The 144,179-nt window shown below is 40.8% G+C and overlaps 1 protein-coding gene and 1 long non-coding RNA gene across 4 annotated transcripts; one reads left to right on the forward strand and one right to left on the reverse strand.

Annotated features, from left to right (window-relative positions):
- Positions 1 to 12,103: 12,103 nt before the first annotated feature.
- LOC134336410 (protein LKAAEAR1-like) lies at positions 12,104 to 53,990 on the reverse strand. 3 transcript variants are annotated; one of them, XR_010015789.1, is made up of 6 exons: positions 53,920 to 53,990; positions 53,683 to 53,732; positions 37,760 to 38,064; positions 23,824 to 23,946; positions 13,400 to 13,572; positions 12,104 to 13,063 (listed from the first exon to the last, which is right to left on the reverse strand). XR_010015789.1 is itself a non-coding variant. In XM_063030615.1 (5 exons), exons 3-5 carry the CDS (start codon positions 38,036 to 38,038, stop codon positions 13,510 to 13,512), a joined length of 465 nt encoding a protein of 154 aa, XP_062886685.1. In that variant the 5' UTR covers positions 38,039 to 38,064; positions 53,683 to 53,732; positions 53,920 to 53,990; the 3' UTR covers positions 12,104 to 13,509. The 3 variants fall into 3 exon arrangements, 2 of the variants coding, with proteins under 2 accessions (XP_062886685.1, XP_062886698.1); XM_063030615.1 differs by having other exon boundaries at positions 12,104 to 13,572; XM_063030628.1 differs by lacking the exons at positions 12,104 to 13,063; positions 13,400 to 13,572 and adding an exon at positions 16,395 to 16,523.
- A 7,553-nt stretch (positions 53,991 to 61,543) lies between these two features.
- On the forward strand, positions 61,544 to 66,920 carry LOC134336428 (uncharacterized). The gene is made up of 3 exons (XR_010015790.1): positions 61,544 to 61,731; positions 62,230 to 62,452; positions 65,959 to 66,920. It is a non-coding gene; the product is annotated as an uncharacterized LOC134336428 (long non-coding RNA).
- The last annotated feature ends 77,259 nt before the right edge of the window (positions 66,921 to 144,179 follow it).

Consider the following 144,179-nt stretch of genomic DNA (forward strand, 5'->3'; position numbering starts at 1 on the left):
TAGAAACAGCTTCTTCCCTTCCATCCTCTGATTTCTGAATGGTCCATGAATGAACCCATGAATACAGCTTCACTTTTGCTCTCTTTTTGCACTTTTTTATATTTCTAATTGCAATTATAGTAATATTTTGTGTATTCCACTGATCTGCTGCTGCAAACCGACAAATTTGATGACGTATGTCAGCGATAATAAATCTGATTCTAATTCTGGTTCTGACTCCATTCGTTTCTCTTCACTCTTTCAGCAATAATCTGCTGCCTACTATTTTTTTACTTTGTTCCAAGTAAAAGCATTTTATTTGCATTGACTTGATTGAGGATACTAATGATGTTTATACAGTTTTTCAGGTGCTTTAACTGATCTTTCACTAAGGACATGCCACAAAACCAGACCTGCCATGGAAATTCAATACACACAAAATGCTGGAGGAACTCAGCAGGACAGGCAGCATCTATGGTAATGAACAAACATTCGACATTTTGGGCTGACACCCTTCTTCAGGATTGAAAAGCACGGGAAGAAACCACCATAAAAGGGATGGAGAGGGGAAGGAGGATAGCTAGAGGTGATAGGTGAAGCCAGGCGGGTGGAAAAGGTAAAGGACTTGAAAATAGAGAATTTGATAGGAGCGAAGAGTGGACTATAGGAGAAAGGAAAGGAGAAGGGGCACCAGGGGGAGGTGATAGGCAGGAAAGAAGAGGTAAGAGGCCAGATTTGAGAATAGAGGAAGGATGAAGGAGGAGGGAATTTTTTCTTAACAGAAAGAGAAATCGATATTTATGCCATCAGGATGGAGGCTACGCAGATGGAAAATAATGTGTTGCCCCTCCACCCTGAGGATGGTCTTGTATGGCACAAGAGGAGGATTTCCCCTCCCAGCAGAATTATTTTCCCACACCCTTCCCTTCTTCTGTTCCCCACTCTGGCAACTTACCTCTCCTCACCTGCCTATCACCTCACCCTGTTCCCCCTCCTCTTCGCCTTTCTCCTATAGTCCACTCTCCTCTCCTATCAAATTCCTTCCTCACCAGCCCTTTTCCTTACCCACCCACCAGTCTTCATCTTCCTTTCCTCCCACCTTTTTATTCTGGCATCTTTCCCCTTCCTTTCCACTCCTGAAGTAGGTTGTCTGCCTGACATGTCAATCGTTTGTTCATTTCCATGGGGATGCTGCCTGACCTGCTGAGTTGCTCCAGCATTTTGTGTGTGTTGCTTTGGATTTTCAGCATCTGCAGAATTTTTTTGTGTTACAGAAATTCAAGTCCAAATTTCTGCAATTCCACACTTTCTGCAAATGTATTAAAGTGCAAGTATACCACACAGAATATTTATTTCATGGGTTAACAGGTCTACAATTATTTTCAAGTTAGATGGGATTGTAAGTACAGAAAAGGACACTAAAAGATTTCAAAGGGCTATAAATAAACTAAGTGAATGGATAAGAACATGGTGGATGAAGTGCATTTGGAAGAAATGTGAGGTAATCCACTTTGGTTTAAGAAGTAGAGAAGTGGACTATTTATTATACAGAAACAGATTGGGTTTTGCTGATATTCCAAGGAAGTAGTGTGTGCTTGTCACAAGTCGCAGGAGGCCAACAGAGACGTTCCAACTGGGATATTGGGCCATAACAAAAACATGGCTGAGAGAAAGGCTTAGGTAAGAATGGAGGCTCTTTTGGATAAGGTAGGACAGAACAGTGGTACTTAGGGAGGGTATTCTTGAGGGGTCATCTAGTGAGGTCACTTGGGTAGAATAGAATTAAATTGACTTTATTACTTAACTTAGAAGTAAGAAGAGGATGGTCACCTTGGCATTGCTATAATATAAATCCACTAATTGTAAGTGGGAACATGGGAGGCAGACTGTGATGGACAACACTCGGTAGACGCACACCTTACGTGCACAAGCATTGCCTTGACATTCTGCAGTCGTTGTGCTGAATGTTCGTACTTCAATATCTTCCCCTGTATGTTCTCATAACGGGTCCTAATCCAAGCTGATGCACTTGGGTTGGCTTTATCATGCTTTCCCGCCATACATGACAGAATATTCCACTTCTTCAGTGATGGGGACTTGTAAACGTGTATATGTTGTTTGTATACTGTGTTTAAGGTAGATACTCCTGTTTATGTTGTAATATGATTGTAACTACCTTGTGGGGTGCATCATGTCCTAATTCATGTGCAGTTAACTTTGTTGGTAATTAAAGATGGTATGTCCTAGTGCCAAATAAAAAGGAGCTCGTCACCCTCAGTGAGAGTTAGAGGGTGCTAGGAGTTCACACTGACAAGAGTACTATAGAGCAGGTGTTCACAACCTGAGGTACACGACCCCTCGGTTAATGGTATAAAATGGGTGGGAACCCCTGGTATAGAGCTACTATTGTGTTTTCTGGTAGATGTCTTCTGTAAATTTTGGTAGTTTTCTTTTCACTATTTCAGGGGGGAAAAATATCCTTGCAGGTGGGTTTGCTAGTATGGTTCGGGAGGGTTTAAACTAGTTTGCAAGGGGGATGGGACCCAGAGCGATAGAGCAGTGAAAATAGTGCATGGAGTAAAGCCAGATCTAACATACAGAGAGGCTTTGAGGAAAGAGAAGCAGAATAAAGGGTGTAAAGGTAGTAAAGGTAGTAAGGTAGAAGGGCTAAAGTGCGGGTACTTCAAAGCAAGAAGCATCAGGAACAAAGGTGATGAACTGAGAGCTTGGATACATACATGGAATTATGATGTAGTGGCCATTCCAGAGACTTGGCTGGCACCAGGGCAGGAATGGATTCTCAATATTCCTGGACTTCAGTGCTTTAAAAGGGATAGAGAGGGGGAAAAAGGGGAGGAGGGGTGGCATTACTGGTCAGGGATACTGTTACAGCTACGGAAAGGGTGGATAATGTAGCAGGATCCTCTTTTGAGTCAGTGTGGGTGGAAGTCAGGAAAAGGAAGGAGGCAGTTACTCTATTGGGAGTATTTTATAGGCCCCCTGGTAGCAGCAGAGATACTGAGGAGCAGATTGGGAGGCAGATTTTGGAAGGTTGCACAAATAACAGGTTGTTATCATGGGTGACTTTAACTTCCCTAATATTGATTGGCACCTGATTAGTTCCAATGGTTTGGACGGTGCAGAGTTTGTTACTTGTATGCTGACAGGCTGACTAGGGGGAATGCCATACTAGTATTAGATCTAGTATTAGGTAACGAACCAGGTCAGGTCACAGATCTCTCAGTGGGTGAGCATCTGGGGAAAAGAGACCACCGTTCTCTGGCCTTAACATTATCATGGAAAAGAATAGAATCAGAGAGGACAGGAAAATTTTTAATTGGGGAAGGGCAAATTATGAGGTTTTATGACTAGAACTTGCAGTTGTGAGTTGGGATGATGTTTTTGCAGGGAAATGTATTATGGACATGTGGTCGATGTTTCGGGATTTCTTGCAGGATGTGAGGGATAAATTTGTCCCGGTGAGGAAGGTAAAGAATGGTAGGTTGAAGGAACCATGGGTGACAAGTGAGGTGGAAAATCTAGTCAGGTGGAAGAAGGCAGCATACATGAGGTTTAGGAAACAAGGATCAGATGTGTCTATTGAGGAATATAGGGTAGCAAGAAAGGAGCTTAAGAAAGGGCTGAGAAGAGCAAGAAAGGGGCATGAGAAGGCCTTGGGGAGTAGGGTAAAGAAAAACCCCAAGGCATTCTTCAGTTATGTGAAGAACAAAAGGATGACAGGAGTGAAGGGAGGACCGATTAGAGATAAAGGTGGGAAGATGTGTCTGGAGGCTGTGGAAGTGAGCGAGGTCCTCAATCAATACTTCTCTTCAGTATTCACCAATGAGAGGGGATATTATATATATAATATAATATATATATATAATATCCAATGATATTATGATATTACACTGGAATTTAGAAGGATGAGAGGGGATCTATTGAAACATATAAGATTATTAAGGGATTGGACACACTAGGGGCAGGAAACATGTTCCTGATGTTGCGGGGGTCCAGAACCAGAGGCCACAGTTTAAGAATAAGGGGTAGACAGTTTAGAACGGAGTTGAGGAAAAACTTTTTCACACAGAGGGTTGTGGTTCTGTGGAATGCTCTGCCTCAGAAGGCAGTGGAGGCCAATTCTCTGGATTCTTTCAAAAAAGAGTTAGATACTGCTCTTAAAGATAGCAGAGTGAAGGGATATAGGGAGAAGGCAGGAAAAGGGTACTGATTGTGGATGATCAGCCATGATCACGGTGAATGGTGGTGCTGGCTCGAAGGGCTGAATGGCCTACTCCTGCACCTATTGTCTATTGTCTATTGAGAGGGAACTTGATGATGGTGAGGACAATATGAGTGAGGTTGATGTTCTGGAGCATATTGATATTAAGGGAGAGGTGGTGTTGGAGTTGTTAAAATACATTAGGATGGATAAGTCCCCGGGGCCTGATGGAATATTCCCCAGGCTGCTCCTCGAGGTGAGGGAAGAGGTCGCTGAGCCTTTGGCTAGGATCTTTATGTCCTCGTTGTCTACGGGAATGGTACCGGAGGATTGGAGGGAGGCGAATGTTGTCCCCTTGTTCAAAGAAGGTAGCAGGGATAGTCTGGGTAATTATAGGCTAGTGAGCCTTACATCTGTGGTGGGAAAGCTGTTGGAAAAGATTCTTAGAGCTAGGATCTATGGACATTTAGAGAATTATGGTCTGATCAGGGACAGTCAGCATGGCTTTGTGAAGGGCAGATCGTGTCTAACAAGCCTGATAGAGTTCTTTGAGGAGGTGGCCAGGCATATAGATGAGGGTAGTGCAGTGGATGTGATCTATATGGATTTTAGTAAGGCATTTGACAAGGTTCCACACGGTAGGCTTATTCAGAAAGTCAGAAGGCATGGGATCCAGGGAAGTTTGATAGATAGATAGATAGATTCAACTTTATTGTCATTGTGCTGAGTACAGATACAAAACCAATGAAATGCATTTAGCATCTGACCAGAAGTGCAAAGAATAGTGTTATTTACAAAATAACTGCGAATAAAAAAAGTGCTACAGCACACAAATATAAAAGTACTGAGACAGTACAATATGGATGCAATACTGCTTAGCGCTGTGATATGAGGTTCAGCAGTGTCACAGCCTCAGGGAAAAAGCTCTTCCTGTGCCTGCTGGTGCAGGAGCGGAGGCTCCTGTAGCGACTACTGGATGGGAGGAGAGTAAAAAGTCCATGGTTAGGGTGAGATGCATCCCTGCTAATGCTTTTCATGCTGCCCAGGCAGCGTTTGTGGTAGATGTTCTCAATGGTGGGCAATTAGGTGCTGATAATCCACTGGGCAGTTTTTACCACACGCTGGAGTGCTTTGCGGTCCGATACGGGACAATTGCCATACCACACTGAGATGCAGTTGGTGAGTATACTCTCAATGCTAGGCCTGGTGGATTCAGAATTGGCTTGCCTGCAGAAGGCAGAGGGTTGTGGTGGAGGGAGTACATTCGGATTTGAGGGCTATCACTAGTGGTGTCCCACAAGGATCGGTTCTGGGACCTCTACTTTTCGTGATTTTTATTAACGACCTGGATGTGGGGGTAGAAGGGTGGGTTGGCAAGTTTGCAGACAACAAAAAGGTTGCTGGTGTTGTGGATAGTGTAGAGGATTGTCAAAGGTTGCAGAGAGACATTGATAGGATGCAGTTTGTTCTTCCAAAGTGTACCACCTCACACTTCACCTCACCCGGAGAAGTGTGAGGTGGTACACTTTGGAAGGACAAACTCCAAGGCAGAGTACAAAGTAAATGGCAGGATACTTGGTAGTGTGGAGGAGCAGAGGGATCTGGGCGTACATGTCCACAGATCCCTGAAAGTTGCCTCACAGGTAGACAGGGTAGTTAAGAAAACTTATGAGGTATTAGCTTTCATAAGTCGAGGGATAGAGTTTAAGAGTCGCGATGTAATGGTGCAGCTCTATAAAACTCTGGTTAGGCCACACTTGGGGTACTGTGTCCAGTTCTGGTCACCTCACTATAGGAAGGATGTGGAAGCATTGGAAAGGGTACAGAGGAGATTTACCAGGATGCTGCCTGTTTTAGAGAGTATGCATTATGATCAGAGATTAAGGGAGTTTGGGCTTTACTCTCTGGAGAGAAGGAGGAAGAGAGGAGACGTGATAGAGGTATACAAGGTACTAAGAGGAATTGATAGAGTGGATAGCAAGCGCCTCTTCCCCAGTACACCACTGCTTAATACAAGAGGACATGGCTTTAAGGTAAGGGGTGGGAAGTTCAAGGGGGATACCAGAGGGAGGTTTTTTACTCAGAGAGTGGTTGGTGCATGGAATGCACTGCCTGAGTCAGTGGTGGAGGCAGGTACACTAGTGAAATTTAAGAGACTACTAGACAGGTATATGGAGGAATTTAAGGTGGGGGGTTATATGGGAGGCAGGGTTTGAGGGTCAGCACAACATTGTGGGCCGAAGGGCCTGTACTGTGCTGTACTATTCTATGTTCTATTTTTGCTAATATTTTTGAAGTTTGATTTTGATGCACCTAATAAGCACACTTGCACTAAAGTGCTCAATGATTCCAGCCATTTTTTCCTTTGGTCATAACCACATTTCTAACACAAACCAGTCAGGAAATTGCATGTAGTTGTGAGAATAGTAGGGTAGGGCTTGTGTGAGGTTTAAATTTTCCTGGTTATCAGCTGAGCCACCCAGATTACAACTGACCTGGAAGAGGTGGAAAATCTCCAGGGCCTCACCTCCAGGGAGGTAGGGAAAAAATTGCAGATGCATTTGTAGAGATATTTGCTTTGTTGGTAGCTACTGGGTGAAATTCCAGAAGTCTGGAGGTTGGCTAATCTTGTTGCTTTGTTCAAGAAGGGTAACAAGGACAAGCGGGGGAACTGCAGGAGAGTGAGCCTGACTTCAAATGGAGGGCATTCTGAGGAACAGTATCTACCACTACATGGATAAACAAGGTTTAATCAGGAATAGTCAGAATGATTTTGTGCATTGGCGCTGGGAGTGGACCCAAATGCAAGACACAGACACCGAAGAACAAGGAACAGGACTAGGACTAGAGTTAAGCAAGAGAAGTGGGGAAGAAAAGACGCTGGACATGACACAGGCCCTGGATGAGACAAGGATACAGGGCCTGGGCTAGGACTTGACTAGGATAGCGGAACCAGGACATGGAACTTGGAACTAGGAGCCTGGGCTTGGACTGTTCTGTCATAAGGGGGGCGCTGGGAGCGGACCCAAATGCAAGATACAGACACTGAAGTACTAGGAACTGGACTAGAGTTAGGGATAGGACTGGATGCAGACTAGGAGCTGGGGCAAGGACTTGACTAGGAAAGCAGGACCTGAACGAGGAACTAGGAACTTGGAACCTGGACAAGGACTCCAAGCCAGAGACTGGACAAGGACCCGAAACCTGGGTCTTGACTTGGGCTCAGACATGAAGGGGCTTGTGTTCCCCGAGGCGAGGACGTGACAGGGCTTGGGTTCCTCAAGGCAAAGACGTGACGGGGCTTGGGTTCCCCGAGGCGAGGACGTGACGGGGCTTGTGTTCCCCAAGGCGAGGATGTGATGGGGCTTGGGTTCCCTGAGGCAAGGACAAGACGGGGCTTGGGTTCCTCGAGGTTTGGGTATGGATTCCGAGCCAGAGACTGGGCAAGGACCCAGAACCTGGGGCTTGACTCGGGCTTGGACTCCAGAACTAGGCTCGGACAAGACATGGCTACAGGACGAGGAGTGGCAACAGGACTGGATGTGAGACTCCTGGACAGGACAAGGGAAGCCCAGCACAGGACAAGGGAACCCCAGCACTGGGCTGGGCAAGGTACTCCTGGGCTGGGTGATACATATGGACAAGACAAGAACACAAAGCCTTGGCTAGGACAGGACAAGGTTATTGGACGTGGGTGGTACTGGACAAGACTCCGAAGTCTTGACTTGGTCAAGGGACAGACATGAACGCAGAGCCTTGGTCGAGGGAGAGAGAGGAAAATGGAACACAGAGCCGGGACCCCTCCTTGGGAACAGGATGTAGGTCTGGGACTCATTACACAGAATGCAGAATACGGCAAGATGGTTCCCAACACAAGGTAGCAGCAGACAGTCAGACCTACCTAGCGAAGGCGTGGACACAGACTGTTCCCAGCACTAGGTAGCGGCAAACAGCCAGACCTATATAGCAAAGGCAAGGACACAAAGACAGATCCAAACACTAGGTAGCGGCAAATGGCCAGACCTACCTAGCGAAGGTGTGGACACAGAGACAGTTCAAAGCAATGATAGACAGTTCCTTATCTTGCTCCGGCAGTTGAACTTGACAGTGGTGCAGGCAAGAGTTACAGGTGAGGCAAGGCTTCAGGAGGAAGGGGCAGAGAAGGGATTCAGACAGGGGGTTTTGGACAGGAACAATCCAGCAGCCAGAGGCTGAATCCTGAAGCTATTTATGAGGCCAGCCATAATGAGAATCAGCTGCCTCAACAGAAACTGGGGGAAAACGGAAAACCTGGAATAAGGAGCATGGACCGGAACGCGAACCAGAATGCGGATTTCACGGACCAGACCATGACAATGGGAGTTCATGCCTGTTGAATGTATTGGAGTTTTTGAGGGAAGTAACTAAGAGGATAGATGAATATGATGCAGTGGATGTTGTCCATATGGACAAAGTCCTGCATGACAGGCTGAACTGGAAGATTAGGTCATATGGGATTCAGGGCAAGTTAGCAAGGTGCATTCAGAATTGTTTGATGATAGGAAGCAGAGAGTAATGGCTGAAGGTTGATCTCCCATTTAGAGGCCTGTAACTGCCCCAGAATCAATGTTGAGGCCTCTGTTATTCATTATTTATGCAAATGACTTGGATGTAAATGTACATGACACAACTATCAAGTGTACTAATGATACTAAATGAGAGGGTCTTAAGCAGGTTACAATGAATTGCAAAGAGATCTTGATCAGGTCGGGAGATGGGCTAAGGAATGGCAAATTGATTTCAACTTAGATACAGTGGTTCTAGAAAGTTTGTGAACCACATAGAATTTTCTCTGTTTCTGCATAAGTATGACCTAAAATGTGATCAGATCTTCACGTCTCCTAAAACTAGATAAAGAGAAGCCAATTAAATAAATAACGAAAATAAAACATTATACATGTTGAAGGAACAACATCGTCAAGTTAGAGGGGGTGCAAAGGAGATTTCCAAAGATTCTGCTGAACTGGGAAGTCCTGAATTATAGAGAGAGGTTGGCCATGCTGGATTTTCATTTCCTGGAGCACAAGGAATGAGACATGATCTCATATAAGATTATAAAATCATGAGGGGTTTGTAAATGATCATAGTCTTTTTCCCAGCCTGGAGAAGTCCAAAATTAGAGACACAGATGCAAGACAGGAGAGATTTAAAAGAGGCATGGGAGGTATTCTCTTTACACAGATGGGAGTGAGTACTGGAATTAACTTCCGGAGGAAGTGGTCAAAGCATGGACAATTGCAACATTTAAGAGGCATTTGAATAGGTACATGGAGTGGAAGGGTTTAGGGGATTATGGGCCAAATTATGGCAACTAGGACCAGCAGAGAGGATGCTGTGGTCAGCATTGACCCATTGGACCGAAAGACCTGTGATTCTTATTCCAAGTAGGTAGAGTAAATAATTAAGAGGGTAAGTCATCTGGACATAGACATATTTTATTGATCCCGAGGGAAATTGAGTTTCGTTACAGCTGCACCACCCAAGAATAGAGCATAAATATAGAAATACAAAAACCTCAAACAATCAAACAACAATATGCAAACTATGCCAGATGGAAATAAGTCCAGGAGCAGTCTATTGGCTCAGGGTGTCTGACCCTCCACGGGAGGAACTGAAAAGTTCGATGGCCACCAGCAGGAACAACCGCCGATGACGCCCAGTGTTGTATCTCAATGGAATATGGCCGGAATCCAACAGCAAAAAGTTCAATATCTGGGCTACAAACACTTTCATCGATTGTATTATGACCAGGATTGCACCATCCGTTGTTAACCAGAACAGCAAGCCCCCAACTCCTTTACGATTACTGCTCTCAGTGCACTTCCGGTCAATCTGTTGGTTGTTTTGTTACCAGAGAACTTGAACTTAGGAGTAGGGAATTCTCATTACAATTAAACAAGGTCTTGATAAGATTGCACTTAGATTATTGTATGCCATTTTAGTGTCCTTTTGTACTTGATCTAGAGGGACTGTGGTGAAGATTCACTGGACCAATCCAAAGGATGTGGGCTTTATCATAAATAGAAAGATTGAGTAGCACGGTACTAAATTCTCTTAGTTTGAAAGAATAAGAGATCTTACCTCAACATACAAAAACCTTCACCTTTTTGTTAGTTAATCAGACATATTCTCTGATCCTTTTCAAACTCACGCAAGAGACACCTCAGCCTGCTGTACAGAGATGCTGGAGAATATTGCTGTATCAGTAAGTACAGCAATAGCTAGTCTTACTGCAATCAGGACTTTGCATCACCAACAAGAAATATAATTTGCTGATTGCAGAAGCAGAAATTGACAAGTTTCTGCTAAATACCAAGGGAAGTACAATAACAAAAAAAAGTCTGAGATACTATATTATAATCTATAGAGAAATGTGATAAACTGGGATTGAAGAATCTGTTATCGTCTAAGATATCTACATTTGTCCATCACTTCTGAGCTATACTTTACATAACACCAACCAACTAAAAATACTGTTTGAAAGTGACCCTATGACCCATTCAGGCAATGAGTTCCAGACCTCATCATCCTCTGAGTGAGTTGCTATCTTCTCATCTCTCTTTTAATCCCTCTATTTATTGGTTTGTCTATTCTCAGTTGCATTAATACCTCATTATTTATTCTGAATAGCAATATTAATTTTCTATGCCTCATTAAAGTCTATTCTAAGTCTTACACCACAGTTCTCATTTGCACCTTGTAGATGATGCAAAGGCTATGGGTGTCAGATTACCTGTGATTTGCTACAATATACATAACCTCTGATCTATTTTTCTAGCCACAGGATTAATATAATTAGTCCATTAAATTGCTCAATAATGATTTCCAAGTTGTTAATGGCCTGACAACGTAATAATGACAATACCATTGGATATAAGGATGAGATAATTTGGCTGCCTTGGAACTGATCATCATCTTGCACTTACTTAGCAAACAACATTAATGTTACAAATGACCAGAAGCTTGAACTTTGTCCACAAATAACATTGTTGGGATTTGCAGTCTTCCTTCTACCCAGTGCAGTCAGATTTTCTTGATATGCTTGGCATTATAGTGAGAACATCAGGTGAATGACAAGTTCCTTGCCATGATGATTGAACGTGCTTTAGTCATGCCTTTTCTCTTTAAGTGTTGTGGTTTATCATCTTAGTGGATGAAGATGTTCCTTCTGTCTTTCTTTATAGCAATTTAATTTACCACTTCCTTTCATGACAGGATGTGACAGAATAACAGAATTATAATCTGTTCAGTTTATTGGAGCGCTGATCATCTCTGTCCAAAAAATGCAGTTGCCACTGGTAAAAATATAATATTGTTTTAGCTAGATAGGATTTGAAAGGTACTTCTAACTGTTCTTGCTCCCTACATTCTGTTCTGTTCTGTCATTGAAATTGTAATACCAGGGTTAAGAATACTCTAGGTGACAAGGTTATTGATGGTGGAAGAATTTAATTCTTTTTGCACTCATGGCTCATTGCAGTTCAAGGCTTTCTACTACTTTCATGCTAGATCTGTTCTGAGTCTTACCTATTTAATGTAGTTGTAATGGCACAGAACTCAATGGAGACCATTCCTAGCCATGCAAAGGTAGGTTTTATTCTACATAAGAAGAGTGCAGGACCAAAACAATACTTCCTTGGGTAGATGTTTCTATGATAAATGAATTGATAAACCTTCCTATGAATTGCCTGCCTGTATAAAAAATGGTCTTGATGTCAGAGCCAAGTGAGAATTTGAGGAAACCTGTATCATGATCTATGCTTGAAGTACAACATAATGGTAAAATCAAAAACACAATAATCTTGCAGTATTAACAATATGTTTAATATTGTTTTACTTCTTCATTACAGAAAAGTACAGAAATAAATTATAAAATTACAGTTGGGTAACAGATATATCTTGAATGAAAGATTTGAAATACTTTGCAGAAATCTCAAGTTAGTTTTGTAAAAAAAACAACTTACTATAATCTTCCATTTCATATTAGACTGAGTATTTGAAATGAATACCCAAGCAACACTGAGTTACCATCACTTGAATAATAAATGTATTAATTAAGGGGAGAAAAACTTTGGAAATGAGGTTTTGGATGCTGGTGGTGTTGGAGTAGGCAAGAGGGGAACAAGCATTATGAGATGCTACAGAATTTAACCATATAAGAGGTATGCTAATTCTTGTTGTTATTAGGAGGAAGCGAAAGATTCAGACTGCTTCCCTGCAATTGACTTTGCTGGAGACAAGTCAGGTCTGTTATTCTTTACTAATTCTATCATTGTGCATTAAGAAGTCCGATTAGTGACCTTGTAACTTGTTTAGTAAAGAGGCTAAAATAATGACATAGAGCACTGCATCACTGAGAAGGGAAGATTGCTGTGGTATTAAGCAAGTACTGCATTGACTTAGATGTGAGTCATTTCAATTATTTTCCCTTCCCCCCAAAAACATATTGTTACTTCTCTACGGCAACTGAGATTCAGTACTTGAAAGCAAACACCAGCAGCCAGGCAAATTATGAAATAACAGACAAGAGTTGGAGGACCTCTGACTCATTAAGTTCCACTAGCATCTTGTTTGTTGCTCCAAGTTCCCAGTCTCTTCAGTCTCCAAATTATGAAAGAAACCCTGATCTTTAAGCTTTACAATTAAACTGCATTATTAGTAACAAATTTGTATGAAATTTCTGGTTCTTATTTTGTTAATGTTGCTAATCTCATTTACTGAAACAAACAGAAGAATTTCATACATACTGTAAGTACAAGATCAAGCTGTAGACATGCACCATTTCAATTATAAACTCCATTTTCTATTAAATTCATATTGATTCTGAAAGAAATAAAGTAGGAAGGATTCAAAGTCAGAACTAAAAGTTAAAACAAGTTTTCCATCCTCTGTATATTATTGAATTGGGACTAAAATGTGAGAATTTTAAATTACATTTTACGTAAACTTTTGAAGGAAAATAGAGTCAGTGTTGAAATGAAAACAAATTTACTGTCAGGTCATTGATCATTTCTCTAGTTCTTCCAAAGTTTAGTAAGATTTACTTGTGCTATGCAGATATTGGTCAACCTTAAAAGCGCGCAATTAAAAGATGTTAAATAAATTCAAATAAAATGACAAAATAATGAATTTCTACTGATTTTTAAACAGCTTTATTACCTATATCGAAATGAGTAAGTCACTGCTGAGCTTTGAAAGTTTAATTCCGAGCAAATATGTTACAAATGATGTTCTTAGATGTCCTGTTAACTGGAGCAAGTGTTTTGCCTTTATAGGTTTCGATTTATTGTTAGCCCTGCTTCATCACCTATGATTTCTTCCACTCTTTTTCTCTGTAAAACAATTGCAAAAGATAAATTGTCATAAGTATTACTAAAGTAAATTACTTGCATGCAAAGACAAGCTGATAAGATAAGCATAGACAGAATTAGACATGAAACCTACTTCCTCAAAATTGTGCACATTTCTTTTAATGTAAAATAATTGTTCCATACCAGCTGTAACATGGACCTGGCAGAGTGAGGTTTTGCTGCAGATTTACTGAAGACTAGGTTCTCATATATATAATATATGTAAACACACAAACAAATGCCTGTTCTCTCACACAGTTTCTGGCATCTATAATCTTTCTCATTGCTATCACCTTCTCCATGAATTCTCTCACTCACACACCCTCTTCTTCTGCCTTCAACATTTCCCATTCCCAAATTCCCATGATTCCTCTATCACTCTCCAACTCTCTTTCTTGCACTTTATAATTCATCCACCTACTTCCTTCCCTTTGTTGTGTATTTAATATTTCAGTAATATTGTAAATATTGTGTTGTATTCAGCATTCTTTGTTGTTTACAAAATTCATTATGGTTTATATGTAAGAAGTAAGCGACTGGCATATTCGAGCATGTCATAAGACTGGGCATCACTAAAAATAAAAAAACAAAGAGCATACATGTTCTTCGGGCTCAGTAGTTTTCTTCTGAGCAGTTTCTTAAGTTACAAAGCATAATGGTGGCGATGAGTAACTTTTTAATGAACCTGAGCAGATTACCTACCTGTTAAAGCACAACAAGTCATTCTTTTCTCTTTGCAAGTGGAAAGAAAGAGTTTTTTAAAAAGAGGAACATGTAGATTCATTGGAAAAGGAGACATTCTAGTTAAAATATAGGCAGAAAACAGACAATAATCATGGGTTCATAAATTCACAGGTACCGGGTGATAATAAGAATAAGCAAAAGAAAGTAGAAATGGCTGGCTACATCAGAAAGACACATTAGATTGCACAAGAGGTAACTGGAATATGTATACTGAATGAATTGAGCAGTATTTAAAAGAAAATGGAATAGACAATAAGAAATGAGTGCCAATTTTGCTGAGTGCAATAGGGGGAATAGCACACAATTTGCTGAGAGGTTTAACTGTCCAACTAAACCAGAGAAAAGTAAGCTTTGCTGATATTATGAAAGTTATGCAGGTACATTTAGAACCAAAACTATTGCTGATTACAGAACGCTTTAGGTTTCATCAGCAGAATCAAAAGGAAGGGTAGTCCATTTCAGTTTATGTGGCTGAATTGAAGAAATTGTCAGTTCATTGCCAGTTCAATAATGGACTTAATGATGCACTGAGAGATAATTTAGTTTGTAGAATCTTACAAGAGAGCATTCAAAAATGGGTCCTAACTGAAGCATAATGTACATTTAGAAGAGAGGTTGAACAAGCTGTATCAATGGAAACAGCAGACAAGCGCAATTGAGTTACAGTCAGGAATGCAACAGAAACCTGCCTGGCTAAACCACTTGTGTTAGTGTTGAGGCAGGAGATCACATACATCATCTGGGTCTAAACAGAAACTGATCTGGCCGAACAAATTGTGTCTCCTACACCAGGTCAATGCAGGTTTAAAGGTGAAACTTGCAGAAAATGCAACAAAGTAGGACACATATAAAGAACTTGTTGGCAGACAAAAATAAATGGAACTGCACAGGGAAGTGAAAAAGGAAAAAAAGTCAAGCTGTAGTTTCAAAAAGAGCACTAATCTGCATGCCGTTGATGAAAATTTTGATAATGATGAGAGTGACACAGGACTGGGCAGCCTTGAGATTTACTAACAGAGAAAACTAACAGGATCCAAGTAAGGCAGCTTACAGAGGTGAACAGCAAATTAATTAAAATAAAATTGGATATCGGCTTTGTTGCTTCATCATTTCAAAGAAGTGAAGCCTGTAGATATCCAACTAAGAACTTATAGTAGAGAAAAGATAACCCCTATAGAAATTACCTTTATAACGATGAAATACCATAACCACCAAGCCACATTGGACCTGTATGTTTTACAAAGCCTGTCTGGTTTCTGATACCATCCATGATAAAGTAGCCAGTAAGCTAGGTTGCATGGAGGCTGAAAGAGTTCTTTCCAAGGTTGAGTACAGCCCATGGGCAATGCCATGGTCTCAGTAGCCATGAAGAATGGGTCTGTCAGGATCTTGGGTGATTTTAAAGTTTTAAAGTTACCATTAACCAGTACTGAAAGTAGTTCAATACCCTCTGCCCAGGATAGAGGATATTTTTGCAAAACTTTCCGGAGGAAAACACTTAAGCAAAATGGACAGCTGAAGATGGAAGAAAACTCCAAAGTATTTCTCACCATAAACACTCAGAAAGGGTTTTATCACTATTTGGAGTAGTATTTGCTCCTGCACTCTTGTGGAAAGCTATTGAGCAGGTAATGCAAGGTTGCCCAGGCATTGAGTGGATAACATCTTTGTTACTGGTAAGGATGACAAGGAACATGTCCAAAATCTCAAGACAGTGTTTAAAAGATTTGAAGGTTATGGACTGAGAGCACAATGCAACAAGTGTGAATTTTTTAAAACCACCATCATTTTCTGTGGTCACACAATTGATGCACAAGAATTGCATAAATATTTTGAGAAAATTTAAACTGTGGTGGATGCCCCAAGGTCAAAGCATGTGTCACGGTTACAGTCCTTTTTAAGATTTGTCTATTACTATAACAGGCTCCTGCCAAATATTGCTACTGCACTCCACCCCTTGCACTCATTACTACAGATTGGGAAGAAATGGCAATGGACAAAGCAGTATGAGATGCTTTACAGAAAGCAAAGGAAATGGTAATGTTAGACACTGTACTCACACATTATAATCCACAATCCAGTAAAGCTTGCCCGTGATGCTTCGCCTTATGGTACAGTTGCAGTCATGTCACATGTTATGTGTGATGGAAGTAAACACCCCATAGCATTTGCATCAGGTTCCCTTTCTGCTACAGAGAAAAATTATGCACAGATTTACAGAGAGGCCTTCAGTCCGATATGAGGTGTAAAATGTTTCAACCAGGATTGTATTTGAGAGAGTTATCTTTATTACTAATCATCAACCACTGGTGTCCATTTTCAGTCCACAGAAAGCTATTTCACTAACAGCATCAGCCCAAATGCAGAGAGGGCTCTGCTTCTTGGAGGATACAATACAATTACCAGATCAAATTCAAGAGGACAACTAATCGTGGAAATGCAGATGGATTGCCCTGTTTGCCCTTGGAAAATGAAATACCTGAAAAACTTACAAAAGAGGACACTCTTCTTGGTGTATTCTCCCTAATGCAAATGAAAAATCTCCATATTATGGCAGAGATAATCCAAAGTGAAACCAGAAAAGACCCCTCAGGTCTACACTGCAACCCAAAATGGCTGGGACGTGCAACAGGAACTCCAGTTCTCCCATTTTTACCAGTGCCAGGATGAAAGTTGCCCTTGACGGGAGTTACCTTATGTGGGGATTGAGAGTTGTACCATCTAAACTAACAGCTAAAGTGTTGGAAGAGCTAATCTAGATACTGGTCATCTAGGTGTGGTCAAAATGAAAGTGTTGGCTTGAAGCTTTGTCTGGTAGCCTGGGATAGATCAGCAGATTAAGCCACTTGCCATGCACTATTCAGTATGCCAATATGTTCAGAAGATGCCAACAGCAGCACTCCTCCCTCCCTGGGAATGGCCTGCATTGTCCTGGCCGGGGATTCATGTGGATTTTGCTGGATCATTCACAGGCACAATTTTCTTCATAGTTATGGATGCAGCTACAAAGTGGCCAGAAATGCTCCCAATAGCCTCCACCACAGACTTGCACAATTCAATGTGTTGGGAAGCTTCTTCTCAAGGACTGGAGTACCAGAAAACTTAGTCAGTGACAATGGACCACAGTTTGTTGTGGAACAGTCTTGGGCATTCATGAAAATAAACGGAATAAGACACTACATCTGCATGAACCACTCAACTATGAATGGATTGCCAGCAAGTTTTGTTCAACATGTAATGAACATACTGCTAACAAAGTCAGCAGAATACGCTATCACCGAATCAGAAGCTCACCATTTTCTTCCTTGCATATCATAATGCAACACAATCCATAACCAACAGCTCTCTAATTATGCTGCTCCGGGGTTGGCCCTTGAACTCACACTTGGACCTCCTCCAACAAATCTCAGAAGGAGCATGCAGGACAAACAGCTGAGTCAAACTGAGGGCTTCTCAAACAAGGAGGTTCCATGTTTCACTCCTGGACAAGCAGTCCTGGTGAGGAACTGCATAGATGATCAAAAATGGGTTTTTTGGGGTCCAGAGCTTTCAAAACCACTTCCTGAGTCACAGAGTCAACCCCTACACCCGGCATGAAGGAAATCCCAGAACCTGAGATTGCTTCACAGCCACAAGGTCCTGCCAAAAAGAGTGACCCCCTTGTCGGGAATGATGTTATACTACAATAGTAAGAAATCTGATTAGGACAATTTAAAGTTCACTCTGTCGTGGATGTCTATATAATAATTGTATTATATAGTACACTGTATGTATGTATGTATCTTTAAGTTGAGATGCATTCTATATTGTGTTGGAGTTTTTCGCTAAGCAGGAAGGAGTGTTGTATATTTAATAATTAAGTAATATTTGAGTACCATTATAAATATTGTACATTGTTAGATTAAACATGCTTTACTGTTTACATAATTCATCATGGGTTATATGTATGAAGTACTTGAAAGGCATATGTCGATACGCCACCATAGCATAAGTGTGCACCTCACTAAAAGTTAAAAACGAAGTAGACATGCATATTTTTCTTTTGAGTTACAAAATATAACACCATTCTCTGGGTTCTGCTTTCTCTCTCTTCACCATCTGTGAACATACATTTCATCAGAACCATGCCTCAACCCCAGCACACAGCTTACAGTGATTACAATGTTCTATATCATTCAGAGACATGGACTCCCTACAGCTCCTTAAAGTATTATTGCCTCCAAAAATCCTTCCAAATCCGGTGGTAGGATAAGCAAACAAAAGTCTGTGTGCTCTCCAGTTGTCAACATCCCCTGTATTGAAGCTATGATCATAGAACATAGCACAATACAGTTCCTTTGATGATGGCGATGGTGCATGTGTATCACGAGGCTCAGTGTCTTACCAGATTTCAAAATCTAATCCTTTGGCCCACAATATTGAACCAACCTTTGAACTGGTCATGTTCAGTGGACTCTCTGATGGATAGGACATAGACCAAACTCCCATAACACACATTTTGTCTGAGCACCATCATGGCAAGAGTTTATCAAGAGATCAGAGGGAATGTTTAATCTTTTTGGGGAAAAACAAACTCAGCTATGATTGATGAGTGTGGTGGAGTATCCCAGACTGCATTGCAAATCTCTAGCATTCCTCTTGTGGAAGCCTGGTGAAACTGAAGTGGGGAATGCACAATTCCCATACAGTAACTATTACTACAGGACATGAAATCACTTATCAGTTTCTAGATTTCCATTGCATCTATCTTGAATGCCAAATCTCTCTCACACAAGAAATGAAACTAAAGGTAAATGTATGGAAAGGATAATGAACACTTTCTTCTGAGGGAGTCCGTCAGGATTGAGGATGATTTCCTTCAACTCTGGTTTTGCCAGATCTAAGGTGGCTGATGAGATCAATGTGGAAAATGGAAGATGGAAAAGTCATGCAAAAAGGGCAATGTTACAATGGTCATGGGGGATTTCCAATATGCAGATAGATTGCAAAAATTAGGTTAGTACTGCCTTCAAAAAGGCTTTTTAGAGCAGCTTCTGGCCAGGACCATCAAGGAAAAGACAATTTTGCATTGGTTGTACTGTAATGAACCAGATTTTACTATAGAATTTAAGGTAAAGGAACCTTTAGGAAACAGAGACCATAATGTGATAGAATCTACCCTGCAGTTTGAGAGGAGAAGATAAAATCAGATGTATTTGTATCATATTTGAGTAAAGGTACTTACAGAGATATGACCAGAGGAGCTGGCCAACATTAACTGGAAGGGGATATTAACAGGGATTATGGTAGAGCAGCACTGGCAGGCATTTCTGGGAGTAATTCGGAAGACACAGGTTCAGTTCATCCTAAAGAAGAAGTATTGTAAAGGGAGGATGAGGCAACTGTGGTTGACAAGGGAAGACAAAGAGAGCAGAAAGCAAAAGAGAGGGCATACAATAGAGCAACAATTTAGTGGGAGGCTACAGGATTGGGAAGCTTGTAAAAACCAAGAGAAAACAAAGAAAAAAGTAGATTCAGTTGATGTTGTGTGCTTGGATTTTCAGAAGGCTTTTGACAAGGTCCCACTCTTGAGACTGCTTAACAAGCTACAAGTCCATAGTATTACAGGAAAGATTCTAGCATGGATAAAACAGTGACTGATTGGCAGGAGGTACAGAGTGGGAATAAAGGGAGCCTTTTCTGGCTGGCTGCCAGTGACTAGTGGTGTTCCACAGGGGTTTGTGTTGGGACTGACACTTTTTACATTATATGTCAATGATTTAGATGATGGAATTGATGGCTTTGCTGCAAAATTTGCAGAGGTGGATGGACAGATTGTTTTGAGAAGTAGAGAGGCTACAGAAAGACTTAGATTAGGAGAATGGGCAAAGAAATGGCAGATGAAACACAGTGTCAGGAAGTGTATGGTCATGCACTTTGGTAGAAGAAATGAAAGGGTTGAGTATTTTCTAAATGGAGAGAAAATACAAAAACTGAGGTGCAAAGGGACTTGGTAGTCCTTGTGCAGGATTCCCTAAAGGTTAATTTGCAGGCTGAGTCTGTTGTAAGGAAGGCAAATGCAATGTTAGCATTAATTTCAAGAGGACTAGAACATAAAGGCAAGGATGTAATGTTGAGACCTTATAAAGCTCTGGTAAAACTTCACGGAGTATTGTGAGCAGTTTTGGCCTCCTTATTTTACAAATATGCTGAAACTGGAGAGGGTTCAAAGGAGGTTAATAAAAATGATTGCAGGATTGAATGGCTTGTCATATGAAGAGTGTTTGAAGGCTCTGTGTCTGTATCTGCTAGAATTCAGAGAGAATGAGGGTGACCTCTTTGAAACCTATCCAATGGTGAAAGACCTTGATTGAGTGGATGTGGAGAAGATGTTTCCAATGGTGGGAGAGTCTAAGACCATTGGGCACAGCTTCAGAATAAAGTGTGTTCTTTTAGAATGGAGATGAGGAGAAATTTCTTTAGCCAGAGAGTATTGAATCTGTGGAATTCTTCGTCGTGGGCAGCTAAGGAGGCCAATTCTTTATGTATATTTAAGGCAGAGATTGATAGATTCTTGATTGGTCAGGGCACAAAGAGATATAGGGAGAAGGCAGGAGATTGGGGCCGAGAGGAAAATTGGATCAGCCATGATGAAATGGCGGAGCAGACTCGATGGGCCAAATGGCCTACTTGTGCTCCTATATCTTATGCTCTTCTGGTCTTAAGGCAAGTAGAAATGCAATGAAGTGTGATATGATGAAATATGAAGGTAAGCCTGCCAATAATATAAAAGAGGATTCCAAAGGTACAGTATCAGATATATAAAGAGTAAAAGACCCACAAGAATGGACATTGATCTATTGGAAAATGACCCTGGAGAGATAGTAATGGGGAACCAAGAGATGGCTGATGAATCTAGTAAGTATTTTGCATCAGTCTTCACTGTGAATGACACCAGCAACATGCTAGAAATTCAGAAGTGTCAGGGACAGATGTGAGTGTAGTCGCTATTACTAAGCAGAGGTGCTTAGTAATACATCACCTAGACCTGATGGACAGCTCACTTCCGAAAGAGTTAGCTGAAGAGATTAGTATAGTATTCGTAGTAATCTTTGAAGAATCACTAGATACTGGAATGGTTCCTGAGACTGGAAAATCACAAATGTCAGTCTATTCTTTAAGTAGGGAGGGAGGAAAAAGATGGAAAATTATGGGCTAGTTAGCTTGACTTCAAAGATAGTGAGTTGGTAGAGTCCATTATTAAGAATTAGGTTTCGGGGTACTTGGAAGCACATGATAAAATAGATCAATGTCGATATGGCTTCCTTAAGGAGAAATGTTTCCTGACAAGTCTGTTGGAATTTTTTGAGGAAATAACAGGTAGGATAGACCAATGAGTCAGTGGATGTTGTTTACTTCGGTTTTCAGAGATCCTTTGACAAGGTGCCGCATGTGAAGCTGCTCAACAATATTACAGCCATGGTATTACAGGAAAGATGGACAGGCATTTAGCTGACTGGCAAAAGGCAAAGAGTGGAATAAAGTGGGACCTTTTCTGTTTGGCTGCAGGTGCATAGTGGTGTTCCAGAGAGATTGGTGTTGGGTCTACTACTTTTCACATTGTATGTTAATAATCTGGATGACAGAATTGATAGCTTTGTGGTGAAGTTTATGGATGATATAGTACAAAGGTAGGTAGAGGGGCAGACATTAATGAGGAAGCAGGGTGTCTGCAGAAGAACTTGGACATATTAGGAGAATGGGCAAGGAAGTGGCAGATGGACTATCTTGTAGGGAAGTCTATGGTCATGCACTTTAGAAGGAAAAAGGCGTAGACTATTTTCTAAATGGGGAGAAAATTCAGAGATTAGAGGTACAAAGGGACTTGGGAATGCTAGTGCAGGATTTCCTGAAGACTGAGTTGGTCATAAGGAAGGCAAATGCTATGTTAGCATTCATTTTGAGAGGACTCAAATATAAAGCAGGGATGTAATTCTGAAGTTTACACATTATCAGTCAAACCACACTTGAAGTACTGTGAACAGATTTTGGTCCATTATAAGAAAGGATGTGTTTGTTTTGCAGATGGTCCAGATGAGGTTTATGAGAATGATCAGGAATGAATGGGTTAACAGATGAGAAGCATTTGATGTCGCTGGGCCAATACATGCTCGAGTTTAGAAGAATGAGGGAGATCTCAATGAAGCCTACTGAATATTGAAAGGCCTAGACAGAGTGAACATAGAGAGGATGTTTCCAATAGTGGGAGAATCTAGGAGCAAAATATCAGGACGTCCCTTCAGAACAGAGATGATGGGAAATTTCTTTAGCCAGAGGGTGATGAATCGATGGAATTCATTGCCACAGACAGTTTGGATTCAAGATTCAAAGATTTCAAGATTCAAAGATTCAAAAAACTTTATTGTCATTCTAACCGTACATCAGCTCTGCAGGGCAGAATGAGACAGCGTTTCTCAGGAGCAGTGCAATCATAACGTAACAAACGCAACACTAAATAATAAACATAACAATAAATAGTAAAACACAACAGCCACATGTCAGTTAAAATCAAGTTATAAGTGTCCAGTGCAAGTTAAAAGTGTCCAAAGCAGAGTCAGGTAGAGCAGCTATTTAGCAGTCTGACTGCCTGTGGGAGGAAGCTGTTTAGTAGCCTTGTGGTTTTAGTTTTGATGCTCCTGTAATGTCTGCCTGATGGCAGAAGAACAAACAGTTCATGGAGAGGGTGTGAGGGGTCTTTAATGATGTACCGCGTCTTCTGGAGGCATCGACTCTGAAAGAGGTCTTGGACAGAAGGTAGGGAGACCCCAATAACCTTCTCTGCTCCCCTAACCACCCTCTGTAAGTCTGGTTGCCAAGTCATTGAGAATACTTAAAGGGAAGTTTGATAGATTCTCAATTAGTAAGGGTGTCAAAGGTTACAGGGAGAAGGCAGGAGAATAGGGTTGAGAGAGAAAGTAAATCAGCCTCAAATGCCAGTATAGATTTGATTAGCCAGTTGGCCTAATTCTATCCCTATGTCTTATGCTCTTAATATAATTAAAGTATTTAAAACATTTTAAAATTATTTAAACACATTTCAAATCTGTGATAGAAGTATTAAGGCAGGGGTTCCCAACCTTTTTTATGCCAGAGACTCCTACCATTTACTGAATTTAGGAATTCCTGCATTAATGTTAGTCTTTCTGATCCTAATTATTCTTGATCTTCTTAGATACATAGAAATAATGAACAAGGCTTTCTGACAGCAGGAAATGCTCTCTGGCAGCAAAGCCCATGTTCAGGTGTGACTCTGCATGATGCTTATGGGTTCCTTTTTTTCTGTGAGATCACCACAACATTTATACCAACAGGACACTGAGCCTGCTCAAGCTCATGTGATTCAGGCTAATGGTAATAGCTCTCCTACTGTCTCGTATCAATAGAACATTGTCTACTTACAATATCTTAAGGCCAATTTACAAAGACCTACACTGCTTCACAAGAATTCACCTGCAGTTTATTCAAAGTATCCTTGAGGTTAATCTGTTCCTCATATGGTGGAAGAAGAGCCTCCAATCGAATAGCCTTTCTGGCTGTCGGCTGGGATGATATTAAAAGATTGATTTCTTCAGCCTAACATGAGAAAGTACAACCGTTAGTTTCTATGAACCAAGATAATTATATTTTGGTCAAGAGGCACAAATTGATTTCGTGCATGTAGAAACATTGACTAGAATGGAGTGTAATTTTGTCAAGTCAGCAGCTAAAACTGCAAATTATTTCAAGCACACTGGAAAATTTAATATGCAGTCTTTTGCTAAATTCAAGACATTGTATGTCATTTAATTAGCAACAGACTCCCAAAACAAGGCACTAGGCACTCTAAGTTTGCATACCTTTGAAACAGAAGGTAGGCGTTAAACATATGAAATAAATTATGATCATATTATATGATACTATATCATACTATATCAATATCATACCATATTATTATCCTTAAAACTGTATCATTTTCAAATATATCCCATTCATAGATTAAATAGATGATTTTTAAAGTTTATATTTTTTGTTGAAATTCTTTATCCGTCTTTGATAAAAATTGTTTGCTAATGAGAATTGAAAATACAGAACGAAAATAAATTTGGGTAAGTGTAAGAATTACTATCATCATCCATTTTGTGCTTCTGCTCAAGATGAATTTTAACTCTACCATTAGCTGTCAGGATGAAAGGGAACAGGTATTTTAGCACACAATGTTGAACAAAATTGTTCCTGCCATTTGAACAATCTATCTATTGATAATTTCAAAAGTCTTTAATGACATCAATGTGGGCATTTTGTTTTACATGTTGGTACTTAAAGCCTATGAAATGTAATACTTATCTATTTTTCCCAAACATGAAGTTTTCATTTTCTCTGTTAACAGTTATCTGTTTCTCATACAGAGAATATTTGCTATGCTCAGAGGATTTCAGGCTTGGGAAAAAGATGCCAATTTGCACAATTTGTTAAAGCAGAATCTGAATCCTAAAATAGTAAATAACTTAATCCTGAATTCTCAAAAGTTCAGGTAAACTTCATGGCATATCAGAGTCCAACATCAGGAATTTCCTTGAGACTTTTCCCACCTCATCTCTGTATTTTTGGTAGATGTATGGTAACTTCAATAGAAAACTCACTGAAAGAAATGCAAGTCTTCCTTGTTCTGTGTCAGGGTGTATTAGATCATAATGCAACAGAAACTGTAGGCAAAATGAGTAGGAAGTGCAACTGATATAAACAATGAATGGAGAATTTTAACTTGGAGCAGATTTCAAGAGGTGAATATTGAGTACACCCAAAATTAGCAATTTTATCTTCTGAGCCCTATTTGTATGTTGCCAATATGGTATCCACTAAGAGAGGAAGAATGGTAGTTATTGGATTGTATTTACTATTTCAGTAACATTTGAGTAATATTGTAAATATATTGTTTGAATAAACCTTCTTTGTTTACATAATTCATTAAGGCATCCGTTAGTCTTGCGAGACCATGGATCTGTGCCTGGAAAGTCTTCACTCTCCAGGGCGCAGGCCTGGGCAAGGTTGTATGGAAGACCAGCAGTTGCCCATGCTGCAAGTCTCCCCTCTCCACGACACAAATGTTGTCCAAGGGAAGGGCATTAGGACCCATACAGCTTGGCACCAGTGTTGTCGCAGAGCAATGTGTGATTAAGTGCCTTGCTCAAGGACACAACACACGTTGCCTCAGCTGGGGCTCGAACTCATGACCTTCAGGTCGCTAGTCCAATGCCTTAACCACTTGGCCACATGCCCACACATAACTCATTATGGATTATATATACAGTAAGAATTACCTAAATGGCATACATCATTATGCCACCATGCCATATGTAAGTGCCTTACTAAAGGGGGGGTGGGCTACGTAAACAAGTGTCCTGGTTTCTTTGTCTTTTTTTGATTAGTTTCTGGAGCTAGGAAACATAAAAGTGGTGACAAGGAAGTTCTAAAACAAACTTGAGACAACTACCTATCTGTTGAAGCACAGTAGGTTTTTCTTGGGAAGGGGAGAGAGACCTTCAAGTTTAAAAAGGCAAGAAAATGGATGAAATTAACAAGCTTTGTATATAGTCATGGGTTCATAAACAGTAAGTACCAGGTGATAATAATCCATTTTAAAGAAGCAGAAGTGGCTGACTACACTGGAAAGATAGATATATTCGATTGCATAACAGATAACTGGATGATGTATACTGAATGAATTGAACAGTAGTTTAAAGCAAATGAAATAGCTGATGAAAAACAAGTGCCAGTGTTGCTGAGTGCAATGGGAGGAAAAGCATACAATTTGGTTAGAAGTTTAGCTCCTCTAACCAATCCAGCCAAAATGAGCTTTGCTGATATCACTAAAGTAATGCAGGTACATTTAGAACCAAAGCTATTGTTGACTAAGAATGCTTTAGGTTTCATAAGCAGAATTAAGAGGAAGGAGAGTCCATTTCAGATTATGTGACTGAATTAAAGAAAGTGTACGAATATTGTTAGTTCAGTGATGGGCTTAATGATGTACTGAGAAATTGTTAGTTTGTGGAATATTAGAAGGAAACATTAAAAATGGCTCCTAACTGAAGCACAACTTACATTTAAAAGAGCAGTTGAGGTTTGTGTATCAATGGAAACAGCAGTCAGAGATGCAATTGAGTTGCTGACAGGAATGAAAGTGAGTGAAAAAAAAGTGTCTAAACAGAAACCAGTCTGGCCAAATAAATTGTGTACCGTTGTGGCAGGGGAACACATATACCAGATCAATGCAGATTTAGAGGTGAAATGTGCAGAAAATGTAACAAAGTAGGACACATACAAAGAACATAGCGGAAAACAAGGGTAAAATACTATTAAATGAAAATGTCACACCAAAATTCCACAAAACCCTCTGATTCCTTATACTAGTTGTGATAAAGTAGCCAGTAAACTAGATTGCATGGAGGCTGAAGGAACCCTTTCCAAGGTTGAGAGGAGCCTATGGACAATGCCAGTGGTCTCAGTAGCCAAAAGGATGGGTTTGTCAGGATCTGAGGTAATCAACCCAGTACTAAAGTAAATCAATACCCACTGCCCAGGATGGAGAATATCTTTGCAAACTTTTTGGAGAGAAGCATTTCAACAATGCGGACTTAGCTGAAGCCTATCTACAGATGGAGATGGAAGAAGACTCCAAATTGTTTCTCACTATAAGTACTCACAAAGGGATTTATCACTATCATAGGCTTATATCTGAAGTAGCATCTTCACCTGCACTCTGACAGAAAGCTATGGACCAAGTAGAGACCGAGAAGCTCACGGTCAAACCAAAATATTCTTGCAGTGGTTTCACAGGGCTTTGGCAGTGTGAGGCAGTGGAAAGTCCATAATAGTGGCGATGTTTGATGGCAGATGTATTACATCTTCTGCAGAGATGCGATGGCCAAGAAAATCAATAGTAGAAAACCTGAACTGGCATATAGCAGGATTAATAATCAGCCCCTGTTGGCTTAAGCGCTTGAAAAGTGTGCAGAGATGTGAAAAGTGTTTGGTTTTGGATGTATGCTGTCCAGGTACACAAAGAGAAAATCTAAGTCTTTTAACACAATGCCCATTAGTCACTGGAAAGTCTATGTGGCATTTTTCAATCCAAATAGCATAAGTAGAAACTCAAATAGGCCAAATAGGGTTATAACAGCAGTTTTGGGAATAGCCTCAGTGCACACAGGCCCCTGACTAAATCCACTTTAGAAAAAAATATTATCTTTCAGGTTAAATGTGCTGAAAAGTCTTGAATATATGGGTCTGGATAACGAGAAGGGGTGGTGGTCTCATTAAGGTGGTAGTATTCACCACTTGGACAGCAACCATCAACAGACTTAGGGAGCATGTGGAGGGATGAAGCCCAAAGGCTATTTGACCTGGGTACAATGGCAAGCATTTCCATGTTAGCAATTCAGCCTTCACACTGGCCAGCTCTTCTGAGTCCAGTCTATGCATATGGGCATGGACTGGCAAGCCAGTTGCGGAAATGTGCTCGACCCATGCTTTGCAGAAAATGTGGGCTTGGTGAGGTTTGGGAACCCAGCAGGTGAGTGAATTCACATGTGGCGGTGCATGCACTAGAACGGAATCACTGTGGGGAACTCACTGGGGGTGGGGGTAAAGAGCCAAAGTCCTTTGCATCCAGAAGCCAACAATACTTAAGATCGACTAATGGTCCTTCGGTGCATAGAAAATCTGTGCTGAGCAGAGGTCCAGCAACTTCAGCTAAGGCAAAGTCCCATGTTTAGTATTGTCCACTGAAGCAGAGTGTCATGTGTCAAATCCCATAAGTCTGGATCCTGCAGCCAACGGCGGCCTCCAACAAGGGTCTGTCACTCTCTACCTTATTTTTTTATTACTAATTTTTTATTGCAACGCCAACAAATTACATTCAATACAACCAGTTGCCAATTACATTTTGACTGTTTATCCCAACCACCCCCAACCTTCATCACCATCCCCCTCCACCCCTCTCCCCTCCACCAACCAACTGAATAGTAGTGCATACACAGACAAAGCATTCCTAATTTATACAATAATAAGATTTTCTAATTTACCTGTGTTGCTCACCTTCCCCTGGATCTGTTGTAAGTTGATGGTGGAGCCCTGAGTTACCCCCTTCCCATCATCCCTCCCATTCAACCCTTTACATTGTAACATCTGTGGGTTTCACTTAGCAATGTCAGACACTGAACAATAACCACTCCCCTCTAGCACCAACAAATTAGAAAGGCAAAGCAGTTCTCATAGACAATCATATCAAAGAGACAAGAAAAAAAACCTGGACAAACCCGTTAACCTATATAATTAAAACCATTTCCATCTCAAATATAATATACCACATAATCAAGACCCCAACAGCCTCTTGCGAGAAACGTTAATAGACCGTCGCTTAGCCAAGGCACCAGTGACGTCTTATTTGGCGTCCAGGAATGTAAATAAGTCTACTGGAGACATAACCTGAAATGAACATGTACAACTAAAGTTATTCAGAATCAGAACAAACTGCTGTTTTTCAGCTTCATTCTTGATGAAGTATGACATTTGGGTATATTGAATATCACCTTAGAAAGTAAAAGATGAAAAGTATAAATCTTGGCGGACTTATATCACCTTACTATGTTATCCTTGTAGTAACAAGTTAACTGAGCCATTACCTTAAAACTCTGACCTGCAATACTCAGAGAGAATTTGGCCCCTTAATTAACTAAATACAAAAGTGCAAGGAATGACTTTCCAATAAAAGAATAACCAGAAAACTTCACACCTAGGATGTTAACTTGCCCGTGTCTGTTAGATTGCGCATACAGGCTGGTCCGAGCTCTTAATGCATCTCCTCCATCTCCTCCCGAGGGACGTGTGGACTTTGCCCAGGGTCTTCTTCCATATCTCCCAGCACCGATGAATTCAGAGTTTCTTTTACTTCCTCTGCCGAATTAAATGACATCTTCATGCCCTTGATATTCACTCTCAAAATTGCCGGGTATATGAGGAACGAGTCGATCCCCTTCTCTCAAAGCTTAGCACGGATCTCCTTGTATCCCTGCCGTTCCTGCATCGTGCCGGGGCTGTAGTCAGCAAAGAACTGCAGCTGAGTGCCATCAGGGAGAATAGGTTTGGCTTTCCTCGCATCTTCCAGGATAGCCTGCCAGTCGGTGTACCGTAGAAGCCTAAAAACCATGGTCCGCAGTCTTGAGGTGTTGTTGGAAAAGATCCTATGTGCTCTATCAATCTCCAAAGGAGTGCTGTAGGAATTCCTGAGTGCTGGAATCCAATTAGGCAGCATCTCCTGGAGGCAACCTCTTGGATCGTCGCCCTCAACACCTGTCGGTAAGTTGACCAGCCGTACATTGTTTCTCCTGAATCTGTCCTCCAAGTTGTTTCGCTTCATCCATACCTTAGTCACTTCTGCGAGACAGGAGTTAGTAACTTTCTCATTCTTACGTAAATAAACCTGAATGTTGTCTATATTGTTGAAGACCGTGCTAAATATTTTGGCATGAATGTCTGCTTGCTTCTTTAACGACCGGAGAATGTTGCCATTCTCTGCCAAATGCTTCTGTATGGGGTCGAGAGCCTTTTCCAGTGACTCCTTTAGCATGTGGGCTACCGTTTCTTGCAGCAATTCCATCTCCGTTGCCATTGTTTGCTTAATTAGCATAGCTATTTCCTCAGATGAATCGCTAGCTTGGTGTCATCTGCTGGTATCTTGTTTCCTGGTTGAATTTCGATCTTTTTTTGAGGTCATGTCTTTAGTTAGATCTTTCTCCAACTCAATCTTGTATTAAGACTGTCTATTAGCCTTAAAGAACTTGAAAAAGGAGGGTTATATGTCAGCACTCAGTGCTGTGCTGCCATCTTGTCTTGTGCCTCACCGGAAGTCCCTCACTCTCTATTTTATAATCAATGGGTGATACTGGCAGCACACCCACTTAAGCATCAATATCACACAGGAAGAGTCACCTTGAAAGGGTGTCCATAATGAACAATAGATGATTTTGGCAGCTGGAACCCACAGTTCTCACAGAGTTCCAATGTCACAATGCTCTGGCACTGTCGAAGCTGCATGGTGGTTGGCACTTCTTGGCATTCATGCTGAAGCCTGTATGGTAAAAACATTGTCTGGTTGAGAACCATGGGCCTGAGACTGCTGTAGATTCTGCTAACAGGACTTACTGAGACGGAAAAGGAGGAGGAATGATGCATCTCTGCTTGTCTGAGTGTAGACTATCAGTCATTTTAATAAGCTCCCCATAGTACTTCATAGGTGTATTACGGATGGCTGTGTGAACTTGATTAGGCATTTATTTCATAAAGAGCTCTTCAAAAATTAAACAAGGATAGTGATTACCCAGGAGAGATAGCATGTGGTCTATTAATTCTGAACCCCTAGCGTCACCCAGGCCAGGCAAAGAGAACAACTGTTTGACACACTCAGACGTAGAAAGTCCAAAAATCAGAAATAGGTGAATTTTCAGAGTGACGTATTTATCATGTGCAGTTGGGTCTTCTAATAGACTCACCACCCTAGCTGCAGTGGAACTACTTAGCGATGCTATGACATAGGTTGGTATTGTCCATGATGATTTCTCGCAGCCTGAACTGGGCTACTGCCTGTGCAAACCATGCAGTGATGTGTTGCTTCCAAAACTCCAGCAGCATCAAAGTGACTGCATTGGTCGACATGTCATTAGGTAACTCTGGAATTGTCTGACAGCAGCGGGGTCACCAATGTAAGATTTTGTGAATAACATATGCGAGAGTCATTTTATGTGCTTAGCAAAGGCCACAGCCCTTTACTTCCATTACCAACAAACCAAAAATAACCATTGGCTCACACTGACATCAATATGTCATACACCATCTCTTAAAGTGAACACAACAACTCAATGATGGTGTTTGTGAATTATGAAGAACAGTTTCTATTATGAACAATATGTGTCATTTGTCACCCATCACATTACCCTACAATCTCAACACCTTTACAAAAAGCTGTGAACTAAATATTCCTGCATATTCATATTTAGAAACAAAAGGCCAAAAGGATTGGTACAGGGCCATAAATAAGGGAAGAACTAATAATAAACTGAGGAACCAACCAAGGTACAGTATTTTGGATCCATCACTATACAACAAGAAAGAGTTAATTTTGATATCAAGGGGCTATTGGGGAAAATCTTAAAGATAAAATTTGACATTATACAATGCCACTTTCAAACTTAGAATAGAACTGGAGTCTTAGTCTGAACCAAGGTGGAAAATGTGATTCCACTATTTTAGAAAGGAGGAAGAGAGAAAACAGGAAATTACAATTATTGGTAGAGAAAATGCTTGAATATATAATGGAAGATGTAATAACCCAGAACAACTTGAAAGCTGAATAGCCTAAGGGTAGATAAATCTCCCGGACCAGATGGAATGCACCCGTGTGTTCTGAAGGAAGTAGCTGTGGAGATGGCGGAGGCATTAGCGATGATCTTTCAAAAGTCGATAGATTCTGGCATGGTTCTGGAGGACTGGAAGATTGCAAATGTCACTCCGCTATTTAAGAAGGGGGCAAGGAAACAAAAAGGGAATTATAGACCTGTTAGCTTTACATCGGTGGTTGGGAAGTTGTTGGAGTCGATTCTCAAGGATGAGGTTACTGAGTACCTGGAGGCATATGACAAGATAGGCAGAACTCAGCATGGTTTCCTTAAAGGAAAATCCTGCCTGACAAACCTATTACAATTTTTCGAGGAAATTACAAGTAGGCTAGACAAGGGAGATGCAGTGAATGTTGTATATTTGGATTTCCAGAAGGCCTTTGACAAGGTGCCATACATGAGGCTGCCTAACAAGATGAGAACCCATGGGATTACAGGAAAGCAACACACATCAAAGTTGCTGGTGAACGCAGCAGGCCAAGCAGCATCTATAGGAAGAGGTGCAGTCGACGTTTCCGGCCGAGACCCTTCGTCAGGACGAAGGGTCTCGGCCGGAAACGTCGACTGCACCTCTTCCTATAGATGCTGCTTGGCCTGCTGCGTTCACCAGCAACTTTGATGTGTGTTGCTTGAATTTCCAGCATCTGCAGAATTCCTGTTGTTTGCTTTCAGAATTACAGGAAAGTTACATACGTGGATAGGGCATTGGCTGATTGGCAGGAAACAGAGAGTGGGAATAAAGGGATCCTATTCTGGTTGGCTGCCAGTTACCAGTGGTGTTCCACAGGGGTCCGTGTTGGGGCCGCTTCTTTTTACGTTGTACATCAACGATTTGGATTATGGAATAGATGGCTTTGTGTCTAAGTTTGCTGATGATACAAAGATAGGTGGAGGGGCTGGTAGTGCTGAGGAAACGGAGAGTCTGCAGAGAGACTTGGATAGATTGGAAGAATGGGCAAAGAAGTGGCAAATGAAATACAATGTTGGAAAGTGTATGGTTATGCACTTTGGCAGAAGAAATAAAACAGGCAGACTATTATTTAAATGGGGAGAGAATTCAAAGTTCTGAGATGCAATGGGACTTGGGAGTCCTCGTGCAGGATACCCTTAAGGTTAACCTCCAGGTTGAGTCAGTGGTGAAGAAGGTGAATGCAATGTTGGCATTCATTTCGAGAGGAATAGAGTATAGGAGCAGGGATGTCATGTTGAGGCTCTATAAGGCGCTGGTAAGACCTCACTTGGAGTACTGTGGGCAGTTTTGGTCTCCTCATTTAAGAAAGGATGTGCTGACGTTGGAGAGGGTACAGAGAAGATTCACTAGAATGATTCTGGGAATGAGAGGGTTAACATATGAGGAACGTTTGTCCGCTCTTGAACTGTATTCCTTGGAGTTTAGAAGAATGAGGGGGGACCTCATAGAAACATTTCGAATGTTGAAAGGCATGGACAGAGTGGATGTGGCAAAGTTGTTTCCCATGATGGGCGAGTCTCGTACGAGAGGGCATGACTTAAGGATTGAAGGGCGCCCATTCGGAACAGAGATGCGAAGAAATTTTTTTAGCCAGAGGGTGGTGAATCTATGGAATTTGTTGCCACGGGCGGCAGTGGAGGCCAAGTCATTGGGTGTATTTAAGGCAGAGATTGATAGGTATCTGTGTAGCCAGGGCATCAAAGGTTATGGTGAGAAGGCAGGGGAGTGGGACTAAATGGAAGAATGGATCAGCTCATGATAAAATGGCAGAGCAGACACGATGGGCCGAATGGCTGACTTCTGCTCCTTTGTCCTATAGTCTTATGGAATAAGAGGACTGAGCCAACATCGATATATAACACATTTGGTGGAACTGAAGGTTATCAATAAAATTGTGGAATTGATGTGTTTGGATTTTCAGAAGGTGTTTGATGAGGTCCTACACAGGAGGCTTCTCAACAAGGTTAAAAAACATCAGAACTGGGGGTAATATATTCAAGTGGGTTGAGAATCGGTCATTGGACAGAAAGTAGAGAGTGCTACTACATATGCACATACATGTACCATCTCACTGTTAAAGGAGTGGACGTTGTCATCAGATTTCGATAGACAACCGAATAAGAAGAGAGAATGAGAATAAACAAAGATTCATAGTTGTCAGGTTGCTACTACTGGGGTATTACATAGATTAGCGCTTAGGACCCAGAATTTAGAATTTTGGTAGAAGGGACCAAATGGCAAATTCTCATGTTTACTGATGGTACTAAACTTGGTGGGATTGGGAGTGCAGAGGAAGATGTAAAGAGGTTTCAAGAAATATTGTTAAGATGATTAAATGGACAAGAACATAGCAGGTGAAATACAACACTGAAAAATGTTAGATTACACTGGACAGAATTTTTTTTTTTGAAGTGTTGCTTTCTCAGAATTTTTATTTGCTTATGATAGGCTGCTTGAAGCTGAACACAAATATAATTTCAGACTACATGTAGGAATATGGAGAAACAAGAAATTAACTTTTATTGAATATAATGCACTTAATTGCATAACGGTGCTGATGCTTTGCAATAGTTCGACTAAGCTAGAAATGTTTTGTTGATGATTTTCATTTGCACTCAGTGTCTGAGGTTTCTTGCTTAAGTGTCCCCCAATGATCAGTCAGCATTGATGGATTTCAGTTGCCCTGATACTGTTTCTCCATGACTGCAATGTCCTGATGAAACCTTTCACTATGGTTGTCACTGACAGTGCCAGGATTTACAGGGAAGAAGTCTAAATGGGAATGCAGGAAATGAATCTTTAGTGACGTTTTTCACTTAATGGTTTTCTATGCTTGAAACATGTTGTCAATTAGCTGCACGTAGTTTGGTGCTCTATACTTGCCAAGAAAAATTTCAACAACATCCTTGAATGCCTTCCATGCGATTTTTTTAGAAGTTCTTTGAATTGCCTGTCACTGATGATCTGTTTGATTCGTGGACTGAGAAAAATGCCTTCCTTAATCTTGGCATCAGTTATTCTGGGGAACATGTCTCAAATATCAAAATCTGTCATGGAAATTCATAGCCTTTCTAAAACCTGTCCTGCCATGCAGCATCTGCCCTGCCTAAGCATGCATAGGCATGCCTGGACAAGATAGAAAACATTTCAGCTTACATTGTGGGCAACACTTTAATTGACTTGAATAATGAATTAAATAACAAATAAAGGTATTTTTTTTTTAAATGGTGCGTGATAGGGAAATTTCAGTTTCATTTTCATGAACAGCAGCCTAAAATCCATAAGATATACCCAAAATTGTTCAAGAAGCAAAATCGTTGTTGTCTAGTGTTACCAACTTTGAGTTTAATTTCAGTTTTTGTTAGCCAGCAGAAACTGTGGTATTGATGTTCAAAGGAACTTGGGTACATTGCAAAAAACTTTCTGAAGGCCAATATACATGTGTAGCAGTGATTAAGAGGGCAAATGTTAGCATTTATTAGGATAGGGCTTGAATACAAGAAAAAGCCAAGCTGATTGTAATTGTATTGGACCATGGCAAAATTCTACTAGGAAGACAGTCTACAGGTTTGGTCTTCTTGCCATAGAAAAGATGTATGAATACAGTCTCACAAGAAAATCTGCAGATGCTGGAAATTCAAGCGACGCACACAAAATGCTGGTGGGACGCAGCAGGCCAGGCAGCATCTATAGGACGAAGTACAGTCTACGTTTCGGGTTGAGACCCTTTGTCAGGGCTAACTGAAAGAAGAGATGATTCCAACAGATTTTTATATGAAGTGTTGCCTCACCTGGAAGGACTGTTTGAGGACGTAGATGGTGGTGAGGGAGGAGGTAAAGGGGCATGTCCCTCTTGCACGGATATGTGCCTGGAGGGAGGCCAGTGGAGTGGGACAAGTGGACAAAGGAGTAAGAAGAGAGCGATCCGAGCAGAAATGAGAGAATGGGGAGGGCTGGGGGAAGAGTTCTTTTGAAGATGATGGAAGAATGATATACTGGATCTGGAGGCTCATGGGTGGTAGGTAAGGACAAGAGGAGCTCTATCCCTTTTATGGTAGCAGGAAGATGGGGTGAGGGTGGATGTCCGGGAAATGAGGGAGATGCAGGTGAGGACTATATCAATAGTATTGGAAGTATAACCCTATTTTTTTGAAGAAGGAGGACTTCACAGATGTTCTAGAAAGGAAACCCACATCTTAGGATCAGATGTGACAGAGAGAGGGGAACTGAGAAGAGGGCAGTAGAGGGTACAGAGAAGAGCATTTTTAAAAGTGATAGGGTGGGAAGAGGTATAGCCAAGAAAGTGGCGAGAGTCAATAGGATTATAAAAGATATTAGTAAAGGTATTCAGAGATGGGGAGAGAGATATCAGAGATGGACCAATTAAATTTGAGGGCAGCGAGGAAGCTGATGAAATTGTCAAGCTCATTATGGGTACAGGAAGCAGCACCAGTGTAGCTGTTGATCCAAGATTGTTTAATGTTTTTTCCAGTACACAAGTGTGAAGGAGATTAAAATATTTCCAAATCTAATGCAGCACAAAGAACACAATAATAAGCATAATGTGACTGACAGTATATGATAAAGTAGTGGAGGTGGGGGTTATGGAGGGTTGGGTTGGTGCCAGGTGTTGATCAGCTTCACTGCTGGGGAAGGTAACTGTTTTTGAGTCTGGTGGTCCTGGCATGGATGCTATGTAGTCTCCTCCCTGATGGGAGTGGGACAAACAGTCCATGAGCAGTGTGCATGGGATCCTTCATGATGTTACTGAACCTTTTCCAGCACGTTTCTGTATATACCTGTATGTCCTTCATGGTTGGTAGGCTGGTGCCAGTGACATATTGGGCAGTTTTGATTACCTAGTGTGGAGCCTTCCTGTCTGTCTCAGTTCAGTTTCCATACCAAGCAGTTATGCAGCATGTTAGGATGCTCTCTACTGCACGTCAACTCTAAACAGCCTCCTCAGAAGTAAAGGCGTTGGTGAGCTTTCCTGATTGTGTAGAATGTGCTTTAGAACCATGAGAGGTTGTGTGAAATGTGTACTCCCAGGAGTTTGAAACTGCTCACAGTTTCCAGTGCTATGCCACCTATTATTTCATTCTCCTTTACACTTGTATGCTGGAACAGACGTTAAACAATCTTGAAGAGAAATTGTTGACCATGAGGACCAATTCTGCCAGACAGAGGGGGGTAATGGTGGAGCGACTGTTGTCAAAAACGAAGCAGAGAACTTTAAGGCATTCTTGATGGCAGATAGAAGTGTATAGGGAGTGGACATCCATTGTGAAAATGAGGCATTCAGAGCCAAGGAACTGAAAGTGATTGAAGAGATTGAGAGCATGTGAAGTGTCATGGATGTAGATGGGAAGGTACTGCACCGAGGGGGAGAAATTGAATCGAGGCAGCAGACACAAGTGCAGTAGGGCAGGAGCAGGAAGAAACAAGTTTCACAACATATAGGACATGTTAGGATGTAAATAAGGAGGTTTCTTTATTCAGATGTTGGTGAACCTATCGAGGGCTGCTGTAGCTCAATTTTTTGTTTATTCAATATAGAGATCAATAGATTTTGGGAAATCACAAGATATTGGAGATAGTGCTGGTAAATAGCTCTAAGATAGATCATCCATCATCGAAATGAATGATGGAACAAGTTCAAAGGATGGAAGTGCTTCTTCTGCTGCTTGTGTTCATTTGTTCTCATGAGAAAATTACAGGATAAATAATCTGGGCCATTTTCTGTGCAAAAGGCACTCATAATTTAGAGCCTATTTTTCAGTTGGAGATCTTAACATCAAATGTAATCCTTCATCAGTAAAATTATGATACCCTTGACATCTCTGCAATTGGTTGAACACTACTGGCATTCAACACTTAACAATTTTCATAAAATCAAAAGACAATCCTTGTAATGGAATTACAAGATCACAAAATGATTCAATTACATGGATTTTAATTGTTTTTTTTATGATGACAAACTTACTCTCATTGTTTGGTAACGGAATCTCATGTCTTGTAGCTTGTTATGTGATTCAGCAGCTTGTAGCTGCCCAATAAGAATTTGCTGCTTTTTCTTTTCCAATTCTTGATGGCAATCAAGAGGTACATCTGATCTCAGTAAAACAGGATTTGCAATCTTTGGATGTTTTTGTGATTTCGATGTCTCTTTCGTACTGGGCTGCTTTGGAGCTGTTTTCTCTTTACTTGTAGTGGATTTATTTTCAGTATTAGAATCATTGGAATCTTTTGCTTCCTGAGACATTTTATTTGATCTTTTTTGCCTATATTCTGAAATGCAATGAAAATTGAAATGATAACTACTCATGAATTTAAGAAAAAACATAAAATACCTTGAGGGTAACCAACATTTAAATTTTCCAACATCCACAATACTTTCCAATGATAATTTCATATAAGCTTCACCTATTTACAGCCTAAAGCAAACTGCTGGAGGAACTCAGCAAGTTGAACAGCAGCTGTGAGGGAAAAGAAACTGTTAACCATTAGAAATTACTAAAATTTCTTCCAAACAGACCTTTTGTATCTACAGTATTGTGTAAAAGTCTTGGGCACATACTGTATATGTAGCTAGGGTGCCTAAGACTTTTGCACAGCAGTGTAGTAATTTTATGTACTGCACTGATGTGTTGCAAAAAAAAAACAAATTTCATGATACTTCAATAAATAAAGGAAGGTTTATCATCACTCACATATATCACTGGAGATTAGAAGAACGAGAAGGGATCTCATTGAAACCAATCGATTAAGGCTATAATAACACCACTAGTCACCAGAAGCCAACCAGAAATGGCTCCCTTTATTCCCACACTTTCCCTTCTGCCAGTTAGCCAATCTCCTATCTTATTTAGCAGCCTCATGTGTGGCGCCTTGTCAAAGGCCTTCTGAAAATCTAAATAGGCAACATCCACTGACTCTCCTTTATCGATCCTGCCTGTTATTTCCTTAACCATGCTGACTTCAGCCTATTTTATTATGTACATTTTTCATTTGCCTCTTAACTATTCACAATGTTGATTGAGGATCACACAACTGAAACATAATCTGTTTCTCATAAGATTACCATGAGTTCTACTTACAATTGCCATCCAACAAAACATAGAGAAGTACAACACAGACAGGCCCTTTGGCCCATGATGTTGTGCCAACCCTTTTAATGTACTCAAAGATCAACGTAACACTCTCACATAGCGTTCTGTTTTTCTTTTGTCACTATGCCTATCTAAGTTTCTTAAATATCTCTAATGTATCTACCACCATCTCTGGTAGCACATTCCACACACCTACCACTCTCTCTGTAAAAAAAATAACTCTGACATCCCCCTATACTTTCTCCAATCACCCTAAAATATGCCCCTTCATATTGGCCACTTCTGCCCCTGAAAAAAAGTCTCTGGCTGTTCACTCAATGTATGCCTCTTATCATGTTGTGCACCTCTATCATGTCACCTATCATCCTCTTTCGCTCCCAATGGAAAAGCCCAAGCTTGCTCTACCTATCTTCATAAGACATGCTCTTCAATCTGGGCAGCACCCTGGCAAATCTCCTCTACACCCTCTCCAAAATTTCCACATCTTTCCTATAATGAGGCAACCAGAGCTGAACACAATATTCCGAGTGTGGTCTAACCAGAGGCTTACAGAGACGCAGCATTAACTCACAGCCTTTGGACTCAATACCCTGACTAACAAATGTCAACACATTATACTGCTTCTTATTCACCCTATCCTCGGCATTCAAGATAAGGTAGCAATAGTTCAGTAGTTCAATAGTTCCATTTCATATCAGAGAAATGTATGAAATATATATCCTGAAATTCTTTTTCTTCACAAATATCCACAAAAAGAGAAGTGTCCCAAAAAATGAATGCCAATTAAAACATTAGAACCCCAAAGCCACCCTAACTCCCCTTCTGATGCACCAGCAGCAGCAAAGCAACGACCCTCCCCCATCCCTACCTACTTCTGCAAAATTGCATCAGTATCCTCAACCCACCAAGCATGCAACAGCAAAGCCCCCAATAAAGACCATGACCTGCAGTACCACAAAAAAAAACTATCACCTGACAATTCAACGTGCCACAGGCTTTCTCTCTTCCTAATAAAGGGAAAAAGAGGTGTCCCCTCTTAGACGATGGATTTGTGGGAGAAGCCAGAGAGTAGTAGTCGATGGTTGCCTCTCTGACTGGAAGCCTATGACTAGTGGAGTGCCATAGAGATCCGTGCTGGGTCTGTTGTTGTTTGTATCTACATCAACGATCTGCATGATAATGTTGTTAAGTGGATTAGCAAATTTGCAGATGACAACAAGATTGGGGAAGTAGTGGACAGCGAGTAAGACTATCATGGCTTGCAGCAGGATCTGGACCAGCAGGCAAAATGGGTTGAAAAATGGCAAATGGAATTTAACGCAGACAATGGCGAGGTGTTGCATTATGGTAGGATCAAACAGGGTAGGTCTTACACAGTGAACTGCAGGGCACTGAGGAGTGCTGTAGAACGAAGTGATATAGGGATACAGATCTGTAATTCAGTGAAAGTGGTATTACAGGTGGATAGGCTTGTAAAGAAAGCTTTTGGCACATTGGCCTTCGTAAATCAAAGTATTGAGTACAGGAGATGGGATGTTATTTTGTAGTTTATAAGATGATGGTGAGGCCTAACTTGGCGTATTGCATGAAATTTGGGTCAGCTATCTACAGGAAAGATGTAAATAAAGTTGAAAGAGTACAGAGAAAATTTACAAGAATGTTGACGGGACTGGAGGATCAGAGTTATAAGGACAAATTTAATAGGTTAGGTCTTTATTCCCTAGAATGTAGGAGATTGATAGAGGTATACAAAATTATGAGGGGGTATAGACAGAGTAAATGGAAGCAGGCTTTTTCCACTGAGGATGGTTGTGACTACAACTGGCGGTCATGGGTTAAGGGTGAAAGGTGAAATATTGACGGGTTATGAGGGAAAACTTCTTCCCTCAGAGGTCATGAGAATGTTGAATGAGTTACCAGCGCAAGCTTGATTTCAACATTAAGGACAGTTTGGTTAGGTACATGGATAGTAGGGAAATGGAGGGCTATGGTCCCAGTGCAGGTCAATAGCAGTAGGCAGCTTAAATGGTTTGGCATGGACTAGATGGGCTGAAAGACCTGGTTCTGTACTGTACTTTTCTATGACTCTTTGACTCTATCCACTTGTGTTGCACCTTAAGGGATCTATAGATGTGGACGCCAAGAAACCTGTGTTCCTCCACACATCTAAGAATCCTGCCATTAACCTTGTATTCTGCCTTCAGGTTTGACCTTCCAAAGTGTATCACTTCACACTTTTATGTAAAATCTGAGTACCTCCAGGATTTTCTATTGATATTTGATGATAATCCCTTTAGGAAACTCACAATTAATTTTATCATAAATTCTGATTAAAAGTTATCAACTAGAATTGTTAATACACATCATCTAGATCGGGGTTCCCAAGCCTTTTTATGCTATGAGCCCTTACCATTAAGCGAGGGATGCATGGTTTCAGGTTGGGAACCCCTGATCTAGATAGGTGTTTCGTGACTTGCCTGATGTTTTCAGAATATTCTGTTTTATGTGCAGTTTTCATAAGGAATAAACTCCAAAGATAATATTCTTAAATCAGTGTGAAAGAAAATTGATGCATAGCAAGTGTTGATATTAATTAGCATCTTACTTTTCTCTTTAACTTTTATTTCTCTTTTGTGCCAAGAAGCAACTAACTGAAAAGTCTGACAAAAACCCAGATTCTAAATGAAGAATTGCAAGTAAGTAACATTTGTTCTTTTAATCAGAGCTAGGCAACTTGTATTGAGATATTGCTCCAATCATTCTGACATGATAATTCCCAGGAATAAATGTTATACATGCATAAATATTCATAAAATATGTACAAATTGGAGAGGTTCTCTGGATGCTTGAAGAACTAATGAAGGGACCGCCTGTTTTTGGTTATTGCTTAACGAGTAAGTGTTAATTAAAAACAGGTTGTCACTATTATTTAGCGAAGAGGACCCTAATTTGACAGAATTTTATGCAAAATTTACATGTGATTTTATTCAACCTGAAACCAGGGTCTTAAATCTAAATGAAGCAAACTATAAGTATATAGTATGAACTGGCTAAGATAGACTGTGAAAATACATTAAAAAAATGACAAACATCTAAAGAATTAATACAAAGTTTATAACAACCATACATCCTGGCAAGACATAAAAGAAAATGGTTCAACTATTGCAAATAACAGTTCAAAGTACATTTATTATCAAAGTATGTATGCAGTATATAACCCTGAGAGTCATCCTTCTGTAGGCAACCACAAAACAAAGAGAGGTTAAGAATAGCATTCTACCAAAGGAACAGACTGGGAACATTAAATCCATCCTCACAGTTAATGTAAAGAACTCAAGAATATCAGAATTCGGCAAAGGAGGGCTATGACAGGTGTAAGTTAAAATCTATCATAAGTAAAATGTTAAAAGCTATTATTAAACATACTGTAGAAGGGTACTTGAAAAATTCTGCGTCACTAAGCTAAGTCAACAAGGTTCTCTGATAAGAAAATCATGGGACTAATTTATAGAAATGAAATACAAAGTCAGGAAGTGATTTTGGCAGAAAAAAAATTAAAAAGCTATCTATTTGGTAAGAGATTGCAGAGCACAGAGATGCCAAAGGATGTTGGGTATCCTAGAGTATAAATTACAAAAGGAGGATATGCAAGCCAAACAAGTAAATAGAAAAGCATACATATTTTAATAATTTATTCCAATGGGAACTGAGTACAAAAGTTGGAGGTTTTGCTTAAGTGAAATTGGGAATGATGAAATCTCATCTAGAGTACAGTGTACAGTATTGTTCTCTTTAATTAAGGATATTAATTTATTTGAAGTAGTTCAGAGAAGGCTTACTAGACCAATATATTTGGAATGCACTAGTTATCCTCTTCGGGTGGATGGCAGGGTGAAGATACTTCTCTACCAAAGGAGGTATAATGCGCCTCTTCCCTCCACTAGCTTGCAGGTCACCCTTGGGCAAGGTGTAGCATCTGCTTAGCCCCCCGATCAGGGTGATGTGAAGTCATGGGAGCTGGTTGTGGATGATCACATGAGCAGCTGGTACATAACACAAGTCCTGGTTATGCAACCACTGATGCCAGGCAGACAAACTCCGAAGAGTATTGGTAATGGCTGGTGTCACCCATCTTGTAAAGACACTGCCCAGAAGAAGGCAGTGGCAAATCACTTATGTAGAAAAATTTACCAAGAACAATCATGGTCATCATGACCTCCGAAGAGCTTGGTAAAGCTCAGCAGAGTGGGTGCAAGGAGCAGGAGATGAATTAAATCTAAAACACCAAAAAAGAGAAAATTTTAAAATATAAGATGTAAGACTGGAATAAATGATTATCTAAATCTGTTGATAATGCTGAGTTCTAAAAGTTTTTAGAGCCAGTAATTGTAGATAATACAGTCCCAATTGCTTCCCTCTGCCCCCAATCTTCTCTTATTTGATCCCAGATTCTATAATCTCTATCACCTTCCAGCCTCTGTAGTTATCACTACACTTCCCTCTCCATTCTAGCTCATCTGCCAATCAACCCTCCTTGCTAGCTCTTACCCACGTTACACCTTCACCTATCCATAAGCTCACTATTCCAGATGCAGGGTCAAGACCTGAAATGTCCATTGTTCATTATCTTTCTCAGATGATACCTGATGTCTGAGTTTTTCCAGCAGCTCACTTTTGCTCCAAGGTTCAAGCACCTGCAGTCTCTTGTCAAAGTTGGAAGTCCAACGTAAATATCAAAGTATGTATATATTACCATATACTACCTTGAGATTAATTTTCTTGCAGGCACTTACAGGAAAAAATACAATAAAATTTCATGAAAAACTATAAACAAAGATGAACAACCAACCAATCTGCAAAAGAAATAGAACTCCAAATAAAAAAAATAGTACTGAGAGCAACCTTTTGGTTTTAATAATACTGAGAACTGCTATGCTTGGTTGCAGTGACCACTCCAGATTCAAACAAAGGTGTAATTGTTCGTCATTTGTGTCTTTTGTGCGATTGCCAGATATTGGATATCGAGAACTTCAGGTACTGCAGGTCTGTTGCCTGGTGAATTGCTCGATGGCAGTGGAGCTGGACCTGTTGTACACAATGTTGCCGATGGAGGGAGGAAGGCATCAGGAGGCGGTTCACAGAGGCACGGGTGATCCAACAAATAGTGCAAACAACTGCTCTGGACATTTTTACTTGTGATCACAAGACCCTGTTGGATATTGGTACTGTAGGATGTTGCAAGTCTGGTTCACTGGTTCATTAGTGAGACTGACGATGGGGGAGTTGCATGGCCTTGGTTGGTGCATGGAATAGGCTCCCGTACTGTAGGGTTGCCTATTGCAGCTGCCCAGAGAATGAGACACTGGAGTCCTCATGGGAAAGAGCCTCCTCTCAGTCCAGGGCAGATACTCAGCATGGACTAGGTCCAATTTTACTGTTAATAAAATTGATGCACTATCAATTACTCCAAAAGCCTTTCAGTATTTACTCTATTTCCAGTCTTTTGGAGTAATTGATAGTGCATCAGGCTGCACCATCAATATACATGCCATGACACTCAGGGACCCCTGGGCTCTCTTTTTTCTCCCCCTCCCTCTCCCCCTCTCTCTCTGTCTCGTTATGTTTTTCTGCTATTATAACTATATGTGCTGTGTGCTTTGTGTGACTGTTGGTACTGTGTTTTGCAAGTTGGTCCCAGAGCTACACTGTTTCTTTTGGCTGTATTCATGTGTATGGTTGAATGACAATTAAACTTGAACTTGAATTTGATCAAAAGTTGTAAAGAGTCCTTGAAAGTGAGTCTATGGATCACATAATCAGTTCAGAATAGTAGTGACTGAAGTAATCCACTCTGGTTCAGGAGCCAGATGGTTTTAGGGTAATAATTGTTCCTGAACCCGTTGGTGTGGGACCTAAGGTTTCTGTACCTCCTGCCTGATGATAGTAGCAAGAAGAGGACATTGTCTTGATTGTGGAAATATTTAATGATGGCTGCTGTTTTCTTGTGGCAGCACCCCATGCAAATATACCTAATGGTGGGGAGGGCTTTGCCTCTGTTTTTAATCTATGTTGAAACATTTTTTTTGTCTTTTTTCTCTTTTATTCTAAAATCCATTTTATTTTGCCTCTTTTTATTAGTATTTTTATCATTTGCCAATAAATTGTGTGGAGTAAAAACTAACATCTCAAATTCTGCATGCCTCAAAAGGGATTTGTCAGCTTGCTTGATTAACCATTTTATCAAAATTATTTCTGTTGTTTATTCAATTTGCAGATCCCCTATAAGAGATGCTGTGCTGAAATTACCTCCTAATCTTTAAAAATCCATAATACTGTAAGTTAAGTGTTACGAAAAGTTGGTGTTTTTGTTTGCCGCCAACCGCAAAATCCAGTTTTGTGAACAAGGCCACATCAGATGTATTTTAAAACATGACAGGCCCTGTGACTATATGTACTTCCTGTTTTCACATTCACTTGGTACTTCATGGCTTCATCTGCTTGGTGTCAGATTGGAGTATTGATTTTTAATGCAGAATAAGTTCAAAATATCTGATAATGTTTGTTATTCGTAATCATTAATACTTATGGAGGACTGAATGTGACCAGACAACTTTGAAATTTATAATATGGTAATAGGAGCGCACGTTTCATTTCTCTGTGCCTGTTATGCCATTTGAACAGATCACAGCAGATCTGTTACCTCAGAGTCATTTTCCTGCACTGGTTTCACATCCCTCGATTTCCTTAATATCTAAAAAAGTATAGATCTCTGCCTTGAATGTGTTCAGAGAATGAGCCACCACAGCAGCTTTGGGTAGCAAATTCCAAAGATTTTCTACACCCTAAGAACCAATTTCTTCTCATCTCTGTCCTAAATGGCCAACTATTTTATTGATACTGTACTGCCTGGTTCTAGCATCCCAGTAGGAAATATCTAGCCTGTATAAAATTCTTTCAAAACTAGTAATCTATCTCAAAAATTGGAAAGCACCAATTGATTGCATAATTCGGAGCTTAACGGTCCAATCCATTGCAAATGTGGTACAGTATCAGCATAGTTAGGAGCATATTGTCCATTTGTTGTTCACATTATTTTAAGGAATATTCTGCTGTTATCAAAAATGGATAGCTACAAACTTACCCCTAAGAGCTTAAACTAACAGGATTTTTTTCCACATATAGTTGATACTCAATCATGGATGCTATAGTGACACTATTACTGGAAGCACTGTTATGCTATGTGTGGTCATTCAAGGACTTTGGACAGGAAGAAAAGACCTGCCTTCTCTCAGAGTCATCAGAACCAGAGACTGCTTGACCTTTCTGATGAATGAAGCTTTCCCAGGCGTAGGTTTTCCGGGTCATCACCAATTTGGGTGACATCAAGCAGCTGACTTCCAGAAACACTCGTGTGCATAGAGTATTCTCCCTCTGGAGGTTAAGGTCACACTGACTCTCATCTTTCCTCCCTCATAACCTTTTCAAAAGCTGCAAATCAAATTGATTATTTCTCCTAATTTTTTGCTTACAGCTGCATCAGAGAGATCACATACAAGAAAATAAATTAACTCATCTGCTTTGATTTGAGTTAGGAGCTGGCAGCTTCTTAGGCACTGGGATATGCTGGCAATACCAACCTTCCATTGTGCAACCAACCATTGTCTAATCCAATGGTTCCCAAACTGGGTGATATCACCCTGCTGTTTGGGAGTTTCTAAGGAGGTAATAAAGATAAAGGGGGCAGTGGAGGGGGCACTCGAAAGAAAGGAGTCAGTTGAAGGATTACAAGCTAATTTTAATAAATGAATTACTTTTTATTAGCATTTGCTCCTTAGTGTTTCATAATTGATTACAATGATCATGTAATCACCTCATCACTTACTAACCTACCATTTTCTTGGACATTGCTCTGAGTGTGCTATAGTTATTGAAAGGCAACGTGACACTTGTGTATTTGGCACACCATAAGAAATTAGTGAGACCAAAGAATTGATCGTGGACTTCAGGAAGAGAAAATTGAGGGAACACACAGTACTCCTCATTGAAGGGCCAGTGGTGAAAAAAATGTGAACTTTCAGGGTTCCTGGGTGTCAACAGCTCTGAAGATCTATCTTGGGCCTGCCATATCAATGCAATTACAAAGAAGGTACACCAGTGCTATATTTCATCAGGAGTTTGAGGAGAGTTGGCATGTCATCAAAGGCTCTTGCAAATTTCTACAGATGTAGCATGGAGAGCATTATAACTGGTTGCATCACCATTTGATATGGAGGGCCTACTGCACAGTATCAAAAAAAGCTGCAGAACATTGTAAACTCAGCTAGCTCCATCATGAGCACTAGCCTCCCAGGCATTAAGGATACCTTCCAAAGGCGATACCTCAAAAAGGTGACATTCATTAGTAAGGACCCCCATCACCCAGTACATGCACTTTTCTCATTGCTACCATCAAGAAGGATGTACAGGAGCCTGAAGACACAAACTCAGCATTTCAGGAACAGCTTCTTTCTCTTGGCCATCTGCTTTCTGAATGGACAATGAATCCACGAACACCGCCTTAGTATTTTTTCCTCTCTTTCTGTACTCTAATTTAATCTAGTTTTATATCTATAGTTTTTTATATTCTGTATTGCAACGTACTGCTGCCGCAAAACAACCAATTTCACAACATACTGTATGCCAATGATATTAAGCTTGATTCAGATTCTGATTCTAACAAGGCACCAAGTACTAGCTGAGGTAATCAAGATTTGAATTTTAGTATTGATTAGTGCTTGAGTAATAGTTTTCACCTAGATCCCATATATAACGTCCTGCTCCAACAGAAAACTCCCCTAGAAGAATTAACAAAGTAACAGAGGCAGTGATGAAAATTATATAATAGACAATAGACAATAGGTGCAGAAGTAGGCCATTCGGCCCTTCGAGCCAGCACCGCCATTCACTGTGATCATGGCTGATCATCCACAATCAGTATCCAGTTCCTGCCTTATCCCCATAACCTTTGATTCCGCTATCTTTGAGAGCTCTATCCATCTCTTTTTTGAAAGCATCCAGAGACTTGGCCTCCACAGCCTTCTGGGGCAGAGCATTCCATATATCCACCACTCTCTGGGTGAAAAAGTTTTTCCTCAACTCCATTCTAAATGGCCTACCCCTAATTCTTAAACTGTGGCCTCTGGTTCTGGACTCACCCATTAGTGGGAACATGCTTCCTGCCTCCAGCGTGTCCAATCCCTTAATAATCTTATATGTTTCAATAAGATCCCCCTCAGCCTTCTAAATTCCAGAGTATACAAGCCCAGTCACTCTAATCTTTTGACATATGACAGTCCCGCCATCCCGAGCATTAACCTTGTGAACCTACGCTGCACTCCCTCAATAGCAAGAATGTCCTTCCTCAAATTTGGAGACCAAAACTGCACACCTTCACATCTTCATAGTTCTCCATGAAGTTAAGATGAAGGTTATAACATACACAAAACATGGCCTATTACATAGGCTTTATCTGATGACAAAATACATTGTTGATATACGTTAATATAAAGAACAGGTATTTAAAAAAAATCCAAATGCTGTGCCTCTCCTACCTGCATATGCTAAAGAGCAAGGCTATATTTCATCAGGACGACAGAGATTAGGACGACACATCATCACAGAAGGCAGAGAAACAGCTACGGGATTGCTTCGAGTCAGTGTACTCGGCCGTAGTCATGGACTCATCATGGTGAGTTCCTCTAGCGTTTTTTGTGTGTTGCATTGATTTCCAGCATCTGCAGATTTACTCATGTTTACTAAATCCTGTGCTGAACAACTGGCTGGAGGTTCACTGAGATCTCTAACCTTTCACTTTGGCAGTATGAGGTACCCACCTACTTCACACAGGCTTCAATTATAATGGTGCCTAAAAGGAATATGCTAACCTACTTCAGTGACTGTCATCTAGTAGCACTTATATCCACAGTGATGAAGTACTTTGAGAGGTTGGGGATGAAACATATCAACTCCTGTCTGAGAAGCAACTTGGATCCGCTCCAATTTGCCTACCAGCACCGCAGGTCCACAGCAGATGCCACTTCATTGTCTGTACACTCACAAGACCACATGGGCATCAAAGATGCATAATCAGGATGCTCTTTATTGAGCATCAGCATTCAATATTATCATTCCCTCAATAATCAATTAGCTTCAAGTCCTTAGCCTCCTCATTGTACAATTGGATTCTTGATTTCCTCACTTGCTGACCCCAGTCAGTTCAGCTTGGCAACAAATTCTCCTCCATAATCACCATAAGCATAGGTACACCACAAGGCTATGCGCTTAGCTCCTGCTGTATTCGCTTTACAATTGTGACTGTGTGGCTAAACACAGCTCTAATACCATATTTAAGGTTGCTGCTCACACCATTGTCATAGGCCAACTCAAAGGTGGTGATGAATCAGCATATAGGAAAGAGACTGGAAATCTGGCAGAGTGGTGCCACTACAACAACATCTCGCTCAATGTCAGCAAGATTAGGGGGCTGATTATTGACTTCAGGAGGAGGAAACCAGTGGTCCATGAGCCAGTGCTCATCGGAGCTTCAGAAGTAGAGAGGATCAGCAAAGTTAAAATCCTTGGTGTTATTATTTCGGAGAACCAGTCCTGGGCCCAGCATGTAAGTGCAGTTATGAAAAAAGCATGGCAGTGCCTCTGCTTCCTTAGGAATTTGTGAAGATTCAGCATGAAAACTATGACAAACTTCCACAAATGTGTGATGGGGAGCATACTGACTGGCTGTATCACAGCCTGGTATGGAAACACCAACCTTGAACAGAAAATCCTCCAAAAAGTAGTGGATACAGCCCAGCCCATCACGGGTAAATACCTCTCTACCATTGAGCACATCTACATGGAGCGTTGTTGCACGAAAGCAGCATCCATCATCTGGGACCCCCACCATCCAGATCATGCTCCCTTCTTGCTACTGCCTCAGGACTCATACCACCAAGTTCAGGAACAATTATTACCCGGCAAATATCAGGCTCTTGAACCAGAGGGGATAACTTCACTCAGCGGGGGGAAGGCAGACGTCTAGGCTGCGAGGAAAAACGGATCAATTATGAAGAAATGACAGAGCAGACTCAATGGACCAAATGGCTTAATTCTGCTCCTATATCTTATGGTCTTACAGTCTAACTTCACTTGTCTCATCACTGAACTGTTCCCACAATCTATGGACTCACTGTTAAGGTCTCTTCATCTCAAGTTCTCAATATTAGAGGCTAATGACCAAGGATAAGAATGACCTCATATAGCACTCTTTGGAGCAGTGCAGTTGTCTTAGTCTATTACTAAAACTACTCCTTTGTTCAACCAAGGTGGCATGCAGAGGGTGAGAAACATTGTCCAGAATTGCCACGGTTTTCCATAGGGTTTTTGTTCTACCACAGCCTCCAGTGTGTCCAGTTTGACTCCTATACCAGAGCTACCCTTTCTAATCAGTTTATTGAGTCTATTGGCATCACCTATGTTGATGACATTGCCCCAGCACACCACCGCATAGAAGATTGCACTGGTGATGTCAGACTGGTATAAAATGTGAAGGAGAGGTCTACATACTCCAAAGGACCTCAGTCTCTTCAGGAAGTAGAGGCAACTCTGGCCCTTCTTGTACACAGCCTCTGTGTTGGTGCTCCACTCAAGTCTGCAATCCAGGTGCACCCTGAGGTACTTATAGGTCCTCATCATCAATAGTAACAGGGAGAAGTGCAGGCTTGGTCTTCCTAAAGTCCATCACCATCTCCTTTGTCTTACTGATGTTGAGGTGCAGATGATTCAGCTTGCACCATTTAATAAAGTCCTCCACCAGGGCCTTGTATTCGTCCTCCTGTCCTCTCTTTATATATTGCTAAGTCATCAGAGAATTTCTGCAGATGACATGACAGGGATTGTGTCTAAATTTCGAGGTATACAGGGTAAACAGGAAGGAAAGGACCAATACAGTCCCTTTGGGGCCCCAGTGCTGCTCATAGCCATGTCTGACACACAGCTCTGAAGTTGCACAAACTGTGGTCTGCCAGTCAGGTAGTCCACTATCGAGGATACAATGGAAGTGCCATCTTGCATTGCATGGAGCTTTTCCCCCAGCGATGAGGGCTGTATGGTATTGAAGGCTCTTGAGAAATCAAAAAACATGATCCTTACAGTGCTGCCCTGCTTATGCAATTGGAAGTAGGCTCTGTTCAGAAGGTAGATGACAGCATCATCGACTCCAATGTGCTCCTGATAGGCAAACTGCAGGGGATCGAAGGCTGATCTGACCAAGAGTCGGAGGTGCGCCAGGACCACCCTCTCTAGGGTCTTCATGATGTTGTGAGGTCAGGGCCACTGGACAGTAGTCATCCAAGACTTTTGGTTGGCCCTTCTTGAGTACTGGGACCACACATGATGTTTTCCACACAGTTGGGACCCTTTCCAGGCTGAGACTCAGATTGAAAATGCATTGGAGAACCCCACACAGTTGCTCAGCACACTCCTTCAGGACCTTGGGGCTCACAACATCTTGGGGTCCCAATGCTTTGCTGTGTCTGTGTTTCCCCAGAGCCCTTTTCAGTTGCTCAGTAGTGAAGACGAGTCCATGATGACTGGGGAGGTGAAGATTGGGACGATAGTCTGTGGAGGTGTGGCTGGTAGGCACAGGGCAAGGAGGGGATGTAGACAAAGGTAGACTGTGTTCCACATGTTGAATTGGAGTAGGGAGGAGAGAGGAGGGGGAAATTTGGTTGCCTTGGCACCTGGGCTGGTGTGCTGAGAGTGGTGTGAACAGGAGGGCAATTGTCAAACCTATTGAAGAATTGGGTTAACTCAGTAGCCTATTCATGGCTGCTTTCTGAGTGAGGCTCCACAGTTAGGCTGATGACACCATCCTGTTAGACTGCTGCAGGTAACTTATTTTTTAAAAATTCTTTCTTACTTCTCTTCTAATATTTGTGTATTTGTATATCTGTGCACTGGTAATACTACTGTGACACTATAATTTCCCTTGGCATCAATAAAACATCTATCTATTTATTATTTATTTATTCATTTATTTATTTATTTATTATTTATTTATTTGCTTTCTTTTTGTATTTGCACAGTTTGTTTTCTTTTGCACATTGGCTGTCTGCCCTGTTGGTGCAGTCTTCCATTGATTCTATCATGATTATTGAGTATGTCCGCAAGAAAATAAATCTCAGGGTTGTATATGGTGCATTATGTGTACTTTGATAATAAACTTTCTTTGAACTTTGATTTAAGTTTGTAACAAAGCAGGTGCAGCGACTGCTGGAATGTTAAACCTGTTGTGGGAAGTAACATATCAGCATTTCTGTAGATGTTTCAAAGCAAGCTGATAAGACATTTACTATTGACAATGTTCCACATTAAACCTAAATACACTAGTTTTGATCTGCATGTGGACACATCTTTCTGAAAAAACTTCATTCCATCTAAAATAATCATGTCATCTGAATAATTGCATTGCAATAAAATAGAAGGAATCAAACTATAAAATAATGCCTATCCACTGAAATGCTGATCAAATATTTTATTTAAGATGGAGCCATCATGCATGTTTTCAATTGGTAACTGAAGGATGCACATCTTGAAGTTTCATACCCTATGAGTTTTCAATCTCCCATCAATCTCGTCATACAAACATGGCCAACGATATATATTAGGTACTGCATTCCCTGTTTACAGAAGCAGAGTGAGAAAGTAACCAACTCTACTTCAAATGCTCGTTTGGTTCTACCTAAACTACAGGAAAGTTTAAAAATCACATTGTACATTCTTCTTCAATTTGATATTAATCTTCTCTTGACCTTAAACTATGAGTGCTTTAAGTGAGCTCAGTACAGAAGAGCTTAAGGTCCAGTATTGTAAAAGCAACTTAACGAAAAACAAAAGCTTTAAGAAGGCACAGAAGCATAATTCCACAGGAAGTGGATTTTCTGAATTGATTTTAATATGTTCATTTGCATTATTTATTATTAAACTGCGGATGAAATGAAATAGGTTGTATATGGTGACAAAAGTGAGGAAACAAGAAGTGGATGATGGCGAAAATCAATAATAGTTTAGGTGAGACAGAAGAGGCCGCAACAGGAGAAGGAGCTAGGGTTCATAGAAGTGAGAGGTGGGGAAGGTAGAAGGAGAGGCATATCAGAATTTGTTAATAGTTTTACATAGAGAATATAAAAATATTTTTGGGGTGGGAGGGCTCAGTTTCTGGAAGTTTCAAAAGTGCAGGATTGGTTGGTATCAGGTGAGAATCTAATTTAGTAGATCATACACTATGGACCAGCAAAAATACTTAGAGTGAACTACTGTGGAAGAGATCAATAGGGCAGGGGAGGAGGAGAGGGGCTGGTGACAGATCAAAATCTTAAAAATAAATGGAAAAATGACAAGCAATGATGATTAGGGTTATACAAAAAGTGGGTGGCATGCAGGCAGAGTAAAAGCTCAAAACCAGCCTGTGGCACTCCATACACATATGTACACAAGCAAAAAAGATTTGGCACATACAACTAGAGGAACATTTTTCGTCTTAATGTTGTACCAAGCCATAATAAGAAGAATAAATATGACTGGGGGACCTGTACTAAAAGTAGCAAAAGTATGACATCATCCTCCTACAAATAAACAACATAGGAAAGTTTCCGCAGATCTCTCATTTTCCTGTGGATTCCAGCTGGATATGAAGAAATGCTCAACACATGACTTCGTGTTACTGTACGTGATCTGTCAAACGTGTAAAATATATACTCACTGCACAAAATGCCGGGGGTTGAACCTGGTAAACATGATACGAGTTCGCTCCTGAAAGCAAGAACAATCTGCTGTGAGAGAGCAGAAAGAGTTTACAGTACATAACGCCTTCCTGACATATGGAGCTCTGCCCCTGGCAGATCACACTAACGGCATCACGTATAAAAACCGTTGTGACTCTCCGTGTAGCAACATATTACTCGCTAAAATATAAAAACAGCAGTAGAAAGAAACCCACCCGGCCACACGCAGAAGCAGCAAGCATTCTCAGCGACCGGAAACTAAACAACAGTTACCATGGTAACTTTGGCAGCTGCTTTCCGGGTTAGCTTCGCTGGGTACCTGTTGAGCACGGAATGACCGTCAAGGACAGCTGTCCGTGAGTGCCCTGAGCCAATGGTGCTGGGTAATAGAGTACAATGAAGGCAGTCCGCCACTCAGACAGATTCAGGATCTGTGAAATTACTTCGTACTCTCTTCTGGCACATTTCCAATGGAAAACTGACTTTTTAAAAATCTGTTTAGGTCATGTTTAGAATTCGAAAGTGCCTTAAAGTGGGTTAGATTTCCTTTTCCCTTCCAGGTCCTGTAATTCAAATATAGTGAAATGCACTTAAGGATCAACTTTTGAACTTTACTGGTCAAGAAGCTTATTCAATAAATTTAATTTTCGTCAGAAATCAGATGTGCTGCATAGGACGATGTAAACCAGATATCAGACCTCGTCCCAAATGGAGATAGTCCGTTGCACTTGTGTGAGATTAGGGGCCTAACATCACAGTCTGGTTGCCTCCACGTAGTTATTGCAACAGCTTTTATGTTAAGTAGATGGTTTAAATGGTATAAATCGGGCCACTAAATGGGACGTTGGTGCTAATTTGCTATCATTTTTAACGCGACTGAGACTACCTGACTGATTGATTATCACAGCAGTGCCAATCCTGTGTTTTTGACCAAGTGCAAAGTCTTTTGGCTGCAGGCTACAGGATCCAAAGAACGGACTCTATTAACGTGTGCATGCAGGCTTGAGTTCAAATGAATCAGGATGTTCCCTAAACTTAGTCATATTTTTGCAAACCATGGGAGATTAAGTGAAACCCAGAGAGTTCCCACCTATGGCACAAGTGCACATCACTTATTTGTAGGTGATTTGAGATGCATCTGCTACCAAACTGAATCATAATGATCGAGTTTACACCATGTCAAGAATTTAAGGACTGCTCAGAGTTCAGTAGCAGAATGAATTCCTGTCACTACTTATCCCATTCCCAATCCATATTAATTTAAGGGATTTTCAATGACCTGCAAATTTGTCTATCTGCAAGCATAGCTATAAGTTAAAGATGATTACACAACATGCAATTTAGATCTTCTGAATAAATAAAGCAGTTCGTGCCAATGTGGAGTAAACCTGGAAAATATTACAGTGTGGGACAATAAGATGTAAGTTGCATGAGCAACAGAGAAGTGCTGCCAATAATTATCTCCATTCTAGAGAAAGGATCTAACTCCCTGATAATCATCCTGGGGGTTAACATTGATCAAAAGCATCAGCTGAACATAGATAAAGTGATCCAAAACCACAACTGAACATAGATACAGTGACTGCATGAGTAGATCATAGATATGGCATCATGTGGTGCCCACTTCTCACACCCCAACTCTCTACAGACTAACAAACAAGGTCAAAGCATGACGACCTTCTTCTCACTTGCATAGATAAATGCAATTCCAGACACACTCAAGAAGCAGCACACTTGATTTGCATCCCATCCGCCAACCTAACTGTTAATTTCTTCTGCTGACTGTGCTCTATTACAGCAATGGGTACCATCTGCTGAATTCACTGCATTTCTTGGCTATGGCCACTCCAAAAACTACTCCATAATCCACGACCTCAACCAGCAAGAAAGACAAGGAAGGAAAATTGGTACCTAGGAACACTACCACTTTAGGTTCACCTGCAAGTCACATAATACTCCAGGATCAGAAATATGTCATCATTCCATTATAATGCATTTTACAAGACAAATTGCAGTGGTTCAAAAAGGGCTTCTCCAGAGCAGTCACAAATGATCAATAAGTGATATCCCCATCCCATGAATGTAACAAATACCTCCTTCCTCAGTCCATCATGCTTGTTTTTTCTTCGGCTGCCAGACCAGTGTATAGGGCATCTATTTGAACGTTGAACAGCATGGTACAGGACCTTTGGCCTAGTGCCGACATTTTAACCTACTCCGAGATCAATCTTATGCTTCTCTCCCACATAGTCACACACAGGAGTACAAATAATAGTTGGGAATATAAAGGCAACCCACTGGAATTCCACAGGGGGATGGTTACACTCACCTTGTTGGAGATGACCACTTTCTTTAACATGTGTGGTATACCTGTTCTTTGTCACTTCCCAGTTAAATGTTGTACATGGTCACTGCCTGCTTCATTCATTTGGAGAATTACAGAATCATACAACATGAAAACAGACATTTCTGCTCAGCATGCCTGTGACAGCCATCAAGGGACCATCCAGTTCCAGCCCCGGCCATTACCTTCCATGCCATGATATTTGACGCGCTCGTCTAAATACTTAAATATCATTACACTAATATATGTAACATTACAGATTTGAATCACACTCTGGGTAAACAATTTTTCCCTCTCAAATCCCCTCTAAATTGTGTCCCTTTTAAACCTATATTATTTATTTATGTATTGAGATACACCACGGGGCAGGCCCTTCTGGCCCTATGTGTCATGTTGCCCTAGCAACCTCTGATCTAACCCGGGCCTAATAATGGGACAATTTACACTACCAATTAACCTACCAACCGGTACATCTTTGGACTGTGGGAGGAAACCAGAGCACCCAGGGGAAACTCATGTGGTCACAGGGAGAACGTACAAACTTCTTACAGACAGTTGTAGGTTTCTGGTTAGTTGCTGACACCTCCTCTAAGAAGATAAGTTTCTTACTATTTATTGTATCTACCTCCTTTATAATTTGGTAGGCATTATTCTAATTCCTTTAGCCTTCTCCACCGCAGAGTAGATAACTCAGCTGTATAGTCTCTCCTCATAGCTGAAACACTTCCTGACAAATCTCTGCTGCAACCATATCCTTTCTATAGTGAGGAAACCAGACCTAGAGCTGCACGCAGTCCTCCAGTTGTAGCTTAACTAATGTTTTATGCCATTGTACCACAACCCTAAGACCACTTTGACAATATTGCAAGACAATGGATCTTATTTTCCTTGTTCTAGTCATGTTCTTTCTTGTAAAAGTTGTGTATAATTTATGTCTGTGCTTATTTGCAAATGCTGTTTAACTGATGCCACGATCCTGTGATGCTGCAAGTACTCTTTCATTACATCTATAATTGCATGTACTCTTATGACAAGTTTGGCTTTTTCGACTGTGACCTGGCTAATGAAGGCAGTACGTTCTTATCCAACTTGCCTACTTGTGCTGCAGTCTTCAAGGGATCATTGGATCCCCTGAAGTACTCATGAAGTTCCTCAGTACTTCCTAGGGTTTGTTTGATCATTTCTTCAATCAAAAGAGCACTATAGCAACTGTGTGTACCATTCTCTACAGATTCTTCATCTCACATCTTTTAGATTAAATTTCAGCTGCCATTGCACAGGTTGACTGTGTCTCTTCGGCATGCGATGTATTGGCCTTCATCAACCGTAGGATTGAGTTCAAGTGCTGAGAGGTAATGTTACAGCTATATAGGACCCTGGTCAGACCCTATTTGGAGTACTGTGCTCAGTTCTGGTCACCTCACTACAGGAAGGATATGGAAAATATAGAAAGGGTGCAGAGGAGATTTACAAGGATGTTGCCTGGATTGGGGAGCATGCCTTATGAGAATAGGTTGAGTGAACTTGGCCTTTTCTCTTTGGAGTGATGGAGGATAAGAGGTGACCTGATAGAGGTGTATAAGATGATGAGAGGCATTGACTATGTGGATAGTCAGAGGCTTTTTCCCAGGGCTGAAATGGCTAGCACGAGAGGGCACAGTTTTAAGGTGCTTGAAAGTAGGTACAGAGGAGATGTCAGGGGTAAACTTTTTATGCAGAGAGTGGTGAGTGCGTGGAATGGGCTGCCAGTGACGGTGGTGGAGTGTCTTTTAAGAGACTCTTGTATAGGTACATGGAGCTTTGAAAAATAGAGGGCTATGCGTAACCCTAAGTAATTTCCAAAGTGAGTACATGTTCAGCACAGCATTGTGGGCCAAAGGGCCTGTATTGTGCTGTAGGGTTTCTATGTTTCTATTTCTCTGTCCATTCTACCAAATGATCAATATTGTTCTGCAATTCAAGAAAACACTCCTCACTATCAACAAAAGCAACAACCTTCCCGCTATCTATAAACTTATTAATCATTCCTCTTCCATTTACACTCAGTCACCACTTATTAGGAACTTCCTGTAGGTAATAAAGTGGTCACTAAGTGCAGGTTTGTGGTTTTCTGCTGCTGTAACCCATCCACTTCAATGTTCAATATGTTGTGTGTTTAGAGGTGCTCATCTGCACACCATTATTGCAATGTGTGGTTATTTGAGTTACTGTCACCTTCCTGTCAGCCTAAACCAGTCTGGCCATTGTCCTCTGAACTTTCTCTCATTAACAAGGCATTTTTGCCCACAGAACTTCCACACACTGGATATATATGTATTTTATTTTTGCACTATTCCTTGTAAACTCTGAAGACTGTTGTGCGAAAGACATCCCATAGAGCAGCAGTTTCTGAGAGACTCAAGCCATCCCGTCTGGTACCAAGAATCATTCCACGGTCAAAGTCACTTAGATCACATTTCTTCCTCATTCTGATGTTTGGTCTGAACAACTGAACCTCTTGACCATGTCTGCATTCTTTTATGCATTGACATAATGCTACATGATTGGTTGATTTGATTTTTGCGCTAATGCACAAGAGTACAGGTGTACTTTATCAAGTGGCTACTTGAGTATATAACAGCAAGTGTCCTGGCATCAAACTCTGTGATACAGCAATTGTGGAAACACCCTTTCACCTTCCCAGACAGCCTCCCATCACGAGGCCAATTCTGGATAAATTGCCAAATTGTACTGAATCTTTTGGGCCCTGGTCCAAAAAGCATCTTTTATGTGGGATCCTATGAAAGGCCTTTCTGAGGACCATGTAGACTACTTACAACTATTGTCTATCACTGCATCTCCAAATGCAGATTAATCCTGTCTCTCTGAATATTTTTCAATAATCTTTCTTCCATTTATGTAGAAACATAGAAACCCTACAGCAGAATACAGGCCCTTCAGCCCACAAAGCTGTGCCGAACAAGCCCTTACCTTAGAAATTACCTAGGGTTACACATAGCCCTCTATTTTTCTGAGCTCCATGTACCTGTCCAGGAGTCTCTTAAGAGACCCTATCATATCCACCTCCACCACCGTCGCTGGCAGCCCATTGACACACTCACCACTCTCTGTGTAAAAAACTTATCCCTGACATCTCCTCTGTGCCTGCTTCCAAGCACCTTAAAAATGTGCCCTCTAGTGTTAGCCATTTCAGCCCTGGGAAAAAGCCTCTGACTATCCACATGATCAACGCTTCTCATCTTATACCCCTCTATCAGTTCACCTCTCATCCTCTGTCGCTCCAAGAAAAAAAGGCCGAGTTCACTCAACTTATTCTCATAAGGCATGCTCCCCAATCCGGCAACATCCTTGTAAGTCTCCTCTGCACCCTTTCTATGGTTTCCACATCCTTCCTGTAGTGAGGCGATCAGAACTGAGCACAGTACTCCAAGTGGGGTCTGACCAGGGCCCTATATAGCTGCAACATTACCTCTCGGCTCCTAAACTCAATCCCATGATTGATGAAGGCCAATGCATTGTATGCTTTCTTAATCACGGAGTCAATCTGTGCAGCAGCTTTGAGTGTCCTATAGACTCAGACCCCAAGATCCCTCTGATCCTCCACACTGCCAAGAGTCTTACCATTAATACTATATCCTGCCATTATATTTGACCTCCTCACACTTACCTGGGTTGAACTCCATCTGCCACTTCTCAGCCCAGTTTTGCATCCTATCAATGTCCCACTGTAACCCCTGACAGCCCTCCACACTATCCACAACACCTCCGACCTTTGTGTCATCAGCAAATTTACAAACCCATCCCTCCACTTCTTCATCCAGGTCATTTATAGAAGTCATGAAGAGAAGAGGTCCCAGAACAGATCCCTGAGGCACACCACTGGTGACTGACCTCCATGCAGAATATGACTCTTATGTAAGATACACTAGTCTGTAATTAGCTCATGCTGCAAGTCTCCCCTCTCCACGAGACCAATGTTGTCCAAGGGAAGGGCATTAGGACCCATACAGCTTGGCACCAGTGTCGTCGCAGAGCAATGTGTGATTAAGTGCCTTGCTCAAGAACACAACATGTTGCCTTGGCTGGAACTCATGACCTACAGGTCACTAGTCCAATGCCTTAACCACTTGGCCACATGCCCACACATATGCGTATCACACACACACTTAACCTGTCCCAATCCTCTGGTTTCATCTGCCCTTTATTTTGCTCTTTTCTGGTTTCATCCATCGGACTCCAACAGCTGCAGCCTCTCTTGTCCACTTATCACCCAGTCACGTCTCGGGGTTCACCCCCATCTGTCTCCAGCTGGCTTCATTGCCCTAACCCCTTTTCCTGTTTCTCTGCTTGTCCCTTTCTACTCTTAACCCACAATCACTGTCTTCCTACCTCACCCCTTCCCTTTCAACCAACTGGCTCCGTCGGCCCCTCATCCCACCCTCCATCTGATTCCACCAATCACCTGCCAGCCCCTGCCTCATCCCTCCCTCTTAGCTTTTTATTCTAGCTATCTCCCCTTTACACTCCAGATCTTGATATGAGAACTCAGCCTGAAACACCGATTGCTCTTCTGCCTTCATTGATGCTACCTGACCCCCTGAGTTCTTCTAGCCGTTTGTATGTTTCTGCATCAGATTACAGCGTGTGCAGTCTCTGGAGTGCCATCAATCTGTATTGTATTGGTAGGTGCTACTGAGGTACCCCAGGTACCAGACGTTTTCTATGAGAAATACTGTTACTTTGTAGTTGGTGACGTGTCTGTTCTACTCTCCACTTGCTTAGATTCCTTTCATCTGCATTGATCTGATGTGTTCGAGAGTGTTCTACGTTATGACAGAAGGCTGTGTATACTATGGTTGAATAGCTAAGTGTGGGAAATATGAATGCAAGGCCTAGAATTACATTGTCTGCGTGATTGTTAGGATCCAGCCTTGATTGTTGGAGACTGATGTTTAGTGAGTAATAGGATTATCTTGCATGGAGAGGTGTGTTAGGCTGGTGCTACCTTTATGAGACTGAATCTGATTTGTTTCATTGGCTTTAGCTATTTGTGTGAGGTCACTAAACCCCTTGCAACCTGCATCCATCTACTTGGGCCTTTGTTCTTGGCATTGATTACCTCCTGCTACTGTCTATGGAGCCTTGTTACCCTCCATGGAAGGGGAGCTTTCTATTCTTCTCAGTGACTGCAGCTCAAAACCATATTTTCACTGATTACCTGTGGAAGAATAAATTTTATTATCAGTTACAAACACAAGGAATTTCCCCTTTAAGAAGAGCAAACATGGCTTTGATCTGCTAGCTCTAGCTGATGTTAACTTCTTGCAAAACTAGGGCTTTATGTATGCACAAAGGCCAGAAACTGCATGAATGCTGAACTCGTGTTAAGGAAGTGGAAGCAAAAATTATTTTTGCATCCTGTGCTGAGTCATAAAGACATGATTAATTGCACGTTACAAGCCATATATGACTTCCATCATCAGCCTTTAGTCCCCAATGAATTTTATCTCTTGACCAATCAGCTATGGTGTATCAAAACAGCTTAATTTTTCATTTTAGTATTTCTGATCAAGGGACAGGGTACTAGATGCTTCTTGGAAAATACAAAAAGTAGGAGAATATTAGCAAGGTTTTCTGGAAATATAACTGCAGAAGTTCTGATGGAAGTTCATTGATCTGAAAGGTAAGATCTATTCCCTTATCACAAACACTGACTGCATTGCTGAACATTTCCTGCAGTTACTCTTTGGTTTCCTTTTCTTCTTTTTATAAATAAGAATTTCAAAGAAAGGACTGAGAATTATCTATTTTCAATATAGAATAAAGTGAAAAATTAAACCATTCCTAAACAGTGTTTCAAATATGTATTGCAATTCTATTGTTAACAATTTAAAGAGAATTGCAAATTTCAATATTTCTCATTTCTAACTTATTGAATGTTACTTTAAACCTTCCTTCTTAACTTTTGCTTTTCCCTTCACTATTTACTTTTACCAGAGACATGTGATGAGATGTCTATTACTAGTGTTCTTTCAAGTGCTAAATTTGATATATTTAAATAGCACAGTACTAACTTGCAATCCAAATTTTAGAAAGCCTTTGAATAAATAACCTAATTATACCAAATATATAAGATTTATTGTTTAATTTATCATTTACTTATAGTTATCTATCATTTCAGGATACAAGAGATTCTGCAGATGCTGGAAATCCAGAGCAACATACACAAAGTGCTGGAGGAACTCAGCAGGTCAGGCAGCATCTAGAGAAATGAATAAACAGTCAATGTTTTCGACCAAGCCCCTTCTTCAGAACTGGAAAGGAAGGAAGAAGATGAGAAGATGTCAGGATCAGAAGATGGAGAAGGGGAAGGAGGACAAACTAGAGGTGTTAGGTGAAGCCAGGTGGGTCGGACGGGGGGTGACGAAGTAAGAAGCTGAAAGATAATAGGTGAAAAAAACAGAACAATGTATTCTGTAGCAATGTTATTTGGTAGGCAACCTTAAGAGAACAACAGTATTGTTTGAGGTTTTATTAAGCCAATTATAGTATTAGAAAACTTTTCTAAAGTTAACTAAAATGAAATTCAAAGAAATCAACTATTAATTCTACCATATAGCAAATATTGCCTTCAAAGGATTTTAAATGGTATTAAAAATGACAAAAGATTGCCCCCTTCTGCCAAAAAACTACAACTGCAGCTCAGTAATTGGTGCAAGTATACCAGTAACTTGAAACTGCTAATGCAATCGGAATATCATAAAAAGAGGAAATAAGTAATTTCTCAACGGCTGTTGTCATATGAATCTGATGACTTTTTATTGCATTTATCAGTCATAAAACAGTTTTGTATTAATTAGTTCAAAAACAAACAATATGAAAGTTTTCATATTTTGTATTACGATATTAAAATATGTTTGACAATATGATAACATAACAAAATTGTCATGCACCCATTCATAAATACATGTAAGTAGCCATTCAAATGTGAAGTATTTCTTCAAGTAACTAAATTAATAAGTAGAGAATTGGTTGGAACGCAAACCTCAGGATTTTATCAGAGTTGTTTAGTCAAAACATCCTTTCAATATTACAAATATTTGTGGATTTAAAAATTCACTTCTAAATATATGACCATGCAAATGTAGGTTTTTGTGCATCTAGAAATTACTTTTATCTTCTGTTGCAAACGTTTTTAAATGTAATTCTATTTTATTTTATTTAGAGATACAGTGCAGAACAGAACCTTCCATCCCAATGAGTTTGAAATAAATTTTAATTTTCTATGCTAAGCAAATCTATTGTAGCTTTAGTTCCTCCTTTGGGATGTGACTTAAATTTGCATCATTTAACTTCAGTTTCTAAGATGAAAGGGTAGCATTCTAATTTTGTTACTCAGTTTGCAATTTTCTAGTTTAAATTTATTACTCAAAATTGCTGATGATTTTCACATACTGTGCACTTTTTAGAAGATACTAGTTGCCTGTTTGGTAGCTGCATGCTATTCAGCCATCTTATCATCATTTTCCTGTATCCTTTCTCTCCCTTGAAACACATTTAATTGCTTCTTAAATTGATTTCTGACATTTGCTCCAATAAGATGTCTCTGGTAATTGATCTCACAAGTCATTTTATACACTGGACTCATATGGCTCCTAAAGCTTCAACTTTCTTTAACATCGCTCAAACCACTTAAAACCTAGCATTAGTTCTCTCTGGTAGCACAGTGGGGGAGCCTCAATATTGTAGCAGTTAGTGCAATGCTATTACAGCTCATGCCATTGGAGTCTAGAACTCCATTGCCAGTTCGTTTCACACTCGCTCCACCCTCCGAGTGAAGAAGTTTCCCCTCAGTTTCCTTTTAAATATTTCATCTTTCACCTAGACCTCTAGTTCTAGGGTCACCCAATCTCAGTGGAAAAAAACCTGCTTGCATTTCCCCTTTCCATACCCCTCATAATTTTTATACACCTCTATCAAAACTCCCCTCATTCTCCTTTGCTCCAGGAATAAAGTCCTTTCACTTTTAACCTTTCCCTATAACTCAGGTCAAGTTCCAGCAACATCCTTGTAAATGTTCTCTGTAGTTTTTCAGACTTCTCAGTACCTTTCCTGTAGGTGGGTGACCAGAACTGCTCCTTATTAGGCTTCGCCAACGCCTTATACCACTCCATCATAACATCCCAAGTACTGTACATCATACTTTGATTTATGAAGGCCAATGTGCCAAAAGCTCCCTTTATGACCCTATCTATCTGTGCCTCCTCTTTCAAGAAAATATACATATGAATTTTCAAATCACCTTGATCTATCACACTTCTCATTGCCTTGCCATTCACTGTGTATGTCCTACCCTGGTTGGTCCTCCCGAGGTATAACACCTCACATTGGTCTGCATTAAGTTCCATCTGCCATTTTCCCAGCTGGTCCAGATCCCATAGCATGCTCTGATAGCCTTCTTCACTGTCCCCTATGCTTCCAATCTTGTGTCATCTGCAAATTTGCTGATCCAGTTTACTACATTATCATCCTAATCATTAATATAGATGACAAAGGACAACACATCCAGCACTGATCCCTCAGGCACACAACTACTCAGTGTATTCCAGTCAGAGAGGCAACCATCTACTACCACTCTCTGACTTCTTCCACTAAGCCAATGTTGAATCCAATTTACTACTTCATCCTGAATGCCAAGTGACAGAATCTTCTGGACCAACCTCCCATGAGGGATTTTGTCAAAAGGCATGAAATTATTACTATGCTTAGGAGATTGTTTGGAGGTAAAGAATAAGAATAAAGAGGGCCTTTTCTGGTTGGCCGTCAGTGACTTGTAGTGTTCCAGAGGAGTGAGTCAGTGTTGGGACTGCTTCTTATCTCGTTATATGTCAATGATCTGAATAACGGTATTGATGGATTTGTGGCCAAGTTTACAGACATGACAAAAATAGGTGGAGAGGCAGCCAGTGTTAAGGAAGCAACGAAACTCCAGGACTTAGACAGAATTGGGGAATGGGCAAAGATGTGACAGTGTAAGGAACAGTATGGTCATGCACTTTGGTAGAAGGAATAAAGGTATAGACTATTTTCTAAATAGGGAGCAAATTCAGAAATCAGAGGGATTTGAGAGTCCTACAGTAAGTAGTAGGAAAGGCGAATACAATGTTAGAGTTCATTTCAAGATGAATAGAGCATAAAGGCAAGGACATAACACTGAATCTTTACAAGGCATTGGTCAGACTGCATTTTGGAGTAATCTGAACAATTTTGGGTCCCTTATCTAAGGAATTGTGTGCTAGCTTTGGAGAGTATTCAGAAAAGGTTTATAACAATTATCTTGGGAATTAAAGGATTAATCTATAGGAATATTTGATAGCTCTGGGCCTGTACTCACTGGAGTTCAGAAGAATGAGGGGGGGAATCTCATTAAAATCTATCAAATATTGAAAGGCCTAGATTGAATGGATATGGAGAGAATATTCCAATAAAGGGAGAGTCTAGGACCAGAAAGCACAGCCTCAGAATACAAGGACACTCCTTTTGATCAGTGATTCCCAAATGGGGGCATTAGGGAAAATAGAAGTCATCAGGGGTGCATTCAAGATTCCTGGGGGCAGTAAATGGCACCCTAACTTGAAACACGAGACCTGACCAACTGTAGGTAGGGTAGGTATTTCCAAACAAAATAATGAGGCACTGGAACACAGGAAGAACCATAGCTCTGCAGGTGGTGAACACTTCTTGTAACAATGTATCTGAAGTCAGCAATCTCATCTGACCTTACCAACCAAACAGACACTATTGGGGATGCCTAAATTGGCAAGCACGGTGCCCAACAGTTCCTTTTGACTTATAGCATCGAACGAGTTCATGCAATTTAACAGTTGATAAGTCAAGTACACCCTCTCAGCTTTCTCCACAGATCTATGGAAAACAGGTCGCACAATGATACAGTGCTGGCTGGAACCAAACGGTGAAGTAGAGTCAATCAGTGAACCTGCCGGCCCCGAGGATTCCTCTTGAGGTGTTCAAAGCGATCTCGACTTCATATGTATGGTCAGGAACCATCTTTGGGATTTTGAGACCTTATCAGTCAATTGTGCTAACTGGAATAGTATAATGGTAGCTTGCCGAACACCAGCTCTATCCCGACTACCAGATTCCAACCTGAATCTTGGCAACATGATTTTTGCTGTTGTGATTGTCTTCATCATTGCCTTGCCTCTCCTTTACCATCATTCCACTTGTGTCAACTTGCTGCCATCATTCGATAGGCTTTCCCAGTTTGTGTTAATTTTTTTTTGTAATTTATTTATTATTGAAGTTCATCATCAAACAAACATTTCCATAAGATATATTTCAGATACTGTATATATATATATCATATAATATTTGTTACAAATCTCCACCACTTTTATTTTAATTTAGTCCCATTAATGAAGGATAAATATGTACAGCACAATCTCTATGAGCCTGAAGGTTGTGAAGCCTTTAATTCTAATACTGTACTGCTAAGAAACAGAAACTACATAAAATGTGTCAATACAATGTTACACACCTGGAGTATGGTTTTATTCTGTTTCCATCAGATCAGAGACCCACCATGTGTCTTATCTGTAATACTGTACTGTCTAATGAAGCCATGAATCCATTAAGATTGCAGACACACTTGCATAAAAGACGCCCTGAAAAGGCTACTTATGGTATTACTCAATTCCAGAAGATGAAAGAAGCATTTGAAAAGCATTGTACACTTGAGTAATTTACCAAGAAAGCTAAAAATAACCTTGATAGTGGTTTCATTGCTTCTTATAACAATCCCAAAATGATAATGAAGTGTGAAAAACCTCATACAGTTAGTGAAAGATTAATAATACCTGCTGTATTAGAAGTGCTCACCACTGTTCTCAAAATGGATACCAGTATTTTAAAATCAATTCCTCTGAGTAATAACTCTGTAGCTCGTCGTATAGACAAAAAGAGTGAAGACATTGAGTATCAACAATACACAAAACTACAAAAAACAGAATTTGGGATACAACTAGATGAGTCAACTGCGAGACAATGAAGCATTGCTAATGACATATGAACGGTTTATCAAAAATGGAAAAGTTTATGAAGAGATTCTCTTTTGTAAAAAGTTAAAATCAATTATCAATGGAGAATCAATCTGTGACGAGCTCAAAATGTATATGAGGATAAAAGTATTGCAATTAGGAACATTATTTCTTGTGCAACAGATGGAGCACCATATATGAGAGGTCACCATGCTGGTTTAATGGCTTTTATGAAAAACGAAATTCCAAGTCTGTTTACAATCCATTGTGTAATTCAACATCAACATTTCACAACCAAAAGCCTCAGCCGGTGACTTTCTTCAATCATGACTCTTGTGACATCTGCTATCGACAAAATTAAAGCTCTGGCAGAATATTTCGCCAGTTATGCCAAGAGAATGATGAAGAGTTTTAACATTTGCTTCTTCACACTGAAGTGCATTGGCTGTCAAAAGGCTGTATATAAAACATTTCTTTGATCTTTTTGACATTGAGGTTGAATTTTTACTCGATGTCAACAAGAGCTAGGTGTGCCACGTGGAGATGTGGCATTCCTAGTCGATCTGTATGACAAAATGAACATTCTAAATGTGAAACTGCAGGGTGAGAATTTCAATTTAATCCAGACAAAAAGTGCAGTGTCCACTTTTATTGGGAAATTGGAGATACATAAGCAAAACTTTGGGAGAAGAATGTTCTCATGTTTTCCCTGCATGTAAAGTATGACACTCTTTCACAGACAGTGATCTGCAAGAGCACTTCTTATATCTGCAGACACTCAAGAAACGTTTTCAGAATCGATTCAAGGATCTGAATGATCTGTAAACTCCAGACCAGGTAATTAACTCATTTCTTTGCAAGGTGGAAGAACAGGAAGAGAGCTTGCAAGAAGAAATTACCAAAACTCAGAATGGTGAAGAAGTAAAAATGCTTTTCAAAAAATGTCGGCTACACTGTCATACAAAGTTTCCATGTCTTTGGAGAAGAGCCAAATTGCTCTTCATTGCATATCCATCCTCCTACCTTGTTGAAAGAGGCTTCAGTGCAGTGAACCACATACTCACAAAATAACAGTAACTGCTTGAATATTGTTATGCATCGGGACTTACAGCTTTTGCTGTCACAACTTGAACCAGGTATTTCAACTCTTGATAAATTCCATCAAGCTCAAGGATCACATTGATATTGAAGCTGCTGTACAGTGCACAGGTACTGTGTAAGCTAGGTTTAAAGACAAATAAAAATTTAAATGCAAATCATTTTTTCCTCATGTTAACATATGGTAGACATGTTTTTACACTATGAGGGCACCAGAAAGTATATTGTGCCGAAGAGGGGCATTGGCACATATGAAGGTGCTTTGAGGGGGGCTTTGGGCTAGAAAGGGTTGGGAAACTCTGCTTTAGACCAAAGATGAGGAAGATGAGGGTGGTGAATCTGTGAAACTCATTGCCACTAATAGCTTTGGAGGCTGCCATTGGGTATATTTAAAGCAGAGGTTGACAGTTTCTTAATTTTGTAAGGATGTTGAAGCTTATGGGGAAAAGACAGGAGACTAGAGTAGGCAGGGATGATAAGTTAGCTATGATTGAATGGTAGGACAGACTCAGTGATCCTAATGGCCTATTTCTGCCCCTATGCCTTACGGCCTTTCCTTCATAAATTTCGATAGGTGTCAATAGGTACATTTAATGTCAGAGAAATGTATACAATATACATCCATGAAAACAGAGGAGTGCCCCAAAGAATGAATGACAGTTAAACGTTAGAACCCCAAATACCCCCCCAACACTCCCCTCCCATGCACAACCAGTAACAAGGCAAAGACAAGCCCCCCACCCCCACCAGCAAAAAAGCATTGGCGCCCCCCCCCCACCACCGAGCACTCAAGTGTGCTGCAAAGCATCAACAAAGACACAGACTTGCAGTACTCCAAAAACTACTTGTTCACCCACTCACCTTCCAGGCTGCGTCCTTGGGACGTCAAAAAGCAGCCATTCTTGAGGCCCTGAGAGCGGGTCCCAATCCCACAAAGAACTGAAGTCAGAGTGTAACTCCAGGTCAGGGTTTTCAAAAGAACCTTGAAAAGGAAAAAAGAGAGATACCAAAGATAGAAATAGAGCTGTTTCCAAAGATGCAAGCAAAGAAGTTGCTTTTTAGCGCCATCATCACTTTGCTCCTCCCTCTTTCCTGGTAACCTCTCAAAAGCCCTATAATATTGGTTACCATGACCTACCATGCATTATGCACAAAGCCATGTTGATTGACTATACCACTGCCAGGACTCGTATAATTTCTGAACTAGCATTCCGTAAGTTCCAAGAGGTGAAGGCCTGGGTCCATCTCTTGAGTAAATACAGATGCTAAAAGTCCATTTAGATCTCCCCCATCTTTTTCAGCTCCATGCATAGGTGATCACCCTGATCAATTTTATCCCTTGCCATCTTTTTACTCTTTCTCTCCCCAAGACCTGACCAAGTGTCTCCTTGGACCTTGTGAATGGCTAGTGAAGAAACTGCATGGGCCCCAGAGGAAGTAAACTATTTAAAAGACCTTTAACCACAGGTGAGGTGCTGGTGGACTGGCCGATAGCTAATATTGTTCCGTTGTTCAAGAAAAGCTCTGAGAATAATCAGGCTGAAATGACCAACCCAACTCTCTGTAGCTTCTTACCAAGCAGAAATAATGCAATGCCTGCTGCTTTACATCTGTTGACACTGTCTCATCCTCTCTCTCCCGCTCTTGCCTGCAAACTCTACCTTTCCATATTTATGAATTTAGCAACATGTCTTCTCAATTATATTATGAATCTTCACAAAGAAAATACTATTCTACAATTTTAATAATCAAAAACTTACTTTGTTAATTCCATGATCTCTCAGGTGCTTGGACTGCTGAGGATTGAAAAGAAACTTTGAATACAACAATGGTTTCAAGAGTGGCTTCTGTTTTGCTCAGAATAAATAATCAAATCTTCCGTGGAAAATTATAGGCAATGGAGCCTGACATTAGTAGTGTGTAAATGATTGGAAGGTATTCTAAGGGACAGGATATACAAGTAACTGGACAGGCAGAGCTTGCTTAAGGATAGTCGACATGGCTTTGTGCATGTAAGTCATGTCTAACCAATCTGATAGAGGTTTTTCAAGGATGTTACCAGGGAGTTGATGAAGGGAAGGTGGTGGACGTTGTATACATGGAAATTAGCTAGTCCCAAATAGGAGGCTGGTTTGAAGGTTCAATTGCTTGGCATTCAGGAAGAAGTAGGAAATTTGATTCAACATCGGCTTAGCTGCAGAACCCAGAGAGTAGTAGTATTTTATACTTTATACTTTATTGTCGCCAAACAATTGGTACTAGAACATACAATCATCACAGTGATATTTTGATTTTGTGCTTCACACTCCCTGGATTACAAATATTAAATATTAAACATATTAAAAAATAGTTAAAATTAGTAAATATTAAAAATTTAAATTATAAATCATAAATAGAAAATAGAAACATGGGAAGTAAGGTAGTGCAAAAAAACTGAGAGGGAGGTCCAGATATTTGGAGGGTACGGCCCACATCCGAGTCAGGATCCGTTCAGCAGTCTTATCACAGTTGGAAAGAAGCTGTTCCCAAACCTGGCTGTATGAGTCTTCAAGCTCCTGAACCTTCTCCCGGAGGGAAGAGGGACAAAAAGTGTGTTGGCTGGGTGGGTTGTGTCCTTGATTATCCTGGCAGCACTGCTCCAAAAGCATGCGGTGTAAAGTGAGTCCTCAGATGGAAGATTGGTTTGTGTGATGTGCTGCGCCGTGTTCATGATCTTCTGCAGCTTCTTTCGGTCTTGGACAGGACAACTTCCATACCAGGTTGTGATGCACCCTAGAAGAATGCTTTCTACGGTGCATCTATAAAAATTAGTGAGGGTTTTAGGGGATAGGCCAAATTTCTTCAGTTTTCTCAGGAAGTAAAGGCACTGGTGGGCCTTCTTGGCAGTGAACTCTGCTTGGCTGGACCAAGTCAGGTCATTTGTGATATAGTGATGTGTACAGGAATCGGTGCTGGGTCCATTTTATTTGTCATCTATGTTAATAATTTGGATAATGATGTGGTAGACTGGATCATCAAATTTGGTGATGACACGAAGATTGGGGTGTAGTGGACAGCAAGGAAGACTATAAAAACTTGCAGCAGGATCTGTACCAGCTGGAAAACTAAGGTGCAAATGGTAGATGGAATTTAATGCAGGCATGTTTGAGATGTTGCACATTGGAAGGACAAACCAGGATATGACTTACACAGTGCTTGGTAGGGCACTGATGTGTGTGTTAGAACAAAGGGACCTGGGAATACAGATCCATAAGTCCTTGTAAGTAGTAACCCAGGTAGACAGGGTCATAAACAGAGTGATTTGAACATTGGGCTTCATCAATCTGGCACTGAGTACAGGAGATGGGATGTTATGTTGAAGTTGTATAAGACATTCATGAGGCCTAATTTAGTGTATTGTGTGCAGTTCTGGTCACTGACCTACAGGAAAGATATCAATAAGAATGAAAGAGTACAGAGAAAATTGATAAGGACGTTGCTGAAACTTGAGGACATGAGTTATAGGGAGAAGTTGAATAGGTTAGGAGTTTATTCCCTGGACTTTAGGAGAATGAGGAAAGATTTGATAGAAGTATACAAAATTCTGAGGGGTTACAGTAAATCAAAGTAGGCTTTTTCCACTGAAGTTGTATGAAACTAGAACTAGAGGTCAAAGGTTAAGTGTGAAAGGTGAAATATTTAAGGGGAACCTGAGATGAAACTTCTACACCCAGAGGATGGTGCGAATGTGGAATTAGCTGACAGCGGAGGTAGTGGGCTTGATTTCAATATTTAAGAGAAGCTTAGGTAAGTACATGGATGGGAGGGATTTGGAAGAATATGGTTCATGTGTGGGTCAATAGGCCTCTGCTGAGTAACAGTTTGCTGAGAACTGGACGTGTTGTTGGTCCTGTTCCTCTGCTGTAGTGCTCTGTGGCTCTATGATATAAGATTCATCAGTTATATGGATACCATGTACAATTGGTTACATGATTGGTCGTGAAAAGCTCTGTTCACGAACATATAGATGTGCCTTTGTCATTTTGTAACTATTATAAAATACATTTTCCTCTGGAGGTGGAATGACCCTGAAGTTCTGCAGGGAATGCAACCTGACCCAAATGAAGGAGTATGCCCACTTTGGGATTCTGCAATGACTGATGCTAGGTAGAGGGGTCTGCAGGGTGAACTTCTGGAAGTCTAGGATGCAGCTTCAGTGTTCTCCCACTGAAGGTACCAGGAACTGGATGCTGTATCCTTGGAGAAGATGTGGTCATATTATTGTTACACCTCTCCTTGCTCTCTCAATGAGCTTGATCATTATTTGAGTATCAGGGACTATTTTGTTAATTGTAAAAACGATGATGTGTCTTTGCTCATCTGTTCAGAAACTGATCCTCTCAAGGGAATGTCTCTGCTCATTCATGGATTAGACAAGTCTATGGCAGATTCTAAATGAGTATGAATTTAGGGTATTTCTGGCAGGAACGTCTCTTGTCAGTGGCCTTGGTTGTTGTTGTGAATTTGGATCTAGGAATGGGATCTCCTTGCCAGGACAAATATTCCAGAGTTCACCCTCAGCTGGTTTCCACCAGCTGGAGCAGTTGTTTTGGTGATCTCCAGTCGGACCTGTAATGAACAGCTTACATAAACAAAATCGTGCAGCATTTGGAAACTCGAAATTATAGCACAAAATCTGTAAATATTCAGAATCACAGAAAGTGGGTTGTGAAGTGTCTGTAGAAAGATCATCAAATTGACAAAGCTATTAATGCCTACATGATGATGACAGATGCAAAAGATATTTAAAAAAAATAACTGCTTATTTTTGAACTAAGGTGGGTCTGGTCTACAAAACCTAATTTCAGACTGTTTATTAATCTGGGGTATGACATGCCAATGACTCTGAATGAAATGATGGCAGGATGTTAACCTATCTTTGACTCAGGTCTCCGTTCCAATTGCCAACAGCACCTTAACAACAGTCACCTCTTAAACATGGAGATGTGATGCACAAAAGTTTGCTTCATGATTATCATTAATTTTGAAGATAGCATATAGTCTCTGGTTTAGTAGGGTAAGTGGATTCAGAAATTAGAAATCTGCAGACCTACTGGAGGTGAATAAAATAAATCTATGTGGCATGTTCAGGACCAAAAAAAAGAACTATCAGCTCCCATGGAAGATTTGATTATTTATCCTGAACAAAACAGAAGCCACTCTTGAAACTATTGTCGTATTCAAAACATTTTTTTTCAATCCTCAGCTGTCCCAACACCTGAGAGATCATGGAATTAACAAAGTAAGTTTTTGATTTTTAAAACCGTAGAATAGTATGCTCTTTGTGAAGGATCGTAAAATAATTGAGAACACATGTTGCTAAATTCATAAATATAGAAAGGTGAAATTTGCAGGCAAGAGAGGGAGAGAGAGGATGAGACAGTGCCAACAGGTGTAAAGCAGCAGGCACTGCATTATTTCTGCTTGGTAAGAAGCTACAGAGAATTGGGTTGGTCATTTCAGCCTGATTGTTCTATGGCACGGAACTTACTTTACCTAATTTTAAATGAATATGCAGGTGAGGCCTCTGCCATTTGTGGCTATACTGTTCGTAATTCTGCTTTTTTAAAATTTCATCACTCTTTCTAGTACTACATCTAAAATTCATGGAAGCTAAAACAGTTTATTGAAGAAGGGGGTTTATCATTGGACGTGATCCCATCAGTTGCAGTGCCTGATTGATTACCTTTAATAGAAGCTGTTAACTCTAATTGAACACAAGTGATCAATAAAATATTTCTGCTAGATGCAAACTGTGAAGCAAGATTATATAACTGATCAGTTCTGAAGAAAGAAATTATGTTTTATTTTGGGTTTTCTTTTGATAGAAAAGCAGCTTTCTCTGATTGACACAGCCCATCTTTATCAGGGTACCATATGCTTCGGCTAAGAAATAAAGGACTTTTCAACAGAAATTTGGAAACGCAAACACGAGGAAATCTGCAAATGCTGGAATTTAAAGCAACACACATCAAAGTTGCTGGTGAACGCAGCAGGCCAGGCAGCATCTCTAGGAAGAGGTACAATCGACGTTTCGGGCCGAGACCCTTCGTCAGGACTAACTGAAAGAAGAGCTAGTAAGAGATTTGAAAGTGGGAGGGGGAGGTCCAAAATGGTGGTTTGAAGCTAAGGGCCCAGAATTTTGTTATGTTAAATCCCAACTATTTAACTTCTGTGAAAGGTATCAAAAACTGTTCAACTTCTTTTTTTCTGTTTCCTGTTAATCAAACAGCACATAAGAGCTTGATACTTGGACAAGATTCATGAGGCCAATTTGTTTGGGTTAATGAACAATTAATTGAACAAATGGATAACAAAGATTTTGCTTCCTAAACACTTTTGTGGGTACCTTATGGATTTTGGGCTGATGATCATGAAAATCACCATGGGATTTCCCTGTCACACACCTTTTTTTTATTGGAATCACCTATATTTGTGATTTCAATTCATAATTCACCTCAATTAAAATATTGCCCTCAATGTAAGCTGAAAAATTTCCTATCTTGTCCAGGTGTGCTTGGGCATGCTTAGGCAGGGGGAAAGTTGCATGACAGGACAGATTTTGGAAAGACTATATATTTCCGTGAAAGATTTCAATCGTTGAGACAGATACTTCCCAGAATAATTGATAACAAGATTAAGAAAAGCATTTTTGTTAGTCCACAAATCAACAGGTCATCAGTGACAGGCAATTTGAAGAGCTTCAAGTGGAATTGGAGAAAATCACATGGAAGGCGTTCAAGAATGTTATTGAAAATTTCCTTGGCAACTACAGAGCACCAAACTACATGCAGCTGGTTGACAACGTGCTTCAAGCATAGAAAACCATGAAGTACAACATGTCACTTAAGATTTATTTTCTGCATTCCCTTTTAGACTTCTTCCCCACAAATCTTTGCGTTGTCAGTGACAAGCACGGCGAAAAGTTTAACCAGGACATTGCAGTCATGGAGAAATGCTATAAGGGCAACTAGAATCATCAATGCTGGCTTATTATTGTTGGACACCTCAGCAAGAAGTCTCAGATACTGAATACAAATGAAAATCATCAAAGAGACATTTTTAGTTTAGTTGAACTATTGCAAACCATCAGCACTATTATACAATGACATGCATTATATTCAATAAAAGGTAATTTATTGTTTCTCCAAATTCCTATGTGACACAAGAAGTCTGAAATTAGATTTGTGTTCAGCTTCAAGTGGTTCATCATAAACACAGCAAAATTCTGAGGAATCAATACTTTTGAAAACATTTGCTGTCCAGTGTTACTGGCCTTTTTGCGCATGGAGAATTCGTCCTGAATTTCAGATGGTTACAGTTTAATCCTTGATTGTACTCACATTACAAATCCAGATGTTATTGTATCAGAATGCTGCAAAAGTCAATGTGCACATTGGCCAGAACTAGTCAATGTTTTTAATTGGATTTATAATCAATATAAAAGTGGAACATTCTTCCTGGGAGATTCATATCATCAATGACTAGAAAGAAAGAGCATAAATATTTTATTTAAAAAGCATACTATGATACACTAAAATACCACAGATTTTCTGGATCTTAAATGTGGACATCTTAATTTAACATAACTTCTTATATTCATGAATACTGTATATTTCATTTATATAAATAGTGTAAATTTTAGCAGTACTATCATAAAAGAAAAAAGTTGCTGTAACACAGACAATAAATGCAATATAAAATGTAACTTGATTATGACATTGAATATATAAGATTAAATATTTTGAATTATGATTATAATTGAGCACATTTGATATTTAAACAATATTAATCGTTGTAAAAACTGAAGTAAAAATAAACCAAAAGGCAAAGATAAAAGCCCTCTTATTTATTCCATATTGGTCCATCCATTGATGCCTTTAGACTATAAAACCATCAGATAGAGGAACAGAATTTGGCCATTTGGCCCATCAAGTCTGCTCCACAATTTCATCATGGCTGGCAATGATTGTCTGGATAGCCAGGGCTGAAATGGATAACACGAAGGGGCGTAGTTTTAAGGTGCTTGGAAGTAGGAACACGGGGGGATGTCAGAGGTAAGTTTTTTACAGAGAGAGTCGTGGGTATGTGGAATGCACTGCCAGCGACAGTGGTAGAGGCAGATGTAATAGGATCTTTTAAGAGACTCTTAGATAGGTACATGGAGCTTAGAAAAATAGGGGTTATGCGGTGGGGAAATTCTAGGCAGTTTCTAGAGTAGGTTACATGGTCGGCACAATATTGTGGGCTGAAGGGCCTGTAATGTGCTGTGGATTTCTATGTTCTATGTTCAATGAGGTCACCCCTCATTTTCTCTGAATTCAAGTGAATACAGACCCAGAGCCATCAAACGCTCTTCATATGACAAGCTATTCAATTCTGTAATTGTTTTTGCGAATTTCCTTTGAACATTCTCCAGTTTCAACACACCTTTTCTAGGATAAGGGACTCAAAACTGCTCACAATACATCAAGTGAGGCTTCACCAGTGCTTTATAAAGTCTCAACATTACATCCTTGCTTTTATATTCTAGTCATCTTGAAATTAATGCTAACATCGCATTTACCTTGCTCACCACAGACTCAACCTGCAAATTAATCTTTAGGGAACCTTGTACAAGCACTCCCAAATCACGCTGTGCCTCAGATTTTTGAATATTCTATCAATTTAGAAAATGGTCAACCCTTTCATTTCTTCTACCAAAGTGTATGGCCATATGCTACCTGACGCTGTTTCCAGCTGCCATTTCCTTGCCCACTCTTCTAATCCGTCTAAATCCTTCTGCAGCCTCTCTATTTCCTCAAAACTACCTGCTCCTCCACCAATCTTCATATCATCTGCAAACGTAGAAACAAGGACATCAAGTACATCATCCAAATCATTGACATACATAAAAAGAATCGGTCCCAACACAGACCCCTGTGGAACATCACTAGTCACCGGCAGCCAACCAGAAAAGTCTGCCTTTATTCCCACTCTTTGCCTCCTGCCAATCAGCTACTGCTTTATCCATGCTAGAATCTCTCCTGTAATGGCATGGGTTTGTGGCATGTCAAGCAGCCTCACGTGTGGCACCCTGTCAACAGCCTTCTGAAAATCCAAGTACATAACATCCACTGAATCTCCTTTGTCTATCCTGCTTGATATTTCTTCGAAGAATTTCAACAGATTTGTCAGGCATGAATTACCCTTGAGTAAACTATACTGACTACGGCCAATTTTATCATGTGCATTGTGGTAAACCATATATATATGTTGTAACTGGGTTACCTGTCTGGACACACCCCTCCGCTGACTGCCCCTGTGTCTCCTCCCACAGACCCCTGATTAAAGGTGATTGGGCCTTGGCTCCTCCTCTCAGTCCAGGGGCAGACACTCAGCATGCTGGAGATCACATTTTACTGCGAATAAAAGCCTTTCAGTATTTTCTCTACTTCCAGTTTTTTGGAGTTATTGATGGAGCATCAATTTTATTTGCAGTAATTTTAAAGCATGGAACATTCTCCGAGACCCAGCAAGTTAGATCTCGATCCGCAAACACCTGAAACTGGAGACACTTTTGAACCCTGGCTGGCCTGCTTCGAATCATACCTAGAGGCGATTGAAGTGTCCGACTCCATAGCGAAGCGCAGAGTTCTCCTTTCCAGGGTCAGTCCACGGGTCTATTCGCTGATCAGAGACCAGCTGAGCTACGACAGCGTGATAAGCGCACTCAAAGGACAATACCTGTGGCTGGTAAACACCGCCTACGCGTGGCATCGCTTAGCGACACAGCACCAGTGGCCCGGGGAATGAAGTGCTGAGTTTGTCCGGACACTACAGATGCTCGTGCGTACCTGCGGCTGCCAGGGGCTGATGGCAGAACAGCATGCGGAGCTCCTAGTGAGAGACGCCTTCGTCACAGGGACCAGGTCAGTGTACGTGCGCCAGCGGCTGCTGGAAAAAGCTGATCTTACCTTACGTTCAGCGATTGAACTGGCCGACATGCTGGAGGCCATTCTGCACAACTCTGAGGCTCTCCAGGCACGTGATCCCCCGATGGCCCTGTGGGCGTCGCAGACCCCGCAACCCGCCTGCGAATCAACCTTGGCTGCTGCCAGTCACGAGTCCACAAAGTGCTACTTCTGCGCACTCGAGAAGCACCCCCGGAAGTGCTGCCCGGCCCGAGAAGCTACCTGCTCCAGCTGTGGAAAGAAGGGCCACTTTGCCAAGGTCTGTAAGTCCAAACCGCGAGCAGGATCAAGCAGTGCCGCGTGCGAGACATGGGGGTCTCCATCTTGCCTGCACACCGCCACCACGTGCGAGACATGGGCGGACATCTTGCCTGTATGCCGCCACCATGTACGAGACCTGGGGGCGGCCATCTTACGACCCCCAACGCGCCGGACCAAGACAGCGACTCAACCCTGGCCTCCATGACCCTCGACCAAAGCGCTCCCCACCAGCTTGCAAGGTCAATGATTGTCACCCTGGTGGAGGGGCGCAGGACAAGCTGCCTGTTTGACACAGGCAGCACGGGGAGTTCTATCCACCTGGACACGGTGCAGCATTGCAGACTCGCGATACAGCCGGTAAGTCAGAGGGTCGCCATGGCTTCCAGATCGCATACAACAGACATCCGGGGGGGGGGGGGTTGTGTAGCAACGCTAATGGTGCAGGGCACAGAATATCGAGACCTCACATTACTGGTCATGCCTCAATTGTGTGCCCCTGTGCTATTGGGGCTCGACTTCCAGAGCCACCTGAAAAGCGTGACAATGGAGTATGATGGGCCCATCCCACCAATCACTGTCGTAAATCCTCAGTTTTCTAGGAATACGTCACATACCCCGCTACTGACCACCCACACACACACCGACCCGCACATCCCACCCAACACTATGCCAACAGCCACACTACCGACACCACTTGTGGCCTCTCCACCCTCAAGATCCCTCCCCCACCGCTGTTTGCCAACCTGACCCCTGACTGTAAACCTGTGGCAACTAAAAGCAGGAGGTACAGTGCGGGGGACAGAGTCTTTATTAAGTCAGAGGTGCAGCGGCTGCTTAGGGAGGGGGTCATTGAGCCAAGCACAAGTCCTTGGAGGGTGCAGGTGGTCGTTGTTCAGAACGGGAATAAAAATAGGATGGTCGTGGACTATAGCCAGACCATCAATAGGTTCACGCAGCTCGACGCGTACCCTCTACCCCGCATCACGCATATGGGCAACCAGATAGTACAGAACAAGGTGTACTCGACCATAGACCTAAAATCCGCTTACCATCAGTCCCCATCCGCTGGGAGGACCGCCCTTACACTGCCTTCGAGGCGGACGGCAGGATTTATCACTTCCTGCGTGTCCCCTTCGGTGTCACGAATGGTGTATCTGTCTTCCAGAGGGCAATGGACCAGATAGTGGACCAGTGCCAACTGAAGGCCACGTTCCCATATCTGGATAACATCACCATCTGCGGTCACGACCGGCAGGATCACGACAACAACCTCCAAAAATTTCTCCAAGTGGCCAAAGCTTTCAATCTCACCTATAACAAGGACAAGTGTGTGTTCGGAACCACCCGACTTGCTATTGAGTATGTCATGGAGAACGGAGTCATTGGCCCTGACCCCGACCGTATGCGCCCCTTGTTGGAACTCCCTCTTCCCAAAACCCTCAAAGCCCTCAAAAGGTGCCTGGGCTTCTTTTCACATTATGCCCGATGGGTCTCTAACTACGCAGACATGGCCCGCCCCCTGGTCAAGTTCACCACATTCCCCCTCTCAGCCGAGGCCCGTGCGGCCTTCAGCCGTATAAAAGGGGACATTGCTAAACCAGTAATGCATGCGGTGGATGAGGCCATTCCCTTCCAAGTAGAAAGTGACGCCTCTGACTTTGCACTGGCTGCTACCCTCAACCAGGCGGGAAGACCAGGGGCGTTCTTCTCCCATACCCTTCAAGGCCCTGAAATTCGGCACTCTGCGGTGGAGAAAGAGGCCCAGGCCATAGCAGAAGCTATTAGGCACTGGAGACACTAGCTCACCGGCAAAAAGTTCACCCTGCTGACTGACCAGCGCTCAGTCGCATTCATGTTTAGTAACCAACCGCGGGGCAAAATCAAAAATGATAAAATTCTGAGGTGGAGAATCGAACTCTCCACCTGCAACTATGACATCATGTACAGGCCTTGGAAGCTCAACGATTCCTCCGGTGCCTATCCCGGGGAACATGCGCCAGCGCACAGATTGACCGGCTATACGCCCTACATGTAGATCTTTGCCACCCAAGGGTCACCCGGCTTTTCCACTTCGTGAAAGCCCGGAACCTGCCTTACTCCTTTGAGGAGGTCAGGATGATGACCAGGGACTGCCAAGTCTGCACAGAGTGCAAACTGCACTTCTACCGACCCGAAAAGGCACCACTCATCAAGGCCACCTGCCCCTTTGAGCGACTGAGTGTTGACTTTCAGGGCCCCCTTCCCTCCACCGACTGCAATGTGTACTTTCTTAACATTATTGACGAGCACTCGCGGTTCCCTTTTGCCATCAACTGCCCCGACACCACTACCATGTCAGTTATAAAAGCCCTGCGCAAGCTCTTCACTCTGTTCGGATACCCATGCTATATCCACAGTGACAGAGGGTCCTCGTTTATGAGTGACGAGCTGCACCAATACCTGCTGGCTCGGGGAATTGCAACTAGTTGGACCACGAGCTATAATCTCCGGGGGAATGGACAGGTGGAGAAGGAGAATGCCACGGTGTGGAAGGCCACACTCTTAGCCCTCAGGTCAAAGGGACTGCCAGTCTCCCGCTGGCAGGAGGTCCTTCCCGAGGTACTCCACTCCATCCGCTCCCTGTTATGCACGTCCACCAATGCCACCCCTCATGAGCGGCTCTTTTCTTTTCCCAGAAAGTCGACCACTGGAACCACCCTACCAACTTGGCTGACATCCCCAGGGTCAGTGCTGCTCCGGGAACATGCGAGGAGCAATAAATACTCCCCGATGGTCGAGAGGGTTCACTTACTTCATGTGAACCACCAGTACGCCTACGTGGTTTTACCTGATGGGCGGGAGGACACGGTCTCCATCCAGGACTTGGTGCCCGCAGGAGCACCGGGCCCCTACCCTGAACACTCCATGGTGACTATTAACCCCGTATCCACCGATATATATACCCACCAGACACCGCACGCTCCAAGCCCTACACAGACACCACACGACACTCCCATACTGGGCGCGACGCACACGCACAAGGGATTACCAACGCCTAATGTGCTGACACCTCAAGTCAGGCCGGAGCCAGCACAACTGCTGTCGCTGGTGCAATCACCACCGGTGCTACGTAGATCACAGTGACGGACTCGACCGCCTGATAGACTTGACCTGTGAATAAACTTGTTTTAAATATTGTCAGTCACTTCACCCTGCGGGACTCTTTTTAAAAAAAAGGAGGGGTGAATGTGGTAAACCATATATATGTGATGTAACTGGGTTATCTGTCTGGACATGCCCTCTGCTGACTGCCCCTGTGGCTCCTCCCACAGACCCCTGAATAAAGGCGATTGGGCCTTGGCTCCTCCTCGCAGTCCAGGGGCAGACACTCAACATGCTGGAGGTCACATTTTACTGCGAATAAAAGCCTTTCAGTATTTTCTCTACTTCCAGTCTTTTGGAGTTATTGATGGTGCATCCAAGTAGTTTGAGACCTCATCCTTAATAATTGGCTCCAACATCTTCCTTACCAGTGAGGTTAGACTAACTGGCCTATACTTCCTTAGCAGTGAGGTTAGACTAACTGGCCTATAGGTTCCATTCTTCTGCCTCTCTCTCCCTTCTGGAAGAGTGGAGTAACATTTTTCAGTCTTCCAGAACAATTCCAGACTCTAATGATCCTTGAAAGATAATTTCTTATGCTTCCAAGACCTCTTCAGCCACCTCTTTCAGAACCCTGGGGGGTGTACACCATCTGGTCCAGGTGACTTAACTACCTTCGGGCCTTTCAGTTTCCCAAGATCTTTCTCTCTAGTTATGTTAACTTCACACACTTCATGACCCTGACACCTGGAACTTCCACCATACTGCTACTGTCTTTCACAGTGAAGGCTCATGCAAAATATTTATTCAGTTTGTTCACCATTTTGTTGTCCCCCATTACTACCTTTCCAGCATCATTTTCCAGCAGTCTGATATCCACTCTCACCTCTCTTTTACACTTTATTTATCGGAAGAAACTTTTTGTGTCCTCCTTAATATTATTGGCTAGCTTACTTTTGCGTTCCATATGTTCCTTTTTTATGACTTCTTTAGTTGCCTTCTGTTGCTTTTTAAAAGCTTCCCAGTCCTTTACCTTCTCACTAATTTTTGTTTGATTATATGCTCCCTGTTAGGCTTTCATGTTGGCTTTGACTTCTCTTGTTAGCCTCGGTTATGTCACCTTTCCTTTAGAATTCTTCTTCCTCTTTGGGATGTATATATCCTGTGCCTTCCAAATTGCCTCCAGAAATTCCAACCATTGCTGCTCTGCCGTCATCGCTGCCAGTGTTCTTTTCCAATCAATTCTGCCGAACTCTCCTCTCATGCCTCTAATTCCCTTTACCCCACTGTAATACTGATACATCTGACTTTAGCTTCTCCTTCTCAAATTTCAGGATGATTTCAAATATATTATGATCACTCTACCCCAAAGTGTTCTTTTACCTTAAGCTCTCTAATCATTTCTGGTTCATTGCACAACACCCAATCCAGAATAGCTGATCTCCTAGCGGGCTCAACCATGAGCTGCTTTTAAAAAAAATCTTATTGGCGCTCGAGAAATACCACCACCTGGAATCCAACAGCAACCTGATTTTCCCAATCTAGCTGCATATTGAAGTCCTCCATGACTATCATAACATCGCCCTTTTGGCATACATTTTCTATCTCCCATTGTAATTGTAATTTGTAGGTCACATCCCTACTACTGTTTGGGGGTCAGTGTTAGGGAGTTGTATACACATCCCAAACAGTAATAGTAGATATGATGCACTTTAAATACCAAATAATTATGGAAGAAAAATGAAAAGCAACAGATTTTACGATAATTTGTTTCTTTTCCACTGCTGTCTAGTTTGCCAACTGAATAAATCCAACAATGTAGCTAAGCACAGTCAAAGAAACAAAATTGTATCCTCGGAAAAAAGTTGATTCTAATTTTCCCTCCATTTCACAATAGAATTGTGCATTGAGACCATTTTATAGCATATTGAACATTTGAAACTAATGAGATAGATGCTTCATTATCCTTGGGAACAGTGTACCTTTTTTTGAATGTCACAGTGGTGTGTAATTAGATCATAACAGAGAGGCTGGCAATATGTTAAAAAAGGATATGCGACACATTTGTAAAAGATATCCAATCATCAAAACAATTGGAAAAACCACTATAATAAATGTAAAATCACATTTACAATTGATTGTTTCAGTTATTTTAATGTTAACTTCAGAATTAATATTAAGAACACAACTCATTTCTTCATTTCTTAAACTAATGGAATTTGTGGCTATCTTCAACAAGAATGCCTTTGAGACAAATTTTCAACATTTTGCTTTAATGAGGAATTGATGAGGAATGTGCATACTAGTAGCACACATATCTGTTTTTGACATTTAAGAAACACACTTGTCATTTTAGATTAGCTACATTTAAAGGCAAACTAAGTGGATGAGGAGCAGCATAATGACTGAATTGGAGCTTCAAACATAGCTGCTTGATAGGTCTGTGCATGTTGAAAATAGCATTCTTTAATTTATCTAAAAGTGATAGACAGTGAAAACAGAAAAAGCTGGAAGTACTTAGCAGATTTTGAAATATATTTTACCTGAAGTAATAATATTGTTATCTCTTTATAATCTTAGACCATAAGGCCATAAGACATAGGAGCAGAATTAGGCCATTCAGCCCATTGAGTCTGCTTTGCCATTTCATCATACCTGATCCTGAAACCCATTCAACCCCATTCACCTGCCTCTCACCATATCCATTGATGCCCCGACCAATCAGGAGTCTATCAACTTCCGCTATAAACATACACACGGACCTGGCCTCCACCGCATACTGTGGCAGAGCATTCCACAGATTCACTACTCTTTCGCGAAAAAGCCCTACTTAATTCTGTTCTAAAAGGTCGCCTTTCAACTTAGAGGCTGTGCCCTCTAGTTCTGGATACCCCCACCAGAGGGATATCCTTTCCACATCAACCTAATCTAGATCTTTCAATATTCAGTGGGTTTCATTGAGATACCCACACATTCTTCTAAATTCCAGCCAGTACAGGCCCAGAAATTCCAAATGCTCCTCATATGTTAACCCCTTCATTCCCAGAACCATTCTCGTGAACCTCCTCTGGACTCTCTCCAATGCCAAATCATCCTTTCTGAGATAAGGGGCCCAAAACTGTTGCCAATACTCCAAGTGTTATCTGATTAGTGTCATATAAAGTTTCAGCATTATCCCCTTGTTTTCATATTCTATTCCCCTTGAAATAAATGCTAAGATTGTAATTACCTTCTTTACCATGGACTCAACCTGTGAATTAACCTTTTTGAAATCTTGCACGAGGATTCTGAAGTCCTCTTGCACCTCTGATGTTTGAATTTTCTCCCCATTTGGATAAAAATCTGCTCTATTGTTCCTTTTACCAAAACGCATTATCATACATTTCCATCACTGTATTCCATCTGCCACTTTTTTGCCCATTCTTCCAATTTATCTATGTCCTGCTGCAATCACATTGCTTCCTCAGCGCTACCTACCCCACCACGTATCTTCTTATCATCTGCAAACTCTGCCATAAAGTCAACAATTCCACTATCTAAATCATTGACGAATAATGTGAAAAGTAGCGGACCCAATACTGACCCATGTGGAAAACCACTAGTCACTGGCAACCAACCAGAAAAGACTCCTTTTTTCCCCACTCACTGCCTCCTGCAAGTCAGCCATTCCTCTATCCATGCCAGTATCTTTCCTGTAACGCCATAGGATTTTATCTTGTTAAGCAGCCTCATGTGAGGCACTTTATCAAATGTCTTCTTAAAATCTAAGTAAATGATATCCATTACCTCTCCTTTGTCCACCCTGCTTGTTATTTCCTTGAAGAATACTAACATTTCCGTCAGGCAAGATTTCCCTTTGCAGAAACCATGCTGACTTTGACTCATTATATCATTACTCTCTAGGTACACCAAAACCTTGTCCTTAGTAGTGGACTCCAACACCTTCCCAACCACTGAGGTTAAGCTAACTGGCCTATAATTTCCTCGCTTTTGTCTTCCTCCCTTCTTAAAGAGTGGAGTGTCATTTGCAATTTTCCAGTCCTCCGGGACCATGCCAGAATCAAGTGATGCTTGAAAGATCATAAATAATGCATCTGTTATCTTTTCAGCAACCTCTTTCAGGATTCTGGGATGTAGTCCATCTGGTCCAGGTGACTTATCCACCTTTAAGACCTTTCAGTTTGCCTAGCGCTTTTTCCTTTGTAATAGCAATGGCACTCGCTCCTGCTTCCTGATACTCACGGACCTCTGGCACACTGCTAGTGCCTTGCACAGTAAAGACTGAAACAAAGTACTCATTAAGTTAATCTGCCATTTCTTTGTCCCCCATTGCTACCTCACAAGTATGATTTTCCAGTGGTCCAATTCCAACTCTCACCTCCATTTTACTCCTTATATAACTGAAAAAACTTCCAGTATCCGGCTTTAAATTATCATCTAGTTTGTCGTTATAGTTCATCTTTTCCCTTCTTATAGCTGTCTTAGTTGCCTTTTGTTGGATTTTAAAAGCTTCAGTCATCCAATTTCCCACTCATATTTGCTACCTTGTATGCCCTTACTTTGGCTTTTAAGCAGTCCTTAACTTCCCTTGTCACACATGTTTGCCTAGCCCTGCTGTTTGAGAACTTTTTCTTCTGTGGGACATCTCTAATCTGTGCCTTGTGAACTATTCCCAGAAACTTTGGCCACCTCTGTTCTGTTGTCAGCCCCTCCAATATCCTGTTCCAATCTACCTGGGCAAGCTCCTCACTCATGCCTCTGTAATTCCCTTTATTCCATTGCAATACTGTTACACGTGACTTAGGCTTCTCCTCTCAAATTGCAGTACGAAATCAATCATATTTTGATCACTGCCTCCTAAGGGCTACTTTATGTTAAGCAGACTAATAGGATCTGGGTTAATACACAACACCCAGTCTAAGATAACCTTTCCCCTAGTAGGCTCGAGCTGCTCTAAAAAGCCAACTCAATAGTTTGAATAGGTACATTTAATGTCAGAGAAATGTAAACAATATACAATATCTTCACAAACATCCATGAAAACAGAGGAGTGCCCCAAAGAATGAGAGACAGTTAAATGCTAGACCCCCAAAGCCCCCCAACTCCCCCCATGCATAAGCAGCAGCAAAGCAATAACGCCCCCTCCCTCACTAGCAAAAACGCATCAGCACACCCCCTCCCCGCCGCCGAGTACTCAAGCATGAAGCAAAGAATCAATAAAGACACAGAGGTGCAGTAACCCAAAGACTACTCATTCAGCCGGCATTTGACATACCACATGCTCTCTCTCTCTCTCTCCCTGATAAGGGAAAAAGAGGTGTCCCCGTCTCATAAATATTCAACAGATTTCCTCTCTTGCGATCTGACAGCAACCTGACTTTCTCAATCCCATCATAATTGTGACATTACCCTTATTATAAGCCCTTTCCAGCTCCCTTTGCAATCTCAACCCTACATCTTGGCTACTATTTGGAGGCCGAAATATGGTTCCCATAATAGTTATTTTACTCTTGCAGTTTCTTAACTCTACCTGCAAGGGTTTGACAATCTCTGACCCTATGTTACCTCTTTCTAAAGCTGTAATTCCATCTCCTATCAATAAAGCCACACTACCATCTATGCCTTCCCGCCTGTCATGTTGATACAAAGTATATCTTCTGATGTCAAACTCCCAACTAAGGCCTTCTTTCAGTCTTGACTCAGTGATGGTCACAATGTCATACCAACCAATCTCTAATCTCCATGAAGTCGTCCACCTTATTCGGACTGCTGCATGCATTTAAATACAACACCTTCAGCCCTGCATTCTTCACCCTTGTGAATTTTGTCTCTGTGGCACAACGTAACTCTTTTCTCTGTCTGTTGTTATACCCATCATTGGCTTGTCCTTCCTTACATTCGTATTACATATTATATCACTTACTTATAAAGCTGCTGGATCATCCTCGGCTCTATCGTACTGGTTTCCATCTCCCTTCCGTATTACTTTAAACCACTCTCAAACCTACCCATAAGGATATTGGTCCCCCTCGGATTGAAATGCAACCCATCTCTTTAGTACAGGTCACACCTGCCCCAGAAGAGGTCTTTTCTTGAGCTGCTTTCATCAGTCATAAACCTCATGCTGGAAACTCATAAGAATGTTTTCAGAAATTTGAAGGGCAATGATGGGCTAGAGATAATAGTTGTTAAATAACAGATGATGCATTTCTTTTTCATTGGAGAGTGAGTGTTATCTTCTGGAATTTAGTGGTTCTGATTTTGTTGTTGTATACTGAACTAGATTTGATTAGGGAGCTTAAGGTAAAGGAAACCCTAGGAGGCAGTGCTTATAATATGATAGAATTCACCCTGCAATTTGAGAGGGAGGAGCTAAACTCTGATGTTTCAGTATTACAGCGGAATAAAGGGAATACAGAGGATGGAGCTGGCCAAAGATACTGTTGAGGAAACAGGGAGTCTGCAAAAAGACTCAGACAGATTAGGAGAAGGGGCAAAGAAGTGGCAGATGGAATACAGTGTAGCAAATTATATAGTTATACACTTTAGAAGGAATGAAGAAAAGACTATTTTTTAAACAGGGAGAAAATTCAGAATGTGGAAGTGCAAAGGGACATAGAAGTCCTCGTGTAGGATTCCCTAAAGGTTGAGCAGGCAGTAAGAAGCCAAATGCAATAGTGACATTCATTTCAAGAGGACTAGAATATAAAAATAGGCTGTTATGCAAAGTTTTATAAGGCATTAGTCAAATTATATTACAAATATTATAAGCAGTTTTGGGACAAATGTCTAAGGAAGGATTTGTTGGCAGTAGAAAGGGTTTCTATCTATGTTGCCTTCAACATGATAGAATGAACACCAACTCTCACTCTAGATTTTTTCTTTTCCCCTCCCCCTTCCCTCTTCTATTCCACACTCTGGCCTCTTCATCTCCTCACCTTCCTATCACATTCCCCTAGTGCCCCTCTTTCTTCCCTTTCTCCCATGGTCCACTCTTGTCTCCTATTGTCATGGTCCCTTCTGGCAATCCCCCACCTTGCTATTTACCACAAGAATTGGGCCTCAATCACCTCATTTAATTTCCAATCATTCCCAGGTTCCACTAACTACACACACCTGCTTCCCATCAGAAACTGCAGGATAAAGACCCCGTGATCACAATAAGGAGCTGCCAGATTGTTGGTTGACTTGTGTGTGAGTAACCTTGTTCCATGGTTCTTAGGACTATCAGTTCTAAGTCTAGCATTGTTCCTGAATTTGCTACTAAAACCAAGACTCCAGGTAAAGACTCCCTTGGACACCAATTCCATGCTTGCTATGACCTTAACATCTCCTGACTCAGCCTCTGCCTGTGTTCAGCACTTAGGTTTGTTTCATTGCCATGTCCTTGTAACCCCTGTCTTATTTGTTCTTCTCCAGCCCTTTACCTTTCCCACCCACCTAGCATCACCTATCACCTTCTAACTTGTCCATCTTCCCTTTCCCCCACCTTTTTATTCTGGCATCTTCCCCCTCCCTTTCTAGTCCTGATGAAGGGTCTCAGCCTGAAATGTTGACTAGTTATTCACTTCCATAGATACTGTCTGACCTGTAGAATTCCTCCAGCATTTTGTGTGTGCTGCTCTGGATTTCCAGCATCTGTAGAATCTCCTGTGTTTATCATTTGCTGCTTGACTGCAAAGTCTCTTTGAGGGATGCCTACCCTGAAGAAGTTTAAATCTCTTTGGGAGTTCAGAGTCCCTCTCTCACTGCTCCCCCTCTGTGATCTCTGTTTGCCTCCAACTCTACAGCCATGTGCTCATCCAGACTCACTACCACAGCCATGTATCCTTCTTGGGAACTAGTCTAAGCTGCTGTCTTCTTCCACATGGCTATCAGTTCTTTTCTCAAAGCTCTCTGTTTGGACCCACTGAGGATCCCAGCTAATTGCATTTGATTGACTACTTTCCCACCACTTCTCCCTCTCAATTCTATGCACCACCCTTTCAGCTATGTAGAGATACCTGTGGGCCCTGTCACAGTCTCTGCCACAGTTATGGGCCTCTTTCTCTTTCACCTGCCATAGACCTCTCCAATATTTCATTTTCTGCCAGATAACTGTTTTAATTCCTATCCTTATTCCTGTTCTGATATGCTGGTCTGTGACCTCTTTTCCCACGATGAAGCCAATCCTAGGGTGGAAGTGCAACACCTCATATTCTGCCCAAGTAGCCTCCAACTTAATGGAATGAACTTTAATCTATCCTTCTGGTATTTTTTCTTTTATTCTTTCCTTCCCCCTTTCCTCTTCTATTGTCTACTCTGACTCTTATCTCTTCTCACCTGCTCATCAGCTCCCCGGTGCCTCTCCTTCTTCCATTTCTCCCATGGTCTACTTTCCCCTCCAATCAGATGCTGTCTTCTCCAGCCCTTTAACTTTCCTACTCACCTGGTTCACCTATCACCTTCTAAATATCCTCACTCTCCTCCCACCACCTTTTACTTTTACCACCTTCACCCTTTTATCAGTTCCAATGAATGGTCTCAGCCCAAAACATCGAATATTTATTCATTTCCATAGATGTTGCTGATCTGAGTACCTCCAGCATTTTGTGTGTGTTGCTTCAGAGGAGGGTTATGAAAATTTTCCCAGAATGAAAGGATTTGATGGCTCTGGGTGGATACTCTCAAGTTTAGAAGCCATGGGGGACTTCACTGAAACCAACTGAACATTGTACTGCCCAGATTTAGTGGATGGGAAGAGGAGTGGGAGAATCCAGGACTGGAAAAGAAGGATAACTCTTTAGAGCAGAGATGAGAAGGAATCTCTTCAGCCAGATGGTGCTGACTTTGTGAATTCATTGCCACAGATATTTGTGGAATGCAAGTCATTGGGTATATTTAAAGCGGAGGTTGATAGATTCTTGCTAAGTAAAGATGTCAAAGGTTACATGAAGAAGACAGGAGAATTGTATTGAGAGGGAAAATAAATCAGCCATGATCCAATGGTAGAGCAGACTCAATGGACTGAATGACCTAATTATGCTCCTGTATTTTATGGTCTTATAATTTTATGATCTTCAAAGATGTGTGAATGGATACTGCTGTATCTGTCTGTTCATCCCACTCTCAATATATTAGCATTGGAATCCACATATCAGAATCAGGTTTATTATCAACGGCATGTGATGTGAAATTTGTTAACTCCGCAGCAGCAGTTCAATGTAATACCTAATCTAGCAGAGAAAAAAGATAATTAATAAAATACAAATAAACAAGTAAATCAATTGCGTATACTGAAAAGATTTAAAAAATGTATACAGAAATTCTGTATATTTTAAAAAGAAGTGAGGAAGTGTCCATTTAGGAATCAGACGGCAGAGGGGAAGAAGCTGTTCCTGAATCACTGAGTGTGTGCCTTCAGGCTTCTGTATCTCCTACCTGATAGTAACGGTGAGAAAAGGGCATGCCCTGGGTGCTGGAGGTCCTTAATAATGGACGCTACCTTTCTGAGACACCGCTCCCTGAAGATGTCATGGGTACTTTGTAGGCTAGTACCCAAGATGGAGCTGATTAGATTTACAACCTTCTGCAGCTTCTTTCGGTCCTGTGCAGTAGCCTCTCCATACCAGACAGTGATGCAGCCTGTCAGAATGCTCTCCATGGTACAACTATAGAAGTTTTTGAGTGTATTTGTTGACATGCCAAATCTCTTCAAACTCCTAATAAAGTATAGCCACTGTCTTGCCTTCTTTATAACTACATCGACATGTTGGGACCAGGTTAGATCCTCAGATCTTGACAGGCAGGCACTTGAAGCTGCTCCCTCTCTCCACTTCTGATCCCTCTGAGGATTGGTATGTGTTCCTTTGTCTTGCCCTTCCTGAAGTCCACAATCAGCTCTTTCATCTTACTGACATTGAGTGCCAGGTTGTTGCTGTGGCATCACTCCACTGGTTGGCAAATCTCACTCCTGTATGCCCTCTCATCACCACCTGAGATTCTACCAACAATGGTTTGTATCTTCAGCAAATTTATAGATGTTATTTGAGCTATGCCTAGCCACACATATGTATGAGTAGAGCAGTGGGCTAAGCACACACCCCTGAGGTGCGCCAGTGTTCTCAGCAGCGACGAGGATATGTTATCACCAATCTGCACAGATTGTGGTCTTCTGCTTCGGAAGTCAATGATCCAGTTGCAGAGGGAGGTACAGAGCCAAGGTTATGCAACCTCTTAATCAGGATTGTGGGAATGATGGTATTAAATGCTGAGTTATAGTCGAGGAACAGCATCCCGACATAGGTTTTTGTATTGTCCAGGTGGTCTAAAGCCACTGAGATTGCATCTGCCATTGACCTATTGTGGCAATAGGCAAATTGCCATGAGTCCAGGTCCTTGCTGAGGCAGGAGTTCAGTCTAGTCATGACCAACCCCTCAAAGCATTTCATCACTGTCGATACGAGTGCAACTAGGCGATAGTCATTAAGGCAGCCCACATTCTTCTTGGGTACTGGTATAATTGTTGCCTTTTTGAAGCAAGTGAGAACTTCCACCCGTAGCAGTGAGAGGTTGAAAATGTCCTTGAATACTCCTACTAGTTGGTTGGCACATGCTTTCAGAGCCTTATCAGGTACTCTACTGGGATCTTCCGCCTTGCAAGGGTTCACTCTCTTTAAAGACAGCCTAACATCGGTCTCTGAGACAGAGGTCACAGGGTCATCAGGTGCAGCAGGGATCTTCACATGGGCATAGAAAGTGTTGAGTTCATCTGGTAGTGAAGCATTGCCGCCATTCATGCTATTGGGTTTCGCTTTGTAGGAAGTAATGTTTTGCAGACCCTGCCAGAATTGCCGTACATCCGATGTTGCCTCCAACCACATTTGAAATCGTCCCTTCGCCCTTGAAATAGCCCTCTGCAAATCATACCTGGTTTTCTGGTACAGGCCTGGGTCACCAGACTCGAATGCCATAGAATGCCTTCAGCAGACAATGTACCTCCTGGTTCATCCACGGCTTTTGGTTTGGGAATGTACAGTAAGTCTTTGTGGGCACACACTCATCCACACAGGTTTTAATGAAGTCAGTAACAACTGTAGCATACTCATCTAGTTCCTTGTCCATTTACTCTGTGTTTGCTAATTTCATCAATCAATTTCCACGTGACATTCCTCCTGATATTCTCATTTGTTTTGTTTCCATGTTTTGAATCACTTGCAAACTTCAAATGTTTTTCCTAAATTCTAGTCTAGACCCTCCATATATAAAATGAGAAAATATTAGCAATACTGACCCTAAGTGCCTGATGTTCCTGTAGCTAGGAAATTATCTGCCTATCACTTGTTCTATATATGACTGCACATTTAATATCAAATGTTCCTATTTCCCATTTCAGTTTTTTATATAGTAATTCATCAGATGCCTTTGGAAGTCTTGATGTAATATTTTTACCCTCAATATCCTTACATATTGATCAACAAATGTAGAGTAAATTAGTACAACATCATAGCACAATTTTTTGTTTGCAAATGAAAACAGAACATGTAGGAGATACTTGGCAGGTTGCAGTGTCTTTTAGGAGAAGAAATGAGATTAACATCGACATGCATCATGATCGGCATAGAAGAGTTGGGCATAAGGCCCTGTTTCTATGCTGTACAATTCCTTGGCCCTATTTTGTATGTTCCTTATTAAGGCAAATGTAAAAGAGAAATTATCTGGCATATAAGATTTTTGTAATACTCTTTAACTTCATAGTTCTTGCAAAGATTAGCAAATTTTCAGTTAGTGGAAATTGAAGTGGATGTAAGAACCCTGTCATCTGTTTGCATTTTGTCCTCCAAGATCTATGTTGGTTATGGTCATTTTCAACAGGTTTTAAAGTGCAAAGTAAATTTATTATTAAAGTATGTATGTATCACTGTGATATTTATTTTCTTGCAGGCATTCACAGTAGAATGAAGAAATTCAATGGAATCAGTGGAAAAACTACACACAAATACTGTCAAGCAACCTGTATGTGAAAAAGACAAACTGTGCAAATACAAAATAAGTATAAATGAACACTAAGAACATGAGTTGTAGAGTCCGAATATAGTATACATAAGCGCCATTAGAGCAGAATTTTCAATTGCCCTTCACTTTAACATTTTTTGCAAAATGTATTAAAGAGCAAGTAAAAGAGCTAAATGTAATACAATTAGAGCAATAGTGGCAAATATATCACCACATTTAAGAGCTGTTGCAAATTGGTTTTTCAAATATGCTTTCATGAATAAGAATTTTTTTTAGCCATTGTTAGAATAATGCCCTTACAATGCTATGAAGTTCTTTCATTGCAATGGTTATTTATAACATTTCTGTGTGCACTTACATAACTGATCGGATTTGTGTTATCTTTATATCTGAATGAGGATCTTTGACTGCTGCTAATAGCTATGGGAAAAATATTGATGAAATATTCAGCACAGAACGGTCTTTTAACGGGTTCATTATGAAAAGAAAAATAGAAGTAGACAAATCATTCAAAGGAAAAGCTGTATAGTTTCATACAGGTAACAATGATTTTGATCAGCATTTTTGCATGATTTGAAATGTAAGCTACATTTATATGAATTAATTAAAATGACAAAATACTACAATGGTATCTAACTTGCTTAACCAGTAAAGTCCCGGTTGGTCCACTATCAGGTAGCCATGGTAATAGAGTTTCACCTGGAAAAAAATCATTGAAGGTACATCTATTATTAAAGACCCTCACAATCTGGGACATACCCACATGTTACTACCATTGTGGAGGAGGTAGAGGAGTCTGAAGACCCACACTCAATGTTTTGAGAACAATTCCTTCCCCTCCACCATCAGATGTCCATGGATACTATCTCATTATTTATCTTTTGCACAATTTATTTTGTATTTTACAGTAAATTTTATGTATTGCACTGCACTACTGTTGCAAAACAAATTTAATTACGTAAAATTTCCAGAAACTTCAATGCCATCTATTTATATGTAAGTTATTCTGACTATTGCCTGCAATATTTAATTTTCACAGTACCTTTGCTTCCAGAGAATTCATTGTTAACACTGTGAATGTCATTGAATTTACAAGTCCGCACAATTTAGTTAATGTTTAAGGTCAGTTAATTCAAAGATCATTTGGCAAGTAATATAATATGCTCCTCATCCTTAATATTGCTATCAAACAGTAATTAATCTTGTAACTGCATTAAAGGGAGATCATCAGACTGGTACCTTGAACAAATTCTGCAAGAAGAACTGTTGTGAAAAAAGCAGTTGTGCATAACCTTATTTCTTTTTACACAGATTCTGTAATTCTAATTCTTTCTTTATCAGTAGCTAATTTATGTTATAATTTTGGTCATGATATAATAAATAGAGAAATTGTTCTGAATCCTGTAGTTTTAAAACATTTAATTTATTTGAATAACATTGTTCCAGATATTGCTATGTTCAAGCATGTGTTTTTATTTGGTAGCAAAATTAATTGCATGCACTCTAATCTCTCAGTGATGTGTCAAGACAATAACTGAGAGAGCAGGAGACTGGCTTTTCAAGATAATTCATTTATCATGTTGCTTTATTTAGTCGAGACCTGCTAGAAAATTACTTTAGAAACTTCAGCACTTCCAGTAGAAGGACAACTTGAATTTATTAAGGGTTATGGATGAAAATAATAAAGGCCTTTACATTGATACCTACATCCCAGAAATGAGTCTTTAAAACCAATTATTACAGGGGGCAGCTGGGTAGACTCAAGACTGGAAAGGAACAAGTTCTTGAACTTCTTGCTACACGCAAGTATTTTCTGCTTTACTTACTGAGGAATTCAAAGTATTCAAATTACATTTATTATCAAAGTATGCATGCAAAATGCAATCCTGAGAATTGTCTTCTCCACAGACAGCCACAAAACAAAGATAAACTATGGAACACATTCAAAGAAAAACATGAAACCCTCCACATTCAAAAAATATGCTCAAGTGGCAAGAAAAATGAGCAAAAACAGAATATAAAACACAAAATCAAAAGCCATATTTCAGTTCAGTGTTTGCTATCACTCAAATTATAGCAATAAAATAAAAATCACTGACTAGAAACAGGAACACATCGTAAACATGAATTAGAGTCCAATCTACAAATTGCGTTGATAAAGCCTTGCTCTGGTGCCCTCCTCCAACAGCACTGAGGGCGAGAGACATCACTCAATGCATGGAACCTCCCTTGAGAGCAATGAGTGAGAGAGAGAGACTGCCACATACTTTCCCCAGCAGCAGCATACAAGAGTGTGATAGACTCTCGCTCACTTAAATTGTACGTCCTACGGTTATCAAAGGTTCATTTTATTAACAAAGTATGTATGTAGAATACAACTCTGAAATTTGTCCTCCAAATAACCATAGATTCCAGAAAGTTGAAAGAAAGACATCAATCCCCACCCCACACAAAATGAAAAAGCAAGAAAAACTCACAAATCCAAACACCCCCAACCCCTCCCTCTCATAAAAACTAACAAATCACCCAAACTCTCAGCCCACCAATCTGCAACAAGAAAGAATGGACAGGAACATGGGAAAAACATAGAACTGAAAGAGGCCAATATGAACTACAGTTAGTTTGAACTACAGTCCAATCCAAAGGTCTCATAAATTTGATCACATCTCCGAGAGCATTGGGACCCAGTGCCCCCCCCCCAAGGACAGTGACTTGAATCGACAGCCCCTCCGACGGCAATGACTCAAATAGTAGCAATTTGAACTAGCGGCTCATCTGTGTCCAGTGAATTGAACCAGCAGCCTCTCCGAGGAAAGTGACACACACCAGCAGCCTTTCCGAGAACCGCTCGTTCTTCACCTTTGCCTCAATGTTTCAATCTTCCTTGACACGTTAATCGGTGAGAAATATAGTCGATCATGGCCCTTCGTCTCATCTCTGAGCTTCTCTTTGTGGTTGCTCGTGCTTGCATTTCTCTCTTCAGAATCAGAATCAGGTTTTTTATCACTGGCATATGATGTGAAATTTGTTAACTTAGCAGCAGCAGTTCAATGCAATGCATAATCTAGAAGAAAGAGAAAAAATAATAATAAATAAAATAAAACATAATAATAAACAAGTAAATCAATTACGAATATTGAATAGATTTTTTAAAATGTGAAAAAACAGAAATACTGTATATTAAAAGAAGTGAGGTAGTGTCCAAAGCTTCAATGTCCATTTAGAAAGCTGTTCCTGAATTGCTGATTGTGTGCCTTCAGGCTTCTGTATCTCCTACCTGATGGAAACAGTGAGAAAAGGGCATGCCCTGGATTCTGGAGGTCTCAATGGACGCCACCTTTCTGAGACACCGCTCCCTAAAGATGTCATGGGTACTTTGTAGGCTAGTTCCCAAGATGGAGCTGACTATATTTGCAACATTCTGCAGCTTCTTTTGGTCCTGTGCAGTAGCCCCTCCATACCAGACAGTGATGCAGCCTGTCAGAATGCTCTCCATAGTACAACTATAGAAGTTTTTGGGAGTATTTGTTGACATGCCAAATCTCTTCAAACTCCTAATAAAGTATAGCTGCTGTCTTGCCTTCTTTATATCTACATTGATATGTTCGGACCAGGTTAGATCCCCAGAGATCTTGACAGGCAGGCACTTGAAGCTGCTCACTCTCTCCACTTCTGATCCCTCTATGAGGATTGGTATGTGTTCCTTCATCTTACCCTTCCTGAAATCCACAATTAGCTCTTCCATCTTACTGATATTGAATGCCAAGTTGCTGCAGCACCATTCCACTAGTTGGCATATCTCACTCCTGTACACCCTCTCATCGCCACCTGAGATTCTACCAACAATGGTTGTATCATCAGCAAATTTATAGATGGTACTTGAGCTATGCCTAGCCACACAGTCATGTGTATACAGAGAATAGAGCAGTGGGCTTATCACACACCCCCGAGGTGATCCAGTGTTGATCATCAGCGAGGAGGATATGTTATCACCAATCCGCACTGTGATCTTCCGGTTAGGAAGTCGAGGATCCAGTTGCAGAGGGAGGTACAGAGGCCCATGTTCTGCAACTTATCAATCTGGATTGTGGGAATGATGGTATTAAATGCTGAGCTATAGCCGATGAACAGCATCCTGACATAGGTGTTGTGTTGTCTAGGTGCTCTAAAGCCGTGTGGAGAGTCATTGTGTTTACATCTGCTGTTGACCTATTGTGGCAATAGGCAAACTGCAATGGGTCCAGGTCCTTGCTGAGGCAGGAGTTCAGTCTAGTCATATCCAACCTCTCAAAACATTTCATCACTGTCGAAGTGAGCGCTACTGGGCGATAGTCATTAAGGCAGCCCACATTATTCTTCTTAGGCACTGGTATGATTGTTGCCTTTAGCTCACTTGATCAAACAACAGACTGTAAGTCTCAGGCTCTAACATTTTCAAAAACAAAATAAAAATAAAAAGAATAAGTAGAAGATGTAGAAAAGCTGATATGATAGACTACCTGGAAGGTGTCATCCGAGGAATTGTTGTACGCTGCTGCCAGTGGCAAGCATCCAACATCCTGGATTTAGGATGGAGCAGAGGTCCTTGATGAAGATGGCTGGACCAAGAACACTGCTCTAAGGAACTGCTGAAGCCATGATTAAGGGCTGACATAATTGACTAACAATGATTGCAAATATTTTCTTTTATGCCACGGGTGACACCCACCGATAGAGTGTATTCTCTCTTTTTTCTCATTGGCTTCAATTTTACATGGATTCCTAGTTAGCAAACAGTCAAGTGATGCATTGATGCATTAATTCTTTGATCGAAGAAATTTCAGGATAAGATGAAACATCCATTTAAGTCTTTTGGCTGAATATATTCACGCATCGTCCTTGTCCTGACCCAGAACTTTGTATGTTTCTTTATGAATTTTATCAACTTACCCCACTGGCTCTGTGATATTTTCTAGCTAGTAATTAATACAATTGAAAATATTGAAAAGCTTTCACGTCAATTATGTGGCAAATCTAAGCGTCTGGAGCAATTTTCTTGCAATTCACTTCTTTATTACACTGCTTGCTAAATACATTCACTCTATGATTTGTTTTTATGCATTGGTTAATTAGATGTGCTCCTTAGAAAAGAAGTCACTCTTATTCAGAAAAAAAAACAGACATTTTGGGACTGTAATTATAACTCCAGATGTTAAATTGATTACAAAGATATATTTCTACATCAGTAAAATAATTCTTAATTTGTTCAACTTGCATAGCATATGTCTATACAAAGTTTTCATTCAATGTAAAATTATGAAGCATGTTATAGTAGAAAAACGGAAGTACTTTTGTAAGTAATTATTCAAATAAAATTAGGTATTTTAGAACTAAAAACTGTCACATAACAGAGATGACATATGTATGAAAAACATTTGTTCACTTTCTCCACTGAAATCAAACAGGGTATCTGAACTTTCCTGAAGAACATGGACATGGCCCTTGTTCAGATTAATCTGTATGTAATTGTTTACCAGTGCAAAATTGACTGAGAACAAATTGTGCTCATGTTAGATTGTTCATACAAGGAGCACACAAGCCACTAAGGGTGATGTCAATCCACATGCAGTGAAAAATTGGTGACTCACCAGTAACGCTGATTCATAGATTTGTTAGGCCACAGTGTTGAGAACAAAGCAGGCAGCAGATCTCTACAGCAGTCACATCTTTGTATTTTTGTTGTTATAAGAATCATCATCCAGGTTTGTTGGCTATGTAGTCTGGTAAAAAGTATATTATTACCTTAAGATTAAAAACTCTACGCATTGTGCAAGGTGGTTATCTGCAACGTTTTTCATGAAAGCTTCCAGAAACAGTTTGGAGTGACCACTAGAGTTAGGAGGCATGTATGCTGGGGAATGAGAATCAGAACCAGGTTTATTATCACTGTCTTATATAACATGTAATTTGTTGTTTACCGTGAAAGACATAACATTACTATAAATTATAAAATAAAACAAACTTGTGAAACTTGGTTAGTTTGTTTAATTCTTCATAATGTTGGGTTCCTTAAGCTTGTCATATCCAGGGGCGGGGGGTGGGTGTGGGGGGTGGCGGAGAGTTGGTGGTAATGGGGTAAGCTCTCACTGCCTACTAAGTGCATCTGAAAAAGCCTCTGACAACCAATGCAAGTTCCTGGAGCTACTAAGCCCAGTGAAACCATTTCTACCAATAGGAGAAAGGGCAAAGGCGGGTTACTGGCATCTTAAAAACAGTCACTTCAGGCAGATCGGGTTCATCAGCTTTGGTTGGCAGCTCATCCAGAAGAAGGAAAACTGTGATCTCAAACCTCCACTGCCTTGTGGCTATACCCACTCATGGGGAAGGCTTTGAGTGTAAACCCTGAGGAAACATCTAGAGCTGGAATTCCTAAGACAGTCTTACCTTGAGCTCAATGCTAACTAGCAACTTATGCAATGCTTCTGGTGCCAAACTCTATCAATCTTTGCCATTCCTTTGGATTCATCAGTTACCTGGACAGGGGGAGCCTGCAGCATGGGCAACAACTCTCCATATGCTCTCCATATCGTTCAGCCCTGGCTTGCATTCTGGTTTGCATATCAACTTCGACAGCTGAGACGCAACATGCACGGTTGACCCTGACCAATGGATACCATCATACTGTTGTCAAATAGTAAGATCAGTTTGTACAGAGATCACTTCCTTCAATGGGACTGGGGTCTGTCGGTTGAAGTTGAGTTGTGAATCTCAGTTTGCGCTGAAGTCACGTTAGGCTTCATCTGTTGCTTATCTCATCCCAATCCTACTTTCAGTTCTCTGGTCAGTGATGCAACAAGCAGCTAGGTTTTCCAAGCTTAGTGGTGATACACATCTGTCACCCTGCCTCAGTAACGTTCCAGTTATGGCTTTGTACTTGAACTGCTCTGACTACAGAGATGAAAGTGACAGTCACCCTGATTGTTTTAATAAGTAATCACCAGCCCTGTGTGACACATTTCCCAGAGTGCAGCCTAGCACTGCTTTCAGGACCTCATGAGTGTTTTCTAATTGACAAGAAAGTGTCAGTATTGTAAGCTTCCTGAGAGTTCAAGGGGTGTTAAATTGCAGTCCTGAGCAACACCATGGATCAGGCAAATTTCTGGATGTTCTCTTACTGATGCTCAAGCCTATGCTTGCAATACTTCAGACAGATTGATCTTTTTGTTAATTTCTACCTTGGCCCTCCACTCCATCTTGTGTTGGAGTACACAATTGTAATCATGGCATCAACACAACTAGGGGTTGCTCTGTGGGTGGCCACAAGAAACTGCAGAGAGTTGTGGACACAGATAGGCACATCACGGAAACCAGCCTCCCCTACATGGACTTTGTCTACACTTCAGTAAAGCAGCCATCGCAATCAAAGACTCCACCCACTCTAGACGTTCCCTCTTCTCTCTTCTCCCTTCTCCCATCAAGCAGAAGATACCAAAGCTGAAAAGCATGTACCAGCAGATTGACCAGGCTGACTCCTCAAATGGTGGGACTGGTTGACATGACCTGTATACAATAATGTTTAGGAATGAGCTTACATCCCATTGAGACGTACTGAACTGTGACAACGATTGATTGGCTGCATACAGGGAGAATGTTTTCTCTGGATGAGTGTCTAAAGCCAGGGGCAACAGTCTCAAGACACGGGGAGAAAAAGATATTCACTCAGAAGGTGATAAACCTGGGGAATTCTCTACCACAGAAGACTATGAACACAAGTTGCTGAATATATTTAAGAAGGATTTCAATTAATTCCCGGGTGAAAAAAGTTGCATTTGGTATGGGGAGAGAGCTAAAATATGGTATTGAATGGAGGACAGGGATTAAGGGCTGAAGGCCCAATCTTGCTCCAATGTTTTGATGTTTCTGCATAAACATATTTTGTAAACAGAACTATAGAGAAAAATAATCTGCTGAAATAACTCAGCATGTCAAGCAGCGTTAATGAAAGGAAAAGAATTTTTGATGTTTTGGGTTAAAGCTTGAATGGGTTTCACCCAAATAATTGATCATTCTTTTCCTCTCACAGTTGCCGCTTGACCCACTGAGTCCTCCAGCAGAATGATTGTGGCTACAGGTTCCAACATCTACAGTCTCTTGCGTCTCTATAGAAAACAACAACTGTAGATGCAAGGTGGGACCGTCATTATCATTCAATGGAGATTATTATGTTTTTCGCAATGAAAGTTTCTCCTATTTGTGAATTTAATCTTCCAAGCAGTTCTATTCACCCATTGAGAATAATGCAGCGTATTAGAAAATCACCACTAGAGGGTAGCATCTCCTCTCAAGGGGTGTCCTTCTTTGCTATGCTTGGTGCAGCAGGGTGAGGAAACCTTTGGTTCCAACAGATATTCATCTAGTTGAGCAGTTGGTTACTGCATTGTATGATAACTTAGGTAGCTTTGATGGTGTTTCAATATGCAACATTATCCAGACAAACCTAAAAAGGCCATATTCAGTTCAATCAATAATGTGTTTTGATTACTAGCTTCTGTAAGTGACATCTTGTACAAGTATAGGACCACTACTCTGAAGTGATAACCAATTCTTCTAGTTTTATGTTTTATGCTGTTCCTTCTGTGTAATCTGTTTTAATCAGATAGTCAAATACATTCTGAGAAGTCTGTCCATCATTATCACAGTAGTTATTTATGCTGCTGTTGAATCCAGTTTTTGATTCAATTTTGCCTTTTATCAACATTTCTCAGTCTAACTTTCACAGGTGGAATTCTTCTTCCTGCCAACCTGGCACAGGCTGGGCTCCCGACTCCATTACTGTTGAAAATTTGGCAAATTCAGCACCCTCAAATTTGCTTCTATCTTCTGCCAGTATCAATTCTAGAAGACTGTGGTGAGAATCATTAGAATGTTTCAATTCTTGCTTGAGCTGTATATTCAGAGCAAATAATTCTATTTACTTGCAATATTCATCTACTGTATTACAATAATTTTCACTATAAATAGACTTGCAAAATTCTCAGACAAAATTCCTTTTTGACCACTATTTGTTCACCCAGCAACATGAGCTGGGAGGTCCTGCTGGTGGATTCTGGTCGTGTTCTTGACATTTTTGACATTTAGTGTCTGGCAACTCTTGGTTATTATTGGACCATCAGTGCATACTTTTGGCATTTTGTTTTACACTTGTCTTTCATACAATTGCTTCAGAAGATCTGCTCCTACTTGTGAAGGAATAACCACACTGACCCCCAAAGAACCTCGGCCTTATGGGACTTGATACATTTATTGTAAAATGGTGACAATGCATTTTCCTATTCATTCATGTCAGATGTGTTTATACAACCTTGGATTGGTGGTGTCATACTTCGTCATGATCACATGGTATGCAATGACTGGCAAACTGCCTGCTTATTCCAGCAAAGGCGCAATCCTGCCTATCATCACTGATTCACATGACGATGCATCAACTGGCAATCTAGCCCTTGCATCCACATTCTGATTATACTGTCCTCTCTTGTACTGAAGAATGTAATTTATATGCTGAAGGAGCTAATATACAATTAGCAGCCTACCTGAGGTCATCAGAGGTATTCCCTGGATTCAGCAAGCTTATGCTCAATGATAATTGAACAGTTTTGGATATACAGATAATTAAGTAAAATTTTCACTCTAAAAATAATAATTATATCTTTTTTGTCTTTTTGTAAGTAACGTCAAACTTGGCCTAGGACAGAGGCCTTAGGATAACTAATCATTTGTTCATCTCTATTCTCCACATAGTGTGACGGATATACATGACAGCCGTGAGGAAATGTATCACAGGGTATCAGTAAAGGCTTCGCAGAATTATAATAATAATAATGAAGAAACTATGAACTCAGTAGCAACTTCTTTGACTTTCAAAATGCAGACCCTTGTTTTCTTAACAACTTCCATGTTATATTGTAAATCACAACTCAAGTACTTATCCCAATTTAAAGATGGCAAAAATTATATATTGTGGTTGCAGAGTCCTAACTAGACTAACAACTCTGTATAACTGGTTGTACTAGGTTAATCCAACACTGATTGGATCTTAACTAAAATGGAGTTATAGCATTCAATCCATCCACTATCGACGAACAGTTGCAGCAGTGTGTACTATCTACGAGATGCACTGTAACAACACATCAAAGTTGCTAAGGCAGCACCTTCCAGACCCACGACCACTACCATCTACAAGGATGTGAACAGCAGATACCTGGGAACGCCACCACTTGGAAATTCCCCTCCAAGCCACTCACCATCCTGACTTGGAAATATAGCACCGTTCCTTCATTGTTGCTGCGTCAAATTCATGGAATTCCCTCCCTAACAGCACTGTGAGTGTATCTACATCTCAGGAACTGTAGTGGTTCAAGAAGGCAGCTTATCAGCACCTTCTCAAGGGCAACTAGGGATAGGCAATAAATGCTGGCGTAGCTGGCAAAGCCCACATCCTGTAAATGAATAATAAAAACAATGAGCAGAGTCCTTAAGCATTTATCTAACAGTCAAGATGGACAACCTCTGAGATAACAAAAATACACTCCTCCCCACCCCCCCCCCCCCCAATACAAGCCTGGTTTCTGGCGTTGTCGTACACTTCAATATTTTCATGATGTGCCTGAAATGACCTTCCGAACACCAAGATAGTGTGCAGGTAGCCTCAAAACACTGGTAAACTTTGGGTTGAACCATGTACTGTTCTCTTGAAAATATCCAGAGCAGACACTATCCTGGATGGAAGTCTTTTATGTTGGAATTGGCCAAGATGAGTACATTTTGTGTATTTCTTTGAACATTTGTCCTACTTGATAACCCTGCGTCAGGGTTGAGTTAGTGGTGAGGAAGGCAAATGCAATGTTAGCATTCATTCTAAGAGGACTAGAATATAAAAGCAAGGATGTAATGTTGAAACTTTATAAAGCACTGGTGAGGACTTGCTTTGAGTATTGTGAGCAGGTTTGGGCCCCTTATCTTAGAAAAGGCATGCTAAAACTGGAGAAGGCTTAAAGGAAGTTTATGAAAATGATTCCAGGATTGAATGGCTTGTCATAGGAAGAGTGTTTGATGGCTCTGTGCCTGTATTCACAAGAACTCAGAAGAATAAGGGATAACCTCATTGAAACCTATCGAACGGTGAAAAGCCTTAATGGAGTGGATGTGGAGAGAATGTTTCCTATGGTGGAAGAGTCTAAGACCTGAGGACACAGCGTCAGAATAACGGGGTGTCCTTTTATAACGAAGATAAGGAGGAACTTCTTTAGCCAGAGGGGGAATCTGTGGGATTCTTTGTGGAGGCCAAGTCTTTATGCATATTTGATAGATTTATGATTGGTCAGGGCATGAAGGAATATGGGAAGAAGGCAGGAAACTGGGGCTGAAAGGGAATTGGATCAGCCATGATGAATTCGCGGAGCAGACTTGATGGGCCAAATGGCCCAATTCTGCTTCTATATCATATGGTCTTATGGTCTTATAACAAAAGTTGTGAAGATCTTTCCTCCACCTGCTGAGCTAAGCAATCAGCACACTGAATCAGAGACTTCTGTATATGCTCAACTTTACTTTTTCTGTTGTGTTTAGTTAATAATCTCCACAGATTTTAATGTTTCCATTGGCTTCACTCCAAGAACTATTGAAGTAGCCCCAGCAGAAAACTCAACTGGTTCAATGATATCTGCTTCCTACAAAACTTTTTTAGCTCATGCTTAGAAGAACTGAGTGTAGCATTCTCCTTCAGGTATCTAGGCATCCACATCTTAAATTCTTACAATTTTATTAGAATACATTTTTGGACTCTTCTCAGGTACCATGAGTAGAAGCAGCACTCGATATACACATGGCTTTGAATTCTTAACCAATTTTTGGTATCTTTGAGAACTAGTCCTGACTTATTAAATTGCCAGCAAAAAGGAGATCTTTCTCATAGCTGCTTTTTACATCACCTTCAGAAATTATATCCCTTTGATCCTTTCTCTGCTGTGGATACAAAGGAATGTAGATGATATATTGACCTTCATTATACTGCCTGACCATTGCCACGTACATTCCTCGTCACATTTCATAAGCACTGCAGGAAGAGTGTCAGGATCCATCAGTATTTTTTTAACCTTCAGCATGTACTTACATGTGAAAAGCTTGAGTAAACTCTTGATTTGGCATAAATCGTCTGTATAATTCATTTAGCTCACACCTACTTCATTTAATTTTCATATACCATAACCTCTACCTTTCTTTCCAGTGGTGATCGCACTTTTGGTTGCTTGAGTTGGTCATAGTCATGACATGCATTCCAGCAAAGCATCGACAAGTGTCTCTTGACAATTACAGCCAATGGACTATTTGTGCTTGCACTCAGCATCAATTAACTTAGTATTGTGTCCTATAACACTGGTACACATGCCCTGATTAAAAAACTTCTTTCATTTCCTTGAAAATGTCATGGAGCTAGTCACCATTATTGTAACAATTTAAGCCTGTGCAGAGCAATGTTTGTAAGTCATGTGCTTGTGTGCTTGCTTAAATACCACCTCCATTGTCTGGGTAATGCCAACCATTAGATCAGGGGTCGGCAACCTTTTTGCTTCTGTGGGCCGGTTCGCGTACTAATGAGCAGACGGTGGGCCAGATAAACACCATAAAAATTTTGATATATGGGAATTATCAATTTAAATACATCTAGTTATGTTTTGCCTCAAATTAATGAGTACAACATGTTAGAAAATCATTTGTGCTTAACCAAGGATGCCAATTAGTAACAAAAGAACTCAGTTTGGTTTTTCTGTCACACCATTGCTGGTGCCCCATCAGTTGTGATGCCAATTAGCTTCAAAACATTAAGTTTCATTTCTGACATCATTTTCAGCAATGCTTCAAAAATGTCTGCTCCAGTAACCATGTCCTTCATAGGAATTAATTGAATAAACTCTTTAAAAATTAGAAAAGTTGAGGTCACTCCTCATGCAAACACTGTAAGTTGAGCAGCGTCTCTCAAGTCTGTATTCTCATCAAGCGCAATTGAAAAAAAATGCAATTTGTTGCAGGCATTCCTTAAACAACTTTTAACATCTGCCGACATTTCTTTAACTCACCGTGTGATCGTTCTTGCTGACAGGCTGATAGATGCAAACAAAGATTTCTTTTCAGGACAAACAATATCCACCACTGCCAGTAAACATTCTTTGACAAACTCTCCATCTGTAAAAGGCTTCATCTTTTCTGCAATACGTTTGAGACTTCGTAGCTGGCATGGGTATTTCCTTCATTTTCACTGCATTTTCGGCACTCAGCGTCTACCTTCCCGCGTTTTGCATTCATTGCCATTGGAAGTTTTTTCTCTGATTTTATTTCGAAACGCGAGTTATTCAACAAGTATCGTAGCACATGTAAATATCTGGATATTTAGCGTGGATTTCTTGTTAAAACACTGACGCTCTTTCTGTTTACAAATTTGGACAATCCCATCTGAAAACCTGCACGTGCACAGAGTATCTAATACATATTAATAAGGTAGTCTGCCTTCCCGTCCTTCGTATATACCAGTGTTTGGTTTGGGACAAAACGGAACCTGGGGCCAGTGTAACAAGGCACCATGCATGTCCATCAGTGTGGTCACATGAAACACTCAAAGTAAGGAAAAGTCGCTCACGGGCCGGATAAGCATAATATCCCAATATTTGTTCACAGGCCAGTCAAAATACCTTGGCGGGCCGGATTTGGTTGCCTACCCCTGCATTACATCATAAAATATAGGAGCAGAATTAGGCCATTTGGCCTACTGAGACTGCTCACCATTAAATCATGACTGATTTTCATTCAACCCCGTTCTCCCTTCTTCTCCCTTTAACCCTTAACCCCTTTACAAGTCAAGAACGTATTAATCTCTGCCTTACGTACACTGAATGCCTTGGCCTGCACAACACTCTGCGGCATTGAGCTCTGCAAATGTACTATACTCTGGCTGAAAAAATATTCTCCTATTAAAGGAATATGTCTGGCCTACACAGGCAGGCACCTCCCAGTCACCGCACGGTTAACTGGAGTCACCTGCCACTTGCTTTCAGCTCATCACCCACAACCTGTGGATCCTCTCTCAAATACGGGGAACTTCCTCTCCAAGATATGAGGTTCAAAATTGCTCACTATTTTGTAAGTGAGATCCTCACTGAGTGACACTCTTTGATTCACAAACAATATGACCCGGTAATATTTCCTCCAAACGTGTACCATATTTGCAGTGTTCTGCAAGACTTTCACCAGAATATTGATTCCCATTACTAAAATTGTACCTGTTGTGACTCTGAATCAGCCACTCAGACAGTGGAACTGTAGATGTAGCAAGTCAATTTTAATAACAGGAATCAACTAGCCTGGATTAAACACCATAAACTATTTCTTTGCCCATATTTGAAACAGATCTATATCCCTCTGTATTCTTTAATCAGTCTTTTACACTGTCCACAATCCCACCAATGTTGGCGTCATGTACAAATTTGCTGATCCATCCGTCTATATTTTCATCTAAATCATTGATATATATCACAAACTGATATCTCGGCACTGATCCTTGTGGACACTACTGATCATAGATCTCCAGCCCGAAGGACAGCCTTCCATTCATACTCTCTCTCTTCTATGGGCAAGCCAGTTCTGACTGGAAAACTCGCAATTCATCCTGGATCTCATGCATCTCTCTTTTCTGGATCAACTTACCATGAAGGACTTTATCATATGCCTTACTAAATTCTATGTAGATAACATTCATTGTCACTTTGTTCCTTTGTCACCTCCTCAAAAAACTCAATTAAGTTTGTAAGGAACACATACATAATGCTGGAGGAACTCAACAGGTCAGGCAGCATCTATGGAATAGAGTACTGTCGATGTTTCGGGCCATCGGTATGATACAATGAACCCTGCACAAAAGTCTGCCTATTATCCCTGAGCAGGGTATGTTTTTCCAAATGTTATCTTATCCATAATAATCCTCTCCAACAGCTTGTCTGCACTAACAGGAGCCTCACTGGCCTATAATAACCCGGAATATCCCTATTTTCTTTCTTGAACAAAAATGCAACATTTTCTACTCTCCAGTTCTCTGGGAATTTGCCTGTTGCTAATGAGGACACAAAGATCTTTGTCAAAGCCGAAAGTATGTCCTCACATGCTTCTTTTAATACTCTGAGATATACAGTATACCATCAGATCCTGAGGACTTATCCACCTTAATTCTTTTCAGAAGACACAACATTATCCATCTTAATGCTTTTCAGAAGTCTCTTTATATCAAATATCCCAGCACATTAGCATAGCTCATTCTACCTTCACTATCTTCCAAATAGTTCTCCTTGCTATATACCAAGACCAAATACTCATTTTAGTACCTCAGCCACTTACTCAGACTCTAAGCACAAATCCCCATCTTGAGTAGACCTACTCTTTCCTTAGTTATCCTCTTTTACTTATTGTAAGTATAAAATGTCTTAGTATTCTCCTTGATTCTGCTCACCAAGCTCATTTCATGTCTTCTTTTGGCATTCTTAATCATCTACTTGAGCACATCCCTTCTATCGTTATATTCTGCAAGGGTCCAGTCTGATTACAGTTTCCTAAACCTTATGTATGCTTCCTTTTTCTTTCTGATTTGGATGATTAAGTTTGTAGATGATGATAAAATTGGTGGTAGATATAGTGAAAAAGGTTATCAAAAATTAGGAGATCTTGATCAGGTAGGTACTGTAAGTTGGCTGAGGAATGGCAAATGGCATTCAATCCAGATAAGTGCGAGGTGTTGCATATTGGGAAGTCAGACCAGGCTAGGACTTCAACAGTGAGAGGTAGGGTCCTGGGGAGTGTTGTAGAACAGAGTGATCTTGGCATTCTATTCCATAGTTTCCTGAAAGTGGTATTATCAGTAGGTGGAGCAATGAAGACAATCTGGCCTTCATCAGTCATGAGACTAAGTATAGGAGTCACTATGTTAAGTTGTGGTTCTACAAAATATCGGTGAGCCCATACCTGAAGTATTGTGTAGAGCCTTGGTGCGCTGTTAGCGGAAAAACATAATTAAGCTAGAAAGAGTGCAAAGAAAGTTTTCAAGCATACTGCCTGGAATTGAGTGCCCGAGTTATCGGATGAGCTTGGGCAGACTAGAAATTTATTTATTGGAACATAGGAGACTGAGGGGTGACCTTATATAGGTATATAAAGTTTTATTTCCCTCTGGTTTATGGAATCAAAAAGTAGAGGGTTTAAGGTGAGTGGAACCAGGTAGTGAGTCATGGGTTGGGAAGTCTTCTTCAAGCAAAGGATTTTGTGTATATGGAATTAACTGATGCAGTTACAATAACAACATGGATAGGAAATGGGCCAAAATCAGGTGGGTGGGACTAGCTGAGATGAACATCTTTATTGGCATGGATAAGTTAGGCCAAAGGGCCTGTTTCTATGCTGTAGGAGTCTATGACTCAATGAAATGTCTTGTCTCCTGGACTGGTTGGACTCTGCCAGGCTTTTTTCAACTCGTACATCTCAACACCAACAGATAAGAACAACTTAGACTCCATCTACACTTCTGGATTGACACTGCAATGAAAGCATTCAGTCTTCATGTTCTTTCTGTTTGATTGGATCTTTATAGGAATCAGAAGTATCAAAGTTGACCATCTTGCCTTGTGTAGCAAAGGGTGCATTGGGTCCTTTTTATTACATTGAAAGACTCATTTTATACAGGCTCCCATTTATCAGAATTCTGCACAAGACTAGAAAACCTCCCAATATATTATGAGAGGACTCCAGAAAAAAAACATATCCTGCTAACTTCTCATCACCACAGACCAGAATGGCATCTTTTAATTGACCCAAATACGTATAGAAATAAAACTCTCCTATTTGTCATGAGATGTCCTATATTTGCAAATTAACTCAGTAGCCACATTTTTGTTGTTACTTTTGTCTATTTCTATACCTTCTTGCTACCATATATTAGACAGTGCAATTCTACATACTATAAGATAGTAAAGTGCAACACAACAGTAGACACAGATCTTAGTGTAACTTACTAATGTTGGGGGATTGCCTTTACTAATTGCACAGCAGCAAAAGAGACAGCAGTGGAGGAAACAGAGAAGGAAGAGGAAGGCAACATTAAGATCCTTGCTTGATATATTGTCAGTGCAGATCACAGCTCTATAATTTGCAAGGAAACCTGTCCTTTCCGGCTCATGACAGAACTAGAGAGTAACATGCTTCCCTAGCTCTTCTGAAGGGTTTGTATGAAGTTTGATGCCAGAGGCATTTACTGGCATTTACCAACATTCACTCTGGGGAATTCGTTCAATGATCCACAAGCTTATTCTTTTGAATGAAGATTGCATTTCTCCAAATGAGACAGACAAAAAAAGGTATGATGTGATTTATCTTATTTGTTTGCTTAGAAGCAATTATTTTATTTTCATTTGAAGTTAATCCATTTCATAATTTTTAAATGTTACTGACTATGAGGGATGAACAATTCCATTGACAGTTTTGATAGTAGGCAGAGAAATAAGAAGAAACAAGCGTCAAAGGCTAACACAGAAACTTCATGTCAAGCGCATCCAAGTCACCAATTATGCAAACCCTTGTTGCCAGAAAGATCTGTGTTCTGGATTTAGGGAAGGTTAATTTTGGGGAATATAGAATGTACATAGTGCATACCGGTAGTATGTTCCTCTCAGGAAAATGGCCTGACATATCAGTAGAGTTGGATTCATTGAGAGAGTGCTGATTGACCTATCTGAGCAGTATGGAGCGTCTGTCATAGCATGCTCATATAAATGATATAATTTGAATGCTAAGAAGCTGAGCATTCCTACCTCACACTATGCCACCAATTCCTTTTAAAATCTTATGTAAGCAATGCTGACAAAAGTGATGAAGTCTCAGCTGCACTGCTCTTCAGATACAGTTTAATTTATTGGCACGCACACCAGGGTGCAAAGAAATTCCTTACTTAACTGTGATAGATGTTCACCTTCCAGGTCCAAAAGACTAATTGCTAACTTCAGAGTTTTTAGCACAGCAGCAGAAATCGTCAAAATGTTTGTTGTTCATTAATATAAATTTCTAACCAATGTACTTCTCTCACTTTCTTGACTTCATTAAAAGAAACAGCAGTGTTCATGCTGTTTTAAGTTGCACTATGACTTAATTAGGGGAAACACTTTGGCCTAATTAAACCCTTCACTTTCCTGACTTGTTCAAGGTAGTTGAGAAACATCACACACAGATGATGTCAGTGAATAGAAAAACCTTACAAAGGTTAGAAGACAATAAGGGCAGGTTGGGGTGACCAGGATCAGAATCAGGTTAATTATCACTGATATGTGTTGTGAAATTTGTTGTTTAGCACAGCAGGACAGTGCAATACATAAAATGGTATAAATTACAATAAGAAATACACTGTATATTAAAACATAATTTTAAAAAACATAAGTGCAAAAAAGATCAAAGATAGTGAGACAGTATTCATGGGTTGTTAGTTCATTGTCCATTCAGAAATCTGATGGGCAAGGGGAAAAGCTTTTCCTAAAATGTTGAGTGAAGGAAGTTGAAGAAAACATTGACAGAAGGAAGACACTTTCTGCGACAGATGACTTATTCATCTGCAACCCATTGGAATGTCTTTCTAGTCTGTAAGAATTGTGCTTGTGCTTTGAAAATACTTCTTAAGTTTTAAATCTGTGTCAAGAGTACTTCTGAGATTTAAACAAGTTTCGCTTAAGAATAGACTGCATTTCGTGTGCTTCATCAGCTTGAAGTATCTCCTCATTGGTTGGGAGAGGGGCCCATGACTTGAAATACAAATTATTGACAGTTAATCCCTTTCAGAAAGAGACTAACTTAGAGAAATAAACTACTCTGTGAAGTATTGGATGATACAGTATAAGCAATTTGGAAGATAACACGATATATACATCCCAAAAAAAGAAGAAACATTCTAAATGCAAGATGACACAACCATTGCTAGGAAGAGAAGTCAAAGCCAATATAAAAGCCAAAGAGAGGGCATATAATAGAGCAAAAATTAGTGGGAAGATAGAAGATTGGCAAGCTTTTAAAAACCAACAGAAAGCAACTAAAAGAGCCATTAAGGACATAAAGATGGAATACAAAAGTAAGCTAGCCAATAATATTAAAGAGGATACCAAAAGTTTCTTAAGATGCATAAAGTGCAAAAGAGAAGCAGGAGAGAGGATATTGGACCACCGTAAAACGATGCTGGAGAGGTAACAATGGGAGACAAGGCAATTACCGACAAATTGAATAAGCATTTTGCATCAGTCTTCATTGAGGAAGACACTAGGAGTATGGTGGAAGTTCCAGGTGTCAGAGGTAATGAAGTGTGTGAAGTTACCATTACTATGGAGAAAGTTCTTGGGAAACTGAAGGGTCTGGAGGTAGGTAAGTCACCTGGACCAGATGGTGTACATCCTGGTGTTCTGAAAGAGGTGGCTGAAAAGATTGTGGAGGCATTAGTAATGATTTTTCAGGAATCACTAGATTCGGGAATGGTCCTGGAAGACTGGAAAACTGCAAAAGTCACTCCACACTTAAAAAAGGGAGAGAAGCTAGGGCACTTAGTCTGACCTCTGATCGGGTAGATGTCGGTGTTGAATGTTAAGGATGTGGTTTCAGGGTACTTGGAGGCACATGAGAAAATATAGGCCATAGTCAGCATGGTTTTCTCAGGGGAAAAATTTGTCTGTCAAATCTGTTGGAATTCTTTGATGAAGTAACAAGCAGGATAGACAAGGGGGAATCAGTTGGTGTTGCGTACTTGGATTTTCAGAAGGCCTTTGACAAGGTGCCACACATGACACTGCTTATCAAGATACAATCCCATAGTATTACAGGAAAGATTTTAGCACAGATAAACCATTGGCTGCTTGGCAGGAGGCAAAGAGTGGGAATAAAGGGAGCCTTTCTGGTTGGTTCCCGGTGACTAGTGGTGTTCCATAGGGGTCTGTGTTGGGACAGATTCTTTTTAGGTTATATGTCAATGATTTGGATGATGGAACTTATAGCTTTGTTGCAGAGTTTACAGATGATATGAAGTTAGTTGGAGGGGCAGATAGTTTTGTGGAAGTAGAGAGGGTACAGAAGGAGTTAGAGAGATTAGAAGAATAGGCAAAGAAGTGGCAGATGGAACGTTGTGTTGAGAAGTGTATGGTCATGCACTTTGGTAGAAGAAATGATAGGGTTGACTAGTTTCTAAATGGAGAGGAAAAACAAAAATCTGAGGTTCAAAGGGACATTGGAGTCCTTGAGTAGGATTCTCTATTGCAGGAAGAGTCAATGGTGAGGAAGGCAAATACAATATAAGCCTTCATTTTAAGAGGACTAGAATATGAAAGCAAGGACATAATCTTGAGACTTTATAAAGCACTGGTGAGGTCTCACGTGGAGTATTGTGAGCAGTTTTTGGCCCCTTATCTTAGAAAGGATGCGCTGAAATTGGCGAGAGTTCAAAGTAGGTATACGAAAATGATTCTAGGATTGAACAGCTTATCATATAAACAGTGTTTGATAGCTCTGGGCTTTTATTCACTAGAATTCAAAAGACTGAGGAGTGACCGAATTGAAACCTATCAAATAGTGAAAAGCCTTGGTAGAGTAAATGTAGGGAGGATGCTTCCTATGGTGGGACCAGAGGACCAGAGGCACATATACACAATGCCTTTAAAAAGTATTCACCCCCTCCTTGGAAGTTTTCATGTTTTATTGTTTTACAACATTGAATCACAGTGGATTTAATTTGACATTTTTGATACTGATCAACAGAAAAGACTCTTGCATGTCAATGTGAAAACAAATTTCTACAAATTGGTCTAAATTTATTAGAGTTATTAAACACAAAATAATTGATTGCATAATTGCTCAATTCCTTCAAATCAATATTTAGTAGATGCCCCTTCATTGGCTTTGAGTTTGTGTGAATAGTTTTCTGTCAGCTTTGCACATCGGTACTGAAATTTCTCCCCAGTTTTCTTCACAAAACTTGCTCAAGCTCTGTCAGATTGCATGGGGATCGTGAGTGAACAGCCCTTTTCAAGTCTAGCCACTAATTTTCAATTGGATTATGGACTGGACTTTGACTTGGCCACTCCAGGGCATTGAATTTGTTGTTTTAAGCCATTTCTGTGTTGCTTTGGCTTTATGTTGGGGTCACTGTCTTGCTGGAAAACAAATCTTCTCCCAAGTCACAGTTCTCTTGCAGACTGCATATCAGGTTTTCCTCCAGGATTTCCCTGTATTTTGCTGCATTCATTTTTCCCTTACCTTCATAAATTTTCCAGGGCCTGCTGGAGAGAGGCATCCCAACAGCATGATGTAAACACCACCATGCTTCATGGTAGGGATGGTGCGTTTTTGATGATGTGAGGTATTTAGCTTATACCAAGCATGGCATTAGTCTGATGCCAAAAAGCTCGATTTTATAACCATATAACCATATAACAATTACAGCACAGAAACAGGCCATTTCGGCCCTTCTAGTCCGTGCTGAACTCTTACTCTCACCTAGTCCCACTGACCTGCACTCAGCCCATAAATATAACCATATAACAATTACAGCACGGAAACAGGCCATCTCGGCCCTTCTAGTCCGTGGTTTCATCAGACCATAGAACCTTCTTCCAGTTGACTTCAGAATCTCCCACATGCCTTCTGGCAAACTCGAGCTGAGATTTCATGTGATTTTGTTTCAACAGTGTCACATGTCCAGCAACAATGGATATGAAATTGAGTCAGGTTTCATAAACAAACAATAATATTTACTAACCTCTACTCAAAACATAGAAAAGTAAACAAACTAGCTTAACTGGAAGTTAACCATTATGCAACTATCTCGAACAAATAGTCAAACTTAGAAATATTTCTTAAAAAGTTCTCATTCAAGCACAGTCTTAAAGTAGTAAGTTGAAAAGTCCAAGAGATTCTTACAGTCTTTAAGGAGAGACTTTACTGCAGCAACAATTCCTCCGAAGGAAATGACGAATCCGCCGATTACAGTCGAGCGATGCCTTGTTGAAGCAATCACAAAGAAATAAAGGAACTGAACTTTTGGCTGGAGGGTGGACGCTGCACAAACCGTCCTGACCTTCCAGGGGTTTAACTCAATCATGCATGCCACAATTTTCCGGACGATTTCGATTCCAAACAGTCGATCGCTTCCAAAACACCGAACGTCATTAACTTTACCCAATCTTTTGGGCTCTCGTACTTTAGTAAGGCATTCACTCTCCAATACTAGACTGTAAAGGTAAAACAAGGATGCAACAAACAAAGACTGGCAGTGATTGGCAAAACTGCCTGCAACAACGTGTTTGCACCTTAAAATAGAAAGTAAAACTGCGTCACACTTTGGCGGGCTTCCTTAAATACTGTAGGGAACATGCCATCATGTGACATAATATCACCCCACAGTCATGAGACAATTACATCATCCCACTCACAAGACCATTACATCATCCCACTTTCCCGTGCTCAAACTGTGGGCATGCGACAACAATGACATTCTCTTTTGCCACTCTCTCATAAAGCTGCGACTGGTGAAGCACCTAGGCAACAGTTGTTGTATGCGCAGTCTCTCCTACCTCAGCCACTGGAGCTTCTAACTCCTCCAGAGTTGTCATAGATCTCCTTGTGGCCTCCCTCACTAGTCCCCTTCTTGCACAGTCACTCAGCTCTAGGCAGATTTACAGCTGTGCCATATTCTTTCCATTTCTTGATGTTTGACTTAACTGTACTCCAAGGGATATTCAGTGACTTGGAAATTTTCTTGTATCCATCTCCTGACTTGTGCCCTTCAATAAACTTTTCATGGAGTTGCTTGGAGTGTTCTTTTGTCTTCATGGTGTAGATTTTGCCAGGATACTTACTCTCTTTAGGCAGAGAGTAGTGAATCTGTGGAAATATTTACCACATGCAGCTGTGGAGGCTAAGTCTTTATATACATTTATGGCAGAGGTTGATATATTCTTGATTGGTCAGCACATGAAGGGATATAGGGGGAAGGCATATGAGATTGGGGCTGAAAGGAAAAATGGATCAGCCATGTTGAAATGGTGGAGAAGACTTGATGGACAAATTCTGCTCCTATATCCTATGGTATTGTAATCTCTGTAAAGAGAGGTTATTTGTAGATACTTCTACTAGATAGGGCTTGAAGCCTTGATTTAAATTTAGCACTCTTGAATGAATACACTTAATATCAACCTGTGCATGAATCTTACATTGTAAACAGTAGAAATGGTAATATTAACTACAGCAACAAATACAGCAACGAGCACAGCAACTAGTGAAAAGGTAACAGTGCAAGCTGAGGTAGTGCAGAAAATAATGCTAAAGGGTATCAAGCACCTTTTTGCTATGCCAAACAACAATTAACTCAAGAGTGGATAAATATTTTTCTCATGGCAAGGGAAGGTTAGCACGGCAGAAGAGCTATTCAAAAAAGCAGACAGCATAGTCACTCCTTCATACACAAGTGTGAGGTAGTGTGTCAGTTCAAGGACAGTGTGCATTCTGTCAGTCTTCTTAATTAGTGGGTTTGATTTTCTTCCAGTAACCAAATCTGCCTGTCTTTATGCAGTTTGTCATATATTGAAGCTCCAGTAGCATAATATTGCACAAACACTATTTGCAAAGCACTCTGGTACAATACAATTTCTACTTTGTTACAGAAAAAAATACCATTTTGTTACTACAAGTAAAGTACATTTTCACAAGTGATGCCAACAGAATAACTAAGAGAAGTGGAATTAAAAATCAAAGAACATGGCAGCAGCATTAGGAAGTGGATATGAAAGAGATAATTGGTTTATTAATGCTAATACCAGTAGGGAAGAAACTGTTCTTCAAGGTTGTCAAGCTCCTGTACCTTTTTTTTCTAGACGGTAAAAGAGAGAAAATGAAATGCCCAGACTGGGAGGCATCTGTGATGATTCTATTATGTATCTTTAATTTAAAATAATCAGCAAGCAGCTTCATCTTTTCAATGATCTCTTATCTTGGCTTTCTTAGCAGATATTGAGCAAAATATATAATTCTATTATTTGGTCATCCATTCAAAACTGTAGAGTTGAATTAGAATCAAATTTGCATTAATGTTTACACTGTCAATAGTCGTTATAGACCCACTTCACCCTGTGCAACACAGTTATTTTTCATTATTTTCATTTCTGAAGTACTATGCTGTGTTGTCCTGCTGTTAGAGGGCAACGTAACAGAACAATAGCACTGCTGGGTGAACAAACTGCTGCTCTTGAACAACAGGTTATGCGAGACTGTTTTAATTGCAGCAGTCTATTTCTTTTCCCAAAGCAACACACTGCTCCAGCTTCACAAGCACTTGGCATGGGTGTAGTTTGTGGAAGCATTGTATTATCTTTTCCCCTGAAGTGATTTGCTGGCTGGGATTTCAAATTCTGATAGTCAAATGTGTATACCAATTTAGATAGAACTTACTGTAAATTATAACTTCCTGGTATATACGCTTCCAAAGAACAATGACAATTCAAAATTAATAAAGAGGCAGCATCAAGGCCAGTTCGTGTGTTTTAAGGTATCAATAAATATCTTTGTTATAAAGGAAGCAATAAGCAAAATGTATCATGCCAAGATGCTGAAAATAGTCTCAAAATTTGCAGTTGATTATTTAATTTCATTAAGTATAATGATAATGGCAGCTGCATTACATTCTGTACAGAATATGTTGGGCTCTAAATTAGAAGATATTAATGAATATAGACAATGGAAGAATGGATTTGAATTGCAGAAAACATTGAAAAAATTAACAGATGCATACCTAAAATATAAATTAAGAGAGTAAGGGAATTAATTACAAATGCTATGATTTAGTGATTCACAAAAGTAAAATGCAAATTGACAAACAGAAAGTTGGTGTTTCTTAGTGTGATGAATGGCTTCTTTTTGTGATCCTGTGAGAAACAATAACAAAATGACTTTTTTAACATTGAATCAAGGGACATGTATATTGCCAGCAAGCTTAATATAAATTGCCAATCACACGGTTTCCTTGACTTTTAATTTTATAATGATTTCTTTGCTTCTGAGGTAAGCTGTAATAAAGTGCAATAGTATATTTTAAAGATTGAAATTGTACTGGTAAATTTTGTAACTTGTAATAAGTGATTTGTTTTGTAAACTAGTAACAAATTCAGTTGTTGAAAACATTAAGAAGCTATTCAAAACTGATCTATTACAAATCTATTTGCAATTCAAATTTGAACTAAATATCATAAATTGTTGACTTCATTTTTTCACTCCTATTTGGTTGCCAATGCAGGGAAACAACACATCATATTGTAAGTGTTAAATTGTTAAATTGGTTTATTATTGTCACATTCACCAAGGTACATCCTTCCGTACAGATAAATATGATAGTATATGCTTTCATGCTTTTGCATTTGTTGCTTGCTGGGGTTTGGAGGGAAGAGAGAACAGAATGTTTGAAGTGGGTGATATTCTTGATAAGGTTGATTAGGAGTTTGAAGAAATTTGGTTTATCAACTAGAACACTTGAGCACTTCTACAAATGTTTTGTTCAGAGCATTCTGATTGGCTGCATCACTGTTTAGTATGGGAGGCCACTGCACAAGATTGAAGTAAGTTGCAGAAACTTGGACTAGTTTCCATAGTATTCAAGACATCTTCAAGGAGCAGTGTCTTAGGAAGGTACTGTTCATCACTAAGGATCCCCAGCACCCAGGACATGCCCTATTCACACAATTACTATCAGGAAGGAGGTACAGATGCCTGAAGGCACACACTTAGTGATTCAGAAACAGCTTTTTCCCCTTTGCCATCCAATTTCTAAATGGACATTGAACCCATGAACACGACCTCACTTCTTTTTATTTCTATTGTTTTTGCACTGCTTATTTTAACTTAACTATTTAATATAAATTTAATGTAACTCAGCTTTTTTATGTTCTCTATTTATCATGTATTTTGTTGTATTGCTGTTGTAAAGTTAGCACATTTCATGACTTCTGCCAGTGATATAAGCACTATAAGGATAAGATGAAGAATGCTTTAAGGAAGTGCAAGATTAGACCCGAGGACCTGGAGGAGGTTGCTGCTAACTGTCCCACTTGGCGACAGCTGTGTAGGGACGGGGTTCATATTCTGGAGATGGAAAGAACAACCAGAAGACAGCAGAAGAGAGCCAGGAGAAAAGCAGCCATGGTTGCCACTACTACCACATATACATGTCCCACCTGCAACAGAGCTTGTGGGCTAGGATAGGACTGTAGAGTCATCAAAGATCTCACCATTAAAGGAGTGGACATCATCATCGGATTTCGATGGACAACCAAAGAAACCTGATTCTGATTCTGAGGGTGGTGCTTTACCAAGGCACCGAGAAATGTAAACAGAATTTATGGCTTTCATGATATGCTGAGCTATGTTCTCAACTCACAAACAAGAGAAAATCTGCAGATGCTGGAAATGTTCCAAGCCTACACTGGTGACCGTCCCGCACTTTTTCTACACTACATTGATGACTGCATTGGTGCTGCTTCCTGCACCCATGATGAAATCGTCGACTACATCCACTTTGCCTCCAACTTCTACCCTACCCTCAAATTTACCTGGTCCATTTCCAACACCTCCTTCCTTTTTCTTGATCTCACTGCCTCCATCTCCGTAGACAGCTTATCCACCGATGTCTATTATAAAACTATGAACTCTCACAGCTAGCTGAATGATACCTTGTCCCACCCCATTACTTGTGAAAACGCCATCCCCTTCTCTCAATTCCTCTTTCTCCATTGATCTGCTGTCAGGATGAGGCTTTTCATTTGAGAACAAAGGAGATGTCATCCTTTTTCAAAGACAGAGATTTCCTTTTTTCCACCATCAACGCTGTTCTCAACCACATATCTTCCATTTTGCCCACGTTGGCAAATCATGTTGGTGCTGGATCCCCAAAGGGGAACTTTGTAGAATGGCTATGAGATGGCTTTTTAGAGCAGCTCATGGCTGAGCCCACTAGGGATCAGCTATTCAACCATGGCTGACAAGAGAAGTCAAAGTCAACATAAAAGCAAAAGAGAAAGCATATAATAGATTAGTGGTAAATTACAGGATTAGGAAGCTTTTATAAACTAAAAGAAAGGATCTAAAGAAGTCATAAAGAAGAAAACGATGAAATACAAAAATAAGCTAGCCAATAACAATAGAAGATGCAAAACGTTTCTTCGGATATATAAAGTGTAAAAGAGAGGTGGGAGTAAATACTGGACCACTGTAAATGATGCTGGAGAGGTAGTAATGAGGGACAAGGAAATGGCAGATGAACCGGATAAGTACTGTGCATCAATCTTCACTATGGAAAACACTAGAAGGATGCCAGAAGCTCGGGAGTGTGAGGGACCAGAAGTGTGTGAAGTTGCCATTACTATGGAGTAGGAGCTTGGGAAACTGAAAGGTCTGAAGGTAGATAAGTCACCTGGACCAGGAGGTGTACACTCTAGGTTTCTAAAAGAGGTTGTGAAGGCATTAGTAAGGATCTTTCAAGAATCAATGAATTTTGGCATGGTTCCAGAGGACTGGAAAAATGTCACTCCACTCTTCAAGAAGGAAGAGAGGCAGAAGAAAGGGAATTGTAGGCCAATTAGTCTGACCTCAGTGGTGGGGAAGATGTTGGAATTGATTGTTAAGGATGTAGTCGGAGACTAGAATAGACCACAAGTCAGCATGATTTCCTTAAGGGAATATCTTGCCTGACAAATCAACTGGGATTCTTAGAGGAAATAAGGAGCAGGATAGATAAAGAAGAATTGGTGGATGTTGTGTACTTGGATTTTCAGAAGGCTTTTGACAAGCTGTCTCACATGAGGCTGTCTAACAAGTTAAGAGCCCATGGTATTACAGAAAAGATACTAACATGTTTACAGCAATGGTTGATTGGCAAAGGGGAAAAATGGGAATAAAAGGAGCCTTTCTGGTTGGCTATCAGAGACCAGTAGTGTTCTACAAGGGTCTGTGTTGATACTATTTATTTTTATGCTACAATTTCAATTATTTGGATGATAGATTTGATGGCTTTGTGCCAAGTTTGTGGATGATACAAAGATAGGTGGAGGGGCAGGTAGCTTTGAGGAAGCAAAGAGGTTACAGAAGGATTTAGACAGATTAGGAGAATGGGCAATGAAGTGGCAGATGGAATACAGTGTCAGGAAGTATATGGTCATGTACTTTGGAGAAGAAATAAAAGCATAGACTATATTCTAAATGGAGAGAAAATTCTAAAATCTGAGGTGCCAAGGGACTTGGGACTCCTTGTGCAGGATTCCCTAAAGGTTAATTTGCAGGTTGAATCTGTAGTGAGGAAGGCAAATGTGAATTTTGCATTCATTTCAAGAAGACTAAAATATAAAAGGAAGTATGTAATGTTCAGGCTTTATAAGACACTGGTGAAGCCTCACCTGCGGTATTATGAGGAATTTTAGGCCCCTTATCAACGAAAGGATTTGCTGATATTGGAGACTGTTCAAAGGAGGTTCGCAAAAATGATTCTGGGATTGAAATGCTCATCATATGAGGAGCATTGTGTCAGAGTCTAAGACCAAAGGACACAGCCTCAGAATAGAGGGAAGTCCATTTAGAATGGAGATAAGGAGAAATTTCTTCAGCTAGAGAGTGGTGAATTTGTGGAATTCATTGCCACAGGTGGCTGTGAAGCCCAAGTCAATGGGTATATTTAAGCCAGATCTTGATAAATTCTTGATTAGTCAGGACATGAAGTGACACAGGGAGAAGGCAGGGTCTTAGTGTCTTATAATCCAAATGTTGGCCAGTCCTACAAATACATATGCACAGAAGATCTGTTCTTGTAGACATAAGTAGGTAAACTCCCATAAAAAAACAAACACAAAGAAATAATCCGTTGAATAAGAGACAATCCAAAATGGTGCAGCCCTGCACATATTAAGCCATGATCGTGTAACAAAATAAGGTGAGAAATGGATTTATAATCTGATAATCCCTTGTCAAAGAAAAACAAGTATCTTTCCTGCCCATCTGATGTACATTTATTAAAGTATAGCTCTTAATTAGCAGGAATTATAAAAACTCCCATTAAATTGTGTATCAGCAATTGCCTCCAGTCTCAAGTTTTTCTTTGTTCGGTGCTGCCTGTGTTCCCTTTTCCGTCTTTACATTCATATGCCACTGTCTTCTCTTACCCCTCTTCCCCTTTCTATTCTTTGTCTGATCTCTTCACTTCTCCTCTCCATCATGAACCCTCTTCCACCTGTGATATTTATTTGCATTCCAATAATTTAGAATCTCACTTAGGACATTGAACAGTGTAGCAGAGGACATTTCAAATAGATCTTGACTATTTATATATAATTTTTACTGTCTATGCATAAGTAGAAATTCAACATTCCTGTATAATGTAATGGAAGATTGAGTAGTCTGCAGAACTATGGAATTTGGTCTAAATCTGTCATGCACAGGATACCATCTGCTCATTTATTGTTCTAAAACAGGATGAAAGCCAGTCTTTAAGATGAAGTCTGATTTTGAAAATACTATCTTGACTTTAGCTGCAATAGCATGAATTTATTTATTTAGTCATGGAATCATATAGCTCTTCTATCCAATGAGTCACCGATGACCATCTGGTACTCAGTTATTCTAACTGATCCTCAATCCTATTTTATTCTCTCACTTTCCTATTAATTCACCACATAATCTAGAATTAACCTACACATGAGGGGCTGCTTTCAGTGTCTAAATAAGTTACCAACCCACATGTTTTTGGGCTCTGTGAGCATTGTTATAGCAAATTCACAAGAATGTAGAAAGAATTTACATTTATTACATTTTTAGTATATTATATTTTATGCAACTAATATTAATTACATTTCATATAAAGTGTGTATCTGACGTCATCCAAGTTATGCAGTTGCATTTGATACTTTGTCTGCTATCGTCATTGATGATCATCAGATTCCAGCAAACTACACCCCAGTGGCAGCTATTTATTCCCAACTGGCAACCGTGCTTTTGCAGAATAGGTGTCTGTTCATGGGAGACAATGAACAGAGCTCTGATTGGTCCATCCATGGGGATGACTGTAGTACATTGATGGTCTCTGCCCTGCATCTCAGCGGATGAAGGAATTTGTTCCACCAGGCATTGTCCACTGATATGGCACATCTAATTGGAAAGGATGCAGTCCTGGCTCCACATTAAGTTTGCATGAGATAGAAGATGTGCCTTCATACTGTCCCCATTTAAGTTTTTTCAGGATGAAACTGATGTACCACCTCTCCCAAGTTGCTGAAAATTCCCTTTTCAATCCCCTTGGCTTAACTGCAGTCTCCTTTACCCTTGCAAAACTCTCCTTCAAGTTTGTGCATAGTGCCTGTAAGTACAACAGTATATTATCTTTCTGTACTTCCTCTTCTGGGTAGTGGCATTCCCAGAAGGTGGAATTTGGGTGTGGAAGGATGGTTGCGTGGCTACACAATAGCTTCTGAGATTCTGAAATGATGAAGGCTAGAAGAATACTGAGATATTTAGTGCATTATATTCTTAGAAAGGGGAGCCAAGCAGATATACAGATTTGCACAGATAGTACATTCCATGATGTCAGGGAAGGAGATGTGTTGAATGTCTTGGAGACATATCAGTTCTCCTCCTCAAGCCTAGTGAGTAGTTGAAACTGGAAGGACTCTCTCCAGATCATTATGGCAATTCTGACTGTGGATCACAATATCTTGTAAAGCAATGGGCAAAGTTAATTTCCAAATGGCATATTGAGGACATAACCATACTGTAATTGCTGCAAGAGTGTGTGAGTTGTTAAGCAGAGCTACAGCAATGAACAGTGACAAAGGCATTTGGAGAATAATTGCTGCTATGTGTGTGTGAGTGTGTGGTTCTACCTGTCTGTATTGATGTAAGTGTGCTCCATCACTCCTCAGTGACATATTAAGTGAAGTAAATTACTTTCTTTCTGCAATGTTCCCAGATGCTGGTAATTCACTCCTGGAACTTAGTTAAACAGTCATTGCTGCTCTATTCTCTTAATCTCTTCTCTAGAATCTGCTGACACATAAACACATACTTCATCCACTAGGATACAAAAGTCTGTGTTTGTAAAGCATTTGGTGAGGATACTCCACTAGTGACTTCCTTACTACTATTTCAGTACAGCACCACAGAATTTTTTAAGGGTGGCAAAAGATTAAATATAAGGACTTCTATCCTCACAAAAAGAAGATGAGAAACCAAAGTGGAATAGACTTAACATAATTGTTAAAAGAACTAGAAGAACAATGAATGGGAGAAACAGAACCTTTATCCCATTTAAACAGTCAAGGACAGCTTCTAGCCTGCTGTTATAAGATTGTTGAAAACTTCCCTTGTATGATAAGAAAAGCTCTTGACCTTACAATCTACTTCATGATGAGAATGCACCTTATTGTTGTCCTTGCATTTACTTCACTTTATTCTGCATTCTATTATTGCTTTTCCCTTACACTACTACCTTAACATACAGATGTGATGAAATTACCTATACGGATGATAAACAAAACAAAGTTTTCTCTGTACCTCAGGACATGTGACTTTAATAAGCCAGTTTATCAATTCATTTAGATGTGTACTTGTAGAGCTGTGACCTGCAGAGAAATTAATTTGGTAATTAACCTGGATTAGTAGCGTGTCACTTTTTTTGTCTGGGCATGAATAGCTAAGTAGCTTACTTTTGTGTGACAAAGTTAATATAATTCTATGAGTCTTTCTTTCATACTCGCCACTACACTGGTTTGGTAAAGAGGTACTTGAGGTAAATTTGCATAAAGATGGATGGCAAATGCTGACTCATCAGTCTGCGTGACTCTTGATTTAGCAAGGAAAAGGAGGCATTTAATTAAGCAAATAAAATGTACAGAGCGATCGAGATGCAGTATCATGTTGGACCAACAGATGCACATTATTTGTGCAACATGGGTTTCATTCTTGTTGCTTCAGGATGATCCAATTTTAGGAGAATGGAGGTGGAGAGGATCAGTAGCTTTAAATTCCTTGGTGCTAACGTTTCGGTGATTTGTCTTGGGACTAGCACATAGCGTCATCACAAAGAAGGCATTACGGTAGCTCTACTTTCTTAGAAGTTTATGTAGCTTCAGTATGTCATCTAAAGCTTTGATTAACTTCTATATATGCACAATAGGGAGTGTCCTCACTGGTTGTATTGTGGCTTGGTATGGAAGCACCACTACCCAGAAAATGAAATGAAATATCTTTATTGTCATTGCATAGTACAATTTGTCATGCACCAATACAGCGAAAATGAGTTTGCAACTCTCATACTCAATGCTATAAAACAACTAATAAAAAATAAACAATAAATAAAATCAAGTAACCAGCCAGTACAAGCAATGTCCAGAAGTACAAAAGCGCAACTCAGATGCATGGCAGCCATAAAACTAGTATTAACGTAGCAATATAACAAATTTATGGATAATACTTGATCGATTGGTTCAGAACAATAATAGCTCTGGGGAGAAAGCTATTTTTCAGTCTGGAAGTGTGGGCATAGAGAATCTTATAGGTCATATGATTGCATGGGGGTGTAAATACTACAGAAATGGCGGATGCAGCCCAGTCCATCATACGTAAAGCCCTTCCCACAAATGAGTACAGTTAGATGGAGTACTGCTACAAGTAAGCAGCAGCCATCATCAGAAGACTTCCAGCTTCCAGGCCATGCCCGTTTCTCACTACTTCCATCAGGCAGGAGCCTCAGAAGCCTTAGGGCCCACACCACCAGGTTCAGGAACAGTGATTATCCAATAACCATCTTGATCCTGAAACGGCGTGGATAACTTCATTCAACACTACTCTTTTCTGATTCTATGATCTACTGACTCAATTTCAACAACTATAACTCATAATCTCAGTATTATTTCTACTTACACAGCTTGTCTTCTTTTGCACATTGGTTGCTCATCAACCTTTGTCTGTTTATATCGAGTTTTCTTGTAAAATTCTATTGTATTTCTTTTTTCTTGTAAGTGCCTCAGGAAAATGAATCTCAATGTATTACATGGTAAGATATACATAGTTTGATAATAAATTTACTTTGAACTTTGAACTTTGAAGCCATTTTATTCAGAGAGCAGAGGTGATGGTATTTTTCAGCCTAAAGTTTGTTAATCATCCGAATTTCACAAATTAGAATTTAACTGAAAGAAATACATAGTGATACGTACTAGAAAATTAAACCAGTGCAAGACATACACAGTAAATGGCAAGGCCCTGGGTATGCTATTGAACAGAGAGACCTAGAGACATAAGTACATAGTTCTCTGCATTTGCAACACAGGTAGACAGGATGCTAGAGAAGCTATATGGTATGCTTGCCTTCATTGCTGTGGCATTGAACACAAGAGTTTGTATGAAACATTCCTTAGGCTGCACTTGGAACCTTGAGAGTAGTTCTCATTGCTACAGGAAGGATGTGATAAAACAGCAGTTTTCATTGTTACAGGAAGGATTGATTAAGCAAGAGAGGTTGCATAAAAATAACAAGAATGTTGACTGGAATGGAGAGTTTGTGTTGTAACAAGAGATTGGATAAGCTCGATCTGTCTTCCCTGGAACGAAGGACTTCAGGATGAATTTATAGAAAACAAAAATTATAAGAGGCATCGTCATTGATAGATGTGTAAATAGTTATAGTCTTTTCCCTGTGGTTACTGGATTACATAATTTAAAGGAGAAAGGGGAAAGATTTAAAGGGAAGCAGGGGGTCTAGATTTTCACATATGCTGCTGGGTATGCGGAACAAGTTGCCAGAAGGGATTGCACATGAAGGTACATCAGAACATATAAGTGGATAGGAATGCTTTAGAATAGTGGTTCTCAGAATGCCTTCCAGACCATATCCCCACCAAAGTTTCTGCTAAGGTGTGCACATATGTATGAGCACATGCATTTTGCTACTAGTGCACAAAGGAATTGAAACTGCACACTAAACATTGTCACCATCTACCTTGTTCACATGTTATGTACATTTCATGATTGTGAACAATCACATTTCCTTTTCCAGTTTCTGATGCGGACAGTGTTGACACATGGAGTTTCCGATGATTTGACTGCAGATTTTGGAACTGGCATATTTATACTGTTTTTATTGAAAGAAATTATTCAGTGCTACATGTTGTTTCAATGGGGGGGAAATGCACAGCTCAACTGTCATTACAAATAAGAGGGATCATTGACCCCACCCACCATCTCCCTTTCTGGCCATTATGTGAAAACTATAAAGAATTTTGATTTACAATACACAGTGAAAGAAAATATGAACTACAAATTCAAAGCATTGTCAAATAATTACAAAAAAATGTTGAAAACTATCTAAAACTACAAATAAAATTATTTCTTAAATTAATGACAATAAAAACAATTTAATCGACAATGTTAGAATGTACATTAGTATCCAAACATTTACTACTTCAGTATTTTTTCGCCTTTCAATGAGATGGATGGGTTTGGTGCAGTGATACCAGCTTCTCAACATCAGGCTGACGTCACTCAGAAGGAGTCTCAGGACTCCACGTTCAGTAATTTGCAGTCTGTTTCAATGCTTTGATGTTGGGTAACTACACTGAAACTGCACTAACTGTGATGTTGGAAAGGCAATAAAGAACATCTTCACCTTTTTCCCGGTGCAGTACATCATTCAAAGAGTTCTTTCTGCAACCAAGTCTTGATATGGTGTTTTGAACCTTGGCTTCAGTTCGAAGTCATTTTGTAGCAAGATCAGTTCTTCCTCCACAATTCCTGTCAGTTCCTCAAGACAAGTGTTCAAGAATTGATTTCTAACTCAATCTGGAATTGTGATTGAGAGAAGATCCTGAAATCTCTGCCATTTCTTTATGCAGCTCATGCAGGTGGACACAGTGTACTTGAAGATCATCATAAGGTATTCCTTCTTTCTCTTCCAACTCAGAGAGGCTCTGAAATTGGAAAATTGTCATGAAGGCCAATGTTACTCTTAAATAGAGTTAACTTGGACAGAAATGTCAAGACAACTGATATGGCATTGATAAGATTCATAACATTTCCTTGAAATTAAAGATAGATTTCATTGAACTTTGCAAATAATTCTGACAAATAAACAATGTTATGTCTAATAGTCTTGAGTTGATTACTGAATGAAGCATTTGAGTCTGCAAATCGTATGAGTTTCAAAAATCACAAAAAAGCAACTGAAGCAGTTTCCTTTTGAGAACTCTCTGACTTCTGTGTTCAACAGCAAACATTCAAGCTCTTCATCTTTCTCAATACAAAGCTCTTGAAATAGTTGAGAATTGAGAGCATGGGACATGAGTTTATTTACTGCTGTGATAACAGATTTTATGATTTGTGCAGCCAATCACTTAGGCGTTTTTGTGACATGATGTTGTCTGGAATTACCCAGTGAATGGTAGATATATTTTATGAAGCAAACATAACTAAGAAGCAAAGATTTCTTGCCTGACAAAGTTGACTCATCCAACTGCACGACAAATTCTGTTGTCTTAAGTATGTTGTACAATTATTCTTCCAGATCCTCAGACACACGCGACAGTGAGAGTAGGAATGCGATGAGGTGGAGGATAAATGCGTGGCTGAGAGATTGGAGCAGGGGGCAGGGATTCAAGTTTTTGGATCATTGGGACCTCTTTTGGCACAGGCGTGACCTGTACAAAAAGGACGGGTTACACTTGAATCCTAGGGGGACCAATATCCTGGCAGGGAGATTAGCGGGGGCTACTGAGGTGACTTTAAACTAGAATGATTGGGGGGTGGGAATCAAATTAAAGAGGCTAGGCGTGAGGAGGTTAGTTCACAACAGAGGGATGGGAACCAGTGCAGAGAGACAGAGGGGTGTAAAGTGAGGGTAGAAGCAAAAAGTACAAAGGAGAAAAGTAAAAGTGGCAGGCCGACAAATCCAGGGCAAGCATTAAAAAGGGCCACTTTTCAACATAATTGTATAAGGGCTAAGAGAGTTGTAAAAGAGCGCCTGAAGGCTTTACGTGTCAATGCAAGGAGCATTCGTAATAAGGTGGATGAATTGAAAGTGCAGATTGTTATTAATGATTATGATATAGTTGGGATCACAGAGATATGGCTCCAGGGTGACCAGGGATGGGAGCTCAACGTTCAGGGATATTCAATATTCAGGAGGGATAGACATGAAGGAAGGGGAGGTGGGGTGGCGTTGCTGGTTAAAGAAGAGATTAATTCAATAGAAAGGAAAGACATAAGCTGAGAAGATGTGGAATCGATATGGGTAGAGCTGCGTAACACTAAGGGGCAGAAGACGCTGGTGGGAGTTGTGTACAGGCCACCTAACAGTAGTAGTGAGGTCGGAGATGGTATTAAACAGGAAATTAGAAATGTGTGCAATAAAGGAACAGCAGTTATAATGGGTGACTTCAATCTACATGTAGACTGGGTGAACCAAATTGGTAAAGGTGCTGAGGAAGAGGATTTCTTGGAAAGTATGCGGGATGGTTTTTTGAACCAACATGTCGAGGAACCAACTAGAGAGCAGGCTATTCTGGACTGGGTTTTGAGCAATGAGGAAGGGTTAATTAGCGGTCTTGTCGTGAGAGGCCCCTTGGGTAAGAGTGACCATAATATGGTGGAATTCTTCATTAATATGGAGAGTGAGAAAGTTAATTCAGAAACAAAAGTTCTGAACTTAAGGAGGGGTAACTTTGAAGGTATGAGACGTGAATTAGCTAAGATAGACTGGCAAATGACACTTAAAGGATTGACGGTGGATATGCAATGGCAAGCATTTAAAGGTTGCATGGATGAACTACAACAATTGTTCATCCCAGTTTGGCAAAAGAATAAATCAAGGAAGGTAGTGCACCCGTGGCTGACAAGAGAAATTAGGGATAGTATCAATTCCAAAGAAGTAGCATACAAATTAGCCAGAGAAAGTGGCTCACCTGAGGACTGGGAGAAATTCAGAGTTCAGCAGAGGAGGACAAAGGGCTTAATTAGGAAGGGGAAAAAAGATTATGGGAGAAAACTGGCGGGGAACATAAAAACGGACTGTAAAAGCTTTTATAGATATGTAAAAAGGAAAAGACTGGTAAAGACAAATGTAGGTCCCCTGCAGACAGAAACAGGTGAATTGATTATGGGGAGCAAGGACATGGCAGACCAATTGAATAATTACTTTGGTTCTGTCTTCACTAAGGAGGACATAAATAATCTTCCAGAAATAGTAAGGGACAGAGAGTCCAGTGAGATGGAGGAACTGAGTGAAATACATGTTAGTAGGGAAGTGGTGTTAGGTAAATTGAAGGGATTGAAGGCAGATAAATCCCCAGGGCCAGATGGTCTGCATCCTAGAGTGCTTAAGGAAGTAGCCCAAGAAATAGTGGATGCATTAGTGATAATTTTTCAAAACTCGTTAGATTCTGGACTAGTTCCTGAGGATTGGAGGGTGGCTAATGTAACCCCACTTTTTAAAAAAGGAGGGAGAGAGAAACCGGGGAATTATAGACTGGTTAGCCTAACGTCGGTGGTGGGGAAACTGCTGGAGTCAGTTATCAAGGATGTGATAACAGCACATTTGGAAAGCAGTGAAATGATCGGATAAAGTCAGCATGGATTTGTGAAAGGAAAATCATGTCTGACGAATCTCATAGAATTTTTTGAGGATGTAACTAGTAGAGTGGATAGGGGAGAACCAGTGGATGTGGTATATTTGGATTTTCAAAAGGCTTTTGACAAGGTTCCACACAGGAGATTAGTGTGCAAACTTAAAGCACATGGTATTGGGGGTAAGGTATTGTTGTGGGTGGAGAATTGGTTGGCAGACAGGAAGCAAAGAGTGGGAATAAACGGGACCTTTTCAGAATGGCAGGCGGTGACTAGTCGGGTACCGCAAGGCTCAGTGCTGGGACCCCAGTTGTTTACAATATATATTAATGACTTGGATGAGGGAATTAAATGCAGCATCTCCAAGCTTGCGGATGACACGAAGCTGGGTGGCAGTGTTAGCAGTGAGGAGGATGCTAAGAGGATGCAGGGTGACTTGGATAGGTTGGGTGAGTGGGCAAACTCATGGCAGATGCAATTTAATGTGGATAAATGTGAAGTTATCCACTTTGGTGGCAAAAATAGGAAAACAGATTATTATCTGAATGGTGGCCGATTAGGAAAAGGGGAGGTGCAACGAGACCTGGGTGTCATTATACACCAGTCATTGAAAGTGGGCATGCAGGTACAGCAGGTGGTGAAAAAGGCGAATGGTATGCTGGCATTTATAGTGAGAGGATTCGAGTACAGGAGCAGGGAGGTACTACTGCAGTTGTACAAGGCCTTGGTGAGACCACACCTGGAGTATTGTGTGCAGTTTTGGTCCCCTAATCTGAGGAAAGACATCTTTGCCATAGAGGGAGTACAAAGAAGGTTCACCAGATTGATTCCTGGGATGGCAGGACTTTCATATGAAGAAAGACTGGATGAACTGGGCTTGTACTCGTTGGAATTTAGAAGATTGAGGGGGGATCTGATTGAAACGTATAAGATCCTAAAGGGATTGGACAGGCTAGATGCAGGAAGATTGTTCCCGATGTTGGGGAATTCCAGAACGAGTGGTCACAGTTTGAGGATAGAGGGTAAGCCTTTTAGGACCGAGATTAGGAAAAACTTCTTCACACAGAGAGTGGTGAATCTGTGGAATTCTCTGCCACAGGAAACTGTTGAGGCCAGTCCATTGGCTATGTTTAAGAGGGAGTTAGATATGGCCCTTGTGGCTACAGGGGTCAGGGGGTATGGAGGGAAGGCTGGGGCGGGGTTCTGAGTTGGAAGATCAGCCATGATCATAATAAATGGCGGTGCAGGCTCGAAGGGCCGAATGGCCTACTCCTGCACCTATTTTCTATGTTTCTATGTTTCTATTTCCTTTAAAACCTTTGAACAGAGTTGTCGCTAAGCAAAATCATTTTAATTATTTTCTCTGGTGACTTATGCAGAGTTGCACTCAGAACTTCCTTTACTGCTGTTAATATCAAATCACAAATAAGAGAAAATCTTCAGACGTTGGAAATCCAAGCAACACACATGAAATGCTGGAAGAACTTTGTAGGCTAGACAGCATCTGTGGAAAAAAGTACAGTCAACATTTCCAGCAGAGACCCTTTGGCAGGACAATCTCAGCCTGAAACATCGACTGTATGTTTCTTCCATAGGTGCTGCCTGGCCTGCTGATTTCCTCCAATATTTTGTGTGTGTTACTGGCAGAATCTGTTTTTCTCCAATTGTATGGGGTTTTCCAGATTTAACAATGAAATGTGGTGTGAAACACACAGCCATTACTCTTTCATTGTGAAGACCATTTGAAAGGGTAGGTTCTGAACTTTACCTCATTGACCGCCAATACCTTTGAGTGGAAAATCCTATTAGAAGTAATGGATTCGGCCCAGCACATGAGGGGTAAAACCCTCCAAACCATTGTGCATATCTACATGAAACATTTCAGGATATCAGCATCCATTATCAGAGATCCTCACCACCCAGCCCATGCTCTCTTCTCGTTGCTTGCATCAGGTAGAAGGTGCAAGTGCCTCAGGACTTACATCACTAGGTTCAAGAACAGTTACTACCCCTCAACCATTATGCTCTTGAACAAAAGGGGATAACTACACACATTGTAGGGCTCTTTTATCTTTTTATTTCATGCTCGTTAATTATTGCTATTTATTTATACTTGCATTTGCACAGTTTGCTGTCCATTGATCCTGTTTACAGTTACTGTTCTATAGATTTGCTAAGTATGCCTGCAGAAAAAGAATCCCAGAGTTGTATGTGGTACCATGTATGTACTTTGACTTTTCCTTTAACTTTACCCTAATTCACAAAAACTACATCACTGCCTGATTAGAGTATGAGAATTGTACTAGCTAATTCAAGAGGCAAGTTGGCGGCAGTGCCCAACAGCGAAGTTTTGCAGGCAGCTCACAAAACTACTAGATAATCCAATCGATACACTTTTTCTTCTGAACTTTGATTGCTGCAGTCTGAAGCCTGTAATTTCTCCTTTAACGATCTTCTTTGGAATTGAGTAAGTGATTTAGCACTTTTGCTAGGGGATTTAGCGAACTAGACCCCCAAGGGTGCAGGTACGGCTGGGGCGGCCATTGCTAGATATGGACACTGTGTTGAGGCCTGATGGCGGAAGACAAACCTGTGGTCGACCCCATTACTTCACATTGATTAAAGTGTCAAGCGAGATTAAAATCACCAAGGACCAGAACGGAAAATGCAGCACTGTCTGCCTGCGTTTGCAGTCTCCCTCTCTTCTCCCTACCACCATCGGGCGGGAGGTGCAGGAGTCTTGGTCCCATACTGGAAAGATCAGGTGCAGCCAGTGAGTTCCTGGACAGGTTCCACTGTCCTCAGCGCTGATGGAGCACAGCAGCTGTGGACTCACTGTCAGGAATCCTGCAGCCATGTTCCAGGTGTTGTTTACTTTGTTATAGTATTTGTGTGATGTGGTCAAGGCATCAAGGCCGAGCATAAAGGATGAATTGGTGTTCAGCTCTCGACTCTGCAAGATTGACTCGCTTCAACGCTGAACTGACTCTGCAGCTGTGGCCTACAGCAATCCAGCTCCTGTACTGGTTTCACTCACTTCAGCGCAGAACTGGCTCCGTGGCGGTTTTGAGGACTCTGCAATTAATGTTCTGTGCGATATTTTAAACTTTTTTATTGTTTGTGTTGTGTCTGTGCACAACTACATATCGACTGTATAAAAACATGGACATGGAAGTTGGCTTTAACTGGCATATTCACATTGCAGCGAGAGCGAGGGAGAAAACAAGCCATGTGTGTAGACAACAGCACATACGCAGACAACAGATCAATACATAGTGCGGAGGGATCATTGCTGTAAAAGAAATAGGTCCATATATTACACTTCCTCCCCCTTTAGATTAATGCAACATAAACTGTATATGTACAAGACATTCAATTTCCTTTTCATAAACCTGTATTTCAAATAAGCATACTTTTACAGTAACAGTTCATAACTAACTTCACAGTTCTGAAGGTTCAGTCTTTGGGGTGGCACTCTGTTTCTTTGAGGATAGTACCTTTGGACCTGTGGAGAGGTATCAGGTTTGGTAGGTATCTTGTCTAAGACAGCGTTCTCAGTTCTCAATGTCTCGTTGCTGTCAGTGACATCATCATCACTGAGAGGCAAGTCCGGGGACTGTTAAGTGTCTGTCATGTTGGATGCTGTCAAATCAGATGTGTTCTTCAGTTGAACATCCAGTATCTGTTCTACATGATGTCTTCATGTCTGATCTCCAACATCCACTGTGTACATCAATGGTCCAGTTCTTGTAGCTATCCTATTAAGTGTCCACTTCTCTTCTCAGTAATCATGAGTTAGGACTTCCTATTCCAATCTTGAAACTCCATGCTTCTTCACTTGGTAACAGGTTGAACTGTTTATTCTGCACTTCCCTCCATAGATCTGGTTTCAGAAGGTCTATTCGAGATCTCAGATTCCTGTTCGTGTACAGCATTACAGGTGTTTGACTTTTTTTATGCATAAACAGAGTTCTAATGCACAAAAATGAAGCTGTCCACCTTGTGCTGTAGAGAAATGTCCTCCTTGTCCATCGCTTTAATGGACTTATTGAAGGTTTGGATAAATCTTTCAGTTAACCCATTCATTGCTGGGTGGTGAGGAGCAGACTTGAAATGTCTGATGCCATGTTTCTTCCTGAACAGTTGGAATTCTTCTGACATGTATTGTGGTCTGTTCTCACTCACAATTTATTCTGGTAAGCCGTTTCTGGCGAAGATAGTCCTCAGGGTGGAGACAGTCTTTGCTAATGCAGTTAACTTCATTGGGATAATCTTTGGCTACTTCGAATGGGCATCTACAACAATCAGGAACATGGAATCCCAGCAAAGTCACTCTTTGCCATGGTGATGACAGCCACTCCCATGGGTGTAACACTGCCTGTGGGGGTGCATTTTGAACTTCTTGGCATTCTGAACAGCCTTTAGCCAAGTCTTTGATCTATTTTCTATCCCCTTCTCAGATAGATTAGCATTAGGCAACTGTGAAAGCCTTTGGTTCAACTGCTACCATTTAGGCTGCAGTTGCCTGTTGATGCCACACTGAGAACTTTGATTGAGTGCCTGTCTAGTTGGAATTTTCTCAACCATTGACATCTGAAAAGTGCTGGCCCTCCACTTCTCAATACATAAAGCTCTAACTGCTGTGTTTGGCCTCCATATGTCATACTTACCTTCAGTTTGCCTTTGGGAGACACTTTTTTGCTTGTGTAGGTCTTCAGCAACACTGAGGTCTTCTCTAATAGTATCTTAGAAAACAGTCTCTTGTGGTCAGCCTCTGGAATTATGGACCAAGCTGAATCTAGCTCCATTTTCAGTTTTACATCAGACACATCTATTGTGATCCAGATGATTTTTCAGTCCTACCAAAGGGTCTTAGCCTGAAACGTCGACTGTATTTTTTTCTATAGCTGCTGCCTGGCCTGCTGAGTTCCTTTAGCATTTTGTGTGTGTTGCTTGGATTTCCAGCATCTGTAGATTTTCTCTTGTTTGTCATATAATTTTGTGATCTGTTTCAATAATACTATGCATTGCTTCCCATGGCAGCTCACCTTTATCAGATTCTATGTTATCTGATTCTGTTTCATATTCAGTAACCCTATGCATTTGCTTAGATTTGTATTTGAGATTTCTCACTCAATTGTGCTTTTTGTCTGCCCTGCACACTCTCCCTATGTGACCTTGTCTGTGACACTTTCTGCAGACTTTTTCTTGAACCAAGTCATTTGCATCATGGGAAGATTTGCCACATCGATAACATTTTTGCTTTTTGCACCATTCAGGTATATTTTGTGCAATTCACATTCTAACCTCCTTTTCTGTAATTCTACTGCATCTTTTGCTGCAGTCCCTAACAATACTCAATGGTCAATGCCTATTCTAAGGTTAGATCTCTTTCTGCCACTAGCTTTGTTTGAGTACTTAATGCATCAGAAAGTCCGTATGTAAAGTCACAGTACTGGGAAAGTTTGCGCAGTTGTGCAATGTATTCAGAAAGTCTTTCATCTTTTAACTGGTTCACTTTGTAAAATCTAAATCTCTCAGCTGGTGGTTTAGGGCTCAAGTGATTTTGTAAAATTGTACAATTTCTTCAAATGTCTTGCTTATTGGCTTTGCAGGGGTTACGAGGCTGTGTAAGAGACTGTATGTTCTTGGGCTCATTAAGCTAAGAAGTGTAGGGGCTTTACTTTGCTCCTCCTTACGTTTTGTGTTACAACAAAGTTCAACCCTCTCAATATATGACTCACAGCCTTCATTAGTGCTATCAAATTTGTCAGCTTTCCTGAATGAAGCCAGTGGCGCATTATTTTCACTTTAAATTCTGTGCATCTTTCACTGTTACTCACACGTTATTTTGGCTTTCTCTCTCGTGCAGTTCCACCCTTGCTGTTTTGTCTCGTAATGGTCGGTGCAGTTCGTGACATTTTCTGACTTTCAGGTTCATACTCATTGCTAATTTGTTGTGTCGGTGCACAACTACATATCAATTAAATAAAAGCATGGATGGGGGAGATGGCTTTAACTGGTGCATTCACATTGAAGCGAGAGAGAGAGAGAGAGACAGCAATGAGCATGTGTAGAGAACGTAGAAACATAGAAAACCTACAGCACAATACAGGCCCTTCGGCCCACAAAGTTGTGCCGAACATGTCCCTGCCTTAGAAATTACAAGGGTTACCCATAGCCCTCTATTTTACTAAGCTCCATGCACCTATCCAGAAGTCCCTTAAAAGACCCTTTTGTATCTGTGTCCACCACTGTTGCCGGCAGGCCATTCCATGCACTCACCACTCTGCGTAAAATACTTACCCCTGACATCTCCTCTGTACCTACTCCCAAGCACCTTAAACCTGTGCCCTCTTGTGGCAACCATTTCAGCCCTGGGAAAAAGCCCCTGACTATCCACACGATCAATGCCTCTCATCATCTTATACACCTCTGTCAGCTCACCTCTCATACTCTGTTGCTCTCAAGGAGAAAAGGCTGAGTTCACTCAACCTGTTTTCATAAGCCATGCTCCCTAATCCAGGCAACATCCTTGTAAATCTCCTCTTCACCCTTTCTGTGGTTTCCACATCTTTCCTGTAGTGAGCTGACCAGAACTGAGCAGAGTACTCCAAGTGGGGTCTGACCAGGGTCCTATATAGCAGCAACATTACCTCTCGGCTCCTAAATTCAATTCCACGATTGATGAAGGCATACACTGTATGCCTTCTTAACCACAGAGTCGATCTGCGCAGCAGCTTTCAGTGCCCTATGGACTCAGACCCCAAGATCCCTCTTATCCTCCACATTGCCAAGAGTCTTACCATTAATACTATATTCTGCTGCCATATTTGACCTACCAAAATATACCACCTCACACCTATATGGGTTGAACTCCATCTGCCACTTCTCAGCCCAGTTTTGCATCCTATCAATGTCCCGCTGTAATCTCTGACAGCCCTCCCCACTATTCACAACACCTCCAACCTTTGTGTCATCAGCAAATTTACTAACCCATCCGTCCACTTCCTCATCCAGGTCATTTATAAAAATCACAAAGAGTAGGAGTCCCAGAACAGATCCCTGAGGTACAACACTGGTCACTGACCTCCATACAGAATATGACCCGTCTACAACCACTATTTACCTTATGTGGGCAAGCCAGTTCTGGTTCCACAAAGCAATGTCCCCTTGGATCCCATGCCTCCCTACTTTCTCAATAAGCCTTGCATGGGGTACCTTGTCAAATGCCTTGCTGAAATATATATATATATATATATATATAAAACATCTACTACGCTTCCTTCATCAATGTGTTTAGTCACATTCTCAAAAAATTCAATCAGGCTTGTAAGACATGACCTGCCCTTGACAAATCCATGCTGATTATTCCTAATCATACTATACCTCTCCAAATGTTCATAAATCCTGCCTCTCAGGATCTTCTCCATCAACTTACCAACCACTGAAGTAAGACGCACTGGTCTATAATTTCCTGGGCTGTCTCTATTCCCTTTCTTGAATAAGAGAACAACATCCGCAACCCTCCAATCCTCTGGAACCTCTCTTGTCCCGATTGATGATACAAAGATCATCACCAGAGGCTCAGCAGTCTCTTCCCTCGCCTACCACAGTAGCCTGGGGTACATCTCGTCCGGTCTCGGTGACTTATCCAACTTGATGCTTTCCAAAAGCTTCAGCACAGCCTCTTCCTTAATATCTACATGCTCCAGCTTGTCAGTCCACTGCAAGTCATCACTGCAATTGCCAAGATCCTTTTCCATCGCAAATACTGAAATAAAGTATTTGTCAAGTACCTCTGTTATTTCCTCTGGTTCCATACACACCTTTCCACTGTCACACTTGATAGGTCCTATTCTTTTACGTCTTATCCTCTTGGTCTTCACATACTTGTAGAATGCCTTGGGGTTTTACTTAATCCTCCCCTCCAAGGCCTTCTCATGACCCCTTCTGGCTCTCCTAATTTCCTTCTTAAGCTCCTTCCTGTTAGCCTTATAATCTTCTAGATCTCTAACATTACCCAGCTCTCTGAACCTTTCGTAAGCTTTTCTTCTCTTCTTGACTAGACTTACTACAGCCTTTGTACACCACGGTTCCTGTATCCTTCCATCCTTTTCCTGTCTCATTGGAATGTACTTATGCAGAACTCCACACAAATATTGCCTGAACATTTGCCACATTTCTTCCGTACCTTTCCCTGAGAGCATCTGTTCCCAATTTAAGCTTCCAAGTTCCTGCCTGATAGTCTCATAATTCCCCTTACTCCAATTAAATGCTTTTCTAACTTGTCTGTTCCTATCTCTCTCCAATGCTGTTGTAAAGGAGATAGAATTATGATCACTATCTCCTAAATGTTCTCCCTCTGAGAGATCTGACACATGACGAGGTTCATTTCCCAATACGAAATCAAGTACAGCTTCTCCTCTTGTAGGCTTATCTACATATTGTGTCAAGAAACCTTCCTGAACACACCTAACAAACTCCACCCCATCTAAACACCTTGCTCTAGGGAGATCATCATCATCATCATCATCATCAGGTGCCATGCCTAGTTTGAGCTTTGACTGCCATGGCCCACACACTCCTGTTTCGGGTCAAGTGGATCAATTCATTGGTGTTCATTTCCAGTTCTCTGGATGCTGTCTCCATTATCATTTGTCTTTGTCTTCCTCTTGCTTTCTTCCCCTCAATCTTCCTCATAATTATCATGTATTCTAACTCCTCTTTCCTAATCACATGTCCAATGAAGTTACATTGCCTTTTCATGATCTCATATATTATTTTTCTTTTTGTGTTTGCTCTGTTCATGACATCCTCATTAGATAGTCATTTCGTCCATGATATTCTTTGCATCCTCCTCAAAAACCACATCTCTGCTGCTTCAATTCATTTCCTCATGTTACTAGATATTTAATGTGGATTAATGTGAAGTTATCCACTTTGGTGGCAAAAATAGGAAAACAGATTATTATCTGAATGGTGGCCGATTAGGAAAAGGGGAGGTGCAACGAGACCTGGGTGTCATTATACACCAGTCATTGAAAGTGGGCATGCAGGTACAGCAGGTGGTGAAAAAGGCGAATGGTATGCTGGCATTTATAGCGAGCGGATTCGAGTACAGGAGCAGGGAGGTACTACTGCAGTTGTACAAGGCCTTGGTGAGACCACACCTGGAGTATTGTGTGCAGTTTTGGTCCCCTAATCTGAGGAAAGACATCCTTGCCATAGAGGGAGTACAAAGAAGGTTCACCAGATTGATTCCTGGGATGGCAGGACTTTCATATGAAGAAAGACTGGATGAACTGGGCTTGTACTCGTTGGAATTTAGAAGATTGAGGGGGGATCTGATTGAAACGTATAAAATCCTAAAGGGATTGGACAGGCTAGATGCAGGAAGATTGTTCCCGATGTTGGGGAAGTCCAGAACGAGGGGTCACAGTTTGAGGATAAAGGGGAAGCCTTTTAGGACCGAGATTAGGAAAAACTTCTTCACACAGAGAGTGGTGAATCTGTGGAATTCTCTGCCACAGGAAACAGTTGAGGCCAGTTCATTGGCTATATTTAAGAGGGAGTTAGATATGGCCCTTGTGGCTATGGGGATCGGGGGTATGGAGGGAAGGCTGGGGCGGGGTTCTGAGTTGGATGATCAGCCATGATCATAATAAATGGCGGTGCAGACTCGAAGGGCCGAATGGCCTACTCCTGCACCTACTTTCTATGTTTCTATGTTTCTATATTGTCCAACATTCTGAGCCATATAACATAACTGGATAAACATAATATTTCAGTACTTTGAGGCGGGTTATGTAGTTTAGTATTGGTCAGTATACTCTTCATTCTCATAAAGGTGTCTTTTGCCATCCCTATTCTTCTTTTGATGTCTATATTGCACCTGCCATCTGATGTCACCCAGCTTCCTAAGTAGCAAAGGTTCTGTACTTGTTTTATGTCTTCCCCGTTTATTCTCAGCCTGCAGATAGGATTCTCCTTCATTTTGGATATCACCATACATTCTGTCTTTTTGCAATTGATAGATAGACCCATTTTTGCACTTTCTTCAACAACTATATCAATTAAGTTTTGGAGTTCTTCCTCCGTACTTGCAATTAACTAGGGAGATGCCAACTGATATTTGGGAAATTAAGATCTCCCATCACGACAACTCTGTTATTATTACACCTTTCCAGGATCTGTTTCCCTATCTGCTCCTCGATATCCCTGTTACTATTGGGCGGCCTATAAAAAACACCCGGTAGAATTAGTGACCCCCTTCCTGTTCCTAACCTCCACCCACAGAGACTCCATAGACAATCCCTCCATGACATCCACCATTTCTGCAGCCGTGACACTATGTCTGATCAACAGTGCCACACCCCCACCTCTTTTGCCTCTCTCCCTGTCCTTTCTGAAACATCTAAAACCCGGCACTTGAATAGATAGATAGATAGATAGATAGATAGATAGATAGATAGACATACTTTATTGATCCCAAGGGAAATTGGGTAACTATTCCTGTCCCTGAGCCATCCGAGTCTCTGTAATGGCCACCACATCATAGCTCCGACTACTGATCCATGCTCTAAGCTCATCCGCTTTGTTCACAACACTCCTTGCGTTAAAATAGACACATCTCAAACCGTTGGCCTGAGCGTGTCCCTTCTCTATCACCTTCCTATCCTCCCTCTCATACTGTCTCCAAGCTTTCTCTATTTGTGAGCCAACCACCTCTTCTCCAGTCTCTTCAGTTTGGTTCCCACCCCCCAACAATTCTAGTTTAAACTCTCCCCAGTAGCCTTAGCAAACCTCCCCGCCAGGATATTGGTCCCCCTGGGATTAAAGTGCAGCCCATCCTTTTTGTACAGGTCACACCTGCCCCAAAAGATGTCCCAATGATCCAGAAATCTGCATCCCTGCCCCCTTCTCCAATCCGTCAGCCACGCATTTATCCTCCACCTCATTCTATTCCTATACTCACTGTCAGGTGGCACAGGCTGTAATCCCGAGATTACTACCTTTGCGGTCCTGCTTCTCAACTTCCTTCCTAACTCCCTGTAGTCTGTTTTCAGGAGCTCTTCCCTTTTCCTACCTATATCATTGGTACCAATATGTACCACGACCTCTAGTTGTTGTCCCTCCCAATGCAGGGTATCGTGGACGCGATCTGAAATATCCCGGACCCTGGCACCTGGGAGGTAAACTACCATCTGAGTTTCTTTCCTGCGTCCACAGAATCGCCTGTCTGACCCCCTAACTGTAGTGTCCCCTATCACTACTGCCGTTCTCTTCCTTTCCCTACCACCTGTGTAGAACTCCTTTCTATCACCTCCTCACTCTCCCTGACCAGATGAAGGTCATCGAGCTGCACTCCAGTTCCCTAACGCGGTCCTAACAGGGCATGCACAGACAACAGATCAACATGTAGTGCTGGGGAGGGGGGCCGGGTCATTGCTCTAAAAGAAATATCTCCATACATTACAGTTCGCAGGATTTATTCTTTTTTTCACACAGTGGGTGTTTGATGGTCTTTGTTGTGTGGTGTTTTTAATGGGTTCCATAGCATATCTTTGTTTTGTGGCTGTTAGCAAGGAGACACATCTCAAGGTTTTATACAGTATACATACCTTGATAATAATATGCTTTGAACTTTGTATTACAGTAGTGATCAGCAATAAGGTACAGGCTACGCCTGGAAATAACACAATTTCTTTAGTCCAGATTTCTCATGACATGTCAAGCACAGAAATGTCATAATGCTTTTCAACAACTATAATGCACTTCAATCAAAGTCTAAGAGAATGGTGGGTTAGCAAGAAATGAGGAGATTACATGATTATTGTATCAATTATGAGACACTGAGGACCAAATGCTTATAATAAGTAATTCATTTCTTAAATTAAGCCTGTATGCCCTCAGCTGACCCCCTTGCTACTGAGTACCCTGGCCCCCACAACATCCTTTCAAACTCCCACTACTCCTGCAAGGGGTGGGGAGGCATATCCCAGGGACTAGCCTAGGCAGGCATCTTGGTTGGCATCGATGAGTTGTGCTGAAGGGCCTGATTCCCTGCTGTATAGCTCTCTGAATTTAAACACACCATTATAGTTTTACTAGCTTGTCATGCAATTATAATACTTAGGGAAATAAAATTCACTATGATAATCTAAATTAGTATGAGCAATGTTAATTTAGGTAATTTTAAGGGTATGTGTGAGAAAGAAGTATCTTTCACATCTTTCTATGGAGATCAGGGATTTCAGACATTAATCCCCCTTCTCTTTCTCTAGAGCTGCTGTCTAACATAATGAGTGTTTCCAGCATCTCTCTCTGGTTTTATTTCTGGCTTCCAGTTCCTGCTGAATCTAACTTACTGATTAAATATATATTCTGTATATTCAGTTATTTTTTTTTCTGACTATTATGTTGTGACTACTGCCCACCATTCTCTTTATCTCACTGACCCCAAAAGTGTTAAGTAAATAGGGTTAGCACAATTGCATATCGGTTAGCATCAAGATATTAGACTAACGCCAGTGACCCAGGTTCAATTCCACTGCTGTCTGTAAGGAATTTGTGCATTCTCCCTGTAAATATGTGGAATTTCTCCAGGTGCTCCAGTTTTCTTACACATCCCAGAGATTAGTAGGTTAATTGGGCGCATGCTCTTTGGGCCTGTTACCATGCAGTGCCTCTAAACAAAAACAGCAGATGGTCTCTATTTTTAAATGTAGAGTAGCTACATAATGCACATTACACCAAATCTGTCTCTGATGTGTGCTTTGGGCCTCCACGTCATTTCTACCAGAGGTAAATGATAGTAGTAAAGAGAATGCATCCTGTTTGTGAAGCACTCTTCCAGTCAAAACATTTAAGAGTCTGCATGGTGAAGCAGCTGGTAAAGCTGCTACTCACAGTCCCAGCGA

This window comes from Mobula hypostoma, chromosome 2, assembly GCF_963921235.1.
Source record: "Mobula hypostoma chromosome 2, sMobHyp1.1, whole genome shotgun sequence".
In the NCBI taxonomy this organism is placed as follows: domain Eukaryota; kingdom Metazoa; phylum Chordata; class Chondrichthyes; order Myliobatiformes; family Myliobatidae; genus Mobula; species Mobula hypostoma.

Coding starts and splice junctions, on each gene's coding strand:
- LOC134336410 (XM_063030615.1), bottom strand. CDS start 38,038: ATGTCTCAGGAAGCAAAAGATTCCAATGATTCTAATACTGAAAATAAA. Junction 23,947..37,759: donor TCCGTTACCAAACAATGAGA/GTAAGTTTGTCA, acceptor TTCTCATGTTAG/GCTGAAGAAATCAATCTTTT. Junction 13,573..23,823: donor ATACTTTGAATAAACTGCAG/GTGAATTCTTGT, acceptor ATTGTTTTACAG/AGAAAAAGAGTGGAAGAAAT.